The following is a 121896-nucleotide window of genomic DNA, read 5'->3' on the forward strand; positions in this document are numbered from 1 at the left end:
AGCCATATGTTTTTGAGGTCCGGGTTGGTGAGGTTCCTCCAACTTTCCAAGTTGGAAATTTGACTTTAGGGGGCGTTCCAGTGAAAAAAAAAATCAGACTGGAAACTCGGATATTCCTACTTCCCAGTACAAGAGGAACACATATTTAGTCCTTAGTGTGGCTTGAGCTGCAAAAACACTACAATTCCCACAATGCAACTCTTCAGGAGACCCTCTGCGCCTGGTTAATGCTCTCAAGTTTAAACTCCACACCCTCTGCAGTTTCTAAAGCAAGCTTCCCATAAAAACGCTCACTCCCCCAGCCCAAGATTAGCTGGCATCACTGTGACATCATCACTTTTTCAGACTTGGCAAAGCTCCCCCAGAGCCGCTGCAGCAGACCACAAACAACTGTTTCACGTGTTGAGCTGTACTTAACGTGACCAGCAAACTGATTCTGATGTGTAAAATTGCTGGAATGCCCCTTTAAACAAACATTTTCTTTACAAATCTACATCTTTCATAGTTGACCCATTGGCAGTGGCTGATAAGCACAAAGTTAACTCTGTCTCTGGGTTCACAGAGGGTGTAAAGAGCAAGACCAGCCGCTGGTTTCCCAGCAACATCCGGGGAGGCATTCCAGTAATGAGAGGAGAGGACAGCATCCTCTTACTGTGCACTGAACCAGATGCAACTAATACCTCATTTCAGAGTCTTTTAAGGATCAGACAGGGAGGGAGGCAGCAGCCCTCACTGGTTCATGCAAGCCTCTGCTGGCTGCTGTTTGCCGGCACTAAAGATCGTCCAAAGCTGCAGGTACATCATTTTTAGTTATTTCAGGTTTCTATCAATGAAATGCTAAAATAAGATTGATTCAAGCACTTTTCCTAGTTTCAAAAGTTCATATGCATTTTATCCTCATATTAATCATTTATCCTGAAAAACAGCTGAGCAGGTATGTGTGCATTAACGTATAACAAACTTTGGATTTTTTGCTGAATAACCTCATTTTGCTGCAGGGCTCACAAACCCATCTTGTGAGACTGAGAGAGTTGGATTATAATGAAGCGCTTTACCTACGGAGTCTATCTCTAGCAGCCGCTGGAGGTCGCTGATGCTGCGGATCTCGCTACGGGAGAGCCGCTCCAACAGCTCCCGGGGGAGAGGAGACTCCTGTGGGAAGAACAAGTCATTTATTAGGGATGAAGATACAAATCTGCGCAAAAAATCATGCAATCATACAAGCACCACTAATCTGAAACTCAGTGACAGCCAACTTGTTGCAAAAAAAAGGACAGTGTTCGTACTGCGCCAAAAGAATTTGTGCGTAATTACGCATTGTGAATTAAATCTGTTGTATGTTCCACAATTAACTTTTAGTTTCTGTATGAGTTGCAGCAAACACGTAACAAATCTCAGCAGCAATTATGAACCACAGCACACTTCCGCACGGCTTACCTCAGCAGCGGTGCGTAACAGGCAGAGGCAGCCGGCGAGGAGGTGGTATACCGCAGCTCTCATCTCCTCTCAGATCCGCTGCATAGGCACCAGGACGAGGCGAAGGTCCACTGCAGGAGCCGGGCTGTCGCTCCCTGTTCTCGGGAGCCCAGAAACATCCCTCGGGAGAAACTGGCCACCACCACGACCTCAATGAAACAGCGAGCCAGGCGCGTCTAAAACTTTAAGATGGTGTTTAACCTCCCGAATGAAATGAAGTGACAGAATAAAGAAGAGAGCCAAGCGTGTTCTGCTCCTGTATTCAGCGCAATTCACTGTAGGTGATTTCCAAAAATAACATAAAGTGGCCGTAAATCTGCAGGGAGAAGCTCACAGTGGCACAGCCGTTCGTCCAGTTTGAAGCATCAAAGCTCATCAAACAATCAAACCTAAGTGAGGTTAAGTTGATGTCCAGCAGCTCCTCGGTTTGGCATCACAGGAACACCACTGGAGTCCAGTGGAAATATAAATATGCATTCACACATCCAAGAATATCCATCATTCTGTCTTCGGTATAATCCTTTCAAAATCACATATCTGTGCGTTCTGCAGCGCTGAGCATCGTGGCACTTTGTGTGGGCAAATCATTAAAAACTGGTCACATCTTTTAAATGGAAACTTCCAGATATAACCAGATCTGTCCTGGATACGAGGAGGAAAAATGAAGCGGCATCAACTGAAGAAACAGGAAAAAACTCTCCACTCTGCAGCTCAGAGGAGTTTGATGTCTGCTCCCAGCGGCCCTGTGATCTCCGGGGTGAATGAAGTCGGGATGCTTTTAGTCACAGGATATAGCCGTGCGCGTCCCCGTGGCAATAAACTGTGAGCGCGCTTTGCATAATAGACTTAAGAACATTGTAGGAGCGCAAACTCAGGCAGTAAACTACAGCAAAGCATCGTTTATTTCTGAATATTACTATACTAGACTCAAATCTATAAACGACTGCATCACCACTTCACACAACTTTTCCCAGCAGTTTACTGGAAACAAGTCAAAGTAACAAACTCCATCTGTTCAGACTGTTAACTTTGATGTTTAATGATCCTGAAATGCATACATGTAGCCTGTGTGTTCTTTTTTTTAACTTCATCTTTGCTTTTCGTGATCATTTTCACAAAAAGAAATTAAAAAATGGATAAATAAAATCAGATGAAATGTTTGTAGCAGTTAAAACCTCACAAATTCAAGTTTAAGACTATTTAATGACTTTCAGGCCTTGTTGTTGTAACACTGAATTTAAGACATTTTAAGACTTTATAGGGACCTGTAGACACCCTGATGATAAGTAAACATCACATTTGGATTCTGGACTGCTTTTCTGACAAACTGTTGATGTTGATAGGGTTTAATCTTTCACATCAATAAGGACTGAGCCACTGTGTGATAATTAACTGGAGGCTAATTTCTAACCTACCTAAAATCATCTGGGAATCAGTTCCTCTGAAAGTCAGTGGTCCCATTTCTCCTTCAAATTATCCTCCTCACCTACAGTAACTCTGTGAGTGAGTGGGACAGGTCAGTGACTGTGTCAATTGCTGTGTAATAAAGCTCATTAATGAGTGTCCAGACCTGAGATTGACCACCCTTGGAAACAGAAAGACACAGACAGAGCACCAACCCCAACCCTTTTTGTGCACAAGTGCAAATTTTAGCCCCAATGATGGTGCTTCATGAAAGGTCAAAGGTTCACCGTACTAGACATCATCATTTGGAAAAGCAACAGGAATCTCTGAGATACAGTAAAAAGAAAAGATGGATAGGCCTACAAAACTGTTCACTAAATATTCCTCTGTTCGATCTTCCAAAGATTTAACCGGACAGATCTACCTTGTGCTTTTTGTCCTCTCTCTGACTTCTACTGTAAATATGTGATGCTGCGGCGGCCTCCAGCACAACATCAAGAAATGTTTACAAAATGTGCCCTTCTTCCAATTTTTACTTAATCAGAAATACAAACATTAAGAAGAACCTAATTTGATGTTTATCTGACATCAACCTCTCGTAGTGCTCAAGCAAATAGCAACAGTACAGGTAGAAGTAGCGTGGCGTAAGTAGAGCTTTGATTCTCAGCCTGAACTCTACTGAGCCCAAACCGGCCCACTGGGTTCAGGCCGGGCCATATTTTCTCAACATTCCCCTGAGTTTGAACTGAGTCGGGTTCTCGCCAATTTCCTGGTGTTAGAGTACTATGTCTCTATGAATTAATGAACAGGTAAGTCTCACTTTCACTGTGCTTACCACTCTGCCACGCCAAGAGTGTGGTGCTCTGAACTGAACATTATAATCCACCCCAAATTTACAACAGTCCAGTTTGTGCCTGAGAGTGCTCTGGTGTTTGCAGTGGTTATTCATGAATGCACCACATGTTGTAAATGTCTGTTACTGCACTGAAAAAATTTTAGTTTATAATCATGTATAATAAATGTTTTAATTAAAACGAAAAACAATACAGTGGAAACTCGGGTTTTTAATCTTGCTGCAGCGGTTCAGGCTCAGGTAGGGCTGGGATGGAAACTACAAGGGTTCATGTAAGGTCGGGCCCGATGTTTTGGTCTGAGCGCTACATGTTAGGGAGGAGTTTGGGGTTGATGGTTGTGACAACAAAGGGTCTGGAGCCAGAGACTGCTGTCCACATCCTGACTCCTATTAACAGTCAACTTTAATTACAATCTAACTTAAATTAAGTAGTTTTAGTTGCCTTGACCTTAAAATGTTTACATGGAGAACTTTAAACAGTTATTTTTAGCAGGTTTGGAAGGCAATGAGAGACGATATTCATCCGGCTGATAAGGCATCAGATCAGAAAATGAAACAATTTGATTTCCTTAAGAAAGCAACGATAAATCTGTTTGGTAATTTTGGTTGGAGGACTTGTTGCCATGTGAGTAACTCTGACAAAAAATACTTTCATTTCAAGAAAACTGAGTTACTTTGAAAGTGTCCATTCATCCAATACCTATACCACCTGATCAGGGTTGCAGGAGCTCAGCACACACTGGACAGGATGCAGGTAACATCCTGAATAGATCACTAGTCCGTCACTGGAAGTTCACCTATCTATTGAAATGAATGGAAATCAACATAGAAGGTCAATCTTAAAGAGCTGTAGTGGTATTTTTTGGGATGGTGACAGTTTGCAATCCTGTGATCTGTAATTAATGTGTGTAAACATGCAACATGCACTGACTTGGTTCTTTACTATGAATCCAACTGAGAGTCTGTGAGATGAAAAGCAGGTTGTATTTTTCCATTTCTTTGTATAATTGGAGTAAATTGTTGAGGGAATGTAAAAGACTCTCCAGAGCTAAAGCTTCATAAAGCGGCACTGGAATCTGGAAATCCAGCCTCAAGCATTCAAACATGCACGTACACATTTTCCCTCCCTTTGTCGGTCTCACTTTCCCAAGCACATACACACACGTGCACAGCAATTTACCCAATATCCTTCATCCCACCACACCAGCAGTTAATCTGACTCAATCTTACAGGTTCCTGTGAGGACAAAGTACAGAGACCGAGAGACGAGAAAAAAAAGTCGGAAGAGAAGGAGGAGGAAAGATGAAATCCTGGAAGAAGTTGAGGGCAAGAATGGCAGAGATAAGAAGCTTGTTGATACCAAGATGAAGCCTATTTGGATGAAAGAAGACGACAGTGGGGTGAGTGTGTGTGTGTGGAAAATCCAGGCTGTGTTTGACCAAACACTCCACCAATTAAAGCCCATTTATCCTGACAGGGTCTAATACCATCACAACAGAAATCCACCTCTGTCTCTCTCCCTCCAACTCCCTTTGAACGGCTTCAGTGCACACAGACACACAGACAAAGAACCGGAATGATGGAGGGGAAATGGGTCAGAACCGATTCGGATCTTGAATGGCGACACTCGTGCCGTGACGCTGTCACTTCCTCCTGGCAGCTGCTTCTCCTTGGATGCATCCCACTTGTTCTGTTCTGTCTTCTTGTTTTTTCCCTTCTGTTGCTGCTGTCCCTCTCTGGTCAGTCCAGCTCCCTGCTGTGTGACTGTTACAGACAGAGAGGAGGAGAAACTTTCAGTTCAACTTTGATAATGCACCATAACTTTTTCTTGAAATATCTTAGTTTTGCTCTGAAAGTCTGGTCACACCAGAAAAGCGACACAACAAAATAATCTGCATGTTTTTACAAAATGTCTGATTCTAGAAGTCACTGTTTCCTCTAGACTGGGCTGTTTCTTTCCCCCTGACATTTTGTTCCCAGGATTCAATGCTGTCTGAAACAGTATCCTTTATGAGAGCACCACTGGGGGGCTTCAAAATTGTAAATTCTGGCTTTAAACATTCTGTTTATGGTAAATGTTTTGTATGTGTATATAACTTTATTTCATCTGATCAGATGCTATGTAGCGTTGTCACCATCAGATTACATTTTTGTGATGATAACAAAGGTAACAGAGTTGGGTTGATTTCTGGTTTTGCCCAACCGGTGTACAAGCTTAAACTGGTTGGATTTTATGTAAACCTGCTACACCAGCATTTGTCATTGTGACACATTGGCAAAAGTAGCCTACATCAGCAATCTGTGCTGACAGCTGCATGGAATTAAATCCAACTTATATTGCACTGGGAATAAGCAATATGACACTGTGTTAATATATTACTATGTTAGTATGGTTATAAACGAGCTAACGGAGCTACTAGTGTCTGGCAGGCCGTGCGCATGATCAAATTTCAGTAGAGGCGAAAGGGCAAAGAGCGGTGCGCATTGTGTTTGTTTACTAGAAAGCTCATGTGTTTTTGTGTGACAAGAAGAGACATGGCAGTTAGTCTCACAAGAAAACTAAAAGTGCACCTATACCGCAACATTTTGGATTTAAAGGGATAGTGCACCCAAAAATGAAAATTCACCCATTATCTACTCACCCATATCCCCATGGAGGCTCAGGTGAAGTTTTAAAGTCCTCAAAACAATTGCAGAGATCCAAGGGGAGAGGGGGTAGCAACACAACGCCACCTAATTGAGCCTCCATCAGCATATGGGTGAGAAGATAATGGGTGAATTTTCATTTTTGGATGCACTATCCCTTTAAAGTTGATGAGCAACGCAGTGTGCTGTTTTGAGCTGAAGTTTAAATAAGGAATTATTTGTACATACCTTTTTTATTTTACTACAAAAACTAAAAAAAAAGGTGGAGGCTGTGGGGAGGGAAGTGGAAGGTGGAAGTTTCTGGTAAATGACCATCGCTAATTACAAGCTATATAGGCTACTTGCTGTAGTCTGTATTTATGGTATTGTTTGTCATTTCTAGTAAATTTCACAATATAAAACTTGTGTTTTCTGTTTAAAAAGCACAAACGTAGGAAGACAGTAAGTAGGTTACTCACTCGTCTTTTAAGTGGTCACATCTCCAGTTTGATCTCAAGTGCACAGCTGATAGCTAGGTGGTTTGTTTACATGACAAAACAGTAGTGTATATTTAATAGATTAAGTGTGGACAGAGAGCTCTGATGTTACACAATATGACATGAAAACTGGATTTGCTGTTTGGACACAGTGTTGTTATGTTCCACTCAGGAGCAGCTGCTGAGTGCGACACCAAAATTTGATCAGATATATCAGACTCGAAATATCTAAGCCACCCCAGACCCTAGCTTGTCACTTGTATTTTATTTATTTTGTTTGCTCAAGTGAAATTTAAAGCTGTATTAACCTCCTGCAGTGAAACTTCTTGTCACTCATTAATCTAAAAGCCAAACCAAGCTAAATATAGTGCTGTCCTTAAGTTCCTGGTGATATAAAAAAAGTTCTCATTCAAAAGGGCATTGAATTAACTGTCTTTATACAGTCTCCCCCCTTTTCTTTTTCTCCCACATAACTTTCCGAGTGGATTAGATATTTTATAGAGGCTATTTATAACAACCCAGGGAAAAGCCTGTTGTATCACTTTTTTTTATAACTTTAAAGTTTTCCAGCTCTTTTCGTAAAAGCAGAGTGACGCAAATACAGTATGCACCATATTAAGGTTTGGTGACCTTGCTCAGAAGCACTGCAATGTTTGGTTAATTTAGTATTAACAGCCCTCCCACCCAAACTGCTATCCTGTGGGAAAGCAGAATGCCACCAATGGGAATAAAGTAAGATGAAAATGTTAGAGTCAGATTTGGGGAGGAGGGTTTTGGAGATATGAGCAGCAACAAAAAAAAAAGTGAGTGTTTACGAGACAGAGAGGCAGTAAAAGTTAATCCAGTAGGGGATAAAAACTTTTACGAGCAGGGTGGGGGTTAAGGGCTATCCCCAAATTTATTCACAAAACCAAGCACATGGTGGAAAAAACCCCTTTGTACACATTTTCCCCCCCTTCTCTCTCCAATCCATCCAACATTAATTATTAAAGCTCTTTACAGAAAAAGTCAGAATGGATTTCACCGTTAAACCCAAAGTAAGTCCACTGCTGGACACCTGCCAAAACCTATTGTGCGACGCATGAATGTTTGGTCATCTGCCAACTGGAGACTTATCCTGGATTACCATCTCAAATATGCTGGCATTTACCTATATGTAATGCTACCCCCCCAACACCCCCACCAACCACCCCACCCGTCTGTTCATCACAGGCCACAAGGCTCTGAGAGAAAGCTTTATTTAGGACTGTTTGGGAAAGTGGAAAACACAGGGCCCTTGTGCTGTGTGAACTCATAGTCATGAAGACAGAGAGCCAGCTTAACTGGAAAGGGCATACAGTAAGTGCTGGACCTCCCACCAATCTGATTTACTCCACAGTAATTAAAGACTAAACTGGAAAGCACTCCGAGAGCACATGCACCCACAAATGCTGCACAAATTTCTAACTTTGTTACTTAAATAAAAGATAAATATTTAGAGATGTGTAATAGGCTACTGCATCTGGATCTGAATTTTTATTGAAATACACGAGAGAGAGAATCATGGGAAACAATCATGTGGCAGCTGTTTATCACGTAAGTGCCGAAGTTTGCAAAGAGAAAAATCTAAAACTTAATTTACAAGTGAATCTTTTTCTTTTTTTGATTTAAATCAAATTCTTCAGATGTGATTAGACGGCTTCAAAGTGTTACTGTGGAAAGATATTGAGCTGCAGAGGACTGTTCACCTCCACACACACACCTCCGTCATCCGCACTGTCAGATCAGGAGGAGGAGGAGGAGGTGGATAAGGGTTTAAGGAGCTCTGTATGAGGGGCTACACAGTCACACACATACACACACAGGACTCACATGCACTAAAATCCACACACAGATGGACCGTGTGCCACAACACACAACAGGGAAACTCAGACACACACAGGTAACATGACTTCCTTCCCTGCTCAGGAGACCATAACTCCACTATATTTTACATTTTTAATAATGTCGCTTGATGCTTAGGGGTTGTGTTGTGTTTTGCTCATGGTGCTCTGTTGGTTGCTAGTGTTATGTGCAATACATGAGTGGCTGATGTGCAATACTGTTCAGTATAGTATGTGTTTTTACTGTATGTCTTTTTTTATGGTGCATGCTTTTCATTTCTTCTGGAGCAATACTTGTGCAGCTCTTGAGTCCAAGACAAATTTCCTATGGGGACAATAAAGTATATCGTATTGTAGCATATTATAGCATATCGTATCATATTGTACATCTCAACATAGCAAAAAGTGGTTTGTCATTATATTAATGTTCTGAATGACATATACAGCACCTTTAAATTAAAAAAATAAACCTCATTCATATTCTCTGGAAATGTAAGCAAGTTTTTGCCAATTTAAATCCAAACACACACCTCTTTCTATGATACTGCTCTGCCAGCTACCCACTAGCTAACGGTATGGTTTTATATGATGGGTGGGGCTAATTAATCCAAATTACACTTGATGTATGTGTTCAAGAGCAACACGAGTCATCAAAGCATTCTTACATTTACAGAACGATGAAAAAAAAGGGTTTTGTTATAAATGTACTAATTAGTTTTGCAACACATGTAGCATATAACAAGAGATAAATGAACACCAAAATCAAAGACACAAGATTAAAACTTGGGAAACACCATTTTCATATCACTGTGTATTCAAAAAAATAAAATAAAATAAAAAATCTTGCATCTGCTGCTGGATCAGGACCCTAACCATAAAAATAGTCACTTCCTGGTCAAAGGTCTCACAAAACAACATATAATATATCCAGGGTCAAACACATAACCTCCTTGGTTCTTTCATACATGCTGTGACACATATGCTATTTCTATTCTATGAGCTTTGAAAGGAAAACTAATTTCTGCACCATCAGGAGGGATGGCAGCAGGCCAGAGGATGTCCCCTCCCTGATTAGGTGACTGACTATAGGTTCCAGTGTGGCTGAGCCAAACAAAAGCTGTGAGTTTTTCAGCACACAACTCATTAAAGCTTAATGACACGTTCTCATTCCCACTCTTCAAATATTGCCACTTGGTCAGGGGACTTTCATGTCTATATATGACACGCTAGGCATCCTCCTGTGTCTGGTGATGCTCTGAGATACTATGTCAATTTATGCTTGTTGCATGGATTATGTCTTTTCAAAATTCTGTATTTCCGTTTTCAAAGGAAATACAGAATTTCTGCTCATTAGATGCATACATTTTTTTCTAAAATAAACTTGTGTTGGTAAAACACCTCATATTTAAATGTATTTGCTTGGGCAACAAAGCCATGCAGTTAGGTTTAGGCAACAAAAGCAAATGGTTAGGTTTAGAAAAATAAAACGTCATGGTTTGGCTCAACATTCACATGGGAAGTGAACAGCGGCCTTCCAGGTGAAAGTCCAGGGTTCGTTGGACCCATCCACATCCCGCCTGCCATATAGGGACTTTCCAGCTCTTCATATTATATCATATTTCAAACTGACGTTGGCAGCATTACCCACTGACGCACCTTTTGTGCTTCGGTGTCTGACACCGAAATCACTGACAAAACAATGGTATTTGACAGGTTGGGAATGGGTGGACCTTGACCATATTGTATCACTGAATGCTTTGGTGGAAACAATTTCCTATCCTTGAGGATAGAGAGCCAGGCTTGGGATCATGAGGTTGATTTTCTTAGCCAGCTGGAAAACTGTATAAAGAAACAGTAAATCTGTGACACTGTGTCTTTCAACAATGGTCACTGATATGCCCTTGAGCAAGGGAAAAGTGGATGAAGGATGAAGGATAAAGTGCACGTGGTTAGCTGAGCAGAGCCAAACTGGAAAGATAAACAGTAAGAAATAACAGCAGAATAAACATATTCAAACCTCTAAAATTCAAATTATAAACAAATAAAGCCTCATTATGTGAACTAACCAGAGAAATGTTTCAAGGCATATCTCTGACGCCTTATCTGAGCCTTGAGACAAAACATCACAGCACTGATCCTGCCTGAGTACTTCCTGTACTGTTGTTAACATCTGTAATCTCGTTCTCTCTGTGTTCTGATGGTAAAGACAAAGAGCTGCTTCCACATGTCTGTTTCAGCAAGCTGGGAAGTGAAAGCTACAAGGCACACAAAACAAAACAGATTAACAGTCCACCGCTGTTTCAGGAGGCTGTCCTCTCAAGGACAGCTTCGCTTAAGCTTCAGCTAGATAACATTCAAGTAATAATTCACACATAAATAAATGTTTTACTGATCTCTGTTGCTGAGTGATACTACACAGTTAACTCTGATTCAACACAGTCAACTTAACACATCAAAAAACTGCAGTGAACTCCACATGCTCCATTAAGACACACTGGAAAACTTTTCCAGGACTCAAACCAAGGTGAGGAACAGTCTTGTTTCACAAAAGGAAACAAAATGCCTGCTACCAGTGGGGAAGGTGAGGCTCATCTTGGGTTTTGGAGCTTAACAAGCCTAATTGCACATGTTGGCACTCTTGCCAAATTGTGATTCACTCTACAACCACTCCATAAAAGCTTGAACTTTTGCTAATCTAAACAACGCTGAGTGGGACTTTGCTGTGAAACAAACGATGCATTTAATGCAGCAGTGACTCTGGTTTGTTTGGAATAAAAAAAAGAAAACTGGTTGGTTAGGGAGGACAACTACCACCAGGATGGAAGAAAAGAGCAGCAACAACAGAAACTTAAACAGACTTCCCACTACTTCCCAGACAGACTGCCCTTTCTGATGGGGAACTGAACTAAACGTTAACTTATTTATGCTCTCTTCAAGGACAGACTTAATTTTACCTCACCAAACACAGGAGTTGCTGGTCGTCAATCAGTTGTGTGAGAGCTTGTAAACGGATGTTTGGTGTTGTTAAACGTGGACTGCTTTTACCTTATGTTACTATATAATGACGAAAACTCTGTGTGTCTGTTCCACGTTTTTCTCCTCACTGACTTCAATCCATGTGAAATTTGGCACAGTGGTAGAGGGTCATGGGAGGATGCGAATGGAGCAATATTACATCAATTGGCCAAAGGGGGGGCGCTATAGCAACCGACTGAAATTGCAAACTTTGAATGGGCATATCTCATGCCCCGTATGTCGTAGAGACATGAAACTTTGCACAGAGATGCCTCTCCTCATGAGGAACAAATTTACCTCAAGAACCCATAACTTCCAGTTATATAGATTTTCTGCCATTTTGAAATTTTTGAAAAACACTTAAAATCGATCTCTTCCTAGGAAGTTGGACCGATCTGCATGAAACTCTGTGAACATAATCTAGGGACCAATATCTAAAGTTCCCTCTTGGCAAAAGTTGGAAAACTTCCTAAAACTGAGCTTCTATAAGGCAATGAATATTGCGGAGGGCGTGGCTCATCACATAAAGGTGTATAACATCTCAAGGGTTTCACCGATCACCACGCAACTTTGTAGGCATATGACCACACATAATCTGAGGGGACCCATCCATTATTGACCCTATCAAACAAAATGGGGGCACTAGAGAGCTAATTTCTCAACTAGGCCTAACCACGATATGGATTTTTACTAAACTTGGTAGATATGTAGAACAGGACGCCTCAAGGTGACTGGAGAAATTTAACTCTAATTGGCAACTGGGTGGCGCTATAACAACAGAAAAATGCTTAAAAATGCCTAAAATGCGACCGATCGCTGTGGCTCCCCCTGTGGACCAATGTTGTTGGTTTTTTTCTAATTTTTGGTATGACTAAGTCATGGTATGGTATGCTGTACATAATCACGGAAACTGTCAATGTGTCATTCTGTCAGTCAATCATTCTGTCCCACGTTTTTCTACTCACTGACGTGGTCAATCTATGTGAAACTGCACATAGGCATTGAGGATTAGCATAGGTAGAAGGTGACAAAGCTACCAATGGGTATGGACTAGTTTTTCTATGTTTTTGTTTTTTTCATTTACCAGAGGCATGCAGGAAAAACATTCTTCTTCACAAATTCTAAGTGACATGGGGTGAGTAATTGATATGTAAATGATCATTTGCGGGGTGAAGCATTCCTTTAAGCGACTAGACAGAGCAGTAATCTAGGGCAGTAATTGTTGCCACAGCAGTAAATTTAAAAGCAAAACCACAACTAGTAGTACTAGTATCAGCCACAGTAATCATAGCAGTAGAGGTGGGCGATATGGTGCTAAAATAATATCAGGATACTTCAATGTATTTTTGCGATTACGATATTCTTGATGATATGATACATTAGTAAAAAGATATTTCATTAACAATTTAAGAACACAGAATTCCAATAAAATAAGTGATATAGCTTTACATGTTAACCTGACAGTTTGCCTTCAAATATTCAGTAAAAACTAAACAAAGATGATCTTTCATTTCTTTAGTTTGTGAACAACTGTAACTCAGAGTGAGATTCAGATTCTGTATACAGTATAAACAGTTCAACAAAATAAAATCTACCACAAATCAAGCATTTAAACAGCTCCTAAATACAAAAAACGTACACTGGGATCTATATGTATAAATCAACAGGCAATTTCCTTCCTTTAGCAAAATCCTAAATGGCTGAGTTGGGGTTTTTTTCCACCTGAACCTTTTTGCTCTGCCATTTCTCCTCTAATCATCACGCTGTAACCTGTGACAGGCTGTTATGATACCACAACTATTGTACATTCACATATATGGAGTTGTTTGTCAAGCCGCGAGCGTCACATAGGTTTACATTACCAAAGATTTTTTTTCCCGTGAGCTCACATCAAGAGATGAGAGGGAGAAACGCTGTGCTGCTGCCAGAGGAGCCACTGAATGAGTTCCCTCTGAGCTATAAGTCGCTAAAAGAGTCTGAGAAGTCTGGCGCTGTTCATTAAACATTCAGGATGCCACAGTTTATTCCACACTACTGAAGCTGCTTCTCTTTAAGGAACCACAGCAGAGCCTGTAATTATTTCGCATTCAGCAATGCTTGTAGTTGTCGTGCAGAAGTGTGAGTGTGCCTTGTGAGAATCACGACATGAATTTTTTTTATTTTTGTATCATATTAAAAATTATACCGGCATTATCGTGAATGAGATGATATGGCACACCCCTACGTAACAGTGCAAGAGTCCTACAGTATTTTCCTCCTGTCTTTACACTCACAAATGAAAGACTGCTGTGTCGTTCCAAGAATGATCATATTTGGACAGTGAAGTGATGAAGCACGTCTTTGCCCCACCCCTGTTATCAATGCTGAGGTTCCCTTGAGCAAGGCACTTAATCCCCTCTCCTCCAGTGAAGCTGCTCAGTAGCAAATGGATTATAATGTGTTCTGAGTAACTTCCAGGTGTGAATGTGTGTTTTTGTATGGCAGAACATTCCTTCAAAACATCAGTCATGCTCAGTTAATCTACCTTGGTTTAATGTTTTTGAAAAGCTCATGTTAAAAAACACCTTGATGTTTAGAGCCTTGACTACTGATGACGTCTCTCCAGTTATAGTTTCACTTTTTATTCTATTGCACTTATTAACACGTTTATTTAAACAGGCTCACACTGGTTACTGGAATCTGTGACATTTTAGGATGCAGCACAATGATCAGTTATGTTATTACTAGTGAGATATAGCATCTTCAAAAGAAAATCTGAACCTGATAAACATTTCTAAAAATTGTTTGGATTTAAATTGTCTGTTTAGTGTGTCCCGAGCTTGACCGTCTCCCACTTCCAGCCAGCTGCAGCAGAAGGTTAACACCTCTTCCCTTTTCCTCTTCCTCCAATTCTATCACCTCTCCCTCCAATGTTTGCCAGTTGATTTATATGATAAGGTGATGATCAACGTAACAGTAATCGAAACAGCTGGGAAAGACCAACAAATTTAAAAAAAAAAAAAAAAAAAAAAAAAAAAACCCTCTTATTTGGATTGACAAGGCCTGCCCAGCTGACAGCTGTTAGGGAACTATGACTGCCGAGTGTGAAAGCAGGCGCCGCTGGACTGTTTGACCAGTGGAACATTTGATTCAAACGTTCGTCCATACCCAATTGTTCATCGTTTCAGTTGGGAGACTTTAATCTCCTCTGCGGAAATAATTGGGAGGCAGTGAGTTAATTGTGTTTTCCATTGATGAATCATCAGGAAGTGTTGGTGAACCCCGCTGACCACACACACACTCACTCAAATATGTGCACAAGCTCATGCACACTAACTGTGAGCAAAGCCTACATGTGAACAGACACACTTAATCATACATACACACACTTGTACATGCACACTTTTTCCACACGTTCAACGCACTATAACACAGACTAACATATGTTACACAGACCACACACACATGCACACCAACAGAGACCACATATGCACATGTATGTACGCTCAAACACACAGATACCCACTGTGGGTAAACTCTCTCTCCTCCTATCATCCTCCATTGCTCTATTTCGCTGCTGTTTCAAAAGATTAAGAGACCAATTAGTAAAGCTCTCACGGCAGTTATTACCACGCTGGGAACTGGAGAGAGAAGAAATCCCCCTCTCTCCTCTTCCAAAAGAAGGATTTCTCCCCCATTGTCGCTGGGTTGAGAGCGAAGGATGTGGGGTGTATTTGGAGGGCTGCTGATGTGGTAATTTTGGCTCGGAAACAATGCTATGCTGTCTAAAGAGGGGTAATGGAGGGAAGTAGCGGAGGTAGTGTTTGCCCTGTGTGTGTGTGTGTGTGTTCACATGTGATACACATGCTGCAGACATACACACACACACACACACATACACACACACAGTGAGGTGACATCATGGCATCACTCTGAAGGCCACGCTAGCTTCCAGATGAAGGAGGAAGCATCGTATTAACTCCAAATCAGGACACAGACGCTTTGTGTGATTGTAATGAGCAGCAGGACAGACAGAGTGGAACACAGAGCGAGACTGTTTCTGTGTTAGTGTGTTCAAGTTACTCTGAAGGTAAAACCCTCCCTAAACTTTTATATCCTTCTATATATGTTCAATCTGTGATATTCTGGGCACTTTTTTGTGATGATTAATTATTAGTGCTGTTAAAATTAACATGTAAAACTTTGCCAATAATTAAGCAATATCACACGAGAGGGAGTGATGTTATACTTGTATATCGTCACGGCTGTGATTCGGTCATAGGCACGAGGCCGCAGTTCAACAGTTAAATAAGCAAGGCTGATTAAGAAATGTTGAAAAATGAGGACAAAATAGATAATATGAGCATTTTATTTGTCTTCCGCCAACAAAAATAGTTCACTCAGGACTCCGCTGTCACCGTTGCTATGTAACGCAGACATGGTGCGGCAGGCGCTTACTCTTTATACACATTTATCTGCACATTTCCATTAATTGTGCAGCCGGTGAAATAAGTCTCTGGTGACTGCATGGTGGACTGTCGCTTCACAGGCACAGCCGACTCTGCCTTCTGATCTGACAGTATGTTGCTTTTCTCCAAGTCATTGAGCTCCGCTGATGAAACACTGACAAACCTGGATGTGTGCTCAGATGGATTCAGCTTCTCCTCTCCCTCATCTTCCTCTGATGACCATTCATAGTTCAGTTCAAAACTTATTTTAGAAAATAAATCCATATTTTTGGCTGTTTGACAGTGGATGAATTAATTAGCTTACAATGCAACTGCTGACCTAACTGACACTAACCGTCAGTTTTGATTTGATTGTTGATTGCAATCAGCTGTGAGGCGGAGTGATACATACACAGTGAAATAACCGTGATGTTGTACTCCAATATCGTCACGGTTTTACTGTCTCTCGACAATCAGATTGCAGGGCCGGAACTAACTGTTGTATAATTAGAAATATTAAATGCATTAAAAATGAATGCAATTAACGCAGCTGTGTCTTGTGCACTTCCTGTGGCAGCCGACCTACATGTCAACTTGTGCTGTTAAACCATCTTGACTAAAGATGGATAAGGACAACAATGGAGTTTTAGGTGGAATGTTTCTCTTTAAAAAGTTGCCCTACAGATTTTTTTTTTAAATCCCAAAAAAAAATCTGTACAGTTTTGCAAAGCCAAATTTAATAACCACAAACTAATTTGTCTTTGACCTATCGCTTTAAGCAAATACACACAGCCAGCAAAAGACTTTCACTGGATCACTGGACATCTGTGAGCAGTGACAACCACTTGGGCGGACCCTGAGCCAACACAGATTTGTCTTTGATCTATGACTTTTGCTGGGGAGCTCCAAAAACTGCCAGCGAGTGGAAAATCAGGGCTAAAGATGTGTAGTGTGAACTAGGTATAAGGAGATACTTTACAATGAGTTGGTGGAGAAAAAAAAAACGAGTTGAAAGTTAAGTGGATATTGCAGTTATATTCATCAGATGGTCAAAAAACATCTCATATGAATGCTTATGTTGCTCTGTGACTGCTGAAGGTGTAAAAGGGCAGCTGTTTGCTATTCAGCTGGCAATTTCGACTTAACGTAAAAGACCGTAAGTTGTTTTTACAGCTTGTTGCTGCCCCCTGAGATTTCACATTAATGATCAGACAGGGGAAATAAAAAAATATCTTCAAGAAGCTTCTATTAACGCCTCGCCTGAAATGAGGCTGACTTCCCATATGCGCCCTGTGGGCTCTGTTTGATGTGTCACAGAGGTACTGACAGCAGGACAAGAAGAGATAGGAGGTAAAATGTCAGCTCTGTTTGGTTCTGTCACCAGCCTTATCTCTGATCTCATCTCCGCTGCTCACCTGCTGCAGCTGTGGACACTGTAAATGTGTTAACAGATGTCAGAACAGTTTTAGCTACATGTAAATTATGTTTTGTCAAAAAGAGACAACTACGAGAAACTACGACTTACTGCAGGCTGATAAAAGATCATTTAAACTAGAGCTTTGTTTACTGCATTATGTATTTCCAATACAAATATTGCATCCTGTAGGTTTCTGCAGCAATTTAGTTTGCAAGTACGCAACCCCTTAGATTATAAGTAGATGAAACAACTGTGCAAAATTCAAAGTGAGCCACACTCCTAAATACTCAGTTACCGCATTTTAAAGTTCTCATGCTGGTCTAGTGCAACCTGTGGGCAAAATGCCATCAAATTTTATTTGCTGACTATAGTCTGAGGGTATTCTTTGTTTCAACTTAATTTCAAGTGAATAATGTGTGTACATTCAGGGTGCAAAATGTACTTTTTTGTCCACTGACCACACAGCTCATATGTATAAGTATGTTCCAATTTTACCAACCATTTAATAGGTTGCCATTGTTTTTTGCTGGTGAGTGAATCAAATCTTCCAGCCACTTGCATATTTCACGAGCATTTGGCTAGGCATGGTGCAAATTTTGTATCCTGTGTAAATACTAGAAAACTTTTTTTTATGCCAAAAGAATTTTGTAATCAGTTATGAGAAAACAGTATCACATATCAAGGCAGACCCAAATATGTTGTGTATTAAATTTATTGAAGACTGGATGAAACTGGTTCATAAGACCCATTCTCACACCAAACTCATCAAATACCAGCATTTTGCCAGTGATTTCAGCGTCAGAGACAGGCGTAGAGAGGCACTTTCACGGCGGTATGATATGCACTGGTTAACTACCTTAATATAAATAAGACAAGCGGCAGAAGAGATAGATGGGTCAAACAAACTCTGGACTTTCACCTGAGAGCCTGCTGTTTGATTTCCGTGTGAATTTTAAGCCAAACCATGATGGGGGGTTTTCTAACCCTAACCACATGCTTTTGTTGACTAAAACTTAAGAAAATAAACCTAAAAATAAAGTGTTTTACCAACATTGTAAGTTTATTTTGAAAAAGATTTTACATATGTAACAACCAGAAACTGTACGTTTCCTGTGAAAAGGTAAGTGTATTTTGAAAAGACACGTGACATTAACAAACATAAATTGACATGCCATCCCTGAACATCCAAAACTGACACCGGTATTTTGACGTGTATGTCCACTGACAAAGCAGCGGTATTTGACAAGTTGGGATGAGAGTGTGTTGGGTTTGCAAAGATTGCTGCAAATGGGTGTAGCCTATATGGACAGATTTGTGCTGGACAAAGTAATCGAAGGGAAAAAAACGGATATCTGCTGTTCAGGAGTTATGGGTGGAACTGTAAAATCCTTTATAAATGGCCACATGATGGTGCTACATGCACCAAATTCTAAACTTTGTTTCTGTGATAATTCTAACCACAAGATCCATTTACTGTAGCTTTACTGTATGAATTTGACACATTCCCAGTTCGACTGGCTGAAGGCGACCATGGTATGTTGTCAAAAGGTCCGGGAATAGCTGACCTTGCTTTAAAAATACTCATCTCAGACTTGTGTCCCCACTGGCAAGAATTAATGTCTGAGCTTATGAACTTAGCACCTAATACATGTGACTGAAATATGATAGTTTTAAGGTATCTTACAAGCTAACAGAAACAAACACACACACTGGATCAAAAACATCCACTCCTTGATGATACTAATCACATGTTGGGTAACTAGACTCCAACTAGGGATGGGACAATATACGATTTTATCTTGCAATAAAAAAAAGACTCACAAAAAGTTGATTGTGGTGAATTTCCATTCCATTGTGAATACCATGTCCAACAGCACCCAAGGATACTGCTGGACAATCAACAATAAGAGAAAAAATGCATGTGGCACCAACCTAAAAAAAACACAAAAGATCACGATCAGTCATTGGCATATTTCACACCAAAAGCTGAAAAGCCTGGCTGTCCTATGTGTGATGCAATAAAAACATTAGTTAACATTAGTAAGTGATTCCAGTATGTTTTAGTGCCATTTTAAGAGTTTTAGGGATATTTTGATGATTATCTGGATAATATCATGAATCGCAGTTATTACAGCCAGGATAATCACAACATGAAATTTTCATATCTTCCCATGCCTCACTCCAACACTGAGAGACAAAGACATGTCTCATTTGCTTCAGCAGGAAAACAGACATTAAGTAAGATAGAAATGGCCTGTCAACAGTGAGAGCCAGCTTATTGTACAGGTATGTCTATATGCAGTCTACAAAACATCTTTGGTCCACTAATGGATTTTTAATAAAGTATAAAGCTCACAGGTATTTCACATTTTACCTTTTGCCTGAGACAGTATTACTGTGACAGCATTTTTGGCAAAGAGAACAAAACTGATGCATACTTGTGTGTTTATGTGTCAATTATACAGTGTTGTTACTACCTGCTTGCCAACTCATCAGCAGGTGATGGCGGGAAGACAGGAGATTCTCACTTGTGTTGAGACATGAAGTAGCCTGGCTCCACTCTCGTTTTCATCAGGCCTCGTTATTATTCTCTATATCTCTGCGGAGAAATCATTAAAAGTCCTGGATAAGACTGAGACAAGTGCTCAACAAGCCTGAGCTGGAGGGGCTGAACATGAGTGGGTGGAGGATGAACTGCAGAGGGAAAACTTATAAAAGCTGATGAGGCTTTGCCCTGGTATTAAGAGGCACTACTCGCTGGTTTGTCTTATTAATCTGTCTGGAAGCACCGCGCTGCTTCGAGAGTTGTCTCTGTTAACAGCTTGATGAGATTTTAATGATCCTACATTTAATTAGAACTAAGTGAAAACAGAATAATATATATATATATATATATATATTTAAATTAACTGGAATAGTGAGTAACCCATAAATGCAGATAGATCATTTTGCTTTTGTTTGTCTTCACATGAACAAGTAAACCTGAGTCTTAAAGGAATACTTCACCCCCAAATGATCATTTGTATATCAATTGACCTTTTGCTAAGCCCCGCCCCTTTGTGATGGTCCGACAAGCTGTCAGAGTAAGCATGGAGCCCACACTGTAACTAACTGCACTCCCTGAAGAAATATTATCATGTTATTGGAAAATGAAAGAGTGATTCCAGAGAGAAGCAGACAGAGGGGTCTACAGTCTGTGTTGGAAGGATATATCCAGGATGTCAAACTGACTCAGCAGCAACAACAGGTTAAAAAGACAAAGATATTAGAAGCTAAAGCCGAACTATGGGCTACAGATCACAGTGTAAAAGTGAACCACCACATCACTGCTGATCACCACACAAGACAATGAATATAAAGGGAAACTTTGCTGATATTGAACCAGCTGTGTGGCAACGCAGTGTGTGCAGATGAAACAACATTCATCTGTGCACAATGTGATGACACACAGCTGGTTGAATATCAGCAAAGTTTCCCTGCTTCCCTTCACTGGTTCCTGTACAGCAGGGTCGGTCTTTGTTTCACTCTTATAACCATTAAAAAGCAAAAGCAAATCCACAAAACCAGCCTGAAAATGAAGGAAATCTGAAACGACTGCATTAGAGTGAATGGAGCACAGCTGTGTGGTCTGAGTCGTCCAGATGCTACGTTATGATTGGATAGTCTGTGTCCGGTGCGGGACTTGGCGAAGGGTCACAATGTTACTCACAATGTGCCACACACAAAACTTGTGCAGTATAATCCAAGTCTTCTTTATCCAGTCATATGCTCAGTACTTCCCACGTGATCTGCTGGTCCACCACTGCCTAGATCAGTAGTTTGTTTGTGATATTGTCTGACTTTAGTGAATATGAACTATCCATTTAAAACACCAAAGTCACACAATAACACAAACAAACTTAATGATCAAGACAGTGGTAGACCAGCAGCTCCTGTGTTCAGCAAGGTAAAATTACTGTTTTTTTTATCAATGAAGTCTGGCTTTAAAGAAAGTATTAAAATTCATCAAGAATTTCTCAGTTTTGGGATTTTTCATTCGCCAGATGCTGCCAGAAAAGACAAAGTTGACTTCAGAAAATTCAGATAACATGGGGTGAGTAATTGATATGCAAATGGTCTGTTCTGGTCAATATTTTCATAGTAACAACAGATCAAATGTTTAATGTGAAAGGATTCATTGTTGAGAGAACGACCCTGCAGTACAGAGCATTTAGCGTCTTTTGATTCACTGTTTTGATTAATTTTCCTTTTCAGTCACAGCAAGCAGCTGTTTCTTATCAGAAAAGCTCTACAGACCAAATGTAAACTACTTGCCCAGCAACGCATGGGAGACAAAGTCAGCGACAACCTGGTGAACATAGTGGAGCATGTAGCAGCCAGAGGGCCAGGTATTTCCCTCAAGAGTTGTTGGAGAGCAAAACCAAACTGAAAGAAGAGTTGATATAGCCCTTTAAATTTGGGGGAGGCTCAGCTCCACATGAATGTCAATGTTGCTATGTGTCTGCTCAATGTGTAAATAAGCCACTGTGTGCTAACAAGGTCGTCATATCAAACCTATAAGGCGATAAGGTATTGTACTTACAGCTTATTGCACTTCTCCCAAGTTGCTAAAAATCTATCAATACAGGTTGAACAAATCACAGTTTCTTGTCTATGGTGTGCATATCATCTTGGTAACAACACAGGAAGCTTTCAAAACATAACACAACATAATCATACAATAAGTGTGTCAACATAGGGCTCTTTCTGAAGAGGCTTCTGAGAATTTATAAAGCGAGATTGTCTTACTTCAGTTTATCTCAAGGAGTTATCATTTGGCCTCTCGATTATTAAAGTTCACCTTGAAATACTGATTAGATGTGGTCCTGATAAATTGTATTAAACAAATACAGGTGTGCTATTGTGATATCATGTTCTTTTTCAATGTGATCACCTGCTGGTAGCCTCATGGCTGTGAGGTCAGATTGGCCAGTAATATATGGGCCCTCGCAACGATACACTTAAATGGAATGCAGCCAGCGTTAATGTTACTAATTCAACTGTAAATAAAAACACTGCTGTCATAGTTTCTTGTTAGTAAAAGAAATTTTGATGATTGAACATTTTGACTTGATACTTCGTTTTTATTATGCTGACACAGATATCTTTTACGAATCCCTGACAATGTCATGATCCATTTTAATAGTGATCTCAAAATAACAGCCAAAAATGCTTCTTCTGTCCTCAATTATTTGCAACTATAATCAAATTTGTGACCCCAATTTTTCGCCACCAGTCAGGTATGCAAAGTTAATAAAGTGAACACATTTAATATATGTAATTCCCCATTAGGCTTTTTCCCAGAGAGCAGCGATGTGCTTCTGCCAAACAAGGAACCATTAAAGTGGAAATAGACACGTTTTTATGCCTTAACTTATCATTATGACATAAATGTTACTGTAATTTTACAGTGCAATTGCTATAGAATAACGACACCATTGGTATTTAGATTGGTTCCCTTTAAGCCTCCCTTTCACTATACAATTCTGTTTTGTGGCCACTGTAGCATGCCTACACACCAGAAAAGTTACAGTTTTGCTACCTCACCACTAGATGCCACTAAATCCTACACACTGGACCTTTAAAGAACAATTTCATTGCTGGAAAGATAGCCTTTTCATAAAACTGGGCTGTCTATACAGCAGAAAGACATAAATACTTTTGAAATTGGTGATATGTGACCATAGAAAACAGAAAAAAAAGGGCGGTGGCATTCACTTTTGCACAAGAGGTAGAAAATCTACAAATACCAGAATGCACTCTGCCACACCGGACCAATTAACACTCCCGCTGATGGGTGACATAAGGCCCGTTTCCACCGCAGGAACTTCAGGGTAATTTTACGGGGCCGGGGCCGTTGGTGCGTGTCTCCACCGCAGGAACCACCCCTGAAGGACAGAGTTCCGGAATTTTTACGGGGGCTAAACAAGTCCTTGCCTCAGAGTAGGTACTCAGAACGGCCCCGAAAGACTCCTGGCTGGGGCTTGGGGATTACTTGGTGCTGATTGGATATATTCAAGGCGGGATGTGACGTTTTGTAAATAACAACATGGTTATCGTAGTTTAGCTAGGCTAACCGTTAGCTGTTAGCGTTGTCTGTAATAACTCAATAAACGGTCCGTGAAAAAAATATTTTTTTCCAGTGAATATCTTAGTTACAACATGATTGAGCTAGCAAAGCAGTTTTGTGTTGCTATGTGTGGTATTTATTCAGTTTTGGGAAATCACGATGTCTAGAAAGCATCAGCTGACAGGGACAGCTAACAGCAGCAGCAAAGCTAACATCAGGACGTCATCTGTTAAAAGCCTCCTGTTGTCGGATACAACATGAAACTACTCCAGTTAGCTCAATCATGTTGTAACTAAGACATCCGCTGGAAAAATATTTTTTTCACGGACCATGACCGGAGTTATTACAGACACCGCTAACGGCTAACGGCGTCCCTATGCCCCTACGTCGCCCAGGTCAAAATGGCCGTGCAACAATTACGTCACATACAGAGCCCGGTAACTTTACAGGAACCTTCCTCCTACTCTGCTCTCTCAGTGGAGACACAGCGGTTGAGAGGACCGAGTGAGAGGACGTTCCTGTAGTAGTTCCTGCCCCCCAAATAGTACCAGGAACTTCTTCAGTGGAAACGGGCCTATAATGCAAGCTTGTCCTTTTTGACGCAGGAAACAATATGGCAGCAAGCTAGTAACAATCATTCCTGAATTACAGTCAAATGGTAAGCTAAAATATGTTTTTAATAACATTTTAGGTGAGATTAGGCAACGCAGTAACAGCATCTTGGTTCATATTTTATCGGAACTGCATAGTTTTATTTTTTGATCTCAGTTTCTTAGCTATCATGTTTACAACACAGGAACCAGCACGTGCACAAATTGTCGAATTACAGCCAAACAGTGCACTGAATTTGTTCTGAAGACATTTTAGTTGAGAAACAGGCAATGCATTAATAGAATCTTGGTTTCTATGCTAACAGCACTGCCTAGTTTGTCATTTTTTCTGCATGTCCACTTCTATACACTTTGTGTCCTTGGTCTCAGGCATATGAAAATGTGTAAGTATATACTTAGAACAACAGCCCTGAAGCTGGGACATAAGCAGGGAGATCTGGGCACTGGTAAGATGGAGGGAAGAAGTTCATTAGCAAATACTACCAACACTGTTATGATACAAAACTGATTGAAAACTGGTAAAGTATGCCTTTAATGATGTGATGGTAGTAAGATGAAGGCGATTAATATGCTTGTCTTTAACACACATATACTTAAACTGTGTTGTCTTCACTATGACGAACCTGTCAGTTAGAAGTTGTTATAAAAGGTTCCATACAAAGCTCTTAATTCCGGCCATTTACACAATATTTATACAAGAGTATAAAACGGCTAACAGGCATTAACACACTACTTTATTTTCACATAGTCTACCTCGCTCTTACTGCACAGACTTCACACAGACACACACACACACAAACACCATGACCTTGCCTCAGTAACAGGAGCTTCCTGTTTCTTCACTATGTTATGGCGGGGCACTGAGCAGGTCTATGCAGCAACCATGGTCGGCTGTTAACTATTAATAAACACCTAAATGCATGCACAATCTCTCACAATCACACACACACACACACACACACACATTTACACTGCACTTGCATCTCTTGCCTGCTAAGATCATGAGATGACATGATAGCACCCTCTGGAGGAAAGACTCCCAACTGCTGAAATGGAGACTGAGGAGTCAGGTGCTCCTTTCTGTCAGCTTTTTCTGTATGTCTGTTCTGTCTGTTTAAGCTCTGGATGTGCTGAAGAAAAAACAGCTGTAGACTTCATTTTGCCTGTGATGACATTCTGATGAGTGTCAACCAGTCAGGCTTGTTTAAAATTTGGGCTGTCAGGTGAGGAAGTGATATTATACAGCGATAAAAGGGGAAGGAATTTGAGTTTCAAAGCTGCATGCTGAGGTAAACTCTCAAATGTTAACAGTACAGTCTGTCCTCTCCGGTCTTCACACAGTAAAAGTCACCTGCTCGTGGATTTGACTACTTTTTCATTATTACTTTTTGGAATAGTTTAAAAGGCAATATTCTGATTAGAAGCTGAAGGACTACAACAGCCATGTTTTTGGCAGAAGCTGGATGTGTGTTTATGGGTTTCATCCTATACATCTCAGGTATGAATGACTGTTTGTGCTTTCATACATAAAGATAATTAAGTGTAAACAGTACATGTGAGAAAGATAACTTTAAACTGAAAGAACAATAAACATAAAATATCAATTATTTATATAATCAATTATACTTTGGTATAAATCTGTCCTGATGTTTGCTTCTGTTAAAGGTATTCATGGACAGGCAAACAGCATCTGTGCCTTAAAAGGTTCATCAGTGGATCTGCCCTGCTCAGCTGAACGTGGCACTTCGATCAACAAATGGTACACTGTACACTGGGATGGCTCCAAGTATGTACAGTATGAACTCTCCGCAGATGGAAATCATTTAACGTACCACATGTCTGAAGAGCCAACTCTAATAATCAATGATCTCAGTGAAGGTGATGAAAACAAATACTGCTGCAGAGAGAATGCAGACAACCCACAACGCTGCAGGTCCATTAGCATCGAACTTCATGTTGCAGGTACAGTGGCTGCAAGTATTTTAGTACTTTAATTCTAACATCAGTATATAAAGTCTTGTCTCATACATCATCATATCAGACCTGCAGGTACAGGTGATTCCCACCACAGAGGGACAGACAGTAACACTGATATGTAGCACCAGCTGTCCTCTGACTGAAAACCCTGCAGTCTACATCTGGTACAAGAACAACGACTTCCTCTATCAGGACTGGTCTCCCTGCTACCACCAGCTGGTCAGCAGTGAGGAAGCAGTCACATACTCCTGTGCTATCAAAGGCTACGAGCATCTCAGAGCTCCTGAAGTCTCAGTGGGTGAGTGACAACATTTAGCTCCTCATCATGTTACTCGATCTGTTCATACATTCAAGAAGAATTATATTATTCAGGCAGTGGAACTTTACCATTAAAATAATGTATCACATTCTTTTTGTCCAGATTCTGTCACATCGACCTGCTTTAATGTGACCTATGCTGAAGGGACAATATGTTCTCATGAGCAGTCATCAGAGGATGAGCCCTGCTCCATCACATATCCCAGAGGTGAAGTTTTACCAAACCTTGACAAACAAAAACACAAACACGCCTCACACCTCTAATGCCTTTACAATCAGGTTTTCACTGAAGAGATTAGTGGCATTAGCAGGCAGGTTTACAGTGTCATTTCTTTGCTTTCTTCAAAAAGAAATCTATTGTTACATCCTCAATGACAAACTGAGCTCAGCTCTGCTAAAACTTGTATTACCATAGTATAACAGATTTTGTAGTGACAGGGGTTCAAGAGTTCATATTCAACAATGTCAATGATTCATTAAGTTCTACACTTAAATATGTCACAGTAATTGATGAAAATGAACTTGTAATCTCTCAACATATTCTGTTTTGTTGAATTAACCACTTTTTGAGCATTTATTCAACTATTTATGTCACTTATGTATTTGATGTGCACAGGTGAACTAATGAAAAATGTATCTGTCATCTCCCAACAGAGGTTCATATTCAGAGGACTCCTGCGGATGAACCAGGCCGTGTCAGACTGACCTGTAGCACCAGCTGTCCTCTGGTTAACTCCCAAACTGCCTATAGGTGGTACCGAGGTGCATACTCATACAGACACACTAAGAGTCAACATTTTTCAGTTCCTCGTTCCTCTGGTACAAAATGATCCTGTGCTGTAAAAGGCCTCGAGGATCTGCGCTCTGCTGAAGTCTGTGAGTACCAACCAACTTATGGTGCATTATAATATGGGACTGGGACAAAAAAGTAAGATAATCTGAAAAATGTTAAAGCATCAGAGGCGGTGGACAAAATAGCTGAAACACCTTCCAATATAATATGGTAGCTAATAATAGAATGATAATAAAAACTATAGTTAATAGTTTTGCTTTAATCACAATCTGTGCTATGCAATACAGAACAGTGACATTATACTTAAGAAAATGTATTTAAAGGAACAGTGTGTATGATTTAGGAGGATTTCGTGGCATCTATTGGTGAGGATTGCAGATTGCAACCAAGCAGCAACCTCCAAGGCTGAAAAAGGAAGCCAAAGTGGAAGTGCCAAAAACTGCAGTTCAATGAATGGCCACTTGAGGCTGGCTCCAAAACAGACCCCCGTGTTGAAATGGCCAACTTTATAGCAGAAATAAACATGTTCGCAGCCTGGTACAAAAAAACCATTTTGGTCTCTAAAGCTTATTTCAACATTCATGTCAACTGTACAACTGCTTTTTTTAATGACTCACCCGTTTCATTTTATTATGGCCCAAAGTTATGCATAATTAAGGGCGGGGCTGCTTGAGTGACAGGCTGTCTACAAGGCGTTTCTGAATTCTGTAAGTCACATCCACCCCTCGCTCCTCCACAGCTCCACCCTCTCGTCAATATATGGTCACTTCTGGCTCCAAAAAAATAAGATGACAATGACCAAAATGCCGTACTTGAAGCTTCAAAACAGCAGTCCACAGGGTTCCTTAAGATTCCTGCAATGTTCATTGTTCAGGAGGTTTTTACCAGGAGCTGAATTATCCGCATAGATCTCTTCGTCTCCAAAACAAAAAGACCAGGTGATTTAAACCGGTAAAAACACTGAATGAAGCAGTTTCACTTTTAAAAATAAGTGTTTTTTTTTTCTGACACTTCCTTTGCAGAGGAGCTGCTAACTACAGTAACTGATGCAAAATGCGAAAGGCCCTATCTAGAGTTAGTGTTTGGTGTGTCCGTTCTGGGCTACTGTAGAAACATAGTGGCGCAACATGGCCATCTCTGTGGATGAGGACCTGCTGCCTGATATAAATGACTTATTCTTGGGTTACGAAGACAAACTTATTTTCCAGTGATTATACACCAAAGAAACATACTTATTTTACTACTATATTCCATTTGTGTTTATATATCCCTCTAAACCCTACACACTGGACTTTTAAGAATTGAATTTTTGTGAATGAATAGTTTTCTGTTAACTCACAAAAAAATTGTCCAAAAAACTAACAAAACAATATCCAAGCTAAAATGTCAACACATCTTATAAAATCTTCCATGGCCATATACTTAAACAGACACCTTTGATGCCTTTGACGAGTCCTTCATGATCTTGTTTCAGGTCCTGATGATAAGAACTGCTGGAGTGTGAATTATGTCAGCAGGAGAATCTGCACTCTGGAAGGTTCTTCAGTGAACATTACAAGTAAATATTCCCATCCCAAAAACCAGAAGCCAAAGTCCAAATTATGGTTCAGAATAAAGAGAAGTAGTGAGGAGGATGATGAAGAGCTGATTGAGGCTGCAGGTCGTGTGTGGTATCATGACAACAAAAGGAACCTCCACACCCTGAGAATCAAAAACCTAAAGGAGAATGACTCAGCAGAATACAGATTCAGACAACAGCAAGATGACAACAGATGGAAACAACCTGACTTTCCTGGAGTAACTGTGATCGTCACAGGTAACTCTTATCATGTATTTCTTAACACAAAGGTGTTTATCCCTCACAGCTCCTCACTAGCAGCACTCAGCAGACTTAAGTCAAGAGAACTAATGCTCAATCAAAAATACAGATTATTTCATGCTCGCTCATGTTCAGTGTGGAAGCTGTGGAAGTTATTGTGTGTGTACTTTGGTGTCATTTTTGTACTTTTCACTACAGTCTTAAAATGCGTCATCCCTGCATTTTAGGACTGCATGGATGTTTTAGCAGATACTGGAAAACATATGAATGAGGATTTGTTAAGTGATAGTATCTCTATTTTACAGTTAGTGACCAATGTAACTCTTCCAGGTCTGAAAGTGAAGTTTACTCCTTCTGCAGTGGTGACAGAGGACCAGAGAGTCACACTGACCTGCAGTACCAGCTGTCCTCTCACTGACAACACAAACTACATTTGGTTCCTCAACAGTCGACCTCTGACCCTGACAGAGACCCAAACCAAACACCTGGTGCTAGACCCTGCCAGCAGTCAGCATGCAGGAAACTACTCCTGTGGTATCAAAACCCAGAGAGACATCACATCCCCTGAAGAGACTCTCACTGTCCAGAGTAAAGCAGGAAAATGGACACCAGCAGCAGCTGCAGGAGTCTGTGCTGCTCTCCTGCTTTTAATACCCCTCACTGTCTTCTTGTGGATTAGGTGAGTGACACTCTGCCTTGTTTTAGAGCAAGAGCGTTCAATCTCCCATCTGAAATACCTCATCATTTATATCCTCATTTGTTTAACTAACTAGAAGAAAGAAGACTTCCAGTCAATCTCCTCCAACTGAAACGTCAGACAATATGGAGCAGGTAAAGATTAGAATTTAGCTTCATTAGAAAAACATGCATAAAAGGCACACAAACATTTCTGTGCAACATAATGTGATGTAATTTGTCTTGTTTCCTCATTAGATAAACTCTGGTTCCCTGTATGACGAAATCTCCACTCAACCAACAGAGCAGGATGAGCTTCACTATAGCAGAGGCCACTTCTCCAGGAACCAGACAAATCCTCTCTACTCCACAGTCCAGCGACATCCGCCCCGACAACAGGAGCATGTGCACTATGCTGTTGTCAACTTTAGACAAAGCAGGATCCCTGCATGAACATTTATTATCATTACAAAGGCTTTAGACTTTGTTACCTTGCTCTCACAGACAAGTAGCAGTTAAACAAGTCTTAAAAAACACTCAAAAACAAACTGACACATTGCAACTGTTACAAGTACCAACCATCACCTCCCATAATCTACAGAATTTTCTCTGTCTAATAAGCTGAGAGCAGGGGGATCAACTAAGCTGTAGATAAGAGATCTTTGGTCTTCACACACATTTCCCATGAACGACATCACATCATCACAGACTGAAAAAAACAACAACGAGCACACAACCCACAGGCGTGTTGAGAACATGTGGCCACATGTAGCTATCTCCCACTGAGAGTACGACACTAAGTAGTGTAGGCGATAACGTAATGCTTGTACTCAGCAGTGTGGATCGTCTACCCTTCAATTTCATATCACACATATACACAGGTGACACTGTATAGAATATGCAAATAAATTGTTGCTTATGGACATGTTCTGTAGTGTATTAAAAGAGTGTGGATGTTGAGTCTGCAGCTTTCCTCTTTATGTGTTTAACTCAAAAACCACAAAACAACCAGATAACACTATCCTCTGATCACCTCTCTTCCTGCAGCTCAACACATGCACTTAACTTCTGCATGTTGCATAAAGAGCTAACACATTAAGTAACAATTTTAAAAATAACTGTAAGAAGAGACAGAATCAAGAGATGATATTGTGTTAAATAAAAAAAAATCCAGATTAAATTATGATACCATGTAAAAACAGCGGAACATGACGTCTTCACCTGCAGTTTCCTTTTACTGGGGAAAAAAAAATCACCTCAACTTGAAGGAAGTGAAGTTTTGAAGTCAGAGCCGCGTGCAATCACCCACCCTCATATTAACCAACAGTCCTCTCCAGCGTTCAGGTTGTACGCAAAGTGCTGCAGATTTTATACACTTTTTGATTTAATGACCTCTCTGCTGAGGGACTGAAGGACTACAATGGTCATGTTGTCGGCAGAAGCTGGATGTGTGTTTGTGGGATTTATCCTGTATATCTCAGGTATGAATGCTTGTTTATCTTTAAAATGATAATTAAATATTTAAGAAATATTTGACTGAGGTCATGAGTCAGATTGGAAGAAATGGTTCATTTACTGCTGAAGAAAAAAAAATCTGAAATGAAGACTGATTAACAGAAAATCAGCTTTTCAAATGTTATCAATCTGTCTTTTTCTTAAAGGGGCTCAGGGACGAGAAAACAGCACCTGTGCCTTAAAAGGTACATCAGTGTATCTAAACTGCACAGCTAAACGTGGCACTTCAAGCAACAAATGGTACACTGTGCACCGAGATGGCTCCACGTATACTCAGAATGAGCTCTCTGCAGATGGATATAGTGTATCATACAACATGTCTGAAAAAAGACCAACTTTAAAAATCAATGATGTGAGAGAGAGTGATGCAAACAAATACTGCTGCAGAGAGACGGCTGACAACCCACAACTCTGCTGGCGCAACAAAACTGAGCTCCATGTTACAGGTACAGTGGCCGCCAGTTATTTATCACTTTAAGACAAACATCAGTATATAAACACGTCATTATTCTTCCAGACCTGCAGGTGAAGGTGATTCCCACCACAGAGGGACAGACAGTAACACTGATATGTAGCACCAGCTGTCCTCTGACTGAAAACCCTGCAGTCTACATCTGGTACAAGAACAACGACTTCCTCTATCAGGACTGGTCTCCCTGGTACCACCAGCTGGTCAGCAGTGAGAAAGCAGTCAAATACTCCTGTGCTATCAAAGGCTATGAGCATCTCAGAGCTCCTAAAGTCTCAGTGGGTGAGTGACAATGATTAGCATCTTATCATGTTACGCAACATGTTGTTAAACATGTCAAAATTTCAAAAACAACTGATTCAGGGTAGAACTTATGACAGACTATAACCCATAAAAATACTGAATCTCATTTCTTTGTGTCCAGATTCTGTCACATTGACCTGCTTTACTGTGACCTATGCTGGAGGGAGGATGTGTTCTGATAGACAGACACCCTGCTCCATCACATATCCCAGAGGTCAAGTTTCCTCAAACATTTACAAACCTCTCACTCTCAGACCCTTACTCGTTTTTCACAGTTGAGATGTATTTTAGAATTGGTCATTTATTTTGTGTTGACACTGTCATATCTTTGTGTTTTGTTTTCTAATTTTTACTTATTTAACTTCAAAGTCTCCATATTCTGTTTTACTGCACAGATAATGCTTTGAGAGTTTATATTTATATGTAGTTTGTATTGTTGTTGTTGATGCTGTTGTTTCTGTTGTCATTATCAAGTGCCAGTCACATTACATCACAGCCATCCACTGTAGCACTTTAACTCACTGAACTCTAATATGTTATTCTATCCATCAGGCAGAGGACAGGTTTTGTATGGTATTTATTTATTATTTGTCTGTCCTGTATCCTCTTTTATGTTATGCTGCTGGGACAAATGAATTTCCCCCCGGAAAAATAAAGTCTACCTTACCTTACCTTAACATTTGATGTAATTTATATAATCACTAATTTATGTAATTCAACATGGTACAAATTGAACTTTATCACCTTCCAACAGAAGTAAAAGTTCAAAGGAATTCTACATCTGCAACCTGTACCACCAGCTGTCCTGTGACCAACTCTAAACCTGCCTATAGGTTGAACCAGAAGACAAAATCACACGCTGAGAGTCAACAGCAGAGAGAGTCCAGCTCTGCTCAAAGCTTCTACTGTGCTGTGAAAGACCTCGAGGATCTGCTGTCTGCTGAATTCTGTGAGTACGAGCCTTTTAACATGCTGTGAGGTCTGTTTGAACTGTGTTTGTTTTGAAAAAAGTGCACTGATGTCATAAATCTCAAAAACTAGGAGAAATATGATGATCTGAATCATGTTGCAGCATCATAGGGGTGGATAAAACAAAGACTTTTAATGTTAAGTCTAATGCAGTAACCCTGAAGTAGTTCTGTGTATCCATCCAGAATTAAACTAGAATTACCACCCTGCAGTAGTATACCTCCACGCACCTGTCTTTCTTACAGTTTATGTCAACATTTGTGAAAACATGGAAGCTTTAAACGCATTTTCTTGACATAAGAGAAGGCAATGAGCACAGTTTCAAGGTGGGCATTCAAGATTAGTGTCACCAGTTCAGTATCTGACCAAATGCTTCCCCTTCTGTTCCCTGAGATGTGACAGTATTAGCCAGACAAGTGTTTTATGCTGAATATTATGATGTCACAGTGAAGTTGACCTTTGACTGGTTGCATATAAAATGCCAAAATTTGAGTAAATTCCCTTACGGCACTCTATAGATATCATGCTGATGAGAATGAGACAGACAAGGTCACAGTGAACTTGACCTTTGACCATCAAAATTAATTAGTTCATCACTGAGACCAAGTGGACATTTGTGCCAAATTTGAAGAAATTCACAAGAACATAAAGCCTCCAGCCACGGCTATCGCCAGGTTCGTGGGTATCGAAAAGGAAAATTTGTTTTTATCTTTTCTTGTGTGTCAAATCACCAATGAAATTGCACTGATAAAATGTGGCCACTGTCCTTGTTGACTGAGAACATGTCAAATCAGTCAGCAGTCAGTCGGAGGACAGGAGCAATGTCTCATCATAAAGCTATGAGCTAGAAATAATTGCCTTAAAACATTTATCTTTGACCACTAAACAGAAAAACAGAAATAAGACTTTTTTGTTCGGATTTCCTTTTTATAAGATTGTCAACCTCAAGATGAAAACAGGAAACCCCACAATAAATTTCCGTTTTTAATGAGTAATAATATTTGACCCTAAACATGTATTTTAAAATACGACTTTTTCATCTATATTTCAGGTACTGAAGATAATAACTGCACGAGTGTGAATTATGTCACAAGGAGAATCTGTGCTCTGCGAGGCTCTTCAGTGAACATTACAAGTGAATATTCTCATCCTAAGAACTACCAGTATACCAAGTCAAGATCATGGTTTAAAATAAATACAAATGGGAAGGAAAAACCTGTAGAGCTCTCTGAGGCTACACGTCATGTGAAGTTTTATGACAACATGAAGAATCAGCACATCCTGAGAATCAATAACCTGGAAAAGGATGACTCAGCAGAATACACATTCAGACTCAAACGACCTAATGAAGGATGGAAAGAGTCTGACTTTTCTGGAGTAACGCTGGTTGTCACAGGTAATTCTGGAGAATAAATACAATGCTGATGGTGCCAGGGTCATCGTATGAGTTTATCGACAAATAAAAGGACCCACAATCACTGATTGTTTACAGCTTTTTGTTTTGTTTGGTTTTTCTTGTTGGGATGTGCACATGAACGGCTGACTGTTTTTGAAACCCAAAGTCTTAAGTTCAGCTTTGCTCACACCTGCTGCACTTTTCAGTAGCAGATTTCCAGCACTTTAAGGCTGGTTGATGTTTCATGGACCAAAGTGCAGGAGGCCCAAAGCTGCTCTCTATGTGGCATTACATTGTTTTTACTTTTAACTTTCACTTATATGATCTTTGCCTCAGTAATGTAGCTTTAGTTGTCTAAATTTAAGTAACATTAATTACCTTTCAAATCAGGCAGAACAGAAAACATACGAGTTACTTTACTGTTTATGTTTTCATGTTAAATCCTCTTTCAGGTCTGAGAGTGAGGGTGCATCCTGCAGAGGTGACAGAGGGCCAAAATGTCACTCTGACCTGCATTACCAGCTGTCCTCTGCCTCACAACACAACCTACATCTGGTACTTGAACAGTCGATCCCTGACCAAGCCAAGAAAGCACAACAAAACACTGATACTCCGTTCAGTCAGCAGTCGGCATGCAGGAAGCTACTCCTGTGCTGTTGAAGGTGGCATTACATCTGGTGAAAAAACTCTGACTGTCCAACATGTTAAACGGAGACGAGCAGCAGCAGCCGCCACAGGAGTCTGTATTGTTCTCCTGGTTACCATACTTCTCATTGTCTTCTTTTGGATTAGGTGAGCAACACTCTGCTGCACTGTCTATCATTTATAATCAACTGTTAATATCAAATCACTTGTTCATGTATATTCATTAATTTCACTAACCAGAGAGAAGAGGACTTCACGTCAGTCTCCTGAAACTGAAACAATGGACAACACAGAGCAGGTAAAGATCGGATATTTCAACAAAGTTCTTGCACAATATTTTAGTCTTCATCGTAGGATTTGAAACTCTTGACTGTAAAGGATCCCAAAAATCCCACACACTGTTGGTCATTACTGTTATTACAGTGGACACTGTACAGGAAGTACAATTCATTTAATTTTTGGCTTCTTCTCAAAGACCAAAATTTTGAAATTTTGCTGTACTGGAAAACTTTATCATCATCTATCCTGCTTCCCTTCAGATAAACTGATTCTTCAAGTGGCACAAAACATCAATTTACTGACACAGGTGTGCATTGTAAAAGGTCCTCTACTGTAGTCCACATTATACAGCAACATTAGTTTTCCAATGCACCTATGAGCTGTATGAAAAATATTAGATATGCACATGATAAGGATTACTTTGATTCAAAGGTCCAGCATGTAAAAGTTAAGGGGAATTAGTGGCATCTAGCTTTCAGGATTGCGGATTCCATCCAGCTGAAACCCTTCCTGGTTAGAATTCCTTCAGTGTCCATTGTTCAGGAGGTTTTTACCAGGAGCCAAATTGTCCACAGAGGTCTCTTTCTCTCCAAAACAAACAGACCCAGTGATTAAAACCAGTAAAAGCACTGAATAAAGCAGTTTCACATTTGAAAAATCAGTGGTTTTCAACACTCTCATCACAGAGGGACTGCTAACTATGGTGGCCAACGCAAAAATGCATATGGCCCCATCTAATGTTTAGTCTGATGGTTCTGGGCTACTGTAGAAACATGGCAGTGCTAAATGGCTAAATCTCCATAGACAAGGACCCACTACACATCTAGATTAACTAACATGTAGATTTAAATGGCTCATTCTAAGGTAACTAAAGTACAACACTTCTTATTTTCAGGTGCTTATACACTAAAGAAAACATACATATTATATAATATAATATATTACATTTCTATCAATAAATATGCCTAAATACGACACACTGAACCTTTAATAAATGTCTGTAATAGCTGCAAAAAATAATTCAATTTTTATCAATTTACACATTTTGGTAAAATCATAATTCTTTTTAAAACTGTAAGGTTACTCATGGCAATAATTACCTACTCTGTGATGCTGTCTTTAAATACTGCTACATCCCCCCAAATGTCATCAGTCCAGCTTCCAGTGTCAAGGTCATGTGTCCCACGATGTAAACTAACATTGTTTGTCTTGTCTCCTCATCAGCTAAACCTTGGTCATGTGTATGAAAACATCTCAGCTCGACCAACAGAGCAGGAGGAATTTCACTACAGCAGAGTCCACTTCTCTGTGACCCAGCCAGATACTCTTTACTCCACCATCCAACCACATCAGCCCGAACAACAGGAGCACGTTGCTTATGCTACTGTCAACTTTAGACCTAACATGACCCCAGAGTGAGCATCTCTTACCATCACAACTGACTCAGCGGACTTATTCATCATTATCAGTGGTACTATTTTCAACTTTTCACAATTTAAGGTCTCTAGTCTCCACCAACACTTTACTTCACTCCATGCTAATGTGAACCAGGTGTTGCCCAAAAAACCTGAACGTTACAAGCTAAAGCTAATCACTTTTAAACATCTGTCAGAGAAACAGGCCAACTGTCTCTGAAGAAACAGCAATGCCTCATATTAGTTGGCTTTGAACATTGCATGTGCTAAAAAGCCTAACCACAAAGACAAATGTGTGAAATACTGCCTCAGTGACACCTTAACTGTCTTTTCTAAAAATGACACGCAACAAACTTGAAGACATCAAAACACCAGTGACACTAGTGGTCACACATATGCCACTATGTCAGATTTAAGTAGAAGAAGAGCAGCTAAAGAGCTAAACACCAGTGCAGCACAGTATACAACACATTTAACATCATACAAAAGATTTATGAACAGATTCATGATGTAAAGGTGAAAAGGCAGCAGATTATGTTCTTCACTGGTCCTCTCACTGCTGAATCATTTGTAATGAACTTTTATGGCAGGTTAAGTCGCCTCTCAAGGGCTGATATGCTGTACAGATGACTTGAAATTATGTCTTAAATACATTGAGCAACAGTGTTACCAGACCACAATGCAATGCTGAAATGTGGGTGGCTCTGTCATGTAAGCTTATTGACACATTTTGGGGGTTTTTTTTTCTGGTGTACTTATGTTGCATTACTTTCTGTTTCATTTGCAGCTGTAAAAAGCTTTTGTAAAAATGATTTTGCTCTCAGAAACATGTTTTACCCTGCATTAACTGAAGTGTATTAAAAGATGAAAGACATTACATTTGTATCTTGGTGCTCATTTTTCAAATACTGTCCAACAAAGACAACTTCACATCTCTCCACTCTGGTCCCCATGACATCTTTGTAATGATAACATTTCATTATATCATATTGATATACAGCAGTTAAATACTGCTACATGAGCAAATACATGTAAATAACTGAAAACAAAATGATAATAAATGTAATACAAATTTTTCATGTCAAAATATGACTTTAAATAACAACTGCTTTACATAGATTCTTTGCTACAGATCTCTTTTTACTGAGAAGAAGAATGAGGAAGGAACTGACATTTTGGTGTCAGAGCTTCATGCAGTTTGTCTGACAGCACATTAATCAACAGTTCATTCTGTCTCTGAAAGAAGACTGTCATTGATTTTGACCATTTCTTTTTATTGTTTATGTTTTAAACGTTTTTTAAAAACACAGCAGTTGTGATAAAGCCAATAGATTATACAATCAACTCTCTGATTGGAGACTGAAGACTGAAACAGCCATGTTTTTGGCAGAAGCTGGATGTGTGTTTATGGCTTTTATCCTGTACATCTCAGGTATGAATGGCTGTTTTTCACCTTATATATTGAGTAAATTGAAAAATGATGTTTACTGATGAAATCTTGTGTTAAAGGGATTCAGGGACAAGAAAACAGCATCTGTGCCTTAAAAGGTTCATCAGTGGATCTGCCCTGCTCAGCTGAACGCCCCACTTCAGGAAATAAATGGTACACTGTAGAGAAGAGAGACCACAGGTATATTCAGGAAGAGGTCTCTCTGGATGGAAATCGTGTATCACACAACAAGACTGAAGATAGTCATCCAACTCTGATGATCAATGATCTGAGAGCAAGTGATGCAAATTTTTACTGCTGCAGAGAGACGACTAACAACCCAGAAAGCTGCTGGCGCCACAACACTGAGCTCCATGTTGCAGCTACAGTGGCCAGTAATTTATAACTTTAAGACCGACAGCAGCATATGAATTCTTATTTTATACATCATCATCTCAGACCTGCAGGTGAAGGTGATTCCCACCACAGAGGGACAGACAGTAACACTGATATGTAGCACCAGCTGTCCTCTGACTGAAAACCCTGCAGTCTACATCTGGTACAAGAACAGAGAGTACCTCTATGAGGACTGGTCTCCCTGGTACCACCAGCTGGTCAGCAGTGAGGAAGCAGTCACATACTCCTGTGCTATCAAAGGCTACGAGCGTCTCAGAGCTCCTGAAGTCTCAGTGGGTGAGTGACAACATTTAGCTCCTCATATGATGTTACGTCTTTTTTACTTGTTTTTTAGTGGTGTTTTCTGGTCAAGGGGAGAAAAAAAGAAAATGTGGGGGGTAAGAGCCACACAATGGTACAGAACAGGGTTTTTCAACTTACCAGTCAATAAGTTACATCCTTCGGTCTATATGGTCCATATTTTCCAATGTTTTGTTTATTGATCAAGTCGCAGTCTTAAAGAAAAGGTGGTTTTCTCCATACAGTGAATTTCGTTAATAACTGCAATCCAGTCGTCCTTTGAAGGGGGGCTCGCCTGTAGCCACCTCTGTGTGACTGCTGTCTTGCTTGCAGACAAAATAATTTTGTCCTGAGTCATGAGATTGTCTGGGGTTTTGCCAAGTACAATATGACAAGAGAACAATTGACTTCAATTCCTAAGATGTTCCTTATTTGGCTTATTTGGCAATCTCTAACCAATATGGATAAATTAGTGGGCATTCCCAAAAATATGAAACTGGTCTGCCAATGGCTGCAGCATTCATCCCACCCCTGAGACCGCTTCTGTATAATATTCAGTTTAAGAGTCCCAATATATTGTATTATGTTCTTCCAGCATAACTCCCACCAGGATCTTGAACTGGTGGTCTGGGCTTGACCCTCCCAAATATCATTCCAATCATCATCCGATATCTCCAGGCCTGAGCCCTCTCCCATTTCTGTTTGACCTAGGCAGTAAAATAATTTTTGGAATTTTGTAATCTATGATATATTCAGGATACAAGATGTTTGTTGTCTTTATTCTTATTTCCATCAGTTATTATATTAATCACAGTGGGTTCACTATCCTCTGTTTGTTTAATATCTTTACTGAAGTGGTCTCTGACCTGGAGATATCTAAAAAAAAATCATTTTAAAAAGGTTTTACACATTTGAAAGCTGGTCAAAAGCCTGCATGTCATTAAAATTAGCTATAGTGCAGTAAGCAACATGTTACACTTTCAAGACAAAATGGAATCATTGAAGAACTTATGACATGCTATTACTAATTAAAATACTGATTCTCATTTCTTTCTGTCCAGATTCTGTCACATCGACCTGCTTTACTGTGACCTATGCTGAAGGGAGGATGTGTTCTGATTGGCAGACACCCTGCTCCATCACATATCCCAGAGGTCAAGTTTCCTCAAACATTCACAAACCTCTCACTCTCAGACCCTTATTCATTTAATTCATCTTATTTCACATGGCACAAATTAAAAATGTATTTATCATCTTCCAACAGAAGTGCAAGTTCGAAGGAATTCTACATCACTGACCTGCACCACCAGCTGTCCTGTGACTGACCCTGAACCTGCCTATAGGTGGTACAGAACAGACACATACTCTCTGTGAGTCAACAGTTAACAGCTACTGGCTCTGCTGAAAGCTTCTCCTGTGCTGTAAACGGCCTTGAGGATCTGCTGTCTGCTGAATTCTGTGAGTATGAGCCTTTAATGTACTGTACATTCTGTTTTAACTTGTGGAAAGGTGTACTGGTGTCATAAATCTGAACATGTGAAAAACTATGAGCAATAATGACCTGAAGAATGTTGTAGTCTCATAGGGGCGGATTAAATAACACTTCTAACTGATGTTCAGTTTAATGCAGTAACCCTCAAGTAATTCTGTGAATCATCATTTCATTAAATTATTCGATTCAAACTGGAGAATAGAAAGAAAAAAAAGATTTATGTCTGTTTTTCGAGGGTATCAAAAATGTTTTTCTGTTTTCTTGGCTATCAAATCACTAATGAAACTGTGTTGATGTCATGTGGCCACTAGATGTCCATGTTGACTGAGAGCACGTCAAATCAGTCAGCAGAGACAGTCAGAGAGGAGCAGTGTCTCGTCATAAAACTTTTAACAACAAATGACTGCCTTAAAACATTTGTCTTTGACCATGAAATGTTCTGATTTTCTACTTGAGAAGAAAACAGGAAAACACACAACCTGTGTCCATTTTTTGATGCAACAAAAATCAAAAAAAGAAATGATTTGATTCTTTTTTGATAATACCCATTTTTCATTTTTCAAATTGAATGAAATCCCCGAATAAAGGGTCAATGGAGTTAAAAGTCATCCATAGTCAAAATCACTAAGACTGAGACTCACTTGTGGTTAATTCTGTCAATGAGCAGTAATATTCGTCTATCCTCAAAAAACTACTCTAATCTTTCATCTATATTTCAGGTGTTGAGAACAGTAACTGCTTGAGTGTGAATTACGTCAGAAGGAGAATCTGTGCTCTGCGAGGCTCTTCAGTGAACATTATAAGTGAATACACGCATCCCCACGACCAGCAGCCAACTTCTAAATCATGGTTTAAAATAAATAAAAATGGGAAGGAAAAACCTGTAAAGTTGGCTGAGGCTGCACCTCATGTGAAGTTTTATGACAACATGAAGAATCAGCACATCCTGAGAATCAATAAGCTGGAGAAGGATGACTCAGCAGAATACACATTCAGACTCAAACGACCTAATGGAGGATGGAAAGAGTCTGACTTTTCTGGAGTAACGCTGGTTGTCACAGGTAATTCTGGAGAATAAATACATTGCTGATGGTGCCAGGGTCATTGTAAAGGTTTGTCTTAAAAACAGGAACCACAATGACTTTGCACATGAACAGCTGACTGTTAACGTATTAGGGACTTATTATTTATGTTTCAGTTACATTCAGGCAACTGACATATTAAATCCTGTTTCAGGCCTGACAGTGAGGGTGCATCCTGCAGAGGTGACAGAGGGCCAAAATGTCACTCTGAGCTGCATTACCAGCTGTCCTCTGCCTCACAACACAACCTACATCTGGTACCTGAACAGTCGACCTTTGACTGAGCCAAGAAAGCACAACAAGACACTGATACTCTGTTCAGTCAGCAGTCAGCATGCAGGAAGCTACTCCTGTGCTGTTGAAGGTGGCATTACATCTGGTGAAAAAACTCTGACTGTCCAAAATGTTAAACAGAAACAAACACCAGCAGCAGCAGCAGCAGCAGCAGCAGCAGCAACTGCCACACGAGTCTGTACTCTTCTCCTGGTTACCATACTTCTTGTTGTTATCTTCCTTTGGATAAGGTGAGCAACACTGTGTTGTGCTGCACAATAATTATACTCAACTCTTAATCTGAAATTGCTTCTAGACATATATATTTATACTTTTTTTTACTTCAACAACCAGAAAGAAGAGGATTTCAGGTCAGTCTCCTGAAACTCAAGCAATGGACAACACAGAGCAGGTAAAGATCAGACATGTCTTCTTCTTGCACAACATTTTAGTCTTCATCGTAGGATTTAAAACTCTTGACTGCAATCATTATTCTAACTAAGGCTGTAAGGTCTTTAAGTGTTACTCCTGCCAATTAATACCTACTGTGTAGTGTTGTATTTAAATACTGCTAACCCCCCAAATGTCATCAGTCCAGTTGTCAGTACAGAGGTTACATGTGCTATGTAGCTGATATTGTTCATCTTGTCTCCTCATCAGCTAAACCCTGGTCATGAGTATGAAAACATGTCAGCTCGACCAACAGAGCAGGAGGAGCTTCGCTGCAGCAGAGTCCACTTCTCTATGACCCAGCCAGAAACTCTTGACCTCCCCATCCAACCACATCAGTCCGAACAACAGGAGCATGTTGCTCATGCTACTGTCAACTTCAGTTCCAACACGGCCTCTGAGTGAGCATCTCTTTACATAACTGATTCAGGATCTACTTAGTGGCCATACTCATCTTGATCAGTGGCACAATTTTCAACAACCTGACTTTCACAGTTTAAGCCCTCTAGTCTCCACCAATATTTCACTTCACTCCATGTCTCACAGAATTCCCCAAAAGTTCTGAGCCTTGCAAGCAAAAGCTAATCACGTTAAAACATCTATCCAGTGCCTAATATTAGTTGGCTTTGAACACTGCATGTGCTAAAAAGTCTAACCACAAAGACAAATGTGTGAAATGCTGCCTCAGTGACGCTTCAACTGTCTTTTCTAAAAATGACACAACAAAAACTTGAAGACATCAAAACACCAGTGACACTAGTGGCCAGATTTAAGTAGAAGAGCAGCTAAAGAGCTAAACACCAGTGCAGCACAGTTTATAACACATATAACACTGTAAGAAAGATTTATGAACAGATTCATGGTGTAAAGGTGAAAAGGCAGCAGATTATGTTCTTCACTGGTCCTCTCACTGCTGAATCATTTGTAATGAACTTTTATGGCAGGTTAAGTTGCCTCTCAAGGGCTGATATGCTGTACAGATGACTTGAAATTATGTCTTAAATACATTGAGCAACAGTGTTACCAGACCACAATGCAATGCTGAAATGTGGGTGGCTCTGTCATGTAAGCTTATTGACACATTTTGGGTTTTTTTCCTGGTGTACTTATGTTGCATTACTTTCTGTTTCATTTGCAGCTGTAAAAAGCTTTTGTAAAAATGATTTTGCTCTCAGAAACATGTTTTACCCTGCATTAACTGAAGTGTATTAAAAGATGAAAGACATTACATTTGTATCTTGGTGCTCATTTTTCAAATACAGTCCAACAAAGACAACTTCACATCTCTCCACTCCCACTCTGGTCCCCATGACATCTTTGTAATGATATAATTTCATTATATCATATATTGATATCGATATACAACAGTTAAACACTGCTACATGAGCAAATACACGATGTGAATAACTGAAAACAAAATGATAATAAATGTAAAACAATTTTTTATGTCAAAATATGACTTTACATAACTACTGCCTTACATAGATTCTTTGCCAAAGATCTATTTTTACTGAGAAGAAAAATTAGGAAGGAAGTGACTGCTTGGTGTCAGAGCTACATGTAGTTTTGCAGCCGCCCTCACATTAATCAACAGTTCATTCTGTCTCTGAAAGAAGTCGTTGATTTTGACCATTTCTTCATATAGTTTATATTGTAAATGTTTTAAAAACGCAGCAGTTGTGATAAAGCCAATAGATTATACAATCAACTCTATGACTGGAGACTGAAGACTGAAACAGCCATGTTGTTGGGAGAAGCCAGATGTGTGTTTATGGCTTTTATCCTGTACATCTCAGGTATGAATGACTGTTTTTCACCTCATATATTGAGTAAATTGAAAAATGATGTTTACTGATGAAATCTTGTGTTAAAGGGATTCAGGGAAAAGAAAACAGCATCTGTGCCTTAAAAGGTTCATCAGTGGATCTGCCCTGCTCAGCTGAACGCCCCACTTCAGGAAATAAATGGTACACTGTAGAGAGGGGAGACTATGAGTATATTCAGGAAGAGGTCTCTCTGGATGGAAATCGTGTGTCGTACAACATAACCGAAGATAGTCATCCAACTCTGACGATCAATGATCTGACAGAGAGTGATGCAAACTATTACTGCTGCAGAGAGACGACTAGCAACCCAGAATGCTGCTGGCACAACAAAACTGAGCTCCGCATCACAGGTACAGTGGCCAGTAATTTATAACTTTAAGACCAACATCGGCATATGAATTTGTATTTCATACATCATCATCTCAGACCTGCAGGTGAAGGTGATTCCCACCACAGAGGGACAGACAGTAACACTGATATGCAACACCAGCTGTCCTCTGACTGAAAACCCTGCAGTCTACATCTGGTACAAGAACAGAGAGTTCCTCTATCAGGACTGGTCTCCCTGGTACCACCAGCTGGTCAGCAGTGAGGAAGCAGTCACATACTCCTGTGCTATCAAAGGCTACGAGCGTCTCAGAGCTCCTGAAGTCTCAGTGGGTGAGTGACAACACTTAGCTCCTTATGATGTTACTTCTTAGTATTTCCTTATTTTTAGTGGTGTTTTCTGGTCAAGGGGAAAAGAAAAGGTTACATCCTTTGGTGTATATGATACATATTTTCCAATGTTTTGTTTATTGATCAAGTCGCAGTCTTAAAGAAAAGGTGATTTTATCCATACAGTGGATTTCGTTAATAACTGCAATCCAGTCGTCCTTTGAAGGGGGGCTCGCCTGTAGCCACCTCTGTGTGATTGCTTTCTTGCTTGCGGCCAAAATCATGAGATTATCCGGGGTTTTGCCAAGTACAATATGACAAAAGAACAATTAACTTCAATTCCTAAGATGTTCCTTATTTGGCTTATTTGGTAATCTCTAACCAATATGGATAAATTAGTGGGCATTCCCAAAAATATGAAACTGGTCTGCCAATGGCTGCAGCATTCATCCCACCCCTGAGACCGCTGTTGTATAATATTCAGTTTAAGAGTCCCAAAATATTGTATTATGTTCTTCCAGCATAACTCCCACCAGGATCTTGAACTGGTGGTCTAAGCTTGACCCTTCCAAATATCATTCCAATCATCGTCCGATATCTCCAGGCCTGAGCCCTCTCCCATTTCTGTTTGACCTAGGCAGTAAAATAATTTTTTGAATTTTGTAATCTATGATATATTCAGGATACAAGATGTTTGTTGTCTTTATTCTTATTTCCATCAGTTATTATATTAATCACAGTGGGTTCACTATCCTCTGTTTGTTTAATATCTTTACTGAAGTGGTCTCTGACCTGGAGATATCTAAAAAAAATCATTTTTAAAAGATTTTACACATTTGAAAGCTGGTCAAAAGACTGCATGTCATTAAAATTAGCTATAGTGCAGTAAGCAACATGTTACACTTTCAAGACAAAATGGAATCATTGAAGAACTTATGACATGCTATTACTAATTAAAATACTGAATCTCATTTCTTTCTGTCCAGATTCTGTCACATCGACCTGCTTTACTGTGACCTATGCTGAAGGGAGGATGTGTTCTGATTGGCAGACACCCTGCTCCATCACATATCCCAGAGGTCAAGTTTCCTCAAACATTCACAAACCTCTCATTCTCAGACCCTTATTCATTTAATTCATCTTATTTAACATGGCACAAATTAAAAGTGCATTTATCATCTTCCAACAGAAGTACAAGTTCAAAGGAATTCTACATCACTGACCTGCACCACCAGCTGTCCTGTGACTGACCCTGAACCTGCCTATAGGTGGTACCAGAACAGACACATACTCTCTGTGAGTCAACAGTTAACAGCTACTGGCTCTGCTGAAAGCTTCTCCTGTGCTGTAAACGGCCTCGAGGATCTGCTGTCTGCTGAATTCTGTGAGTATGAGCCTTTAATGTACTGTACATTCTGTTTTAACTTGTGGAAAGGTGTACTGGTGTCATAAATCTGAATATGTGAAAAACTATGAGCAATAATGATCTGAAGAATGTTGTAGTCTCATAGGGGCAGATTAAATAACACTTCTAACTGATGTTTAGTTTAATGCAGTAACCCTCAAGTAATTCTGTGAATCATTCTTTTATTGAATTTTTCAGTTCGAACTGGAAAATAGAAAGAAAAAAAGATTTCTGTCTGTTTTTTGAGGGTATCAAAAATAGAAAATGAGTGTATGTTTTTCTGTTTTCTGTCAAATCACTAATGAAACTGTGTTGATGTCATGTGGCCACTAGATGTCCATGTTGACTGAGAGCACGTCAAATCAGTCAGCAGAGACAGTCAGAGAGGAGCAGTGTCTCGTCATAAAACTTTTAACGACAAATGACTGCCTTAAAACATTTGTCTTTGACCATGAAATGTTCTGATTTTCTTGTTTATTGGATTATCTACTTGAGACGAAAACAGGAAAACACACAACCTGTGTCCATTTTTTGATGCAACAAAAATCAAAAAAAGAAATGATTTGATTCTTTTTTGATAATACCCATTTTTCATTTTTCAAATTGAATGAAACCCCCGAATAAAGGGTCAATGGAGTTAAAAGTCATCCATAGTCAAAATCACTAAGACTGAGACTCACTTGTTGTTAATTCTGTCAATGAGCAGTAATATTCGTCTATCCTCAAAAAGCTACTCTAATCTTTCATCTATATTTCAGGTTTTGAGAACAGTAACTGCTTGAGTGTGAATTACGTCAGAAGGAGAATCTGTGCTCTGCGAGGCTCTTCAGTGAACATTATAAGTGAATACACGCCTCCCCACGACCAGCAGCCAACTTCTAAATCATGGTTTAAAATAAATAAAAATGGGAAGGAAAAACCTGTAAAGTTGGCTGAGGCTGCACCTCATGTGAAGTTTGATGACAACATGAAGAATCAGCACATCCTGAGAATCAATAAGCTGGAGAAGGATGACTCAGCAGAATACACATTCAGACTCAAACGACCTAATGGAGGATGGAAAGAGTCTGACTTTTCTGGAGTAACGCTGGTTGTCACAGGTAATTCTGCAGAATAAATACAATGCTGATGGTGCCAGGGTCATTGTAAAGGTTTGTCTTAAAAACAGGAACCACAATGACTTTGCACATGAACAGCTGACTGTTAACGTATTAGGGACTTATTTTCTATGTTTCAGTTACATTCAGACAACTGACATATTAAATCCTGTTTCAGGCCTGACAGTGAGGGTGCATCCTGCAGAGGTGACAGAGGGCCAAAATGTCACTCTGACCTGCATTACCAGCTGTCCTCTGCCTCACAACACAACCTACATCTGGTACTTGAACAGTCGACCTTTGACCGAGCCAAGAAAGCACAACAAGACACTGATACTCTGTTCAGTCAGCAGTCAACATGCAGGAAGCTACTCCTGTGCTGTTGAAGGTGGCATTACATCTGGTGAAAAACCTCTCACTGTCCAAAATGTTAAACAGAAACAAACACTAGCAGCAGCAGCAGCAGGAGTCTATATTGTTCTCCTGGTCATCATATTTCTTATTTTCTTCCTTTGGATTAGGTGAGCAACACTGTGCTGCATTGCACATCAGTTACAATCAACTGCTAATCTGAAATTGCTTGTTCATACATATATATTTATATTTCAATAACCAGAAAGAAGAGGACTTCAGGTCAGTCTCCTGAAACTGAAGCAATGGACAACACAGAGCAGGTAAAGATCAGACTTTTCTTCTTCTTGCACAACATTTAAGTCTTCATCGTAGGATTTAAAACTCTTGACTGCAAAGGATCCAAAAAATCCCACAGACTGTTGACTGGTTGTATTTAGTTTAATAATGTTCAGTGAGTACAGTAAAGTAAGTACAATTAATTTAATTTTTGGCTTCTTCTCAAAGAACAGAAATGTAGAAATTCTGCTGCACTTGAAACCTTCACCCTCTTCTGTCCTGCTTCCCTTCAGATAAACTGATTCTTCAAGTGACACAAAACATCAATTTACTGACACTGTTTGTCTTGTCTCCTCATCAGCTAAATCGTGGTCATGTGTATGAAGACATTTCCACTCAACCAGCAGAGCAGGATGAATTTCACTATAGCAGAGTCCAGTTCTCTAAGACCCAGCCAGAAACTCTTTACTGCACTGTCCAACCGCATCAGCCCGAACAACAGGAGCACGTTGCTTATACTACTGTCAACTTCAGTCCCAACACGACCTCTGAGTGAGCATCTCTTATCATCACAACTGATTCAGGATCTACTTAGTGGCCATACTCATCGTGATCAGTGGTACTATTTTCAACAACCAGACTTTCACAGTTTAAGCCCTCTAGTCTCCACCAATATTTCACTTCACTCCATGTCTCATAGAATTCACCAGAAGGTCTCAGCCTTGCAAGCAAAAGCTAATCAGTTTGAAACATCTATCAGAGAATCAGACAGAGTTTTCCTGAAGACACAGTAATGCCTCACATTAGCTAGCATGGAACAATGCATGTGCCTAAAAGCCATACCATAAATACAAATGTGTGAAATGCTGCCTCAGTGACACTTCAACTCTTTTCTAAAAATGACACGAGACAAATTTAAAGACGTCAAAACACCAAAGACACTAGAAGTCACACATATTTCAATGTGTCAGATTCAAGTAGAAGAGCAGCTAAAGACCTAAAGACCAGTGCAGCACAGTATATAACACATATAACACAGTAAGAAAGTTTTATGAACAAATTCAATGATGTAAAGGTCAAAGGGAACAGATTATGTTCCTACTGGTCCTCTCACTGCTGAATAATTTTTTAAGCAATGTTTATGGCAGACGCTCCTCAAGGGCTGATTGATTAGACTTGATCACACCTGATATACTGTACAAATAACTTGATATTATGTCTTAAATAGATTGAGCCAGGCCACAATGCAGTGCAACAAATGTGGGTGGCTTTGTCATGTAGGCTCATTGAAGCATTTTGTGTGTTTTTTATGATGTACTTCATGTTGTATAACTTTATTTGCAGCTGTAAAAAGCTTTTGTAAAACTAGTTTGCTCTCAGAAACATGTTTTACTCTGCATTACCTAAGTGTATTAAAAGATGGCAGACATAACATTTGTATCTTCATGTTATTTTTCCCCAAACTCTTTCACATCTCTCTGCTCTGACTCTGGCAACTTTGACATCTTTATGATGAAAATATAGAGCAGTTTAACCCTTCTACATGAGCCTGTACATGTTGTGACAACTGAAAACAAGACAATAATACATGGTGAGAAAATTGGTAACACTTTTAAGTTGTGGAAGATTCACTTAATAAATATGATGTCAAACAACTACTGCACTACATAGATTCCTCACTAGAGGCCTTTTTTTAATAAAGAGGAAGGAAGTGACCCTTTGGTGTCAGAGCTGTGTGCACCCTCACATGAACCCACAGGCCCTTCTGTCTCTGTAAGAAGACTGTTGATTTTGATTATTCATTTATATTGTTTAAGTTTTTATGAATGCAGTGGTGGTACTAAAGCCATTACATTATATAACCAACATTCTGATTGGAGGCTGAAGACTTCAACAGCCATGTTTTTGGCAGAAGCTGGATGTGCGTTTATGGCTTTTATCCTGTACATCTCAGGTATGAATTAATGTTTTTATTTCATATATAATGCTGATTAACTGTTGACTGTAAATAAAAATAATGTTTAAAAGTGTGCAGTAGATGTTAATTTGGAGGGAAAATACAGGAAACTGCAGGTTGATTTATAAATAAAAAAAGTTGATTGAATGTTAGCTTGTAATGATTTCCACTTATTCTGCTACAAGCTCTTTAGATGTGCTGCAGTGTATCAGTATGATCCTTTCCAATATCATACCATCATCACTAACCTGTTAGTATAGAGAAGAATAAAGAATAAATTTGTCCAGATGTTTGTTGATGAAAGTTTTTGTTAAAGGGATTGAGGGACGACAAAAAAACATCTGGTTCGTCAGTGGATCTGCCCTGCTCAGCTAAACGTCCCACTTCAAGCATGAAATGGTACACTGGACCTAAATTCATTCCAAAGGAGATCTCACCAGATGAAAATCATGTAACATACAACATGTTGGAAGACAGAAGCTTCACTCTAACAATCAAAGACCTGAAAGAAAGTGATGCAAAGGTTTACTGCTGCAAAGAAACTACTGACACACCAGACAACTGCAAGCAAAGTGAAATTCAGCTCCATGTGGCAGGTACAGTGGTTGTCAATAATAAATTACTCAAAGAATGACAACAGTATGTTAATTCTTATTTTATACATCATCATCTCAGACCTGCAGGTGAAGGTGATTCCCACCACAGAGGGACAGACAGTAACACTGATATGCAACACCAGCTGTCCTCTGACTGAAAACCCTGCAGTCTACATCTGGTACAAGAACAGAGAGTTCCTCTATCAGGACTGGTCTCCCTGGTACCACCAGCTGGTCAGCAGTGAGGAAGTAGTCACATACTCCTGTGCTATCAAAGGCTACGAGCGTCTCAGAGCTCCTGAAGTCTCAGTGGGTGAGTGACAATGATTAGCTTCTTATTATATGGTGAAACTACTGGCTAAATGTGTAAATATGTACTTTCAAGAATCATTTCATTAGTCAAGCACTGGAACCCTGAATTATAAGGACTACAACATGCAATTGCTGATCAACTAAATTCACTAAAAACTGACATTATTCCTTTTTGTCCAGATTCTGTCACATCGACCTGCTTTAGTGTGACCTATGCTAAAGAGGCAATGTGTTCTCATAAACAGTCATCAGTGGATGAGCCATGCTCCATCACATATCCAACAGGTTAAACATCCACAAAACACAAACACACCTCCACACCTCTCATCCATTTCTTTCTGGTTTCATTGTGCTTTGAGTATATATCTAATAATAAATGTTTTAATGTACATGCTTATTTAATGTAATAACTCATAAAAACTGTATTTGTCATCTCCCCACAGAGGTACATATTCAAAGGACTCCTGCAGACAAACGGGGCCATGTCACACTGACCTGTAACACCAGCTGTCCTCTGACTCCCATTATATGGTATAAGAGCAGACGTTTACTTAGACAGTTTGAGAACCATCAGCATGTAGTTCCCACCAGCTCTGTTGAAAGCTTCTCCTGTGCTGTAAAAGGCCTCGAGGATCTGCGCTCTGCTGAAGTCTGTAAGTACAAACCAACTTATGGTTTGTTAGAACTTATGATATAGGATATTTGTGTTAATGGTCTGAGAAATATGATATATATATATATCCTTACAGGATGTGTACAAAAAAACAGAGGCACTTTAGAGTGTAATGCAGATGCTGTGAAGTAGTAATCACAAATGATTACTATGATTTAATCTTTTTAGTCTGCAGCTGTTTGTTGCACTGATTTATGTATCTTGTTAAGTGTCTTTCAGTCTCTGTTATCGCTGGGATCTGCTGCTGACCACTAAACGTTGGTGTTTGTCTAGACATCATGCTTTATGATATGCAATAAAATTACACAGTAACGATGTTCCATTGAGAATTGGAATTGTAAGTAATTGTTTGCTAGATCACAAACACTTTGTTCATTTTGTCAAAGGTTAATGAAATTTAATATTGATCCAATCATGTTGTATCTTTTTTGGCCTAGAGCCATGAATTTAAACAGACTCCTACTAGTAATAGGTTCTAATGAAAAAAGTATTTTTCGACATACAAGTTTGAGACTGGCAGGTCCTGATGTCTATCATTTATGTCTAATACAAAGCTAACATCTTCTGCCACACAGGAATCTTAGATTAAATATTATGTACAATGACTTTCAACATTACTTAAAATGTAACTGGCTCTTGTCTTTCATCAACATTTAAGATGCTAAGGATACAAACTGCAGGACTGTAAATTATGTCAGCAGGACAATCTGCGCTCTGGATGGTTCTTCAGTGAACATTTCAAGTGAATATTCTAATTCTAACTCCTGGCTGCAAAAGTCAAAATCATGGTATAAAGTAAAGAGAAGTGTGGAGGGTGAAGTTGAAAAGCCACTTAAGGCTGTAGGTAGAGTGAAGTATCATGACAACTTGAAGAATCCTCACATCCTGGGAATCAATAACCTGAAGAAGAATGACTCAGCAGAATACAGATTCAAACTGCAGACAGACGATGGATGGAAACCTGGAGTGACTTTGGTTGTCACAGGTAATTCTTTAGATTAAATCTGTCATTTTTGTATTGTGAATTATTGACATCCACACCATGTACTACCAGCAGTTAACACACTGAAAGGTCAATTCATGCTTAATGAATTCTAAATGAGACTAGCTGCAGTCTACTGCTTCTTCTACTGTTTTCCTAAGGTTGGGATAGGTGGCTGGGAACACAAAACATGAGACTTCAACACTAAAGTTTATAGTTCATGCCCAATCTCCTACAAACAGATGATACTGGTTATATACTGGTTATATACACCTTCATGCTGTACAGTTAAGCAGTTAACCTTTCTTTAACCCTTGGTACTACAGTTTTAGTTGCCTACACAGAGAGCCCTGACACACCAAGCCGACAGTTGGTTGTTGATCAATGTTTGTGTATCAGTGAGTTACCCTAGCTTTTGCAGTGTGTCCCACCCTGGTAGCACTCGTCAGCCCTTGTCTGCTTTCTTTGGATGATTCAGCATGTTGAGTCGGCATCAGAGACGGCAGAGTCCATCGGTGAATGATATCACTCTGGCTGGCAGTTCAGCTCAGCACATGCTAAGAGAAACTCAAGCAAGAAAAGCAAACAAATGGCTCAAGAGAGCATGAGATCAAAACAAACATGTCATATTGCATAAGGTTATGTTTATAGCCACTGTGCTTTTTGGCAGAAACGGTTTCTAACTGTTTATACTATTGTTTGCTGGTGCACGGTAAATATCCTTTGTACTTCCAACATTGGGCTGTGTTGTTAATGTGCTAACTGGCTAACTGAGTTCTGAATCCATCCTGTTGATCTCCTGGTCATTGTGATGTGTTCATGTGCAGCTTTTTGGCTTAGACAGAGACAATGAGAGATGATGCAATAGTCAGCCTTTGTTGCCATTAGTTCATTGATGTGTGTTTGGTGTGTCTGGGCCCTCACATAGAGGTGTCAGACCAGAAAACACTTTTCATGAGTCTTTTTGTCTCTGTGGGTTGTTTTACTGACAAATAACCTATTTTTTTGTTTAGGGAGGAGGACTTGGGAGATTACACATCTGATCTTTATTTACTGACCACTTAAACCATCTTTCAGGTCTGAAAGTAAAGTTTGTGCCTTCTGCTGTGGTGATAGAGGGCCAGAGAGTCACACTGACCTGCAGTACCAGCTGTCCTCTGCCTGACCACACAAACTACGTTTGGTTCTTCAAAAGTCAACATCTGACCCCGACAGAGAACCAAAACAAACACCTGGTTCTAGACCCAGTCAGCAGTCAGCATGCAGGAAACTACTCCTGTGGTATCAAAACTCCTCAAAACACCACCTCTCGTGAAAAAACTCTCGCTGTCCAAAGTAAAAAACCAAACTGGACACCAGCAGCAGCTGCAGGAGTCTGTGCGGCTCTCTTGCTTTTAATACCCCTCTCTGTCTTCTGGTGGATTAGGTGAGCAACACTGTTCTCTGTTTCATAGCAATAATATTCAAATCTTAATATAACATCACTAATTCACTCAAATATTCATTGATTTTATAAAACAGAAAAAACAGGGCTTCCAGTCACTCTCCAAGAACTGAAACATCAGACAACATGGAACAGGTAAAAAACTGATTTATTTCACAATTCTGCTACATCAAAGATCACTGTCTTATATCTTGCTTTTCTTCAAAAGGAATGATCATGTCTTCACAGTCAGGATGGCTCCTTAAACTTCCTCCTCTTATCTTTTTTTCTCTCATTTGAATCATTCCTTTCTGCACCTGGTCCTGTTTCTAACTGTTTTACGCTTTCTCTGACGTTCTCATTTGTTAAATTAACTTTTTTTCTCCCGCCTAAGTGTCACTAAAGCCACATAAATCAGATCAGCCTTTTGTTATTTATTGCATATCAACCAGTTGTGATGTTCATCATTAATAGGACAGAAAATTTTCCAGGATTTGAACTATGTCAAAAACTCCGTATAACCTGCAACTAAGGATTACTTTCTTTGCACTGTTTTATTGAGCCAATAGATCTATACTTCCTCTAACATATCTTATGGGGTAACATGCTCCATACATTTGCAAAATATACCTAAAAAGGCTTTCAAAAACCTTTAACAACTGAGCTCTAGTTTCATTTTATAATGTTCTTATTGGAGAATCAGCCAAACTTCTGCTTGCAATATAATATAAAGTAATTTTATTTGTCTTGCCTCCTCAGCTAAACCCTGGTTCCATGTATGAAAACATCTCAGGTCAATCAAGAGAGCTGGATGACAACCCCTATAGCAGACTCCACTTCTCTAAGGACCACACAGATGCTCTCTACTCCACCATCGAGCCAGTGTCTTCTAACTAAATCAAACTTTGTTGCCATGGTATTTTGCAAGGGACCCTCCCCTGATAGTCGTAGTGACTGTAACCTTCTGTATTTATAATTCATAAGTATCTATTAGGTGCAATTATTCAACTACCCCAATATTCTGTGCAATTATTCAACTGCAATATTTCTCAGTATAGGACTTTATCATGCACGTAACTGTTACTTTTATTCTATTCTTCTTTATTTTATTGATGTATATATTGTAGTTAAATTTCACACTTAGAGCCTCAGCACAGTGACAATATATATTTTATTTTTAATATTTTTAAATCTTAAGTACTAGTGTTAAACATTGTGGCATAATGAACATTCTATTTTTTTTTTTTTATTTTAATGTACATTTTTATTTCCATATTACTGTATTGCTTTATATTTACATACTGCTATTTCATACTCTTATTTTTACTTCTTATAATTCTCTATTCTATATATCAGAGCAACTGTAACAAATCACAATTTCCCCTCAGGGATTAATAAAGTGTTTCTGATTCTGATTCTGGACAACGTCAATATCACAGCATCGACAGGCAAGGGTAAAGCTGAGTGCAAACTGAGTGATCTGCCAGACTTAACACACTTCAAGGCTTCTAACCTCCAGCAGCTTTTCAGTTTACTCCACTGATATGGACCACAAGTTTCCCAAAAGTACTGAGCATCTCAAACAGAAGCATGCCATTAAACTACAGCTCTTTACCACACTTCCTCAAATATGAGGTGCAATGCATTTTGCCTGTGTGGAGGATGCATGTGGACCAGCAGAATGAAGAGCTATAAATAAGCACGCAACACTGTCTGAAAACTCTGAAGAATGTCCCTCAATCACCAATGTCAGTCTAAGTTGTTTTTTTTAATCATTTGTTCTTGAGAAAGATCATTGGAAAAGTCTACGTCAGATTCATTATGTGTTCTTAAACCACACAGTTGTTCACACCAGTGGTCTAATAATAATGAATCACCTTTTATGGTAAACTGAAAGCATGTGTCAGCTGATCCTAATTAGCATAGTTAAATGCCCATAAAATGACATGGGACTGCAGGGCTGTGTGCACACAAAGAAAAGGAAGAAGAAGAACAGTTGAGAGAATTAAGTCAAGAATGCCCAAAAGTCTAAAAAGGCTGGAGCACCAGACTTATGTACATATATATACAGTATACTAGGGATGTAACGATACCAGAAACTCACGATACGATATTATCACGGTAAAGAGTCCACGATACGATATATATCATGATATTTATACAAGGGGAAAAAAAGAGAAAATTTATTGTTAAAAATAGCTATTTTATTCAAAAATAGTGCATGTACACTGTACAGCATGTTATTTTTAACTTGGAAGCGTATCATAAACAAATCAACACACAGTTCAACATGTGCTTTCATTTCCCCCCTATTACTGCTAGGCAGGCAGACATTAAAGTGCCATAACAAAGTCATGTCAATTATATTAACTATAGTGACAGAATATGAAAACGGAAACATTCAGTATTTTTTAACCTACTCTGAACAAAAGTAGTGTAGTACTATTAATAGATAGTCATCTGAATGACATCAAATTATGAGGATAGAGTAGTCTATAATCTATATTCATCAAATAAACAGAATTTAGAACAATCAGACCATGCAACAACAACAAAATTAACAAATTAGAAATAATGTAAACTCAATAACACACAACCCCTCACTCACAGATACACAGAGAGACACAGAGAGAGAGAGACAGAGCAAGAGAGAGAGGTGGGTAGAAATGTGTGTGAAAGAAAACCAAAATAAATAAAGCCCAGCCATTTCCCTGGAAGTCATAGAAAAACTCAAAAACACACATTCACTCAGTTTGTTCACGCCAGGTTGACAATCTTGACATCAAGGAGACCCTAACACTTTCTCAGAACAGGAGATGAGGAGAGGAAAGCTCTGGTCCTGCGCTTTCATGTGATATGCGTGGCATTTCTGTGCGACCCTGCATTCGCGAGTAATCCATCCAAAAGTAATGTGTGTGCAAAGCTGTATGAAAGCTTTGTTATACATAATTTTAGTGTAACTTTATCTTTTTTTTTGCTATGAAAACATTGGACTACCGACAAGTGCTTGGTCTTGTCGGAAAGCCATGATTCCGCTGTTTCACGTGATATGCGTGGCTTCTCGCTATGACACACAGTCGCGGAGAAAATCTGGTCTCACCTGCGAGCGCAGTAGCATGCAAAGTATTATGGGGAATGTAGTCGCACAGTCATATTACCGGCTCTGTAGGAGAACGCAGCTATATAACTACCGTGGCATTCCCACGACGGTATCGAGAATTTATTTTATCATGACACTGCGAAATTCGATATATCGTTACATGCCTACAGTATACACATACAAAATATGCATTAATCAACCACCCGTCCCGCAAACTGTCAACTTTATATTAGCACAGTTGTCAGGACTGCGGACAAAGATGAGCACTCATCAATGCAATGTCTCTGGAAGTTATTAATAAGTTTCTCAGAACGCTGCCTTGTAACTGTGTGTCCCACCCACTGAATCGTCCATGATATCTAGCACGATCAGTCACTAATTATAAGATGGCATGGTTCCCATTAAAATAAGTGATGGGACTTACAGTGTTAGTCTAATGTTATTTTTAAAAGACCATAGCTCTTCTTGAAAAGTAATAATGAAAATAATGATGAAAAAATACTAATTATAAAAATATTATTGTAATTAATATCCTATAATATACAACTGTAGAACTGAAGAACATGCAATCACCAATAATCATTTTTGCACAAACGTGTCAGCACAAATTGTGCGTAAGTGTTGTCTTGATATTTGTAGATTCTGTTTTTACCTAAAAACAAATCCCAAATAAGAAAGCATTGATGAATGTCAGAATCTTTGTGAACACTGCAGGTTTTAGGAAGACATTTCTTCTAAAGAATTGTTGGTGAATGCAGCTCAGTGTTTTGCAAACAGATTCCACTTTTTACACACAAGAAGGCCACAGATCAGGTCCTTTTGACCTTTTAATTGCTGAATTGGACAGTTTGAATGCCCCAGCAGGTGAATTAGTGTCTCAAAAACGTTAACATCTTAGAATTTCACAAGACTGTGTAAATAAATCATGTTGCATTAATCTGTCTTTATTAATCTCTCTGGTTGTAACAGAACACAAGCCAGAATTTAAAAGTGACTGTGGAAACATGCAAACAGTACACACACACACACACACACACACATACACAAGCGGATAGAGCTGTGGTTTTGTTTGTGTGTGTGCGAGTGCATTTTGTGACGATGTGTCCGACTGGTTTGCTACATCTAATTTACAGTACAGATACAGTAACAGCTTGTTAAAGCAGCTCATCAAAGCACTTTGTCAATGTTGTTTTACTTTCTGGATGATTTTCAGCTGTGACTGTAAAAAGAAATTGTTAGACAGATTTTACTGCCAAAAATATATGTTGCTCTGCATGTGAAAAGACCACAGACATTGTGTCTGCAGCTTCCTGTCTGCAGTTTTTTCCCACCAAAAAATAACCACAATCAGCTTAACACTTCTCTGCTCTCACACCAGCAATTTAAACAACATTTTGATTAACATATAATGCAATTTACTAATGACAGATTTTAATGACTGCAATACATAGATTCCTCACTAGAGGGATTTTTTTTTTTTTTAAATTAAGAATAACAATGAGGAAGGAAGTGACTTTTAAGTGTCAGAGCTGCAGTTTGTCTGCCAGCCGTGCTTACACTGATCAACAGTCAATTTCTTTGTATGAAGACTGCCGCTGATTTCAGCCATTTATTCATGTTTTCATAAAGGTAGTAGTTGTAATAAAGCCATTAAATTATATCATCAACATTCTGATTGGAGGCTGAAGACTTCAACAGCCATGTTTTTGGCAGAAGCTGGATGTGTGTTTATGGCTTTTATCCTGTGCGTCTCAGGTATGAATGACTGTTTCTTATTTCTTATACAATGCTGATTAACTGTTGACTGTAAATAATGTTTATCAGGAGTGTACAATCAATGTTAATTTGTAGGGAAAATACAGGAAACTGCAGGTTGATTTATAAATAAAAAAGATGATTGAATGTTAGCTTGTCATGATTTCCACTTACTCTGCTATGAGCTCTTTAGATGTGCTTCAGTGTATCAGTGTGATCCTTTCCAATATCATACCATCATCACTAACCTGTTAGTATAGAGAAGAAAGTTATGAGAGAGAATAAATACTTCCAGATGTTTGCTGATCAAAGTTTTTGTTAAAGGGATTGAGGGACGACAAAAAAACATCTGTGCCTTAAAAGGTTCGTCAGTGGATCTGCCCTGCTCAGCTGAACGTCCCACCTCAAGCATGAAATGGTACACTGTGTACAGGGATAGATCTCAGTTAGTTCCAAAGGAGATCTCACCAGATGAAAATCATGTAACGAACAACATGTTGGAAGAGAGAAACTTCACTCTGACGATCAAAAATCTGACAGAAAGTGATGCAAAGGTTTACTGCTGCAAAGAAACTACTGACACACCAGACAACTGCAAGCAAAGTGAAATTCAGCTCCATGTGGCAGGTACAGTGGTTGTCAATAATAAATTACTCAAAGAATGACAACAGTATATTAATTCTTATTTTATACATCATCATCTCAGACCTGCAGGTGAAGGTGATTCCCACCACAGAGGGACCGACAGTAACACTGATATGCAACACCAGCTGTCCTCTGACTGAAAACCCTGCAGTCTACATCTGGTACAAGAACAGAGAGTTCCTCTATCAGGACTGGTCTCCCTGGTACCACCAGCTGGTCAGCAGTGAGGAAGTAGTCACATATTCTTGTGCTATCAAAGGCTACGAGCATCTCAGAGCTCCTGAAGTCTCAGTGGGTGAGTGACAACGGTTACTTGCTTCTAATGATATGATCAAACTTCTGGCTAAATGTGTAAATATGTATATTCACAAATCATTATTCAAGCACTGGGACATTTAATTATAAGGATTATGAAATGCAGTAATTTATTAACTAACTTTACTGACACCAATTATTTTTGTCCAGATTCTGTCACATCGACCTGCTTTAATGTGACCTATGCTAAAGGGGCAATGTGTTCTCATAAGCAGTCATCAGTGGATGAGCCATGCTCCATCACATATCCAACAGGTTAAACATCCACAAAACACAAACACACCTCTCATCCTTTTGACATAATTGTTCCTATAAGATTTAATTTGCAATAGACAATTCATTTATTTTGATCATATCTTTGCTTTTTTAATATTTTGTTACAAGCACAAAAACCATAGTCTTTCTTTCTGGTTTCATTGTGCTTTGAGTATATATCTAATAATTAATGTTTTAAAGTATATGCTGATATTTACTGATAACTCATAAAAACTGTATTTGTCATCTCCCAACAGAGGTACATATTCAAAAGACTCCTGCAGACAGACAGGACCATGTCACACTGACCTGTAACACCAGCTGTCCCCTGACTCCCATTATATGGTATAAGAGCAGACATTTACTTAGACAGTTTGAGAAACATCAGCATGTAGTTCCCAACAGCTCTGCTGAAAGCTTCTCCTGTGCTGTAAAAGGCCTCGAGGATCTGCGCTCTGCTGAAGTCTGTAAGTACAAACCAACTTATGGGCTGTTAGAACTTATGAAATAGGATATTTGTGTTAATGGTCTGAGAAATATGATGATTTTAATACTGATTCATCCTCACAGGACGTGTACAAAAAAACAGGCACATTAGAGTGTAATGTAGTTGCTGTGAAGTAGTAATCACAAATGATTACTATGATTTAATCTTTTTAGTCTGCAGTTTTTTGTCGCACTGATTTATGTATCTTGTTAAGTGTCTTTCAGTCTGTTATCGCTGGGATCTGCTGCTGACCACTAAACGTTGACATTGGTGTTTGTCTAGACACCATGCTTTATGATATGCAATAATATTACACAGTAACTATGTTCCATTGTGAATAGTAATTGTAAGTAATTGTTTGCTAGATCACAAACACTTTGTTCATTTTGTCAAAGGTTAATGAAATTTAATATAGATCCAATCAGGTTGTATCTTTTTGGCCACAAATTTAAACAGACTCCTACTAGTAATAGGTTCTGATGGAAAAAGTATTTTAGACATACAAGTTTGAGACTGGCAGGTCCTGATGTCTATCATTTATGTCTAATACAAAGCTAACATCTTCTTCCACACAGGAATCTTAGATTAAATATTATGTACAATGACTTTCAACATTACTTAAAATGTAACTGGCTCTTGTCTTTCATCAACATTTAAGGTGCTAAGGATACAAACTGCAGGACTGTAAATTATGTCAGCAGGACAATCTGCGCTCTGGATGGTTCTTCAGTGAACATTTCAAGTGAATATTCTAATTCTAACTCCTGGCTACAAAAGTCAAAATCATGGTATAAAGTAAAGAGAAGTGTGGAGGGTGAAGTTGAAAAGCCACTTAAGGCTGGAGATAGAGTGAAGTATAATGACACCATGAAGAATCGTCACATCCTGGGAATCAGTAACCTGAAGAGGAATGACTCAGCAGAATACAGATTCAAACTGCAGACAGACGATGGATGGAAACCTGGAGTGACTTTGGTTGTCACAGGTAATTCTTTAGATTAAATCTGTCATTTTTGTATTGTGAATTATTGACATCCACACCATGTACTACCAGCAGTTAACACACTGAAAGGTCAATTCATGCTTAATGAATTCTAAATGAGACTAGCTGCAGTCTACTGCTTCTTCTACTGTTTTCCTAAGGTTGGGATAGGTGGCTGGGAACACAAAACATGAGACTTCAACACTAAAGGGCTACAGTAGCTCAGTCCATAGGGACTTGGGTTGGGAACCGGAGGGTCGCCAGTTCAAGTCCCCGTCCGGACCAAAACATGGAGCGTGGACTGGGCACTGCCTATGTGCCCCTGAGCAAGGCATCGAACCCCCCAACCGCTCAGAGAGCCTGTCATGGGCAGCCCTCTCTGACATCTCATGCACTTAGTGCATGTATAGGTCCAGTTAGTGCATGTGTGTGTTCGGACCTGTGTGTAATTGACAACAGAGTAAAAAATTGAATTTACCCTCGGGGATTAATAAAGTATATTAAAAAAAATAAATAAATAAAGTTTACAGTTCATGTCCTGGTTATAAACACCTTCATGCTGTACGGTTAAGCATGACAGTGATCCTTCTTTAACCCTTGGTACTACAGTTTTAGTTGCCTACACAGAGAGCCCTGACATGCCAAGCCGACAGTCAGCCGTTGATCAATGTTTGTGTATCAGTGAGTGTCTGTTACCCTAGTTTTTGCAGTGTGTCCCACACTGGTAGCACTCGTCGGCCCTTGTCTGCTTTCTTTGGCTGATTCAGCATGTTGAGTCGCATCAGAGACGACGGAGTCCATCGATGAATGATATCACTCTGACTGGCAGTTCAGCTCAGCACATGCTAAGAGAAACTCAAGCAAGAAAAGCAAACAAATGGCCAAAATCAAGAGGGCATGAGATCAAAACAATCATGTTTTATTACCTAAGGTTATATTTTTAGTAGTCTCGCTCACCAGACTTTTCTCAAGAAAAGAAAGGTCTGGCTGGGCCGACTCTCACTTTAAGATTGGAGAAAAAAACCCTCCGGCTGCTTGTATTTCTTTCAACCAATCACAATCGTTCTGGGCGGTGCCACAGCAACGGTGCACTTGCAAAAACATTGCCGGGGGGAAACAGGTTTTGGTGTAACACGCCCACAAAAATATCGCCTACAGGATGCGAACCGTGGAAGAAAAATGGCTACATCCCCGCAAGATCAAACACCGCAAAAGTTAGTAAAGGACGTGTTGAAAACAGTTGAAAACTGCTACACAACCGGACGTGGCTGAGAGAGGCTGATCTATGCAGCGAACTTCAGCCCACTCAGACTACATTATTAGTCACTGAGCTTTTTGGCAGAAACAGTTCTTAACTGTTTTGTTTGCTGGCACACAGTAAATATCCTTTGTACTTCCAACATTGGGCTGTGTTGTTAAGTTGCTAACTGGATAACTAATGTTTTGAATCAGTCCTGTTGATCTCCCAGTTTCCCTTTCTGAAGGCGCAACACAGATTACCACCACCTGCTGGTCTGGAGAGTTATTTCCTCTCACGCAGGTGCAGAACATATGTGCTAGTTGGCCATTGGCTGTAGTCTCTGTGGTGTGTTCATGTGCAACTTTTTGGCTGAGACAGAGGCAATGAGAGACGATGCAATAGTCAGCCTTTGTCGCCATTAGTTCACTGATGTGTGTTTGGTGTGTCTGGGCCCTATAGTGCGTAACTTCTACAGGTCAGTAAATGTCTGTTTCACCCAAGCCACTACTAGAGGAGATGACACAATGTTGATTAAGCTGTTCGGCTACTCTAACATCTCGCGGTATTTTTCAATACATATCATTTTTAGTATGTGTGTAGACCGCCGACATTCCCGCGCTGGCGCACAGGAAATGCTTCCTCACAACAAGAAGGGAGGGGGAGGAAGAGCGGAGAGTGTCATAGCAAGAGGTAGAGCGCAGGTAGAAAGAGAAAGTAACAAAGAAGCGGCCGAGACACGGTTCAGAAGTGGATCTTACCACAAAGAAAAAGCCTGGACGTTCCGCTGAAGGTCTATTAGCAAAGAAGGAAAGTGACTGATGGAGAAGGCAAACAAGGATTTGCATTGGCGTCGCTTTTCCTCGGTGGAGAGCGCTGACGGAAGAAATTGGGCTGAGGGCAGACACGGATGTTGTCTTGCTGCTATTGGATAAGTAAGTGACTCGGTTTATAATTATATTATGAGTATTAACGTTATGTGTTGCTGTTACATGTACTGGACCTAGTACTTTATTATTTTCTTGGAAATGGTGCTATGAACGTTATGTAATGTTAGCAGCCTGGTGTTTGCCACGTTGTGTAGCGTTGTGTACACGGTGTGAATCGAGTGTTACTTTGTGTACACGGTGTGTGGCTACTGGTGTTACTCTGTGTACGGTGTGTGGCGAGTGTTACTCTGTGTACAGAGTGTTACTCTGTGTACACAGTGTGAGGCGAGAGTTACTCTGTGTACAGAGTGTTACTCTGTGTACATGAAAGTGCCGGCTTATTTGTTGTAATAATGCTTTATCCGCTGGGAGGCGACAGAAGTTACACACTATAGCTTTAACACAGAGGTGGCAGACCAGAAAACACTTTTCATGAGTCTTTTTGCCTCTGTGGGTTGTTTTACTGACAAACAACTTATTTTTTGTTTAGGGAGGAGGACTTGGGAGATTACACATCTGTTCTTTATTTTCTGACCACTTAAACCATCTTTCAGGTCTGAAAGTAAAGTTTGTGCCTTCTGCAGTGGTGAGAGAGGACCAGAGAGTCACACTGACCTGCAGTACCAGCTGTCCCCTGCCTGACAACACAACCTACGTTTGGTTCCTCAACAGTCGACCTCTGACCCCGACAGAGAACCAAAACAAACACCTGGTTCTAGATCCAGTCAGCAGTCAGCATGCAGGAAACTACTCCTGTGCTGTTAAAACTCCTCAAAACACCACCTCTCATGAAAAAACTCTCACGGTCAAAAGTAAAACGGGAAAACTGACATCAGCAGCAGCTGCAGGAGTCTGTGCTGCTCTCCTGCTTTTAATACCCCTTGCTGTCTTCTTGTGGATTAGGTGAGCGACACTGTCCTATTTCAGAGCAATGACATTCACACACCAACTTGGCTTCACCTATTAATGTTTATTTACTGATTTCATTAACCAGAAGAAGGAGGACTTCTAGTCAGTCTCCCAGAAATGAAACTTCAGACAACTTGGAGCAGGTAAAGAAAAGAATTTGTACACTTCTGCTATATTAGAAAAACATCACCATATCATTTCCTGCTTCTCTTCCATGCTGTGGACTACTTTTTTCTTAACTAAACACTTACTGTGATGACAGAGAAACACAATGTTGCACAAGTTTCATGGGTCCTATATTTTGCAATGTAAATCTTGTTCTACTGTGCTGCAGGAATGAATCCTAAAGCACGGAAAGGGGTTAGCATTTTAGCACCTCCGTTTCCCTTGTCTTGAATTCAGTCTTTTTTTTTAATGGGTTTTTGGTTAGATACCTGAAATAAGGTCTGTGGTTCGAACAAGCTTGAGATGTTTTTACATTTTATTCTGAAGTGCTCATGTGTCTTATAAAGGCAGTAGATAAAAGTTGGCTCAGTGAAAATTCAGAATGCCATCATGCCAAATACAATTTTACAGCCTAGGTGTGGTGGTGACTTTGAAGTTATGCACTGTGGTGTAGTTTGTTTATAGCCTGACCTTCACTTTTTACTTCTAACAACTGCATTTACACTTCAAAATGATCATAAAAGTGGTGTTCATTTCTGGAGATTATTTGCTGAAGAAAAAACATGTAGGCCTTGTTTGCCACCAAGCTTTTTATCTGCAATAACCCAAAATCCAATGAAAAATCCCACTGGTTTTTTGACAGGTGAACCAGGGTGATGTTAACTTCTGGGTCGTCCTTTTAAAAGCCTTTGTAGAATATTACATAATCATGTTGTTCACCACACATAAAAATACTATTTGAGATTGTGATTCTGTAAAAGCTGCCACACAATTAGGTTTTGTCTGCACTATTTTTTTTTGTTGCAATAAATATATTCTTGATTAACTCTTTTAAAGTATCCAAGACCTACTCCAGCCAGCTATTTCAGAAGCTGTAATGCTGTGCTAACCCTACAACTGAGCTCGAGTGGGAATCATTTATACTGCTAATATGATCTCTCTTGTCTCTTTATAAGCTGAACCCTGATCCGCTGTATGGCAACGTCTCAGCTCAAACAACAGAGCAGGATGAACTTCACTACAGCAGCGTCCACTTCTCTCAGAACCACAGAGATCCTCTTTACTCCACAGTCCAGCCACATCCCCCTCACAAAGAAGAGCACGTCCCCTATGCTGTTGTCAACTTCAGACGAAACATGACCCCTGAGTATGCATTTCTTGCTATTACAACTGATTCATGTTCTGCTCTACACTGTAATAATTATGTAGCTTATTACAGATTGGGCTACATGATATCTTTGAACCTACTAGTCCTATTTTAATAAAATATTGTTTACATTTATATTACATTTTTTTACATACATTTCCATCTTGGGATAACGATCCATGGACAAAATTCATGGCTACTTACACCCATTGTCACATCGCTAATCTGACTTGCATGAGACATTTAGGGGTGTAAAAATGGTTTACAGATTTCCCAAGAATATCATTTTAAGTGTTATTGTGTAACTGCCTCAACTGGGAAAATTACTTTTCTTAATTATACATTTAAAATACTTTGCCAAATGTTTAATCCACAGTATGTTAATGCATTCTTTCCTTTACTCTCAGGCATGACGGCCAGGCAGTGGATACCTAGAATTTGTACAACACAACAAACAGAATATAACAACACACTCCCCTCTGTGCAGAACTTGGAAATTATTCTGTTGATCATCTCTGGAATGCGTTTACGTCTGGGGGCCTCGGCTGATGACCTCATCTACACCAGCTTACTGGGAATGAGCAGGCAGACATCCAGCATCTTATGGACACCTCAGAGGCATGCAGAGTGCTGATTGGACTCCAGCTGTGTCTTCTAGGAAGTGAAACCAGGACTTCTTAGTACTCTGATAAACCCATGGTCATGTCTGTTTAACTACAGTCATGACTTGCTGAACAGACTTTCAATGTGTGATACTTTCCAACATACATGGAACCCTTCAACAAAATTAGTATTTCTGTGAAACTTAAGAGAATGTAAATTAATCAAAGTTGCAACAAAAAGCTCTCCTGTACTATATAGATATTATCCAGCACAACACCTGCATAATTCTCGTTCTCGTTCACGGCTGAAACATATTCCTGAGGAGCTTTTTGCCATGTTTAGTCAGTACAGTCCTTTACAGGACAAGCCATTCAAACTTACCAAGCTAACATTAGTTAATGTCTTGAAAATTAGCACTGAATTGAAAACCACTAAAAGTGTTTTGGCAAAGTGACAGCAAAAACTGGCTCTCCAAATTGTTATGTGCTGTTTTATGTGTTTAAGTGTGTCCAACGTCTGTATTTCTTTGCTAGCTAGTTAGATGTAGCATAGCTGCTGACTAAGCTAACTTCGGTTGTGTTGCTAGGCAACCAAAGCAACTTAATGGTTGGTTTGTGAAGACTTGCTAGCAAACACGTATGCTAACGCTAACTATGTCTTTCTATTAAATTAAATTAAAAACCTTACGTTACTGTTTTATGTTAACACGTACAGTCTGTGGATAACAAACTCAAAGTTACAGAAAGCTAACGTTAACTGGTTATGAAATACTCACCCAACAGAAAAAAAAGTTAACTGCCGTTGTTAACTGCTAACCCTGCTAACGTTATCCGCCGAGGATGACGTTTTTCTTTAAACCGACGCGGCCGTTAGCTTCGCCCCGGTTCCCTGTGGGATTTTCCATTGGGTTTTGAATTCAAACAGACGTTTATGAAACTTACACGTCTTGTGTAGCAATATAACATTTTCAAATGAAACCTACTTACATGATTATTAAAGTCTGAATGCATTAGCCAGAAATAAAAGGCTACCGTTAGGCTAAAAACGAACTACACTACGGTCGCGTGATGTAACGTTTCCAAGGCCGTGTTCAACGCAGCTCGGCGTGATGACGTTCTGTAGTCTTATTTAGCCGCTTGTTAGTAACCGCTATTTTTAAGGCACATAGACTTCAAAATTCACAGTGGGGTATTTATTGAGAATAAAACGTGAAAATTCTTAAAGCTTGTGTTATTTGCAGACCTTTTTGAGGCTCATAATCAAGAACCCATTCAAAAAACCCAATGACTTTGAGACAAGGGAACAAAGGGCTCTAAATGCTAACTCATTTCCGGGTGGACGGTCGGACTCTATTAGCATTAGCTAAAAATAAATAAAAATTAGCATTAGCTAGCTAATTAATTAGTCGTCTTGAATCTGGAAATGTTGGTTTATTCTTTTTTCCTTTCGTTTTGATCTTAAGAGGAATAACATAATTTTCGTACCTGTGCTACAACAGTGGCCACTTCTTTTTTTTATTATTATTGGCTAAACTTTAACTTTATTGTCATTACACGGAGTACAGGTACTGAGCAGTTTTTATGCTTTATTTGCTTAATTTTTTCTTAAGTCTAGTGTGTAATATTTAACCATATAAAGCACAGGTTCATTCACATATTTGCCATATAGGTTTGCCTTTTGCAATATTTTAGAAAAATGTTTATCTGACCACAACTGACATGAAAAGCATATTAATTGTTTTATTCTATGTATAACATCTAAAACAAAGTGTTAGCTGTTAGCTACCATGATTCCTTGAGATACAAGTGTGTTTTAAGTTTTGGTAGAGGGTTGAACTTTTTCACAATTGGATAATGGACTGTACTTTTAAATAAAGTTGACTCAGTTGTCTATTGCTTGTTCTCTGGATTGTTTAACTGCCACATTGATTAATTGATAAGTCATCAGACCTAGGTTGAAATGAATGACAAGCCAGATATTCAAAAAAGAGTGAGATTGAAGAAGAAACATGTCACAGACACAATTCAAGTCCGTATTAATATATTTTTATTACCATACGAGTATACACTTCAGTAATTAATCCAAATACAAAAAACAGGAAATTATTTGTAACTTATACTTTATGTTGTGCAAGTAGCTGTGGGTCTTCTGCTTCTTTGTCTTTCAAGTAAGTTAAAAAGTCTAGTCACAAGTCCAGTTGTAACAGTACATGTTAAATATGTGCTCAAGACACATATTTTTCCAGTTGACTGAGAGGTTGACTGAGAGGTTGCACAGTGTGTAAGTAAATTATCAGGGCGTGTGAGGTTAAATATTAAGTTAAAAGTCAGTATAAATAACTTACACAGTAAAGGCATAACATTGAGTTGTGGAGAAAAAAGAGGAATCAGTACAAATGTGGGTCCCAGATACGTAAGGCAGAACTGGTTCATTATTACCATTATCCAAACTGTGCTACAGTATACAGGGTGCCTTTGATCGTATGGCGTCATGGAAATGTCTGTGTGATGAGTGTCTTTTTTTAGCTTCTTGGGTGAGAAAAAGGAAAAAAGAAAAAGAGGAATGAGGAGTGTTCCAGTTTTATAACAGCCAATCACCACTGAATTCAAAATTGCCTTATTGGCTACCCAACAGTCAGCTAAGGGGGGAGGGCGATTGTTAACTCACAGGGTCACAGTTTGTGTGCTTCCTTTAGTTTTATATGTTTAATACTACTTCCTTCATCATTTCCTCTGTATTGTTGTTTGTACAAACATGAAACTTAATGAACCTTGATAGTGAGAAGGTCAGTGATAAGGTCACATAATGCTAGATAACGTGCCTTTCAGTAGGCTATATTAAGTCAGTCGTTTTTATGTGGTTTCATTAGTTTTCATTTGTCTGTCTTGATTCACACATTTGCTACCGCGCACTGACATTTCAGCGGAAATGTGAGAGTCACTGTCGTCTCTGAGAGTTTGAAAGAAAGACACACCAACACAGACGTTCCAGTCCTGAATCCGACAACATGGCTTGCTAATCTTTGTGCCCCATCCAAGCACTCTCGTCTTTGACTCCACTCTCGGGACTCTCCTTTGCTCTCATATTCTCCGTCTCTTCAGCTCTCACAGTCCAATCTTCGCAACCTCTCCTCGTGGTTTTCTTGTGCTTTCATTTGTCCAGTAGCACCTTTGCCAGGGACTGTAGCTTTTCCCTCTTCTCGTACAGATACATCTGCGTTTCCCACAACATGTCCACCAGGACTGCGTCACTCACCTCGTCCAGCATCACTTCCTGAGACAACTGGGGACTCAATCTGCACAAAAGACGATAAACAGTTTCACAGCACTTTAGAGGTAATGAAACAATATTTATTTATTTTGTTTTCAGTAGCATGTGAACAGGTTTGTTAAATGATTTTACTGGACTTGAAATTACTGCTGGGGGTTAAAAACTTGTCTGATGGCGTGTGTTCTCTTCCTGTTGACTCTAAGGCTGTGAAGAAGTGTTGTCATATATCTATATCTACACAAATTACGACAACGAGGATCTGTCTGGTCTGTGCCATCGAACACAGCACACTGCAGCACTTGTCTCATTAAAGATAAAATGACTGCGTAAAACATGGCTCAGGAAGTGTGTCAAGTGTGTGTGATGAATGTGAGAGACAAAGAGAAGTGGGCAAAAGGGGATGGCGTGATAAAGATCAGAAAAATAGATGTGGGCATGTTGCATCAGAATGATGACAGGAAGCAGATGAAACAAGAAATGAGCAGAGCCCTATCGGCTGACCTGTGGTAGATGGTGTCGATCATTTCACACCAGGCTGCGGCTCTGTCTACTGCGCAGCCATCAGAGTCTGTACACTGTCCAGTCAGAGAGAGGGGGAGAATGTTTTACGATTAGAAACAAGAATACACTTTCCTGTGATAACAAACAGATTGAAGCAGGTGCTGTAGATGTACTCACACAGTCCACCAGCATCTTGCCCAGCTCCTTGGCTCCTACGAAGCTCTTGGCCAGCTCCAGAGGGTTGGAGGGTCGGAAAACATCCACAGAGCTCACCACCACCTGAGGAGGTTTACCTGGAGATACACAGGAGCACCAATATAATACAAGTGTTCAAACAGGAAGAGTTTTGTCAGTTTAGTTATTTACAATGTGCTGTGTAACTTTTCCTGTGTTGCCATTCATACTGCTGCCTATCTTTTTTTTAAATGTTCGTTTTCTGTCCACAATTAAAATACAAAAGAAGATGGATCAGTGAGTGCCAGTGTTTTGTTTGTTCGTTTAGTCTTTATCGCAACTGTGCACCCAACATTATCTTGAGATTTTGAGTTGTGCTTACTGTTTCTAAGTAATAGTTACTGCAGCTTTCAATGGAAGTGCACTAATTCATATACATGGGGGGAATTTGGTTGAAAATGTCTAATTAGATTCTTTATTAAAGCAGAAAGCACACGCCACAGGACAGACTCCAAAGTGCTGGAGATTGTGCGGGATCCAGGATGCAAATCACTAGCATATATATTGGGAGTGCCCTGTAATAAGACAATTTGGCTGAGATGCCGCTCCCCACAATAGAAGAATGGACAGATATAGTTAATGAAATATATACATAATGGAGAAAATTACTGCCTGGTCTCCTAACCAACTTAAAAAAGAAGGTCTTAAGTCATGCTGTTTAAACTGCTGTAAGCCCATAATACTTTTTGTATCTGCAAGTATATATATATATATGCTGTATTTTTTTTCCGGGTAATTGGTTGTCTGCTTGCAATTAACCCTTTAAAAAGCATAAAATTCATTATTCACAATGGTCAGACATAATAAAGTGGCGTACCTGTACCAAGAGAGACCACTATACCCAACTTCTTGACTTCGTTTCCATGGCCCTGAGATGGAGGAGGAATAAGAGGGGATAAAAAAGAGGAGACGGATAATTAAATGATCGAATTAAACATAAATGCTTTCATATGCAAAGACCAAGGACAAAGCAAAAACAGCCTACCTCTACTTTTAAAGCTTTATTGTACTGATGGATTTCTGACATGGCGTCTAATGTCGGGTTATTGGCCAGTAGCCCTCCATCCAGAAAGCGGCCCATTGGTCGGAAGTAGGTGGGGGCAGCGCCGCTGGAGCGGGCAGCTCGCCACACAAGTTGTTCTGGTGTAAAGACAAGGATATGAATATTTTAAAAAAGGCATGAAAGAATTAGGCAGGCTTTAAGATACAAATTTACAGAGAAAGATTGTTAACCTCGCAAAACACACATTCATCCGTGTTGAAAAAGGCAAAGACATGTTATTTGCTGCTGTCCTATTACAGTTAAAAAACAACATGTATTTGATATGGAATCACATTCAATGGGAAAAGTTGGACATTTTGGGAAATATGATTATTGGCTTTCTTGCTGAGAGTCAGATAATTAGACTGTTACCACTCTGATGTCTGCATGGTAAGTATGAAGCGACTAGCAGCAGGCTAACGTAGCTTAGCATAATGACACGAAACAGTGAAAAACATGCTGTGTCTGAAAACAACAAAATCCGTCAACCAACACCTTTCAAGCTCACTAATTAACAAAGGGTCCAAGTGCTCATTGAAACATTTGAGTTTTTAAGGTGTTGCCCCAAAACTGTGACAGATAAATTCTTTGTGAACCTGTTCCTTTCACACGCCTGTAGTCTCTCACTCACGCCGACACACACCTTCATCCGTCACCTTCCTACGTTTTCTGGGTGGCTCCTCTGTGTATCCTACTATCAATACATCCTCATCCTCCCATCCTGCAACAACAACATGGCTGGCACTCAAACAACACAGCAGAGGTGGACTTCAGAAACAGGATGACATGCAAGTTCAGAAATAGGTTTTTGCACTCCCCCAGCGCATCACTTTACAGGTTTCATTTCCTGAATGAACTGAGTCTTTCTTTGTCACTTCTTTACTCACCCCAGAATTTATAGCCACCAAGTGCAGGGTTTGCTTACTTTGACACCATTCAGTGGTAGTATCATGCAGTGCACTACTTCTCCAGTACAACACCAGTGAGCACTTGCAAACAAACATAACGGGTTCAAGTTGTTGAGGTACCTTGTGGGGTGGTGAGGGGCTTGAACGTGGCAGTGGTGGCATATGGTGGCTCTCTGTGGACGGAGGGAGGGTCATAGTTCCTGAAGATGTGCAGCTCACCTGGATGTCTGTCTGCTAGAACGCTGGTCACCATCACCCTGTGCAGGAACAAATAAATGAGTGCAAAGAGAAAATAACATGTTTGAGAAAAATACAGGCAGGTGCTGCAGCATTTATGTATTTCACTAAATGTAACAAAAAATAGTTCATTTTCAAACTCTGGTTACTATTTTAAGAAGAAAAGTTTCAGTGGTTTCAGAGCATTGGCACACATTTTTAAGACTTAAGTCATATTTCCCAGAGTATTGAGGCTTGTTGGAGTGCCACAATCCAGCACTCCAGTGTGAAATCAGCTCAACTTATTAACTTGTTCACTTGACAAAGTAATTTTTCTTAAACTGACCAATCACAGCAAAGGAGTAGGATATTTAAAGCTTGTTGATGTCATTTTTACCAACAGCAGACACCCAGGACACACAAATTACCAGAGGAAAGAAATAAATATTATTTTATGGGAACTCATTGGCTGAGTCTTCTGGGAAAATTCTTTGAGTATGCTTTTTAAATTTGCATATTTTTGTGTGGTATCATAGTACTGTCTTACACTATTTAGCTAGCTAACATTAGAGCACTTTAACATTTGCTAGTGAGTATGTCTGTGGAGACATTTTCATTCCTAGTGCTCCTGTGCAAGGCCTCCATGAACAGCGGTGGCCTTTAATGCCAATTTGACATAGTGGACAAACAGTGGAATTATAACTTCCAGGTCCGTCACGTGATGCCATTAGCCCCAAAAAGACTTTCTCCCATAGACTAGCATTATGAAAGAAAGGTAATCAGTAGATAGATTTTTATGAGCATCACAAACTCCGCAAAATGACTAATTTCCCTTTCAGAAATGATCCATTCAGTCCAATAACATAAAAAAGTCTAGAAGAGCCGCAAGATTGAATTTATCCCTGTAGCAAAGGGCTAAAATAAAAGTTAGCTGCTCAGCTGGCAAAAATCACTTGCTCTACGGGCTCAACAATGCAAAAGATCTAGGTAATATACCTGGGAAATAAAACTTTTTTGGTTTCATGTGCCACTGAACAAGGCCACATCTCTTCATCTGTTTCTCTTTATACAGTCATGCTCTGCACACTCTTCTGCCTACAGCCTAGCGGACAGATTCAACCTGAGCAGTTACCTGGGGTATCGGACGTCTGTCATCTTGGTGTTCTCCCCAAACTCTTTCTTCAGGAAGTCCTCCAGTGGTGCTGATTCATAAGGTCGTGACCCCCTGAAAACCTGCTCCTTCATTCTAAAGTACAGGCAGCGCAGGTACTCCATGGATTTACCTAAAAAGAGAAGCAACATGATTATTGTTTTGATGCTATGTTATAAAAAATATACTGTAAGGGAAACAAACACACACACCGTGGATTATAGCGAGGGCCAGGATGCCACCCGTGCTGGTGCCAGCTACCCAGTCAAAGAGCTCTCTGGTGGGCCGACCGGCTTCTCTCTCCAGCGCAATCAACATCTGGATCAACACCAGGCCTTTAATACCTCCACCATCCAGACACAGCAGTCTGTCCATCCTGCAGGGTAGAGGAGAGGATTAAAACATCTTTTTTGTAGTGTTCTGTCTCCCGACCTGCTATATTCATTAAAAAAATATAAAAAAATATTCATTAATAAAAATACAAACAATGTAAAGTTTCTTACTCACTTCTTTTTCTCCATTCTGGGGCCGTCCACTTCAGATTTGCCTCTGCTCATTGCACTGACGGCAGCCCCCATATACATGATGTCCTCAAACCCTGTCAGCCAATTACAACAGCTATTGATATGGGACCAACACATGGCATCAAGTGTATGCATGAAGGATGGGAAAGAATAGGGGTGACTAGGTTTTCTACAAGCCATGTGGGAGTTTTACAGGGAGTGTCTATGTGTGGTTTCACTGTCCAAAAAGAACCTACACTTTCAATCAATACACTATCAGCATAGGCACTTATAAAGGAGTGAACGGGAGGAAGGCAATGCTGTCTCAGCACATATTCTTTTTAGCAGTGCTGATTCATCAAAAAAACATCACACTTTGCAGCTGAAAATTCACAAAAAACTCAGATCTTGTTCATAAATACAAATTCCCCCTAATCACTTAAATATGATGCATAAAAATCTGTTAATCTGTTAACAATCAGCCTGCACTCTTTGGAATATGAAACAAAGCTAAACCCATCTAGCTGTCCAATCTGTGTAAAGTTTGATAAATGAAAAAATAAAATAAAAAATGCAGAGTTATGAAAAGAGAAACACACTCCCCAATATACTTGATACCTTAATGAATCGAAACAAGACATTTAAATGTAAGTAAGGTTGAAACAGTGAAGGAGGGGCTGAAGGAGGGATGGCGTTGTTACCTATGCCTTTATTGCTTGGAGGCTTGGCGTTGTTGGAGAAGGGGGGAGGACTGCCAGGGGAGGGTGGGAGGCACCGCTGGACCCCTACACTACACAGCATGTCCAGCAGTATCTTTCTATTAGGACCTTTAATGTTAACACAAACACATCCACACACACATGCAAGTCAACATGTTAGACATGCACACACACACACCACAAAAAGCAGTGAGAAAGATGACAGATAAAGACAGAGAGATAGATGGGAGGCAAGCTGTTAGCGATTATCATGCATTTCAAAAATCAGTAAATGACAGCTAACTCCTTTAACCACCATTTCTGCTCCAGAGCAACGAGTGGGTGGCGTCATACACAATCATCTCTACGCTCAATCAACAATAATGCTCATGCGATTATGCTGTTTCTGAACAGAAAGACAAATTCAGGAGTTACAATGTCTAAATCTTTTATATAAATCTAAGTGAAATATCAAAATGTGCATGTGCATGCAACTTTTTACATATGGTGCATTTTACATTATTATTAGTAGAAGTAACATCAGTTATCTCAGACATTGTCTCATGCCAATGTGCACTGAAAGTATGTATCATACTGGTGTGGTTCTTTTAACCACGCTACAGACCAGAGAGGTAATGTGTCAAGGTAGCAACTAGACTGTTTCTGTCAGTCGGCCACAATAAATAAGTCACCAGCAAAACAGAAACACCTTTCTACAATCCAATATGACACAATTAAAAGTAGTAACTTGTCCATTTGTTTTTAATCATTTCCAATCATTTCAAAATTGTGTCAGAGCCAAAGTAAACTGGTAACTTCTGAAATTAAAGGGCAGTACAAATACTGACAAAGGTGAGAGAGCAAAGATTTTTAGCTTTTGTAACTTAAATATTTTCATATGCTACTCACTTGTTGCACTGCCCTCTACTGTTGAGAAGGTGAACATGGTAGCATTGAGTTTGTTTATCTTTTATCTGTTTACTTCCAAGACGTGGATGGTGTTCTACCCATGTCACTTCTAACCAGTCACTACACAATGTATTGAGACGAGACACTAAGGATTATTCAAAGAAAACAAAAATTTTGCAAATCATTCATTACACAGCCATTTCCATGCATTAGCTTTAGTGTCTACAGTGGAACACATGCATTTCAGTGAGGCTACATGTTTTAGAGATATGTAAACTGGCCTGTTAGGTCAAGCATATTAAGTTCCATAAACTCATCACTATTCCTTATTTGCCTCCTGCTTCTCTTCCTTGAATTCATCCTGTGTATACCTTGCTTCCTTACAGTTTAAAGCTCTCTTTTTCATCCCTTTTCTCTGTCTTACCTTTGCTGGTGCGAGCAGCGATGAGTCCAGGTGTCTCTCCCAGGTCGTTGTGGATCTCCACATCAGCCCCGAACACAATGAGAGCTTTGATCAGCTCTATGTGGTCCTTCTAATGAACACAGAGAGAGAGTCATTTAAAATGTGATATATTTTTTTAAACACAATACAATTCTACAGCAAAATGACAAAAAAAGGAAAAATACAACTGTGGATACTCTACAAGATGTTTTTTGATTTTTCATATTACATAAACAGCACAGTTGAAATAATTTTTTTTTCCAGTTGTGAAAAATCTGAGTTGTGTGCCTTTGACTAGCTGAAAACAACAAGAACATTTGCTTCTCACAAAATGTCAGCAGGAACTCATGTCAACTGAGACAGAGAGATAACATGTTGCAGCGTAAGCATGCTGGCCATCACAGAGAGGCAGATCTGTCAAGTTTATTCATACCGTATGTGTGATGCAACCTCATTTCCTAATTGGCCGGAATTTCAAAACTTGTGTAATCTTTTAGTTTTCTCTCTTCTCTGCCTCCTAATGCTATGTTGCAACCACCTGACACATCTCTTCCCTTTTATGAACACTTTCATTATCAGCAAGAGATTACTGTTCTCATGTGGAAAATAGAAACAAGGCAGAAATGTTATCTTGTACACACACCTTCATAGCGAGGTGTAGAGCTGTGTTTCCATCCTGTCCCTTCAGGTTGGCATTCGCTCCGTGGGTGAGCAGCACCATGGCTGCCTCAAAGCGCCCCTTCTTGGTCAGAATATGGAGGGGGCTCTCTCCGGTCTTACTGAGGTAGTTCACTGCACAGCCGTGTTCCAGCAGCAAACGACACATCTGGCGAAGAGAGAGGGAGATTTATCTTAACATCTGCTTGGTATTTCCCCTCAAATGTTACATTCGAATTCTGAATTCTCCGTGACACGTTTCTGATTCCTGATGTGAATGTCTTGGTTCAGTGGCTTTGAGCAAACAATTACAGGCCACTATCACTGGGAGTTGTGTCATACATTTGTGGTGGATTTAAGTTTTGTAACAGTTGCTTGAACTCCAACTGGTTGCTAAAGTTAAAGAGACAGTTCACCCAAAAATCAAAGTGAGGTAGATATCAGCCTTCTCTCCAATATAACAGACCTAGGTGGCACTCGGCTTGTGGTGCTCAAAGAGCCAAAAAAAAATACATTTGAATGAAACTCAACAGCAATGTCTCTTTCCAAAAATCATGACCCAGGTGTAGTTTGGTAGGAAAAAAAGAGCTTTTTGAATGTATTTTTGGCACTTTAAGCACCACAAGCTGAGTGCCATCTAGTTCTATTATATTGGAGAGAAGGCAGACATCTCTTTGACCGATATCTCCGACACTCACTCACAGAAAAACAGTTTAGATCAATAGATTGCAACACAGGTAAGAGGAAAAATATATATTTTATGATTCCAGGTTGAACTGTCCCTTTAACAAAGGTCATAAATCCACATTCATAACATCAAAGCATTATATTTCTCTACATACTACTAATACGCAAAAATGAACAATATTTCAAACAGCTCATTATGGATTTCAGTTCTGATGCATTATTTTTCACCTCAGCAGTTTTGGACCAGTGGAGAGGCGTCCCTCCATACATGGAGTCCTCAGCATGGAGCTGGCCTGGGTCCGCTTTGAGGATCTCCTCCACACAGCTGACGGTCAAACACACAATAAAAAAGGATTATTATATACTGTACTAACTGACATACATCTTTTTATATCTCTTAAATTTTGTACTCTGGAAATTTGAGTAACCCATTCAAAAGGCCCAATTTGTCTCTGCCTTTAGTACAGAGCCTTTTAATTTCTGTCTCCTTACTTTTATGGAAAATCAATTTAACAACCTCAGCAGCTCCCAATCCAGTACAGACAATTCAAATGCTCAGTATTACTTATGAGTTTAGTTAATGTGCTTGAGTAGATACTCATCAGAATTGTTCCTTTATTTACTTTTATGTACTGTCTTATACGTGTAAATAAACTCCTGCAGGTATGCTGCAAAAACAAGCATCTATCTACAGCTGAAGGGCTATTTATGATGAAGGAAGAGCAGCAGAGTAACCAGGCGCAACTATTAAATCTTATGCTCTTTAGTGTCATTCACTGATGAAAATACAGACACCTTCCAGCTCCAGGGAAGCTGGTTTATAACAGTATGTTTGGACACTGCATAACTATCAAGAAACATTAATTTGAACACCTACACGAAGACTTTCATGGTCCGATTACAACTTACAGAAACCAATTCAATATCTACAAGCAACAAAACATGTTGGAAGTCATTATCTTCATCTTAAACCCTCCTCACCCCTTCTCACTGTACTTCATGGCACTGTGAATCGCGTAGCCAGTGCCACCTTTGACATCACACTTGGCCCCACCCTCCAACAGAGCTTTTACGGCATCCACGCGTCCCAGACGGCAGGCCACATGGAGCGGCGTCTCTCCGTTGCTATTCAGCTCGTTCACCCCCGGACACAACCGCGAGCACATGATCTGAATGAGGAAATGATTATGTGATGAAGGGTAGCATGTTGGATGAAGTGGGAGGAGGGAAAATGGTGTTACTTTGCAGTTAAGAAAGCGACATCAGTTGAAAAAGAGAAATTTGATCAGATTGAATGGTAACAGTAACTTCTCTTCTGTCTCACCTGGATTATGGCAGAAGTATCCTGCTTGGCCGCGCAGTGCATGGGCGTCTCCCCATTGCAGTCTTTGATGTCGGTGCGAGCCTGGCTTTCCTCCAACAGCTCCTTCACGCATGCAGAGTCGCCACGCTCACATGCCCGGTGCAGCGGCGTCTGACCTGATGCATTCCGAGCATTGATCTGACTGGAGACAGAAAAATGACCTGGATGATTTCATTTCTGGGTAAAGAGTGGCACGGATTATTGACTTTAATCATTTTATGTCTTTAAGATTCTGATTGCAGCTACACACACAAGGATCACACAGGTCACTAAGGGAAAAACACTCTTGGTTATATGTTTTTTAAACCAGTCACAATCATCTTGGGCAGAGCTAAGCCTAAGTGTTGGGAGGGAACTTGCTTTGGTGGAGAGGCAAGCGTTGGCATAAAAATGGCTAAATCCCTGCTAAAGGGATCGCAACATTAAACTTTAAAATACATTTTAACGTGTAGGTTGCTAGCTTGGAGGTTGTTGTTTCATGCACAGTGTTAAAGCAAAGTCTGGAGATAGTTCTGACTATAGGAGAGTAGTTTCTCATAGCAACAGGGATACTGAAAACAGGAACACAGAGGAAGCGTGTTTCCATCTGAGATAGGTGGCTGATGACAGGCTTTGTACCAACAGTCTACATCCTGTGACTCAGACTATGATTGAAGGGATGGCTTTTAGGCGGCTACTGTTTTCCAATCACATCACTGCTATATGAGAGTGAGCTTGCAGAGACTTTGGAGTTGCTTGCGATACATGGGAAAGCCACTACAGTGAACTCTTAGCCCACTTTATTGACAAAGTGATGTTAACATTGTGTGGCAATGCAGCTCCAGCAGGGACAGATTAGATTTTCTTCTTCCAAGGTCTGACAGTTGGCTGCAAACCAAAAGCTTTTTAATTGTCACTTCAAATGTCCTTTTCATGATGTTGATGGTTCTTATCTGTGTATTGCATCAACATGTACTGAAATGAATGAAAACCAAATGCTGCATGGCAAATGAGTAATGCCAAGTACCACAGGCTCGACTGAATCAGTTGAGGAACTCATTTGTTCCTCAGTCTTTCGATAAATTAAATTAGAGTATGGCTTCTAAGTGGCCTGGATTGAGCACTATATGCATTAGGTAATGAGTGATATGTTGCACTATATCCGCTTTTTGTGATGTCTGTTGTGATTTCTAGCGTTTGTTGCATGATTCTGTTGTCTGGTTAAATGTTGTTTTGTATTTCTGTATTATTTCTAAACAGCTGATGTCCAGGGACGCGAGATAAATTTCAGAAATGTATTCAGACAATAAAGAGAAATCAAATTAAATCAAGTAACCTGTAAAGCGCTGTTGTTCTGATCTACTATTTTTTGCATTGTTTGCATTTAGCTGGGAGTCTTACACTGGCTGCCTCCCAATGAATGCCTCTGTGGAACAGGCTTACACATCATAATCCACTCTTAATTCAACTTTATCCTGAGGCACTTATCTCTGGGTGGACTTCCCTGAGCCACAGACTAGTGCTGAAATTATTACTCAGCTCATCCTTTAGTTGATCACCAGAAAACCTACCAATAACAGTTTTGATAATCACTTAACAATACAACAATTTAAGTGATTTACCAAGCACAAATGCCAAACATCTGCAAGTCGCAGCTTTTCAAATGACAACACTTGATGCCTTCAAAACTGTCTTAAACATTTTTCTCAAGCAGCAACAGCCGGCCAAATCAAAATCAGTGTTTTCCATCTTACCTCTGTACATAGTTATGTTTGAGACACTCTCTCAGGCCTGTTTCCACGGCAATGTGGGCGGAGCTCCAGTCAGGATGGCTGCGGATGCAGTCCACGATTGGCTGGGCGGTCTCAGCCTTCAGAGGAAGTGTCTCATAAAATGGCCGAAGCTTGAGGGCATACTGGGGGAACCAGTTCATGGCGTCCTCCTCTGACGCCACCTGAAACAGCCTGGTTTACAACACAGCGCAGTGATTATTACACAGTCTCATTTCACAAGAACCATGAGGGGAAATCTGAATGAGTGGCCAAAATGTGAGTGTGGTAATAACGGTACAAGTCACAGCTCAGATAAATAATCCTTGAATGTGACATTTCAAATAAGATTGATGATTGTTTATAAAGTAAAGATGCACTCCAGTTTTCTCATTTGTTTACCACTGCTAATTAATTTTGTAACCTTTATGTTCACAATTTGCAGATTATGTGACACTGAGGTGCTTACATGAAAGTTCAAGTTTTAAAAGTAGCTTTGACAATTATATGCAAACCAGCACAACAGTGGTAAATATTCAGTGTAATTTTAGAAGTTCTTAAAAACCCTTTGCTTTTTTGGATGCTATTGCAGGGACCATAATGTTTGCATTCGAGGTAAGGTCTAAATTTAAATCATCCATATTTCCCTGGCAGAGATTAAAAATTGTATTTCTGTTCTGACAAATTGTAAAACCTTCTTATGTTCACTGCTTAACCCAGCTTCTCAGATTGCTTCACTGAGTCATTCAAGATAAAGGGCTTTGGTTTTGTTAAGCTGCATTGTTGGATAATGGTGTATGTCAACAGTGATCCATACTAAATCAATAATGTTATATGTTACAAGTAGTAAACAAATCTGCATTGGGCCATAGAATCACAAACTACCAAAAGCTGCATCTTAAAATGTACGAGTGGTCATTTTAGCTGACGTTGTGGCACATGTAAACCCAGTTCAGTAGTTGCACTTCACTGCAAGTGCCACATATCACACCACACCACTCACCCTGATCAATACTGACCTCAGAGTGACATTAGGCGTCTCAGGGCACATTAGCAGACAGTCCCATGACTGGCATTGAGTGTTTCTGTACAGGATCATGCGTCCTTCCTCTTTCAGAAGGATCTTGCCTCCCCCAGCGTAGTCAGCCAGCGGCACATCCCTGACCCGGTAGGGGTTGGTGAAGAGGGTTGACACAGAGGACACAGTGTCTAAGAGACGGCCAAGGAACTGCATTGTCACCTGAGAACAAAGAACAGAGAGCTTAGGGAGGACTCGGACAATCTATGCTGTAGAATAGACGGAGATGGCAGCACGTGAACGACACGAGGCTGAGTGTCTCTTTGGATTCTGCAAATTTGTTATTTATCTGTTTTTATACCACAGTCTATATTGTATATAAACAGTGGCATCTGTAGTGTATACGCCTATTCATATTGTACCTCCAGCTTTTCTTCTGTGCATATTTACTATCAGCACAACTCTACTTACACTGTCTACACGATTTGTTTATATTCATAGACTCTGCATACTGCTCACACTGTATATATCTAGTGTTTTCACGCCCCTTTCTGTATTTTATCCTGTACATTACTCTTCACTTTATTGCTTCTCTGCACTTCTAGATAGATGCCAAACTGCATTTTGTTGTTTCAGTACCTGTGCAATGACAATAAAGTTGAATGTAATCTAATCTCTATGATCTCTAACTCAAATATGACAGAGGGTTTTGGCTACACATGAAGAAATGTCTGGCTCAGCCCTGCTCTAACACAGCCTGTAGGATTAGTGTCAGCATCAATGAATGATTTATTCTGTCCACAAGACTCGGTGTGACCTCTCAAGAACAGCAACAGGTGTAATACCTCAGATATTACATATTATACTTGAAGTAACGTTAGTCTCAAATTTGTGGTTAGATGAGGAGAGCAACGAACTCACTCTTATTTCCTGTGAGGTATAGCTATTAATACTAACTTGTTAGTTGACGTCTCGGGTTAGCTGTCACCTCTCCACTTCCTATTACACTCTGAGACCATCTAGTGACGATGCAAACTGAGGCTGGTCGTTATTTAAATGAGGAACAAGTGGCTCCATTCATGCTGCTCACGAGTTCCCAGTTAAACAGAATCAATTTGACATGATACCTCAAGCTAAAACAGAGAGGCGGCGGAGACACTCAACGAAACCCCCTTTTGCTCATGTTTTTAATATAAATATCCCAAATATTGTGAGCCTCTACACTACAGTTAGCTTCGTGTTAAATGTAGCTAATCGCATTAACTCGTATACACGGAGCTAGCCGCTGTCAGTCCATTCTTACCTGCTAGCTGTCCTCTGTTATCGGCTGACTTCTGACAACGACATCAACAGCCACGACGCTGCAACCAAACTTGCTAGAAATCATGACTGACGCGAAGTGCTCCAATCAGAGCTCAGGATCTGGTCGTGATGGGTAAAAGGGGAGGGGCATAAGCATTGAAGATGCTGGGGTTGTCTTCACTTTGGAAAGTCCCACAGGGGACTGTTCAGTGACTGTTAACACCAGAGCTGGAAGAAGGTTGATAGCAATATTACAATAGAAAGACTGCAGAGGTATCAGCAAATGTAAAAGTACACATAATGCTGTCGGTGTTTTGGAATTAGGAGTTCTGTAATTACATAACTGGAAAGAATCAGAATAAGGTTCATTGTCAATTGGGTTTTAATTTAGGGACTGTTCGTTAGTTATCAGGGTGGAGGGGGTGGTGCAAAAAAGAGGAGGCATATCAAATATTTTTTGTAAGCACTGGGGAAGGACTTGATTTTGGCTTAGAGGAAGGGCATACAAATTTTAATTGTTGTATTTTGCATTTGTTTTACCAACGATTTTGAAAGATAACATGCTTTGGATGGCATGTTACCTTTAGCCCTTTTTAAATAGGAATTGTGCAAATTTGCAGGAAAGCCCAATCAGTCTTTTTTCAGCATTGGCAGTATAAAAACAAAATCGGGGAGTGCAGCGAAATGCTGCCTACCTACTCTTGTATACAGAATGTGCCTTTTTTGGGGCAGTGGGGGGCGTGAGCAAGTAATGAAATGTTTAGCTCAGCGTGTAGTCTGAGTGGGCAGAAGTTCGCTGCATAGATCAGCCTCTCATTGGGCGGAACGAGCCACCCGCTGAAGTCCCGCCCTACCACCTCCGGTTGTGTAGCAGTTTTCAACCGTTTTCAACACATCCTTTACTAACTTTTGCGGTGTTTGATCTTGTGGGGATGTAGCCATTTTTCTGCCATGGTTCGCGTCCTGTAGGCGATATTTTTGTGGGCGTGTTACACCAAAACCTGTTTCCCCCTGGCAATATTTTTGCAAGCGCACCGTTGCTGTGACACTGCCCAGAACGACTGTGATTGGTTGAAAGAAATACAAGCAGCTGGGGCGTTTTTTTTCTCCAATTTTAAAGTGAGAGTCGGCCCAGCCAGACCTTTCTTTTCTTGAGAAAGGTCTGGTGAGCGAGACTACTCAGCATGTGACGTAAACAGTGACGTGGGAGGGAAGCCGCGCCTAGTCAGTCCTTCTGTGATTCTCTCATAAGTCGGCCCATCCTTCACCGTTCCCGTCATTTGACGGTTAATGGCCTCTTCATTTGCGAGGACAAGGAGGGCGCACAATTCTTTGTCTCCTCAGTTGCTCATCTTTACAGTGTCTGTCAGGTTTGCATTTCCCTCTTGCTACTAGCTGCTAATTCCTGCTATCAGCTGTTTCCTGTTAGTCCACCGCCAGTGGGTCGCACATGCGGTGTCATCAACAGCTCCTTCCGCAAGTCATCAACAGCTCCTCCCACAAGTCATCAACAGCCCCTCCCGTGGCGGAAGGGTGCCTCGTTCTTTTTAAACCAAAAAGGTTCCGTCAATATGCTTACCCCTATGTGGCGGAAAATTGGGCAGCTCGCCAATCCAGCTCTATGTGTCTAAATGCTCACAGCTTGCCGGCAAAACGACCCAACATTCATGGAAAATCTGGCAGTGTAAGAGGGCCTTTTAAGAATTGCCAAAATTACACCATTTATCATAGCCACAAACTGTAAAAAACAGGGCTGTCAAAATAACGCGTTAATTTTTACTTAATTAGTAACAGACAAAAATAACACATTAATAAAATGATGGAGGCAGACGAGATGATGCTGTTTGGCCCCTTGAATGGAACTTTTACATTTAGGAAAACACCCAGATGGAACTGTTGATGGGAGCACCATTCTCTGCAGTTTCTGCAGTAATTAATTTTCATACCATCAAAGTACTTCAAGCCTGAAATATCACCTCAAGAAAAAGCATTTAGCCTCTGATGCTAGTGTTAGCAGCCAGCCTCATCAAGCCACACCTGACCATTGAGACGCAAACTGAGTAGGTCTACCTGTAACCGACTAACTCCCTCATGAAATGGATTGCAATGGACTGCAGACCCGTTTTAGTGGTAGAGGACAGGGGAGACAAATTGTGTCCAAAATCCAGCAGCGTTACTATACAACACATATGACAAAATTCATTGTAATTGACATTATTTAAATACTTTCATAGCAAAAGTTGATGTATGCGATTAATTTAGATTAATTAATCACAGAGCATGTAATTAATTAGAGTTGTTTTTTTTTAATTGCTAAAACAGAAATGATCGCTGTATTTTCACATTCCCGACGGTCCTTGTACACATCATGCCAATGGACACTTCCATCAGAAAAAAATACACAACCAAATGTGTGCTTAAAATAGTGATATTTCATCAAAATCTCTTCATTCTCCTTTAAAATTTGGTCAAAACCAAATTGGTGGTATTTTGTTTTTATTTTACCTCTGATTTTTCAGAAAGATGTGCATTTGCAAGGCATGTTTTCTTTAAAAATCACCAATATTACACCATTTATCATAGCTACAAAAAAGAACAGATAGTATGGGGCACTATGTCATCCCCTCTCTCTCTCTCTTCCTCTATTCATGCTTAAACATTGTCCTGTCAGATAAAGGCAAAAGCCCAAAAGAAAAGTCTTTAAAAAAAAAAAAAAAGGGAATTATCATTGGATTTTTTAAGTTTCCGACAGTCTTTGGACCCATCATATGCAATGGACACTTCCATCAGAAAAAGTACACAACCAAATCTGAGCTTAAAATAGTGATATTTCATCAAAATCATTTTACTCTAACCAGGATGCACGACAAGAGGGGAAAAACCAAGGCTTTTTTTTTTTCAACTTTCAAACATCAGAGGGTACTTTTTGAAATTCTAATAATTAATTTATGGTGAAGGGAGGGTCATGCATTTTCTGCCAGTCACTCATACGCTCAAGGAAAAAATTTTGTAGCTTTGGGGAGGGTCAAAATAAAAGATAAATAAATTAATTTAAAAAAAAGAAAGAAGTCAAACTCCAGCCACCCCACTACACTGATAAGTAAAGAACAGTCCCTTACAAGGAATTTGCCTTGATGTTTGGTGCATGTGTTAAACATATTAAGAGGGAATAAAATATAAGCAAAGTACTACAAAAGACAAGAACATAGAACAAAAAGATTACAATAAAATATGAAGAACTGTTTCAGAATGAGAGAGTTGAACAATTTTGTGCAAGAGGTGCAAACATATTGGTCAGTGGATGTGTATAAGTTTGTAGTGGAGACTACAGGGATAATAGTCCAAGATGTGTGTGAATGTAACAGGCTGTACTTTAATGCTGATGTTGATTGATCAAGGTTGAGTTAATTTTAACTACTCCATAGAGTTTTGGATCATATTTTATAAACTGATAATATGTTTTGTTTGGAAAGTGAGTATTTTAAATAAGTGTAGTGAAGTGAAAAAAAATACCCACAGTGCCTTGCAAAAGTATTCTCCAACCTTTTTTCCCTATTTTGTTGTATTACAACCTGTAAATTAAAATGCATTTTATTGGGACTATTTTGTAGCCTAATAGACTGACTGATAGATCACCAAAATTGGTGAAATGCAATTAAAAAAAGATGTGTTGAAAAATTCTGGAATTAAAAAACTGAAATGTGGTGTGTGCATATATTCACCCCGACACATATGGGAGATTTGAATAAAAAGTTGGTGTTGCTGGCTGCTGCCTACACGTCATGTACGAGATTTTAATTAGAACGTGGTATTGAAGGCTGCAACACGTTGGAAATGTGAATTAAAAATTGTTTTTGCTTGCCGTCAACACATGGCATGCAGGAGATGTGAATTAAAACTTGGTTTTGCTGGATGCTGTGTACACATCATGTAAGAGATTTGAAGTGAAACGCAGTGTTGCTGGCTGCTGTAGCCTATATGGCATGTTGGAGATGTGACTCAAAACTTGGTTTGCTGCCTGCTGTCTACAGATATTTAGATGTGAATTAAAACTTGGCTGCTACACATGTAGGAAAATTGAATTAAAGCTTGTTTGCTGCTGTCTTCACATGTCACTTGTGAGATTTTAATCATCTTATTAGCATTTACAGCAGTATAAACATGTGAACTTTTCCTGTGTTACATAAAGAAGTTGGCATGGCGCCCTCCGTCATCACACACACATGATAAGAGCTGAAAGTAGCGCGCGGGTCTTTGCATCCTCGTGAGTGTCTTCATCGTTGCCAGGACGACCAAAGGGGCTGACCCTGGCCACGTGACAGATACGCTGTCCGCCGCCGCTGCTGCCGCCGCTGCTGCTGTAGTGGTGTGTGTGTTACTGTTTGCATGTGTGTCTGCTGCCTCTCACACAGTGTGGCTGTGGTCGGCCTGAGCAGACAGCAGAGCTTGACGTCTGGAGAGAGCAAAACAGACACAGGTAACGTTAGCTTAGTCCGGGCATGAAAGATGGAGCTGTCGGCGGTGGGAGATCGCGTTTTCGCCGCGGAAGCCATACTGAAACGCCGCGTCCGTAAGGTGAGCTACAGCCGCTGCCGTCCCGCGTGTTTTTCTCTTGATGTTGGCCGCGGTCCGGAACGGCACGACACGGCGCCGCTCCAGTCCATAGACTCGGGGCTATCTTCTTGCGCCTATGCAACGCTATGGAGGCCTTGTGGCTGGCGGATGCCTTTACTTTGCTAACCAGAGCTAGCTAGGAGCTAACTAGCGAGGCTATCAGTCACGGCTCGTATATTCAGGCATTAGCAGGGCAATAAAAACACAAAGAAGGGGCTAGCTGCAGAACAAGGCAGCCCAGCCGATGGGCTGAGGGCTGTGGTAGGAAATGGAGGGGCCCTTTTCTCTGCCAGCTAATGGTAGCTAAAGCTATACGGTCACAGTCTGCATTTTACAGCCTGTGGCAGAGGTACATGTAGCAGCCACATTAAAGGCTGTTGGAGGCTACTGCTTTCTGCTGCCGGTTGTGAAAAACGGTCCCAGAACATTAGTCATCACACTCATCTACTGCTGGTGTTAAAGGAGTCAATCAGCCACAGTTGATGAAGGGCATCCAATAGTTTCTCAGTGTTTTATCAGCCCAGTTTGTCTTGTATACTGGGGAAAAAAGACCCTATAAATCATGTTAGGGTCCATCTAAAGGGGCTGGTAGTCACAGTTAACCAGCAGGCCCACCAGGCCTCCAGTTACTTCTGAAATTCCTGCTGCAACTTCATAGTTGCAGCCTCTCTTGGGAGATGTAAGTAATCAAAGCACTTGACAAAAGTAGGAGCACCATATTTAGGGTGAGGATTAGCTCCTTTACAGATGTATTTCAGTCACTTATCCTTTTTGGAAATGATACAATTTCATATTCCTGCCATTGCATGGTTACTGTAATGTTAAAAAAAGTTAAATGTGTGTGATATAGCTTTGAAAGGCAGGGTGAGTACATATCAAGATGAGAACAGCACAGTGTCCCCAATCACAGGAGAAGAAATCTACAACAAGCACATTTTTCCTTTGAAATATAATCAAGTTCCAATATGTTTGCTGCAAATGCATGGAAAGATTAAAGGGATTTCAGAAAAAAGTCTCTCGCCCCTGTTTTTCTTAACCTACCGTCTGTCCTTTTCCTGCAGGGAAGACTTGAATACCTGGTAAAATGGAAAGGATGGGCAATGAAGTAAGTGCTTCCCTTGACTTTGACTTGAACAGGAATTAACAATCCTCGTTATGTTTAAAGTGAGATGTGTGTCTGTTATACTGTTTTTAATGCCCTCGCATTAAACTGGAAATGTGGATTGAATTAATGTTGGTTAAAAATATTTTGTGGTAAAACAGTTCCCTTTTTTGTGTGTTTTCATTCATGTTGCTCCATCCTTGTTCAGGCACAGCACTTGGGAGCCAGAGGAGAATATCCTGGATGACAGGCTGATACTGGGCTTTGAGCGAAAGTGAGTAAAGCAGTGAATTTGTTGTGTTCATTTCAGTCATTAGTCTCAACATTTCTACATTGTTATGTGCCCTTACTTTATGTTAACTCCCATGTATCTCACTGTTTCTGTCTCACTGTTAGTGCTTGTGCTTGCTTCTTTTACCTCATCTCTGTCTTTGCCTTCCTCTTCCTGATCTTAAAACACCCATCTCAGATGACGTCCTTTATGTCTGCTGCCAGACCACTTGAAAGCCTTGCGCTGCTCACAGAGAGTAGATGTTTACAGTAAACTAAAATGGACACCATAAAACGGACAAACTTAAAAGACACATCAAATGGAAGCTAAAATGGACATGTAAAGACAGAGAATCTTGCTGTGTTCAAACATGGCTTCAAACAGTTCGCTGTGCCTGACTGCTCTACTTTCACACACACACACAGCTTTCATCACCATCTCCTCTTTCCATTTGTTACATTCGCTCTCATTGTGTTGTTCTATTTTTAGCCTGTCTTTACCTGTGTGGTTGTAACTGTCATTTCCTTTCTTTTTTTTTTTTTTTTTAATAGGGAACGGGAAAGGGAAATGCATGGGCCGAAGAAACGGGGACCAAAACCCAAAAACTTTGTCTTGAAGGTACAGTTCCTGACGCTTGTTTCAATGTTTCAGCATGAAGATGGTACTTTATGGATGCTGCAACACATCAGTGATTTAAAAAGTCAGCCATGCACGTGAAAAACAAGCCTTCCAGTAATACACAATGAGCACACCTTTTATAATGGTCTTAAAATTTATAGCAAAAATCCTTTGTTGGTCACTTTCATCAAGATCTTCTAAATAAGTCAATCTGTAAATCTATTGGTAAAGAGTAAGTTTGGTTTTATTCAACCTGGACCCTATTTTCCCATGTTTTTTTTTTATCTATGTGACTAATGGGAACGCCATTTTTTTAAATTGGTACAGTAATGAGTGAGACCTTTGCAGCCAGCTGCAGCAAAACACACTTGAGTGTAACTATTCAGGGCTTTTTTTTTTTTTTTTTTTGCACCGAATCTCCACAAAAAGTGCTTGTTTTTGTCACTGATCAGCTCAGATTCTTATAATAAGTGTCTGACAACATTTTGGAAAGGATCCCCACAGAGATAGACCTTTTGACTTAGAGTAATATCCTTTTGTTCAACCAGAAACAACCCAGACATCACAATTCCTCCATCCACCAGACTTCATTTAAATAAATAGTAATTTTAGTGTGTATAGAGCCAGTATAATTTCACATCTAACTGGGCAAACTAAGCCTTTATTTAAATTACCCAGAGTGTGGGATTGCTAGAACAGTGGAAAAATAAACAAAGACTTGTTTTGTGAGTTTAATTTTATCTCTGTCAACTTTGAATGAAGCATGTTTTACAATAATAAAATTACTGTTTATTTAAATGGAGTCTGGTGGGATTGGCAATGGCGAATTTTATAGGCTTGTTTATAGTTAAATAAAAGGATCTTACTCTCAAACACAAAGGTCTGTCTCTGTAGGGATCTTTCCATAATGTTGTCAGACACTTAAAATACCAATCTGAGCCTGTCTGTGGCAAAAACAAGCACTTGTAGTGGATGTAAATTGACAGTGCAAATGTGCTGTTTCACTGCTGCCACCTGCAGCAGACTCGCTCACTTCTGGACCAGTGTTAAAAATTGTTGTTGCCACTTGTCACTTAGACTCAAAAACATGAGAAAATAGGGTCCAGGCTGATAAAAATTGAACATACCCTTCAAAGTAAGAATAAGGTCAACCCACCTGGCCTTGCTGGGTTGTAGTTTACTTTTATCTTGGTGGTGTATATATGCTGTGCTACTTCCTTTCTCACGCTGCCATTTTCATTATTACAAATCAACTGGCAGCAGGCAGTGCAGTCAGAACGATGTTAAAGTCAAGTGCTTTCTGAAATTTAAATAAAGTTTCACTGTCAACCACAGAGATTGCAATGTTGTACACAAATTGTTCATGTATATCACAAATAGCCAACAATCAGTAGCTGTTAGGCAGAAGTTTATGGTCACATGTTAAGTGCAGTTACTGCTCAGTAGTCCAACCATGCACTGTTTTGGTGATTTGCAGGCAAAAAAAGATATCCACATGTCTAGAAATCTTGGGATTATGCATTTGGAAAGAGAGATTTTTGTTTAGTATTTTAAGTATTTAAAGTTTGTATAGTATTTCAATGACACGACTACACAATAAAATACAGTTATTGGAATGCTTTTGGAACATGTTACCTGGATGTCTAATAGAAACATTTAAACAAATGTAACACCTACACGTCTTTCCACCTGCAAAACACCAAAACCATGCTTTTTAGGCTCATATGGGAGGCAAAGTGAGAGCTGTGCAACCCACATTTTCAAATTGTCCGTACAAATTGTGGTGAAAGAGGCAGGTTCTCTACAAAAATAAACCTCACTCCTCCTTCAATGGTTTCTCCCTCAGGCTCTTGCTCAGAAAGGAGGGCCCAGCAGCCGGGGCTCAAATGCCCGTCAAACTATATCTCGCTCCTCTTCGTCCACTTCCAGACGAGCAACTCCTTCCTCCTCAGCCTCACCTCATTTAGCATCTTCGTCCTCCTCCTCCTCCTCCTCCTCCTCTTCCACTGTGGCACCCACTCCCAAACTCAATTCCCTTGCAGCCACCCACAAGCTGAAGAAAGACATTCACCGTTGCCACCGGATGTCCAGGCGCCCCCTGCCCCGCTCAGACCCCATGGCAGCCTCCTTCTCCAACCCTGGTGGCTTCCCCTCCCGCGTGCACGTCTCCCCCTTCTCTGAGACCGTCCGCATCCTCAACCGTAGAGTCAAACCCCGGGAGGTCAAGAGAGGTCGCATCATCCTCAACTTGAAGGTCATTGACAAGCCAGGTAGGGGTGGCACAGCTGCAGGCAGCCGGAATATCACAACAGGACGCCAAAATATCCCCTCCCGCAATCGCATCATCGGGAAGAAGGGAGAGGCACCCTATAGACCTTTCCAGCCCCCTCTGAAGATGCTCGGTTTCCCGATGTATGGGAAGCCATTTGGGCTGCAGTGTGGAGGCCCTTTGTCCTTTCACTCCCACCCAGGCTCCAGCACAGGGGCCAGGGACACCCACTCTACTTCCTCCCAGTACCAGTCACCTCCTTCTCCGTCTAGCTCCAGCAGCTCTGAAGGAAAATCTAGCACCTCAGCTGCTCAGCCCCAGCCTGCCACAGGAGCCTCACCTTCCAGCGAGGGTCCCAAGTCCAGTAAACCTCACACAGAGACCCAGAAGGGCCAGAGTGCCAAGCTAGCTGCTCCTGCCCCGTCCTCAGATGCAAACTCCACTGCGTCAGCATCACAATTCCTCCCTGCCTCACCATCATCTTCCTTGGAAGACGAGGAGGAGGACAGCACCCTTGATCGTTTGGCGACCCCAGAGGGAGGCAGGAAAAGTCCTCGCCAGTGCAGGGCTAAACGCCAGCCGTCCACGACCCCTGCCTCCGTCACCCCTGGGGACCAGAGCTCTGCCCCTGCCGAACCCCAAAGGGTGCCTGCAGAGGGAGACCCCGACTGGCACCCTGAAATGGCACCGAGCTGTAAGGATGTGGTGGTCACCGACGTCACCACCAACCTCGTCACTGTCACCATAAAAGAGTTCCCCTCTCCTGCCTCCTGCCCTGCCTCACCCTCCGCTAGCCCTGAAAATGCCTCCTCCCCTCCCCCTTGCACCACCATTGACGACCCCTCCCCACCCAAGCCATAGGAGATCAGATGTTATGAAGTCGATTGCCATTGATGATGGAAGAAAATATCATGCCAGTGTTGCCACTTCAGCCAACTCCTACCTTTTTCTTAAAGGTGTGTCCATATTCGTGTAACAATTAATGAAATGCAATGTAACTTAACAACGCCCAGCCATTGAATAGTATGAAAAAGAGCATATTTTTTTTAAGAGAAGTGTATAAATTTGAAAACGGGCAGCTAATACGCCCTGAAATTGCCATATTTTTGTCCACTTGCACAGCACTGACTCTTTTAAGGCAGACTTGGATGGAAATGGTATTTGTTTTCTTTCCTTTGCTTCAGACATGCTCAGATTAGCGTGTTTGATGTAATAACAAATTGTCCAAAAAAAAAGTGAAAACACACAACCATCTGGTGTGTGGGGTGAGCTTTTATCAAGCACACTTATATGAAAGAAACAAATAGTTTTTTGATTCAGGCTCTGCTGTGAAGGCTGTTATTGAAAGCCTTCAGGTGTTATGCCAATTTCCTGCCCCGTATAGTTTCATTGGAAGTCCAGCTTGTTAATGATAAATAAGGTGATGTGTTTTTGCACTTAACACAGTTGGACTCTCATATATTGCATCAATACAGCGAGGTAAATGCAATGCACTTGACTGCATCGAAAAACAACCTATTTTATGTAGTTCATCAATTTTTCAAAGCCTTTTCCTCTTGCTCTCTTGAACGCACATGCATATATACATACAGTATGAGTAAGTATTTATATGCACGCACAACCTTAAAAGCTGCAAAAGAATATACAAAAACAATAGTTTTTAAGTTATTGCTGTCCTTGCCATCTTTCCCTGCTTGCCTTGTTTTCTCACGAACCCACCATCTTCTTTAATTCTGTGACGTCCACCAAGACTCTAAACTGGCCGGCAGTTGGTTGTGAAATTTTCCTCTTTACGCCAGATTTGCGTGATGTAACTTCTAAACTTGTCAAGGTCTAGAAGGTCCATGAGCTGAACACAGTTCAGGCTGAAGCCACCAACCAAATGCAGCTAAAAATAGTAGTTTGTTGAGCCTTTGAGCCACTTGGCAGGTGTTTGAAGTCTGTGGAACATGTATCAAGGTGGTTTGGCTTTTTAACATCAGAAGTGACGGGTAAGCTTGTCTCCTTACCTTCCACTTTGGCAGTTAGAGCAAACAGCTTTACACCCTGTTTTGTTCCTTTTGAATGTTGCTTGTCAGTTTAGCTAACAGTGCTTTATTAGTATGTTCTCAAGTTTCAATAGCAGTGGTTCTTATGTAGCATGTTTCAGTCTCCTCCTGCTACCCATAGGATCAGATAAACTGAACCAGGCCGAGACTGTGTCAGGAATTTGAGGACAAGTGTTCTTTTCCTCCTCCTTCGTCAGCTTATTCAGCAACTCTCCGTCAGGCGTGGTAATGGGTTACTGTGCCAGTTGTTTTAGGTTATACCAAAACATAAACAGACGTGGTTGAGATTTTGGCATCTGTGGAATTAAGAACTTTTGGAGAAATACAAACTTTACACCCTTTAATAGAATCGTTGTCAAACTTCCTTTAAAGGCGTCATTTTCTGAACAATGTGTAATGAAGAATAGTTTCTCTAGTTACAATCAAGTAGTTTTAGAAGCGAAGGTATGCCAGCTTTCGGTATCTCTGCCAGTGTTTTTGTAGCTCAGTTGATGAATCACAGCAGTTAAGCTAGGGTTATGCTTGCCATAGAGTCCCTGGCACAAGGTTTGCACACCAAAAAATTATGTTACCATGACTTTTTCGTCAAGCAGGAAGGCTCCTAAAGTAGTTGTGCTGCTTGGCTGTGCACCTAGTGCCTAGTTTTAGATGGATGCCTTTGAGGGAATCTGAAGACAGACATCTCTACGACTTCATTGAGAGACTGGAGGGACAGTCAAATGGCCTTAAATTCTTGAAAAGAAATAGCCGCCGCACTGGGGAAAGAAGAGGTGTGGAGGAACATGAGAGATCGCTGTAAAAGCAAAAAGAAAAAAGGATGGCGACCTGAGGGGGGAATCAAAGCGGTACAGAAGAATTTTGACTTGAAGGTAAACAACTGCAGTACTTACAGAGTACACATTTGCAATGATTGGTGGTATGTTGATGTTAACTACTGTTGCCAGGCAGCCTACTTTTCTGTGAGGTATTCCGTCAACACTGGTTGGCTTCTTGCTTATCCACAAAATATTTTGCCACCTGGCTTTTCGGAGCATTTTGCAACGTACAACTCATTGAGCATAAACGTCCATGTATGCTTGTACCTTGCTTGCCACCTATGGAGGCTTGTGCCACGGTGTCTCGCTACAGTATTTACAAAGCTTGATGGTTCCACCACAGCTCCTGGTTTGGTCCATAGTGTCGGCCTAACTCTATCCACTGTAAAGAAGTACTCCATCCGTTAACTACATTGCCTCCCGTTTGAAATAGCATGCAGGTTTGCCCTTCGAAGCTCAGCCATCCTGTAGCAATGCCGCTTACAGCAAGAAAACTGTGACCAAGTTCTTGCATTGCAGGTTTGCCACTAGCCAATCACAGCCCACACTGAAACAAAATGTGTTTTCAAAATTCAAGTGGAATACAGTTGCACTTTGCACTGTGTTTCCACCACAAGTGTCTACATGAAGGGTAAGGCAAGGTGCTATGTCCTGATTTAGACCATGATCTTTGGTTATTTCATTACTCGCGGTGACCCAGTGCTCTTGAGGAAGAGAAACCTTGACAAATTAGACCCAAGGATGCATTGATGTGCCAGGCTCAAACATGAAAAACATCCTCTCTTGCCACTGATGTCTCATGTGGTATATCACCTCATGACAAATTCTCTTTCGTCTGGCTGATAATTGCATCAGCTTGGTGCTTCTCCAGCCGTTTTACCAGATTACAGTTGCCTCATTTTTACTGTCAAAAGATGAGCAAGTGTTTTGTTTCCGGCCTTGCAGTTTTTACCTTTTTACATAGGTGACAACCTTTGACGAGGACATTTTCAGACCTGAGAGCAAAGGATGTTGGCACAGTTGTTTTCTACGAACACATCAAGTGTGCTGTCTGTCAGTGGCATTATGTTACTGTCAGAAAGCGTGTCGGGTGGTTAGAAAAGAAGCTTTATATTGGAAGGTGTGATCCATCACCCACATGGTCTTGAACATTCGCTGAGATTGTTCACAGCGGGATGTTTTCAGCTGAATGTCTGAAAGCCATTCAAAGTTTTTGACCTTCAAGTCCACCTGAAGTACTTCAAAAGAAACCCGGCCCTTTATACACAGACTCCAAACCCTTTTCTTTGGTGCTGCCTGCTCTGTCTAGACCTTCCCAGACCTTGGCTCTTACTCTGGTGTACCTGTGTGTTACAGTATTTTAAAAATAAAAGAAAAAAATCTTCCGCATGTGTTGCCTTATAGCTGCTCCGTTCAACCCCAGCTGCACTCCAGGCGACGTTTACCTCGTCTTACTCCGCTCTTACATGCTATAAAAGGAAAAAAAAAAATAGAAAGAAACCGTCTGACTTGCCATGGCTTTGGTGGTAGAGATAAAGTTTTATGATCTCGCAAACAGTAATAACCTTGAAAGGCTTCTGATGTCTAAAACGCAGTGTTCTCCATGTCTTCGTTAACGCAGACGAGGAAGATGTCGCCTCCTCTCCTGTCATGTACTGGATGGTTCTAGTTGTTGTCAATACTGTTTCAATACTCTCATAGGTTACATGTGGAAGGATTTATTCCAAAATGACACATCCATTATATGAAGAAAACAGTAAGCGAGTTACTCTTACGAAGTGGTCTCAAGCTCAAATTCAAATCAAGGTACTTTTTCAAAGGACAGTACTTAACTTAAATCCTTATTTGACAAAGTGAAAAACTATATTTTCCAGAAACAGACGAACTAAAGGATTATTTTCTTCTCCAAATGGATATATCGTGATTTGGAATAGATTTTTTCATCAACTATATCTTTGATATCTTTAAGTGGTGGATAGAAGTGACTCTTGCAGTTGGTAGATGTGTAAGGTATTAGGCTGCTAGGCGATGTTTCCAACAGTTGATAGCAATGTTTTTTTCTTCTTTTTCCTTTCTCATATGGAGTAGCACAACTCAACTTAGTGGCCTATCTTTCAACCAAATAGGGCTCTTGATTTTGTTATTTCACTTTTTTAAGCCTTTTGTTTCCCTTTTTGGAATTGTTTTACATTTATGTGATGTAATTTTAAGTGCTAGAAGTATTTGGCACTGATTGGAAAAAAAGGAAGGATCCTTGTTTAAATGTATGGATAAAGATGCTTAATGAATTGAAAATTGTGCTTTTTAAGCCGTTTTTTTCCCCTTTGTACTGTACTTTAATACTTTTTTTTGAAATATGCATAATTAATGTTAATGTGATGCTGTTTATTTGAATGCCATTTTTTTTTAATAGTCCAGTATGGGTTTGATCGGAAGGCAAACTCCGACTGATTTAAATGTGTCAAGACTGCAGTTTTGTCTGGTATAATGCTAATATGAACTATTTACATTGTATTGATGGTAATGACGAGGAGGTGGAGGATAACGATGACATTGTAATGTATCTGAACTTCTGAAGCATGTTTTGCAAACCCTTATTGTACAGATTATGTATTCAGTGTCCTGTTACCCGTTGTTGCTTTCTGTGTTTCTTGTACAAGGCTTTTAATTAAAAGCTCTTAAAAAAGCAGTTTGCTCTGTTGTACTTTTTCAGCTGCTCACTTATATTTTGGTGTCGCTGTGTAGACTTTAACTTTAGCTTTGAAACTGAACAAATCCATTTAGCAACAAGCAAGATTTGCTTTTGCAAGATTTGTACAAGATAAAATCATTCAGCCTCTGCCTTTCATTCCTCTTTCATTTAGCAACTTCCCACAGACAGAAAACTTTAAAGTTCAGCAGTGCTGCAACAAAAAGAGAATTCCTGGTTTGGTATGTCATCTGTAAACATTGCTTCCATGTCTCCTAATGACCAATAATGGGCAGAAAAGTAAGCTGAATGAATAGAAGAAAGTCAGGGTGAATGTTTGGTTGCTGAGGTGCTTTGCACAGAACACACCATAACCTTTAAATTCTTTCCACCTTGAAGCTGCATTAACAGCTATGATGCCACTGGGGAGCAGAAGAGCAACCTGACTTATATCACCTGATTAACCTTTTACAGCAAATTTGTAAGCAAAAAGTTGCCCGTTGGGGTGCCCAGTAGCTCGCCTGATAGAGCGGGCAACCCTTGTACAAAGGCATTGTCCTTGCTGCGGCGGCTTTGGCCTCAGCTCTGACCTGTGGCCCTTTGCTGCATGTCGTCCCCTCTCTTTTCCCACACTCATCCTGTCCTGTATAATTAACGCAAAAAATACATAAAAATAATCCTAAAAAAAGTCGCCTATCATTGAGAAGAAGCAGCAACATTAGCATTCATCTGGAGTCGTGTTTCAAGCCACCTGGTGAATGTGTCCAATATTCACTCTCCGTTTAGCTCTGCTTTTCTTTTCCAGTAACTCTGGACAAAAATGCACTGATCAACATTAAAAGCACTGGCTGGTGAAGTTAGTAACATCGATCATTTCATTACAATTCAACATCCTGCTGGGAAACCTTGGGTCCTTGAATTCATGAATCATTCAAAGGATCTCAAGTACCTGTGGGAACCTTGTGTTCATTTTTTTGTTTGTCTTTTTGGTCCGCTTTCAACCCTCTCATCAACCTTGTTTCCAACCACAACAGCAACTATTCTCAGTGGGGAAAAAAGAAAAGCTGTGATAAAACAGCATCAAACAGCACACAGGCAAAGTCAGAGATTTCCTGGTGAACATGGTGGAGCATTTAGCAGCTAAAGAGCCTGATGTACACCGACAGGCCAAACCATTAAAAGCACAAACAGGTGGGGTAAATAACATTGATAAGCTCGATACAATGCAATGTTCTGCTGAGAAACCTTTCTGCCACCCAAACACTGTTGCAGACAAAGTCCACCCCCTCATGGCAACATCACTCACACATAAACTGCTCAGGGAAGACCAGAGGAACATGACAAAGAGCTCAAGGTGTAAACCTGGTCTGCATATTCCCCAGATTCCAATTTTATTGAGTGTCTGTGGGACGTGCCGGTACCCACAGGACTCGAAGGATCCGCTGCCAAAGCCCTGGTGCCAGAGACCACAGATGTTCCATGTTGCTCTTGCTCCCACAGATGCTTGATTGGATTGGGATCTGGGGGATTTGGAGGCCAGGTCGACACCTTGAGCCCTTTGCCACATTCCTCGAGCCTCTTCAGAGCAGATTTTGTGGTGTGGCAGAGGGCATTTACCTGCAGGGAGGGGCACTGCCTTCAGGGTCTGCCATTACCATAAGGGGCTGTACTGTCTGTGTACATCGGGCTCTTTAGCTGCTAAATGCTCCACCATGTTCACAAGGAAATCTCTGACTGTCTGTGTGCTGTTTGGTGCTGGTTTATCAGAGCTTTTTTCCCCAGAGAATAGTTGCTGTTGTGGTTGGAAACAAGCTTGATGAGAGGATTGAAAGCGAACCAAAAAGACAAACAAAAAATGAACACAAGGTTCCCACAGGTACTTGAAATCCTTTCAAAGTTCTTTTTTAAAGTTTGGCAGTTTGAGGGAAGAAACTCCTTAAAAGTTTTTGATAATCGACATTAATAGACATGGGGTGTTGAAAGTGCTTGAATAGACATATTTTGTACAAGAGTAGAAATTGAAGTTCTCTTGATAATTTCTGCCATCACTGTAACAGCACAGTTGACAAGTGTTGACACATCCAAGCCTCTCTCTCATTTTAATTGCTGTCTCTGAGTTTCTGTGGAGCTGCTACTTCTCATTAGTGAAATTCTCAGTGTTGTAACAGTAATCGATCTTGATCCGTGTCTCAAACTATGCCGTGTTAGGTCCCACAATGTCAGGGAATTAGGCCTGTAAGGTCCCTGAGAAGTCCTTAAATTTGATGTTGGAGAAAGTCTGGGATCCCTGTTAATGATGAGCTTAAAATACTCCCCTGAATCTGGTCGGAAATTTATACAAAAACACGATCATTATAACAGGTTACACACGTTTAGTTACTCCCTAAATATACCAGGTACATATTAAAAGAGTACATACCCAGCATTTATCAGTTTTAGCAGGAAGTAAAAACTAAAACTTAACGAAAAACTGACTCATTATTGTCCTCACTTCTTATATTGCTTCCTCTGATGGCAATATTGCTGCTGTAGTTCTCTCATGTCCCCACAGGGTAGCACTATTGGGCCACATTGGTGCGCTCATATGATGGCAGCAGAGCAGCATCTGTCTGTTTCCAGAGGGATTGTGAAGCTGGGGTGATGTTAAGGTCATCACGCCTGGGTATTCATCTCCTAGTGTTTTGATGTTATGATGAATACATACATCTGCTTTCTTCTTTTCCACAGCCAGTGTTTTATTTTATTTTTCTTCTGTTCAGACTGTTGAAACGGATGTAAAAAGGAGACTGACACAGAGAGGTGATACATAGGTCCCTTGTTACTTTTCTCTCCTCTCCCTCTATTTCTCTCTCTTGTCTGTTCCCTCCCTGGCAGTATAACACCGGATTTATGAGCCAGATGGAGCTAAAATAGTCACCGTAGTGTGATGCGTTTGGCCCACATCTGTGTGTGTGTGCGTATTAGTGTGTACGTGTGCGCAGCATCAGCCACCTCTGGAGATTAATCCACAATCTAGGCTACTGGTCTCTTCGGGGAAGCCTGACTGGACTGGTGTTTGAGTCTGTGAGCATGGTGGATGTTCAAGCTTCAGTTCAAGACAAACTGTATATTTTCATACACTTTATTTTCATATACTTTTTGCAGCAATGGAATGTAACTAAGTACATTTACTCAAATACTGTGGGCCTATTTAAGTATAATTTTGAGGTGCTTACTTTACTTTATTTCCATTTTATGCCACTTTATACTTCTTCTTAACTACAGATGTTGTGATTGTAACTCCACGACAGTCATTTATTTATAACTTTAGACCTTAGTGACTAATACAAAATATAAATCGGCTAATGAGTGATGATGTACACTGATCAGCCAAAACATTAAAACCACTGGCTGGTGAAGTGAATAACACTGATTGTTTTGTTACAGTGCAATGTTCTTCTAAGGAACCTTGGCTCCTGTCATTCATGCATGTGCCACTTGACATGCTCTAACCACCTAAACGACATTACAGACCAAGTGCACCCTCCTATTGGCAACTGCACTCCCTGATGGAAGTGCGCCCCCTAGGAAGGACAATGCACCATGCCACACCACAAAAAGTGCTCCACAGACGTGACTAAGCTCAAGGCGTCAACCTAGCCTCCAAATTTTCCAGATCCAAATTCGATCGAACATCCATTGGGCATGCTGGTACCTTACTTTGCAACCCACAGGACTAAAAGGATCCTTCGACAATGCCTTGGTGCCAGACAACACAGGACACCCCCAGAGGTCCTGTGTCCATGCCTCGACAGGGCAGATGCCCCACCGCAGATCAGCCTTGGCTCTGGCCTGTTGAGGCCTGGACAAAGGACCTCCGGGGTTCCGGTTTGCCCCACAGATGAATGATCTGAATGATGTGGGGAATTTGAATGCTAGGTCGATGCCTTGAGCTCATTGTCACGTTCTTTGGGCCATTACTGAGCAGTTTTTCTGGTATGGCAAGGTGCACTGCATTGCTGGGGGGCTACTGCCATTGGGGGTACTGTTGCAATCAGTGGGGGTACTTGGTCTATAACAATGTTTAGATGGGTGGAGTGTGTAAAGGCGCATCCACAGAAATGCGAGGACCAAAGGTGTTTAAGATACCCAGCAGTATAAAAAATGTATACAATAAATATTTACTGTAGTGAGACTTTGGATGCAGTACTTTTACTTGTAACAGAGTATTTTTATATTGTGGCATTTCTTCTTTCACTTCACCTAAATAAAATGTCTTGAGTATTTTGCCCACCATTGGCTGTTTCTGAACAGTTCAACTTGAGCACGAAAACCACCGCTTTCTGAAGCTGTTGCAATGCAGAGATGAATTCTGCTTTTGCATTCATATCATAACATTGATAGAATAGTTTGAAATTTTGGAAAATACTGCTTATTTGCTTTCTTGCTGAGAGTTGGAGAGAAGATTGATACCACTCTCAGAGTCAGGAAATCTCCTCTAACTCTTGGCAAGAAAGTGAATAAGTGTCCCTCCTAAAATGTTGAACTATTCTTTCTGCCAGATAAAATGTGAACACTGTGGTCCACAATAAATTAAACCTCATTTCCGAGCTCACCAAGTTACAAGTAGAAAAATGTTTTTGGAGGAAAAATGAACTAGCTAAGTGGGAAGAGGCTTTTTCTCTGCAGTTTTTCAAATATTTCAGCCTTTTCACTCTAAAAACTCATGTAAAGTTTGTTGAGATGTGTCCTACTGAAAAACAAAATTTTGTTTCACAAGGTTAGGTTATGTCAGGAAAAGAACTGAGCTTTCTAAAGCATCAGTCCTTCAAACTCAAAGAGCGACAGCATCCCTATAGACTTGCCTTGAAATGTAGCAATCAAAAGTATGAGAAGTGAATCAGATGAGAGGCAGAGATACTGAATTCTGCTGCATCAGTAGTTCCTCAATAGACTAAAATTCAATGCAGTCACAAGATGCTCTGTGCTTTACATTTACCTTTTAGCCCTGCTGGCGGTCTGGCTCTAAGGATAGCAATGTCAGTCGGGTGGGCCATGACTTTGGTTAAAAACTAAAATATCTGAACTATCAGATGTATTGCTATAAAATCTGGTAGAAACAGGTAGAAGTTCAGTACATTTCTAGCTGTTTATGGCAATGAAAGCTGGTAGTTTTTCATGAGAGTTTGGAATAATTCCAGCCGCAATCGTAGCAACAAAGCAGGTATTTCTTTAACAAAAGTCCAGGTCATTTTAAGCAGGCTTCAGCATATTTCCAGCTGTGCTTGTAGCAACAAAAGTGGGTATTTTTTAACGAGATTTGGGGACATTTCTAGCTGCGTTTGTAGTGACAAAAGCTGGTATTTTTTAACAAAAGTCTGAAACATTTCCAGCCATGTCCGTACTGATAAAAGGGGGGTATTCTTTTATAGATAGTTCAGAACATTTCCAGCTGTCCTTCTAGCGTCAAAAGTGGGTATTTTTTAACAAGACTTGGGGACATTTTCAGCTGTCTTTATAGCGTCAAAAGCAAATAATTTTTAGAAGAGTTTGGGACATTTCCGGCTGTGTTTGCAGCTTCAAAAGTGAGTATTTTTTCAAGGACAGTTCAGTGCATTTCCGGCCGTGTTTGTGCCGACAAAAGTGGATATTTTTCAAAGAAGGTTCAGTACATTTGCAGCCGTGTTTATAGCAAAAAGTGGGTATTTTTTGTAAGAGTTAGAGACATCTCAAACCATGTTTGTACCGTCGAAAGCGAGTATTTTTGAACAAGTGTTTAGGACATTTCCAGCCGGGTTTGTAGCAGCAAAAGCAGGATATTTTTTTCACGAGAGTTTGGGACATCTCCAGCTGCATTTGTAACGACCAAAGTGGCTAATTTTGAAGGACAGTTCAGCACATTTCCAGCTATGTTTGTAGCAACAAAAATAGCTAATTTTAAAAAAAGAATCTGGGACAATTCCAGCTTTGTATGTAGCTTCAAAAGCAAATTTTTTTTGAACAAGAGTTCAGTATGTTTCCTGCCGTGACTGTAGCGACAAAAGTGGGTATATTTTAGGGATAGTTCAGTACATTTCCAGCTGTCCTTCTAGCATCAAAAGTGGGTATTTTTTAACAAGACTTGGGGACATTTTCAGCTGTCTTTATAGCGTCAAAAGCAAATAATTTTTAGAAGAGTTTGGGACATTTCCAGCTGTGTTTGCAGCTTCAAAAGTGAGTATTTTTTCAAGGACAGTTCAGTGCATTTCCAGCCGTGTTTGTGCCGACAAAAGTGGATATTTTTCAAAGAAGGTTCAGTACATTTGCAGCCGTGTTTATAGCAAAAAGTGGGTATTTTTTGTAAGAGTTAGAGACATCTCAAACCATGTTTGTACCGTCAAAAGCGAGTATTTTTGAACAAGTGTTAGGGACATTTCCAGCCGGGTTTGTAGCAGCAAAAGCAGGATATTTTTTTCACGAGAGTTTGGGACATCTCCAGCTGCATTTGTAACGACCAAAGTGGCTAATTTTGAAGGACAGTTCAGCACATTTCCAGCTATGTTTGTAGCAACAAAAATGGCTAATTTTAAAAAAAGAATCTGGGACAATTCCAGCTTTGTATGTAGCTTCAAAAGCAAATTTTTTTTGAACAAGAGTTCAGTATGTTTCCTGCCGTGACTGTAGCGACAAAAGTGGGTATATTTTAGGGATAGTTCAGTACATTTCCAGCTGTCCTTCTAGCATCAAAAGTGGGTATTTTTTAACAAGACTTGGGGACATTTTCAGCTGTCTTTATAGCGTCAAAAGCAAATAATTTTTAGAAGAGTTTGGGACATTTCCAGCTGTGTTTGCAGCTTCAAAAGTGAGTATTTTTTCAAGGACAGTTCAGTGCATTTCCGGCCGTGTTTGTGCCGACAAAAGTGGATATTTTTCAAAGAAGGTTCAGTACATTTGCAGCCATGTTTATAGCAAAAAGTGGGTATTTTTTGTAAGAGTTAGAGACATCTCAAACCATGTTTGTACCGTCAAAAGCGAGTATTTTTGAACAAGTGTTAAGGACATTTCCAGCCGAGTTTGTAGCAGCAAAAGCAGGGTATTTTTTTCACGAGAGTTTGGGACATCTCCAGCTGCATTTGTAACGACCAAAGTGGCTAATTTTGAAGGACAGTTCAGCACATTTCCAGCTATGTTTGTAGCAACAAAAATGGCTAATTTTAAAAAAAGAATCTGGGACATTTCCAGCTTTGTATGTAGCTTCAAAAGCAAATTTTTAGTATATTTCTGTATATTTCCTGCCGTGACTGTAGCGACAAAAGTGGGTATATTTTAGGGATAGTTCAGTACATTTCCAGCTGTCCTTCTAGCATCAAAAGTGGGTATTTTTTAACGAGATTTCAGGACATTTCCAGCAGTGTTTGTAGCAACAAAAGCATTTTTTTTTGTTTGTTTTTTTAAGTATGAGAGTTCAGGACATTTCAAGCCTTGTTTAAAGCAACAAAAGCGGGTATTTTTTAACAAGGAGTATTTCAAGCCAAAACAGGATGTTTTCCTAACCCTGTGCTATTAAATTTACAAATATTACCAATCCATACTTTGCAATGTATGATGCAAACATTTATTTTTGTGATTGGGCTGATCAGAAAGACTCTATGCTCTATTATTATCACTCAAGTTGTTGAAATGCATTTTAGAAAATGTACAAGTCATACAGCTTGATGGAAAGTGTGCTCACCAACAAAGTAAAGTCTGGCATTCATCACAGAAAGAACTCCTGGAATTTTATCCAAGGTGTCTGAGTTTGAAGTTTTCCTTTAATGTTGTGCTCATTAGCAGATTCACCTCCCTGATTGGCAGAAGGCCGATCGTGGGCACGGTGAACCGCCCTACCAAGAGAGGAGAGGATCCATCCTGCGTTGCAATTTGGATTAACATCAAGAGCAAACTTTCTAAAAGTGGTTCATCCACCCTGTGAAGAAAAAGCTTTGGAGTGAGAATGTTTGTTGAGCAAGGCCACAAAGGACTTCAGTGTCAGGGTCATTTCTGTTGGCGTCAGTGGTGAGTTTTAGTTAGCACTGCCTCTTGGGGAAAGCATGTTCTTCCTCCTACTCAGTGAAAATGTGTTTAAGGTCCCAGCTCTTAGTGTTCTTCATTCTTCTTCTTCTTCTGTTACACTACTCTTTTTTTTTCCCTTTCACCGTAAATGTATTTTACCTTTTTTCCTCATAACTTCTGCAGACAGCACCTATTGTATGCCTGACAAGGTTAGACTATATCAGTACACTGCAAGGTGTGCATTGAGCATGTAAGGGTGCATATGTGAGGGTATGTAATGGTACATTTGTAGGGACTTATTAGGCTGTTTTTCCACTAGTTTTCTATCTCTTTATTGTCTCTAAATTTTTGCATTGATGTTTCTGTGATAGAAATAAAATAAGAATAAAAATCATGTCAAACAATTTTAAAAAAGTTACATACAAACATGCCATACACATAGGCTATAAACTGTCCCTTTTCGCTCACCTTCTCTGTTCTTTCTGTGTTTAACACACACACACACACACACACACACACACACACACACACTGCACGCATCGATCCATCACCGCCTTGTTTGTTCACGCTGTTGCTGGAGGTTCACCTCTGCTCTGACTGACGCATGCCCACAGCCTTGCTCCTCCTCTCCCCTCGGTCCCCATGGTAACGCACGGAGGAGAGAGCAGCTTAGCAACACCGAGACGGAGAGGAAGCATCTCTGGTCCAGACAGCGCGGTGCCATCAATATTACACACAGTGGAAAACCAAGGAGGCAAGAAGAAAACAGCAGCAGCGCCCCTGGCAAACATCTCCTCTCCGTAAGTGCCACATTTTGACAGCAAAAACAGCTCTGGCGCTTTAATCTGAGATGTCAGACTGAGTTTAGTTAATCGGCTCAGTAGATCATGATGATGTTCGGGTGATGCAGTGCTCCGACACGGTGCTGTACGGAGTGATGCTGCCTCCGAAGAGAGGATATTTTTCAGTTGTGTGCATGTCAGCCTTTTTTCTCTGAGCCGTAATCTTTTGCATCGATCTCCACAGTAATCATGAAGTTCGTGGTGGTGCTGGTGGGAGCTGGCACCCTGGCCTTCCTCGGCGCGGTCATCTGCATCATAGCCAGTGTTTATCCCCGGAAACGCGCCGCGCCTCTCAGCGACAACGGCACCCTGGCGTCGGAGAATCTGCTGGAGCCCCTGGAGCCCGGGTCGGTGGCACACGCCGGACCGCTGGGCGCTCTGCACGGCGCCGAGTCCTACGATGGGGAGAACGGGCTGGGCGGCATCGGCCTGGAGGTCCCCACTCTGAACGAGCTCAACCTCGGGGAGGAAACCGCCGGTGGGTCCGCTAAACAGTTCAGCTTCAGCCGGTTGATCTGCACACCTGTACCGGTCGGGGAATGCAAAACGAAAGACCTGAGGCAGCGGCGGGGGGAGCAGCAGCAGCAGCAGCAGCAGCAGCAACAGCAGGCGGACGACCCGCTGTACGGAGCCGGGGATGAAGACTGGACTTATCTCCGGACCACCGCGGAGGAGCTCCGTCAGATGGTCCTGCAGCAGAACGACCAGATCCTCATGGACCAGAGGACCATCCGGGAGCTCACAGGGAAGCTGAGCGAGTGTGAGAGCGGCCTGGAGGATGAGAGGAACGTCCCAGAGCGGAGCATCGGGGTCTGGAGCGGCAACCGCCGCATCATGGCCGGGGACGATGTGAGCTCCTCCGCCGCGGCGCAGCTGCAGACGGCGCGGGCTGTGGAGGAGCTGGCCAGGGCCATCATGGACCTGAAGGACCGCATTGAGAAACTCGAGGTAAGTGGAGAGATTGTAAACACAGGGTGGAAAAACTTTGGCAAAAACCTGTTGTTCTCGCTGTTTACCCTCCTGTTTGAGTTTTGCTGGACAGCAGGAGATTTGGGCTGGGATCAAAATCATGAATGAGCCAAGTGAGTCAGTGTTGTCCAGAGACCAAATTAGGCCTGTTTATGGTCCATTAAACAGCCGGTTGTCCTAATGTCAGGTCGATATCCACTGTGAAGTACACTTTAAGACCTCCTAGGTGAAAGTGGATAAATAATCCTTTCATAATTTCTTATTTTAAAATGTAAAGATTCAGATTACAAGTGGTGCCACAGCCCATGGCCATATGCAGAAGTAATGAGATGCTTTAAAGGCCTGTGCAGTTGATTTATGTTCATCATCCTTGGTGCCCTGATCTCTCTCTAACGCCCTCCCTCCCCTTCTTCATCCTCCTCTCCCTCTTTTATCTTCACCTCACATTTCCACTGACAAGCAACTCGTGACAGGCGTTCCTCATGTCTTGCGCAAACTCCCCACGGACCCAAGGGAAATCTTTCCACCTGCTGGCCCTCACACCCCTCTGCTACTACCCCTCCCACTCCTCCCCATTGTGTCAGCCGCCTCTACCCTCTACCTCCGCATCCGACAGCAGGATAGAGACATAAATAAAAGATGAAGCTGGCTGGACAGGAAAGAGGGTGGTGGTGGTGGTGGTGGGGGTGTTGGTGGTGGAGGGGAGTCAGGTTCTCAGCTTGTGTGTGTGTGCTGAGATTGAGACATTATAACCACGCACACACGCACACACACGCACTGCTGCATCACAGCCAGCCCTCTCCAAGCACAGTCAGTTACAAGCTTGTCTCCGTCAGTGTGAATTTATATCCTGGATGTCCAGGTCCAGCCCTGCCTCAGCAACTCTCTTGATATTATATATCACCCTTGCAGCCGCCTCACTAATAGCTGCATCTCTCCCTTTACTGCTGCTTCACCCAACACCATCTTTTTTCAACTTCTGCTATGAATACTAATACTGCTATTCCTGGGCAGCTATAATCATCAATACAACACCTCCCAATGTGTTGCTGCGATGTCATTTTACTCCCCTTCCTGCAGTTTCATTTCAGTTTAAAACCACTATGACTAACAGGAATAGTAAAATGCTTCTATTTATGCTCCTGCAAAGACAGTAATGGGCTCATCTTACCGCCTTTATGTTCGATTTCTAGGGTGCGAGCAGCCAGGAACGAAGATCCACTCAATTCACATATAAGTAGAATGAGCACTGACATTTTTCCCTTTATTTAATTAACATATATACTCCATTTAAAGACCACTTTAATGTTCTGCCTTCAGCATACAGTACTTTAAATAGTTATATTGACCCCCACTCTGCCCATAAACAGTCAATTGGGACAGTTACAATCTTTCAAACAGATAGTCTACCTATGATCAATATAATCATTGGACATCGAGTCAACGCACATTTAGAAACGCAGAGCTCAAAATGTCCACGTGTTTAAATAGACTGTTGCTCTTTATCTAATCCTGCAGGGAGGCATCTCCACACTTTTTTTTCCAATTGTAGTTCCCAAGATACTAATACATAAGAGGCTCCAGGGATACAACATAAATGAGTACACAAAGCGATCAGGAAATCTAAATAATAAAAATACATATTAGAAGTAATAAAAGGGAAATAAATACTGTACATTGATCCAGGGAAAACGCTTGGACACGCTTGGTTCTGGCTAGGAAAAGATCAATTTCGGCTTAAAATACCTGGTTTTGAAGCATCATCCCAGCTGGAAAAGCGTTTTGTGCCACTATCCTGGCAAAAATCGCAGTAATGTCTCCGTCAAAACAAATACTTTTAATGGATCTACATCCGCTGGAAACACAGTGACGGGTCACTGAAGAACACCTTTGCTGAGCGCCTAAAAAGTTGCTGGAAACACAGATTTGACCCGCTGAAAAACAACCACTTTTGTTGTTAGTTGGTCTTGAACAGTGCAGCTCAGTAGGCACCATCACCTTCACCTCCTGATGACAAAGTCAGCTCATATACTACGTCATTTTAGAAACCTTGATTGAAACATATGAAACGTACAAATATAATGTGTTCGTGGTTTGCAGAAGCATGCAACGCCAACATTTTCTTCCTGCAACTGCTAAAAGATAGCTGTTGCTTCAAGCTAACGTTAGCATGCTAACAGGATTTAAAAGGTCTAATCTTTATCATGTTCACCATGTTAGTTTAGCGTGCTAATTTGGAAATTAACAGCTAACAAAATGTACTGCTAAGGTTGGTGATTATGCCACAAGTTTTGCAACTTTGTGGTCATAAATCGGATTATTGGACATATTTATTTTTGACCTGTTGATGGCGCTAGATGTAAAATCAGGGAACACCAAAATTGTTACAGTTCATCATAAGGGTGATATGAATATGTGAATGAAATTTCATGGCAATTCATCCAACTGTTGTTGAGATATTTTAGAGGAAAAAGCCTAGGGATTAGTCATTTGGATTTATCCTCTGGGGATCATGAATGTCTTTAATTTCACAGCAATCCATCCAACTGTTGAGATATTTTACTCTGGGCCAAAGTGAGCCGACCAGCCGACAGCCACATGAACATAAGAGCCATAAAAACTGAAAAACTACTGTTATATATGCCAACAAAAACCCTTCTATGAATACTTTGCCTACATATACTCCTAACAGCACCCTGGCCCTGGCTGATTCCATTACAGATCTCTTATGAACAGACGAGTTGTTTTCTTCTCTCCACAGGATTTCTTTTATGATCACTCTGTGAGCTTTAAATCGTCTCAAACACCTACTATAATTCTTTTCTCTCTGCCTCTCTTGCAGGCGGAGATAGGCCCCGCTGCCTTGAACCTCACCGACACATCCGTGGGTACCAGTGGCAGCAGCAGTAACAGTGGCAGTGCCAGCAGCCCGGCTGGTAACACCGGCAAAGCTCCTGCCCCGCCCACCGGTAGTGCCTCCTCCCCACCTGCAGCGGCTCCTCCAGGGGGTCGCCGTCCTGCCTCCCCCGCTTCCCCTGCCCCCAAATCCCCAACCAAGGGCTCCCCCGGTCGTGGAAAGGGCACCTGGAGGGTGGAGGACCTGGAGGGGGAGCTGGAGCGAAAGATCAAGCTGTTGGAGAAGGAGCGTCAGGCCATGAGGAAGGAGACGCAGGGCCAACATGAGAAGATCAACCAAGGCATCGACAATGCCAACCACCGCGTCACTGAGCTGGAACACAGTGAGTCTGCGGGAGGAGGAGGAGGAGGAGAGTAATGCACGGGGCGGTGGGTGAATAGATGACGGATGTATGGGTGAAGTGATGCACACAGGGAGGCTAACAACCGCCAGCTGACGTACATGAGAGCGTGGCAAGTGGAGGCTAAAATTAAACTTTAATGAACACTGTGGGTGAAGTGGGTCATCACAGCAGTGGAGAATAAGCTGTAGATTTAAATAAGATGATTAATGAACGCTGAAGGTTGGGAAATGTCAAATAGAGCTCGGAGCTGAAATTACAAATACAGCAAATGAAAAAGAAATGAGCTTAAACGCTGCTCTTACTTATAACCTCTAAATTTTCATTATCGCAGGCATTTATATTTCAATCCTTATTTCATGGTTGGCAGTTATTGAGTTTGGAAAAGTGTCACGCAGGCTTTGGGGAGTTTTATCTGCTGTATCTGGTGAAATTTCCTCCGCCGTGAACAATCCTGGTAACCGGAAGCTTAGTTTTTCTTTGGTGGTTATAAGCGACTGTGAAAAGGAGACAGAGATGTCTGATAGCAGGAGAAGTGAAAGTCTGGAGGAGAGATTGAGAGTTCATGAGGTGCAAAGAGGAAGGTTAAAAAGGAAAGAAAAAGCACTTCTCTATTCTCTTTTTAGATCTGTCATTCTCCCAGACTCTCCGACAGTCTCTACATCTTCTTTGCCTCAAGAGCTGCAGTGTGGCCTCGAGTGTTACAGAGGCTGATCATTAACTGTGGCGCTGGAGCTCTTGTAAGGCACCGTGCGTGTGTGTGTGTGTGTGTGCGCAAACTGAGAGAGGAGCAATACCAGTGTCTTTGTATAAATTGGCCATTAAAGCATTGTCCCTCCCAGACTTTCTGTCTTTGTCAGCCATATCTGACTGTTTCTCTTAATCGCCTTCATCTGTGTCTCCACAGCGCTGACGGAGCCGTCGTTCCCCGATGGCTTTGTCCTCTCCTTCCCCATGAGAACCAACTACATGTACGGCCTGGTGAGAAAAGAGATAACAGAGATGTACGCTTTCACTGCTTGCGTGTGGCTGAAGGCCAAAGAAGGAGGCATCGGGACCCCCTTCTCTTACTCTGTCCCGGGGCAGCCCAATGAGCTGGTGCTGCTACAGGGAGTCCACAACCCTGTGGAGCTGCTCATCAATGATAAGGTACATGGGTGTTTTTTTTTCTTTGCATAACTTCTAATAACTGTGGGTTCCTCAAGTGATTAAAATATAAACTCGGTGTGCTTGTCAGAAGTTCATCAAGATCATATATTAAGTGTGTAAATGAATGGCTTCTCCTGGTGAAAAGAATGAATATTTTGTACCCTGTAGTTTCCGTATAATCACTCAAGCGGAATAGCCTGCCAAGGAAATCATTACCAGCTCATTATGCTGCTCCACAGAGCAGCGCAAGCAACTTGGTGGTTCGTTGTAATTCATTGATTAAAATGAGCAATGAAAACACGTTCGCTCTTGTGACAGACCAACTTTTTCATACCCCCTTACATGAGCAGCGAAGAGAACAAACATTACAATTGAAGGTGTCACAGCATCCAATTATTGTTTGATCCAATATGATGTGGAGCTTATATTAGCTTTGGTTCTCTGGATGCACAGTAGCCTAAGGTGTGCACGTGAGTGTCTATCCTTCTCTAAGCATTACCACCCATTTAATGAGCCTTGGGTAAGAAACATTTATTCCCGTTGCTACTGTACAGAAAAGGCAGAACTAAAACAGACGGTGCCCCTGAACAACACATTAAAATTTAAAAGCCACAAAACCAAAGAAGCAAAAGAACATTAACATTCCACAGTAAATAAATACAAATAAATATCACTTTGAATCAAATCTTTTTCTTCCAAAATAAAAACTTTAATTAAATGGCGCTGAGTGCATGAGAAGCCCATGTTTATTTTTTCACATTTTTAGTGCTGACAGCAAATGGCACCGAAGAAAAGAGACGGCACAGAGGCAAGCCTTCTGCCCGTGTTTTATATAGTGCATTAATGCTTACCTTTTATAGCGCTTACACTTATAGCTCCCATGGCAAAGAGGAGTGGGGGAACTGCTGGAAGGAAGGCTGGGACCGTCCCCTGGGTGCCGTTTCACAGACATAAACCACCAATGTATCGACATTCTACCCTGATTACTGCCCGCACTTGTCCAGTATCCAATCAGAATGTGAGCTTGATGTGTCGCTCACTTGAAATCACTGTGTTTTTGTAAAGAAAGGTATAACCGCCTTATTCTCTGACCTGTAGGTGGCGCAGCTGCCCCTGTCCCTACCACAAGACGAGTGGCAGCACATCTGTGTCAGCTGGACCCTGAGGGACGGGGTGTGGAAGGCCTACCAGGGGGGGAAGATGAAGGGGAGGGGAGAGGGACTGGCTGCCTGGCATCCCATCAAACCAGGAGGGGTCCTCATACTGGGACAGGAGCAGGTGAATTATACAATATTTCCACCAAGTATGTACGCCCAAAAATGCTCTATAACGATAGACAACAAATTACATGCTACGCCAATGGTAGGAAATGATATAAAGCTAAAGGAGGATTTAAACTTGTGTGGCAGACCCTATGCCATTGTGAGCATTTTTACTTGTGTGGTGGTGTGTCTGTGTCACTCTGCAGTTACACCTCCAAAACACTAGTTGGCAGCAGAGGATTCTGTGAAATGCTTTAAAGTTTAGTTGATTCAAAACACACATTAAACACACATTAAACATGGCTTAATAGAGACAGTTTCGAACACAAGTACACAAATCAACTTCACTATAACTCGCAGCATTCCCAGACAAAGCACTTGTCTTTATCTGGACACATTTTCCCCACAAATACAACATGCTAACGTTATTAGCACAAGCCTATGGCATTTTACATTGTGCAAATTAGCCTAGTGGCTAGCAGGTTTCTATATTAAGCCAGGGACAACAGCAACATTTAACAAAGGTAACGTTACAAAATTCGGCTCCATTACAACTCACAAGGTTCACCGACAAAACAACTGTCTTATACTAAACACGTTTTCCAAACAAATATAACATGCTAACGTTATTAGCACAAGCCAATGGCATTTTACGTTGTATGAATTAGCCTAGCGACGAGCAGAGATTTCCTTTGCTCATATGAAGCCAGGATAAATCACACACAAGATTTAAAATGCTATTTTTTGGAGGCTTTATTGTCTTCACAATTTATTGTTACTTAGCCTATCTGTGAAATTAAAGTATATAAAAGCTTTGTTTCCACTGCAGGAAATGGTTTCAGCTAACAAAAATAGACAGGAGGTCTGCATCGCCACAACATGTAGTTACATTTCTGGGGAGATGCACGTCAGGCTACGGCGTAGGTAAGGTGTCGATCTTCAATCTACTATGTGGGTGCGGCCGTATCTACCCCGCATCCCCTCACCATGTTTTGAAGTGTGAACATCGAGCGGATAAATGAAAGCAGATTCAAAACAATACAACAATAGATACAGTACAAATTTAATCTTTGCTTCTTATTTTGCAGCTCATTTTTAACTGATATATCACTCATAATGTTCTCTTTTCCCTCTCCAAAAACAAATAACAATAACAGTATTCGTTATTAAGCAAAGTAACACACGTTTTGTTTCAGTTTTAACTTTTACTTGATGGTTTTACGTATACATTTATTTCAATTTTTTTTTATCTGTTTGAAAGCAACGTTGGCAGCACTGCAGTGAAGCCGGACTGTGGTTTCAGCTCCGACAGAGAGAAGAGGTTCTGTGTTGCCAGGTCTCACAAGAGTGTGATGCCCAGTCGGAGAACAAATTTAATTTTCTCCTGATTCATTTGTCTGAAAAATGTAGTTTTAGTGTCAGAGTGTTGTGGCTGATGAAAAACGAGTCCAATATTTACTTGGGCGACTATGGGGCGAAAGTATCCATCATTTCTGTGCTAACGTTCACTTCTCCCGTTGGAATTAATAGACTTAGGATTGCCATTTGTCTCCTGACGGGGTGGGGCAGTGGTAAAACCCACAAGACACAGATACAGGAAATTCTCGTCTCGTTTATAAACTTGTCTGGCATGCCTCTGTGGTGTATTACGTTAGGTGTCACGAACACGCAGTGTTATGGTGGTCACTTCCTTTATATATCAGATATTCATCCATCGAGTCTTTCTTTCAGACTCGATGGACTTTTTCAATTGACGATGTTTGAGTGCTGCTTGGATGGAGATGGACCATAATTTTTGGCAGCACGTCACGATCCAGAAAAGGGGTAAAAATTAACTTGTCTACCCAGGTGTTGTATTTCCATCACTGCTGATAAGAGTCGATTGGAGCTGGAGCCGTTCAATACCCAAGACTCCGTGGAGTCATTTGCATTTTGTTCATGAGGATTATATCCTTTCTCATTTCAGACAAAAGCCAGATGTTAGTGGGTGTTAGTGTCCAATGGGAGAGGGGCTTTATAGAGATAAATGGATGGATGATGGATGGTTGAACAAACAGCTTGATAGACAGACAGCTGGTCGGATGGATGGATGCATGGTCTGACAGATAAATGGATGGATGTAGGGATGACAGACCGATAGATGCATGAATGAATGGACTGATGGATGATACATGGATAAAAAGATGGCAAGATCTATTTTAAGGGACCACCATTAGATTTTCACACATGAACAGACCGAATGGTGTTTATCCTCACACTGGGCTGCCTCTCTTTCATTAGCGAGACGCCCACATTACATAACCATTATGAAATCTGACATTATCCCTCCTCCCTGGTGTCAAAAGAACAGCCCAGAGCTCATTCTGCAGCCTGTCATCCTCACATAAAGGATAAAAAGCAGAGAGCAGAGAGCTGGGAGTTGCAAGATGCTGCAGTGATGCAACAACTTGATGTAATGGATTTTTTTTTTTCGAGATCAAGAGCGAGTACTTTATTAATCTCATTTGAAGATGAATGATGAATTGCAGTTGTGTGGATGTGTCGAGCAGATTTGATGAGGAAAATCCCAGGACATCCCTCTCTCAAGGGGGCTCTGAAGGGGAATAAACATTTTTTAATCTTATCAAGAGGGGAATTGTCAAATCACAATATTTTGTGCGCATGGATGAAGCTTTAGCTGCCATTTTCTTTCTTATTTAACCAAGAAAAATGTTGAAAATAGTTACTGTTCGTCAATTACCTGAGGAGGGTTATAGCATTTTAGGATAACATATTGAATTCAATATACTATCTGGATTAATCTGGTAAAGTATAGTACTATAAAATATTTATATATTTATATTTATATATTTAATATCAAAGTGTAAAATCTATAATAACTCACAAGATGTACTGATCTCTGGTTATTTAAAATGTTTGCCAAACTCATGGAGGGAAACCTAAAAACCTGACATTTTGTCAAGATGCCCTTGTTTTCACCACATTTGTTGTGGGAAGTATATAAAAGAGTTCTTGAGTATTTAAGAAAAAATCGTGCAGTTGGAAGCTTCATATTACAATTGATTTTGTCTCAGATCTGTTGGTGCACAAATACATATAACACTCATAAATACAGCACACTGTGGGCCACATATATTCCCTTATATACTTTTTTTTTGTTGCAATACTTTTTGTCGAGAGACCCTTGTTTTCACTAGATTTGTTGTGGAGTATTTCAGATTTGATAATGTCCACCTTCACCCTTTTGGGGGTCAGGACCTACAGCCCGAGAATTCAATTCAATCCCTGCTGAAAAAGGGACTACAAAGCCCCTTATTGACCGCAGGAGTTCTCCCCAGGGACTAGGAACCTTTTGAGGAACTCAATGCATTTCGACTGCAGGGACCAGGGTCAAATGTGCATTCATGTGCTCCTCAAATGGTCCCATTTCCCGTGTAGGGAAGTCATTCTTCCAACTTTGGTGTGTTCATTAGCTTTACGTAATAAGGTCGTATTTTATTGCTTAGACCATTTAATCAACAGGTCGATAACAGTTGGAAGCTTTATATTACAATTGATTTTGTCCCAGTTTTGTTGGAACACGAGTACATCCCCTGAAGCTACTAAAATATTTCTTTATCTAACTAATGCTAATTAATAACTTTACTATCTAATCTAGGTCACTCTCTGTGGATAAAAGTTACAACATAATATATTGCAAATTACGTGTGAGCAAAAATTAACATGCAGCATGTGAATTGATATAAAGCTTATTACCATCAACGTTCCTGTAAATACGACATCAACTTTCTTTATATTGGTGTTCCAACTTGAAGGGGCAATCATGTGAATTTTCCCAGTTGTGAACTCACCTCTCTGATTATTCTGACACCAAACTATCCAATCATATAGTTTGGAGCTTCTGTTTTAAGAGCTCCGTTCTTTTAATCCATATTCTGCTCAAAAACCTTGACCAGGAGGCGATGGTCTCTGAGTCTGCAGAGAGTCTTAAGTTCCAGGGGACATTATTTTACCCCCCTAGAAAGTCTCTGTTTGTGGGGTTGTACTTTCTGAAAGTACAGGAACTTTCAGGTTTGGGTTAGTAGGGATGATTGGTCAAACACACAACACTGCCTCAACTCGTGCACGGTGTCCTTCATAAAACAAGGAAATAGTTTAGTATCAATTCAGGACCAGTTTAGAAAGAGAAGAGAACATATTTCTTTGTCTGATAACATTACAAGTAAAGTTAGGCTTTGCATTTGCCTTCTTGAATCATTTTGAAAATGACAGAGTGAAAAAGAGATAGTGTCAGTGAGGTGACAGCACAGCACGGGCGGGCTGAGACAGCACTGCAAATGTTATTTTATGATTGTTTCACAGCAATTACATTCAAAAGCACAAATGAATTAACATCAAACGCTCAACAGAGGATTTACTGTGGAGACAGACACTCTCAGTTTGTTTTCCTCTGCTTCATTTCATTCATTACATCCAACCTGCAGCGATACTATGCAGCAGTAAATGTTGTCACAGTGAGACAAAACCTAAGGTGTATTTCTTTTCAGTTTGTTTTTTTAGATGAAACAGGCAGACAGACTGAGTGGCAAGCTGCAGAGTGTGTTCACCCCTGCGAGCACCAGCAGCTCTCGGCCTGTCAAATTGCTTTTTCATACGTTAGCAGACTAATTTGCTTTGGCGGAATTTATACTTCTGCATTGAATTGACGCCGTACCTACAATGTGGGCTCTGTGTTGACGTAGAGCCTGCGCCAAAACCTACGCCGTGGCCTGCCGTGCACCTCCCCAGAAGTGTAACTACACATTGCAGTGACACAGACCTCCTGTTTATATTTGTAAGCTGAAACCATTTCCCTCAGTGGAAATGAAGTTTTTATTTACTTGTATTTCACAGATAAGAAACAATAAATTGTGTAAAAAGCCTTCACAAAATAGCATTTTAAGTCTTAAGGTATTTACAGTTTGGGATTTATCCTGGCTTCATATGAACACAGGAAATCCCCGCTCGTCGCTAGGCTAATTTACACAATGTAAAATGCCATAGGCTTGTGTTAATAACGTTAGCATGTTGTATTTGTTTGGAAAACATGTTTAGTATAAGACAGTTGTTTTGTCAGTGAACCTTGTGAGTTGTAATGGAGCCAAATTTTGTAATGTTACCTTTGTTAAATGTTGCTGTTGTCCCTGGCTTCATATGAGAAGAGGAAAAGTTGGCTAGCCGTTAGGCTAATTTATAGCTACAGTGTAAAATGCCATAGGCTTGTGCTAATGACATCAGCATGTTGTAATTGTGGGGAAAATGTGTCCAGATAAAGACAAGTGTTTGTCTGTGAATGCTGCGAGTTATAGTGAAGCCAAATTGTGTACTTGTGTTTGTAATTGTCTCTATTAAGCCATGTTTAATGTGTGTTTGGGGTGTGTTTTGAATCAACTAAACTTTAAAGCATTTCACAAAAACCCTGCCAACTAGTGTTTTGGAGGTGTAACTGCAGAGTGACACAGACACACCACCGCACAAGTATAAATGTTCACAATGGCATAGGCGTCATGTGTAGGCTACGGCGTAGGGTCTGCCGCACAAGTATAAATCCCGCTTTAGTCTTCACAAGTCCTTCCCCAGTGGAAATGCAGAAAACAATAGACTGAGGGAACCTTTGTTTGTACATAATCCCAGCAAAGTTTGGTCTCCTGGCTATTCATGCTGGCATTCTGACATTTAACCCTTTGTTTTCTTCCAACTCTTCTACCCAAGGATACACTGGGCGGGCATTTTGATGCCTCCCAGGCCCTGGTCGGGGAGCTTTCCCAGTTCAACCTGTGGGATCGGGTGTTGAAGCCAGCAGAGGTCGCCGCCGTGGCCGAGTGCAGCTCCTCAGCGCTGGGCAACATCGCCCCCTGGACCGACCACGACGTAGATGTGTACGGTGGAGCCACCAAGGAGTCTTTGGACCCGTGCCACGCTGCCCAGAGAACCAACCCGTCCAGCCCCAAACAGTGAGGGGTGACTGGGAGAGGTCAGCCAAAGGTGGCTGTGGTGTTTGATAGGTCAGTTTAGGAGACGATGATGTATATCAATGTATCACATCGGGATTTACAGTATATTTGACGGGGATGGGAGGCTTACTGGTGGACTGAAATGTGCCATGGAGGGATTAAGCTGTTAAGACCGGTGTATCTGTTTTGTTTTTAGTGTTGGTGTCCACGCTCATGTGTTTACTTCTGCAGTGAGATACAGTGAGTTTAGTCACAGAATCACCTTAGTGAAGGCTTCATAGGTGGGTCAACTTCTGGCATGAACAGGACTCTGATGGAAGTATTCCATAATAGATTGATTTTTGGCGAAATGTGCCACCCTCTCTTTTGTGCCAGTTAACCGTGTGTGGTTATTCAGGCAGAGGGCTTGAAAATAGTTATGGAATGAACCTTTACTGATGCCATATCTAAGGGTTTCTTAATTTTACAATGCAGTGACACAAAGTTCTCGTCTTGTGTCCAGTTGGTTGTGTTTAATGCTCAAACTGAATTCTGAGATGCTATCATATTGATTTAAACACTCAATGGGAAACAAAATGAGTTTTGTTGATTTTTAACTGTATATGATCCTGTTGAGTAACGTCTGTGTACTGTTAAGTTTTCTACATTGCATACCATGATCTGGTAAAACAGTGGTCTTATAAATGTATATTGTGTAATGTATCTCTGCTAATGTTGCTCTGTGCCAGTCTGCTCCTCTCCTGCTGTAGCCTCTCACACACCTCACAGCCCTGCAAAGTTAAGTTGCAGCATTTTTGTTTGCAGCTCAGACAAAGCAGCGCTCTCGATCGACCCCTGAAAGAAACACTTGATGTCTATCCAAGCACCAATCAGACACTGAAATTGTGACGAACCTGAGCGGGTTTGGTAAAACTGTGTTGTATTCCTGAATGTAAAACAGGTGGAATGTCAGTGTATTTGCATGAGTGAAGTCACATTTCCTCTCACTAAAGAAACAAACTCAAAAAGTGTAAATTACAGTGTTGGTGTCCTCACGCTGCCCCACACTCTGAAACACACAGATGTCTTTTTGGTAAATCAGATCCTCACAGAATACCTGACAGTGACGGAGGTGTATGAATTAGATTATTCCTATGTTGGCCATTTTGCATTCAACATCTGACTTGGAGGATCAGAACAAAAAAATAGGTACTTTCACTTACTTTGCAAACGATCGAAAAAACAAACAAGAAAATATGAGCAAATTTTAGGATGCATTTATTTGTTTTCAAGCCTGATGCATTTTTTTCTGTCGTGACAGTCCATGTTATGATCATTTATGTGGCCAAAACTACCACTTTTGACTGAAAATTTCTTTTACTACAAAATATTACATTTACCAAGCCCCCAGGGACAGGGACTTGAAACCTATTACACATAGTGGCCAAACATGGAATTACAACTTCCACGCCCATCACATGATGCCATTGGGTGCAAAAGGCTTTTTCCCCACAATCTAATACTGCTGAATCCAGTTCCATGTAGGGCTGCACCCAACTAACTATTTTCCTGGTCAACCAATAGTCATCATTTAGGGTCATTAGTCGACTAGTCGTCCGCATCTTTACGATATTGATTTAAATATTAAATGATATATTCTGGTGGTTTGAGTTGAAGGTGTGAGAAAGAATAGTATCAGTAACATTGTTAACACTGTGCTACATTACAGAGAAATACAAAACCGTACTAATGAACCTTCATTAATATAGGCCTATATTTTATCTCCAAGTGCACGTCACACACTGAGCGAGCCGCCTGTTAATGACGCTGTGGGCTAATGGACATGTAGCTACTTCCATGTTTCAGATGATACGTCATGTTTGTAGTCGACCAATGAAGATGAGTTTACATATCACCTTGGGTTTGTCCTTCACCTTCTCAAAATGATCCCACACTTTGGAAGATAGATTACTTGTCAAAAGAAGTGTAATTCTGCACTCTAAATGAAAGTAGAGTTTGTTATCTACTGGGAAAAATGGTGCAGCAAAGTTGTTTAATGTTGGACCTTCAACACTGTAAATTGTATTTTATAGAAACTGAAGTAACTTCCATATGATTGGGACCCAACAGCTGGATTAAGATGCAAATGCTATATTTATCCTGAGAAAAAACATGATGTATGATGTTTACCTTCCTCATTAGAGCACCTCGAAGTAGCCACGATTTCAGTCTGAGGAACACCAGGTTGTCCAAGTCAATAATCTGCTTGACTTTTAGCCACAATCCAGTATTACTATAAATTAGTTTGCTACTGTGTAGAGGGCAAAATATATTACTTTAGACTGTGATGTTATGTCCTCCAGTATCTGGGATCAGTTTAGTTTTCAGTTGGGAGACTGTGAGATAATTATTTTTCTCATAATTTGCATCTTTTTACATAAACAAGACAATTTGGATTTGCTTACTGTCTTGTTTTGAGCTCAGTGCAAATTCAAAGTGGACATCATAGGAATAATATTTAGAGAAGATGGACACTGTCAGGGGTGAGGGTTTGATTCCCACTTTGGCCAACCACACTGAACACGTATCCAGTCAACACTGTGCAGTAAAGTGAACTGTAGTTCAAATACAATTTCACTTATTACCTCAAGACATCGGCCCCACATGTGATTTTTCACCCAGTTGTAAAGTGCCTGCCTGGGCTCTCATGCCCGAAATAATAGTGAAATGTTTTTTATGTTTTCTTCTTCTTCTTCGTCGTCTCTTTTTTCTCCTTCTCTCTGTCTCTTTTTCTCTGTCTCTCTCTCTCTCTGTTGCTCTTGGTTGTTGAAGGCTGTGACAGTGTTGCGCTTGTCCTTATTTGCATCTTCATGGATCTTCTATGATATTGTGAAATAGATGGATTAAAAAAAATAAATAAATAATATGGTTATGACAACATTCCTGGACTCGTAGCTCCAAAAAAGATGTCAGAGAAGTGTGT

At 40.6% G+C, this 121896-nt stretch overlaps 7 protein-coding genes across 11 annotated transcripts in view; 5 read left to right on the plus strand and 2 right to left on the minus strand.

Moving 5' to 3' along the window:
• Positions 1-2213, minus strand: part of pdgfaa (platelet-derived growth factor alpha polypeptide a) — a 15213-nt gene extending 13000 nt beyond the window's left edge. The window contains exons 1-2 of the mRNA XM_033623572.2: positions 1438-2213; positions 1056-1152 (exon numbers count right to left, since the gene is read on the minus strand). Of these exons, the coding sequence (XP_033479463.1) occupies positions 1056-1152; positions 1438-1500 (160 nt within the window). The 5' untranslated portion in view covers positions 1501-2213. The remainder of the gene's footprint in view (positions 1-1055; positions 1153-1437) is intronic.
• Positions 2214-25615: 23402 nt separating this feature from the next.
• LOC117256034 (uncharacterized) lies at positions 25616-43516 on the plus strand. The gene is given in 27 exon segments (XM_078166605.1): positions 25616-25794; positions 25962-26258; positions 26338-26571; positions 26695-26799; positions 27246-27467; positions 28859-29200; positions 29534-29882; positions 29977-30034; positions 30137-30325; positions 31548-31839; positions 31911-32144; positions 32287-32379; positions 32920-33114; positions 34186-34530; positions 34983-35322; positions 35416-35473; positions 36679-36870; positions 38172-38301; positions 38379-38678; positions 38755-38991; positions 40056-40148; positions 40259-40342; positions 40345-40452; positions 41206-41547; positions 41723-42092; positions 42196-42253; positions 42502-43516. Coding segments are annotated over 27 exon segments (5517 nt in total). The 5' UTR covers positions 25616-25739; the 3' UTR covers positions 42697-43516.
• Positions 43517-43877: 361 nt separating this feature from the next.
• On the plus strand, positions 43878-68268 carry LOC117255102 (uncharacterized). The gene is made up of 22 exons (XM_078166606.1): positions 43878-44087; positions 44165-44467; positions 44544-44777; positions 45761-45853; positions 45964-46158; positions 46938-47279; positions 47455-47797; positions 47893-47950; positions 48268-48458; positions 49666-49679; positions 52103-52429; positions 53504-53852; positions 58538-58704; positions 59029-59331; positions 59411-59644; positions 59815-59919; positions 60177-60386; positions 61065-61391; positions 64109-64457; positions 64549-64606; positions 65585-65775; positions 66183-68268. Exons 1-22 carry the CDS (start codon positions 44033-44035, stop codon positions 66208-66210), a joined length of 4476 nt encoding a protein of 1491 aa, XP_078022732.1. The 5' UTR covers positions 43878-44032; the 3' UTR covers positions 66211-68268.
• LOC144462490 (uncharacterized) lies at positions 48459-51699 on the plus strand. The gene is made up of 5 exons (XM_078166383.1): positions 48459-49860; positions 50180-50459; positions 50539-50772; positions 50952-51056; positions 51215-51699. Exons 2-5 carry the CDS (start codon positions 50255-50257, stop codon positions 51466-51468), a joined length of 798 nt encoding a protein of 265 aa, XP_078022509.1. The 5' UTR covers positions 48459-49860; positions 50180-50254; the 3' UTR covers positions 51469-51699.
• Positions 68269-68407: 139 nt separating the features above from the next.
• On the minus strand, positions 68408-83100 carry pla2g6 (phospholipase A2, group VI (cytosolic, calcium-independent)). 3 transcript variants are annotated; one of them, XM_033624677.2, is made up of 19 exons: positions 83028-83100; positions 81726-81946; positions 80692-80901; positions 78920-79100; positions 78577-78764; positions 77824-77920; positions 76895-77077; positions 76234-76342; positions 74904-75029; positions 74207-74297; positions 73912-74075; positions 73682-73832; positions 72454-72590; positions 72069-72146; positions 71369-71523; positions 71201-71252; positions 70327-70442; positions 70150-70223; positions 68408-69673 (listed from the first exon to the last, which is right to left on the minus strand). In XM_033624677.2, the coding sequence occupies exons 2-19, from the start codon at positions 81938-81940 to the stop codon at positions 69529-69531; spliced, it is 2472 nt and encodes an 823-aa protein (XP_033480568.2). In that variant the 5' UTR covers positions 81941-81946; positions 83028-83100; the 3' UTR covers positions 68408-69528. The 3 variants fall into 3 exon arrangements, with proteins under 3 accessions (XP_033480568.2, XP_033480570.2, XP_033480569.2); XM_033624679.2 differs by lacking the exon at positions 74904-75029; XM_033624678.2 differs by lacking the exon at positions 72069-72146.
• Positions 83101-87343: 4243 nt separating this feature from the next.
• Positions 87344-93781, plus strand: cbx6a (chromobox homolog 6a). Of its 2 annotated transcripts, none has more exons than XM_078166384.1 (5): positions 87344-87601; positions 88702-88745; positions 88951-89016; positions 89565-89631; positions 91478-93781. In XM_078166384.1, the coding sequence occupies exons 1-5, from the start codon at positions 87533-87535 to the stop codon at positions 92759-92761; spliced, it is 1530 nt and encodes a 509-aa protein (XP_078022510.1). In that variant the 5' UTR covers positions 87344-87532; the 3' UTR covers positions 92762-93781. The 2 variants fall into 2 exon arrangements, with proteins under 2 accessions (XP_078022510.1, XP_078022511.1); XM_078166385.1 differs by having other exon boundaries at positions 87373-87503; positions 91478-93775.
• Positions 93782-106124: 12343 nt separating this feature from the next.
• Positions 106125-120168, plus strand: nptxrb (neuronal pentraxin receptor b). 2 transcript variants are annotated; one of them, XM_033625311.2, is made up of 6 exons: positions 106125-106262; positions 106489-107252; positions 110116-110512; positions 111438-111679; positions 112778-112957; positions 118693-120168. In XM_033625311.2, the coding sequence occupies exons 2-6, from the start codon at positions 106494-106496 to the stop codon at positions 118936-118938; spliced, it is 1824 nt and encodes a 607-aa protein (XP_033481202.2). In that variant the 5' UTR covers positions 106125-106262; positions 106489-106493; the 3' UTR covers positions 118939-120168. The 2 variants fall into 2 exon arrangements, with proteins under 2 accessions (XP_033481202.2, XP_078022512.1); XM_078166386.1 differs by lacking the exon at positions 106125-106262 and having other exon boundaries at positions 106364-107252.
• Positions 120169-121896: the final 1728 nt, after the last annotated feature.

The sequence above is a fragment of the Epinephelus lanceolatus genome, chromosome 3 (genome assembly GCF_041903045.1).
Source record: "Epinephelus lanceolatus isolate andai-2023 chromosome 3, ASM4190304v1, whole genome shotgun sequence".
In the NCBI taxonomy this organism is placed as follows: domain Eukaryota; kingdom Metazoa; phylum Chordata; class Actinopteri; order Perciformes; family Serranidae; genus Epinephelus; species Epinephelus lanceolatus.

What these genes read in the sequence shown, in the direction of transcription:
- LOC117255102 (XM_078166606.1), top strand. Translation starts at nt 44,033, where the DNA reads ATGTTGTTGGGAGAAGCCAGATGTGTGTTTATGGCTTTTATCCTGTAC. An exon ending in TCTGCTGTCTGCTGAATTCT is followed by an intron (nt 46,159 to 46,937) that starts GTGAGTATGAGC and finishes TCTATATTTCAG; the next exon opens with GTTTTGAGAACAGTAACTGC. An exon ending in AGTAACGCTGGTTGTCACAG is followed by an intron (nt 47,280 to 47,454) that starts GTAATTCTGCAG and finishes ATCCTGTTTCAG; the next exon opens with GCCTGACAGTGAGGGTGCAT.
- LOC144462490 (XM_078166383.1), top strand. Translation starts at nt 50,255, where the DNA reads ATGAAATGGTACACTGGACCTAAATTCATTCCAAAGGAGATCTCACCA. An exon ending in AATTCAGCTCCATGTGGCAG is followed by an intron (nt 50,460 to 50,538) that starts GTACAGTGGTTG and finishes TCATCATCTCAG; the next exon opens with ACCTGCAGGTGAAGGTGATT. An exon ending in AGCTCCTGAAGTCTCAGTGG is followed by an intron (nt 50,773 to 50,951) that starts GTGAGTGACAAT and finishes CTTTTTGTCCAG; the next exon opens with ATTCTGTCACATCGACCTGC.
- pla2g6 (XM_033624677.2), bottom strand. Translation starts at nt 81,940, where the DNA reads ATGCAGTTCCTTGGCCGTCTCTTAGACACTGTGTCCTCTGTGTCAACC. An exon ending in CGCTGCTCGCACCAGCAAAG is followed by an intron (nt 75,030 to 76,233) that starts GTAAGACAGAGA and finishes TTAACATTAAAG; the next exon opens with GTCCTAATAGAAAGATACTG. An exon ending in ATCGACACCATCTACCACAG is followed by an intron (nt 69,674 to 70,149) that starts GTCAGCCGATAG and finishes TCTTTTGTGCAG; the next exon opens with ATTGAGTCCCCAGTTGTCTC.
- cbx6a (XM_078166384.1), top strand. Translation starts at nt 87,533, where the DNA reads ATGGAGCTGTCGGCGGTGGGAGATCGCGTTTTCGCCGCGGAAGCCATA. An exon ending in TGGAAAGGATGGGCAATGAA is followed by an intron (nt 88,746 to 88,950) that starts GTAAGTGCTTCC and finishes ATCCTTGTTCAG; the next exon opens with GCACAGCACTTGGGAGCCAG. An exon ending in CCAAAAACTTTGTCTTGAAG is followed by an intron (nt 89,632 to 91,477) that starts GTACAGTTCCTG and finishes TTTCTCCCTCAG; the next exon opens with GCTCTTGCTCAGAAAGGAGG.
- nptxrb (XM_033625311.2), top strand. Translation starts at nt 106,494, where the DNA reads ATGAAGTTCGTGGTGGTGCTGGTGGGAGCTGGCACCCTGGCCTTCCTC. An exon ending in ACCGCATTGAGAAACTCGAG is followed by an intron (nt 107,253 to 110,115) that starts GTAAGTGGAGAG and finishes CCTCTCTTGCAG; the next exon opens with GCGGAGATAGGCCCCGCTGC. An exon ending in AGCTGCTCATCAATGATAAG is followed by an intron (nt 111,680 to 112,777) that starts GTACATGGGTGT and finishes TCTGACCTGTAG; the next exon opens with GTGGCGCAGCTGCCCCTGTC.